We start from the raw sequence: 116,482 nt of genomic DNA on the forward strand, positions 1-116,482 counted from the left end.
ATTACATTGATTCAGGTATGCACCCTGAAATTTTCCAAAGATTGGAGAGCGCCCTGGTTGGAGAAAGTGCTGGAATTCTCACTGACAGGTAACTGGGGCAAACTACCCCATTGACTATGTTTCATTGAGGAATTGGTGTTTCAAAATGCCTAAAAGCTCCAAGGAGAGTATTTTGTGAAAGTGTTATTCTCCCCAAAAACCTTCTACCTATTTTTATGTGCATTCTTTATGAACCATCTACCCCAAATCAGTACATTCTGTACGACAACAGCGACAGCCCGATGACCCTGACAGGTCCATTACAGATGTCATATTACTGCGGATGAATAACGCATGAGAAGCTAAATGGCTCCATAGGAGTTCAACTATAAATATTTCATTGACACAAGCTGAAGTTTTTCCTGCAGGTTTCATCAAGTTATGAATAGCGTGTGCAGATCTGATGGCGCAGACCTTGACTGTGACATAGAGTAAATTCCCATGTAAATGTTAAACGTTAAATACACACAGTAAATTAGAAAGATATTCATCTTTTTTCCAGGATTTGCAGAGTATTGTGTAATAAAAGGCGTGGTACTTTTTTTTTCCGTCTCCTTTAATCATAATAAAAATCTAATTACATGTCACAATGTTCAACGTAATTTTGATCAATGCTTGCTCAGCAAACTTTATAATGTCGTATGAAAATTTGCTTTTTCTGGACTAAACATTGAGCCACTGGATTTGAGTGAAAAACATTTGTATTTCTATTCCAATACCAGTTCAAGTGGGAGGGCAAAAAAAACTATTTTGACTTGGATATATTCTTTTGAGGTTTGTCTTGGGCAACTAAAGCCTGGTGGCGCCCATCCCCCGCCAGAGTGATTTTTGGCTCCCCTATATTAAACAGATAGTTCCAGTTTCCATGGATACCAGTAGCAGGAGAAGCTTTCTGATCTGACTCAGATACAGCACCTTCATCATCTGGTAACCGTCGAGTACATCTGCTGCAGCCCCAAAAGCTTTCTGTTACTCGATTGACAAATTCTAAATCAGGGGTCGGGAACCTCTTCGACTGAAAGAGCCATAAAAGCAAAACACTTTGATTTCATTTTGGGGAAAAGCCACACTAAGAATTTGGAAACAAATTTCAACCAAACCACTAAACCTGCTCTTCAGACAAAAGCTTATTTTTCAGGACATTTTATTTCACTCTGTCACATTTGATGATATGATCAAATTTATGAAAAGTCTGAGCATGTGTTGCAAATGTCAACAAATATCCCACTATTATCTTGTCTTCCACCCTCAAACCCAAGTTTTTTTTCCCTATATTGAGGTTTTTGAGTTTTTCCTTGCCCTTGTGTAGGTTTTAGATCAGGGAATGGTATAATAATAGTCTGTAGTTTGCAATAGTCTGTACAGTCCTTTGGGACTCCTTGTGATCAAGGGCTATTCAAAAAAATATGACTTGACTTGACTAATGCTTACAATTTCTTAAAACTAATTTTCTGAGCTCTTGAACAAGGTGCATATCATGCCATGTTGTATTTGAAAGTGAAAGGTAATGCCAGACTTTCAGTATCAACATGTTCATTCAATTCTTTGGGAAATGTTTTGGCATTTTATTTCACACCATATTTCACACATTTTTTTTAGAGAGAAACTCATAGTTAGCACACAAGTATAGAATTAAACAGTTGGTCATTTTTTATTCATTATTTATATGATTATTATAGGGTATCCTTCCTTTTACAAACGCATTCCATTGATACTTATCATTTTGAATTCATTTAATTCAAACATCGAGTCAAAATAGTATGAGTGACACAGATCATCTTATTGATTTGACAAACTGATAGGATCAATACATACAATTTCCTTAATTCTTCAGAAAATGACAGACATATAAGAACTTTGCAGACAGCAGAGGGTGTAAGATCTCTGCCTGCCTTGTTGATCTTCCGGCCTGAGTTTGCTACTCAACACCATTAAATCTCAACATAATATTTTTTTTTTAACATTGCGTTTATTTTATAGCAATTTAGCAATCCTACAAGCACAAGTACCAATATTTAAAAAAAAAAGTTTAGGATCGGAACAGATGCTGATACCTGGTATAGATACTTGTCAGAATTGTTTTTATTTGTAGTTTTTTATGCTTTTATTTTTAACATGTGTATGTGTGGAACTAAATGGTACACACACAAAAATGACCAAGTCATAGGTCCAATGGAGAAATTGAGGAGTACCTGAATTATTCATTATATTCAAATTTAGAAAGGTCTTTATTGTCATTGATAAAAATGCAGTCAACTTTGTTTACAACATGATTTGATGTGGCACTCGATGATTAATATGTGATACATAGCTTAAAAGAAAAAAAAGGGAAAATGTATGTACAATTAAATAGAACATCTTGACAAAGTAAGCACTACGGCGCAGTGGTTAGCGTGTGTGTAGCACAGTTCTAAGGTCTTGGGAACCTCCTGTGTGGGTTCAAATCCAGCTACTGGACTTCCTGTGTGGAGTTTGTATGTTCTCCCCGTGCTTGCTCAATTTATCTTCCACTATTATTGTTCATCAATAAACTAAAAAAATGGATGTGAGCAACATGTGGAAAGGCTTGTAGCCATCCATGACTTCAACTTTTTACCACAAGAATTAACCAGAATCGACCATTCTTCATCAACAATGAACTACAATTAAAAACAAGTGATATGGACAGCTACCATACCATTCATCAATGAAATTTTATTGCAGAATAAAATCAAAACTTGAAATAACAGCAGCAGGCAGAAGGCTACTAGAAAACAAGTGCAACAGAAATAACAGCTGACTTGGTCGCAGATATTAAAAGGTTTTCCGTGCTTTGCTATGCAGTAAACAATGTCTTAACTTGCTTCAGTGGTGGTGATTTTAGCAGTGACAAAGGTTTTCAGAGTCTGTGTTTGTTTGCCATACTTGGACACAACGCGTTTTAATGTATCGCCATGTCAGCTTTATCCTTAAATTCATGTTCATGTTTCGTCTCGTAATGACATGTAACACTTGATGTGCGAGCTACGACGCTCTCGAGGCATAATGCACAAACAGCACGGTCATTTTTTTGCACAAAGCCCTAGTTATTTGTCCACGCTGGATGAAAAGAACGAGATTTTTTTTGTGGAGGAGCCGTCATGATTCATTCATTTATCGCCTGCCGGTGTTTCTGTGGTGCATTAAAACACTTATCCTTCCTCCTCTGCAGGCCGCGGCGTGGACACGCACTCATGAAGCAGAGGAGGGGCGCTACCGTAAACACGGCGCGCAACGGAAAATGTCTAATATTCAGGTGAAAATGCGCTTTAAAAAAATCGTTATTTGTATTATTTTGCCGTGCGCTCGCGTGCCACTGGTCAACCCCTCACGTGCCACTGCTGTCATAGGTTGATGACCTCTGCTCTAGAACAAGGGTCTCCAGCTTTTATGAGGCCGAGAGCAACTTCAAGGGCATGGAGTAACACAAAGGACCACCTTAATAATGCACTTCTGAAACAAGAATTTTACTGTCCCATGATCTCAAACCGACATGAGGGCAAGGAAAAACTCAAAATGTCAACATGAAGTAAATGAGGAAACATGCAATATTTTATTTATCCTTTACCTTTCCAATTGTTTCATCTACAAATGCTCAAAAGGAAACAAAAACAAAAAGATAACTTTCACAACAATTTGCAGGAAATCACTTTTCAAAACGCTATTACCATTTTAGTTTCATGAACTCTGCACCCAATTTTATCCATTATCTGCACCGCTTATCCTCAGTAGGGTCACGGGGGTGCTGGAGCCCATCCTTGTTATCTTTCGGGCAGTGGGCAGGGGACACCAAGAACTGGTTGCCAGCCTATCGGAGGGCACACAGAGACAGACAACTCGCTCGCTCATTCACACCTAGGGACAATCTGGACCGGCCAATCCACCTGAAATGCATGTCTTTGGAATGTGGGAGGAAACCGGAGTGCCCGGAGGAAACCCACGCAAGCACGGGGAGAACATACAAACTCCACACAATAAAAATTATTTGAATGCAACACAATGCTCACAATGCAAATACCGCATTTAGAACACAACGTCAGGGAAACCAGTGTATCTTTACCTTCATGCACTGTAACTTTGACTTAATTCGCTTCCCTGTTTTTTTTCTTTTTTTTTTTTATTCATTTAAAAAAAATCTCATTGTGTTTATTTTATCCTAGCTTTTACTCTTTTCTTTTTGTTCTCTATTTACTTTTTTTCCATTGTTTCTTTCTTTTCTTTTTTTCAGGCTTTTTTCTGAATTTTTCCTTCTTTTTTCTCTTCCTTTTGTTTCTTTTTCCTCATCTTTTCACTACTTTTTAATTTTGGTATTTTTTTCTTTTTTGTTCTATTCCTTTAAGTCATTTTGTGCACAATTTTACATAATATTTGGTCGTGTAGGGATTAAAGAAGCAAAAACAACCCGAAGAGCCGTTTAGGACCCGAAAGAGCCGGTTCTCTTTAGTGAGCCGAGCCGAAGAAGCCGGTTCTCGAAAAACTCTACTGACTTTACTTTTCAACTTCGTTCGACATTGACTTCCAAATACCGCATTTAGAACACAACGTCAGGGAAACCAGTGTATCTATACCTTCATGCACTGTAACTTTGACTTAATTCGCTTCTTAATTAGCAATTTCGAGCCTTGATTTTTGTGCGCTGGCTAGATTTTCTTGTGCGCTGAGAATGTGCAGGCAGTGCGCGATTGCGCACGCGCGCAGCTTAGAGGGAACATTGGCCACAGCAATGAACTGTTGCCACCGACAACATTGTCATTTGTTTGGTTTCCTCTTTAGGAACCTCCCCGTCCGAAAAGTACTTCTTCCACTTTATCAAGAAGTGAGTGGCTCTAAAAGAGGTTTTGATTTTTTTTTTGAGAGTCGATTACCAGCCTTGTCAAAAAAGACTGCTGTTTGCCCTTTATCTCGTGGGCCTTTTCTGTTAGTGGTGCGCTGCGAAGTGGGTCATTACGGTAGCATGGAAGCTTTTCATGCGCATTGTGCTGTGGTGGCGCTCCACTTTGTGCCAATTCGCCGCAATCAGTCGCGCCGCAAATGAAAGACATTGATTAAAAAATAATGCTTCCTCCCGTTCACTACAAAAAGTATACGGTTTCTTCCTTTCCCCGCCATGTTTAAATATGTAGAAAATCGATTTGGACTCCTTCACAACGCTCAAGATCAAGGCTGTGATCGTCATACGCACTCACCCCTGCCCCGTCTCACGTCAAAGTTCTCAGGTTATAGAACTCTGCTACTTTTTTTTTCCAGGTTTTATTTACTGTATTTTCCGCACTATAAGGCGCACCTAAAAGCCTTTATTTTTTTCGAAAGCTGACCATGCGCCTTATAATACAGTGCGCCTTATATATGGATCAATATTAAGTCGCAAAGTCTTGCAACTAAGGCAAGCAGCCGCCGACTAGATTTTCCCCTGAAGGCGAAGTAGTCTGCGGTGTATGCTGGGATTTATATACCGGCGTTTCATTTCCTAACCAATGTGTCAATCATCATTTGAATCAGTCACTATTGGCTAAAGTTATTCAGAGGTAAAGGGGGCGGATCATTTTTATCATTTCCAGGCTCGCACAGGCTAAAGGGGCAAAACAAAGCCTGGAATTGGCCGAAAAAGATGAATGTGAATCACACGTTGTGTTGCACTACGGCATAGAGAAAACATTTCTGTATTTGTAAATATTTTACTCTCCTGGATTTACTACACTCACGGTTGTAAGAAGACCATGGTTACGTATCATTATTGAACGTGATGGCTGCAAGAGAACTTAGGTGAGCTATGCGGCTTTATATTTTCCCGGTATCTTGTTTTAGAACGATCTTGATGTTTCTGTGACGAGTCCATTTTTAAACTAAATTCAATTCAAAGTGTTTATTGTCATATGCACAGTAAAGAAACCCGTTTTCCTGCACAATAAAATTCTTACTTTGCTGTCCACAAAGTTGCCAGCAAAAAATAAAATGGAAACTAAGAAATGTTTGGCATTTCTTGAATCCCAAGACTTTAACCATCCGAATGATTTTTGGAACGATGCATTTTAGTGATTGGTGAGATCGTACAGACACTGTTTCCGTACATGCCTGAGACACGTATTTGCTTCTTTGCAAGCTTTCGGAATGTTAAGGGGATAATAAGTTTGACTGAACTATCTGCCTGTTTTGTCGACATTCCCATTGTAGCGGCTTATGTATGGAAAATATAGGACCAAAAACTATTCTTTGGGGGTGCGCCCTATAACCCGGTGCGCCTCATAGTGCGGAAAATATTTTTTTTTATACTTTTTGTTTTTAATTCACATCCCTGTAAATCAAAGGTGGGTAGAATAGCCAACAAATTACTCAAGTAAGAGTACTGTTACTTCAGAATAATATTACTCAAGTAGAAGTAAAAGTAGTCATCCAAATAATTACTTGAGTAAAAGTAAAAAAAGTACTTGGTGAAAAAATGACTCAAGTACTGAGTAACTGTAGCAACGTCATATTTATTGATTCTTTTGAAACAACCAATCACATCGTAAAATTATCGTTATTGTAAAATTATTATTGTTATTAAGTCCATCCAATCAGATAAAAAAAATAAATTTAATTTAAAAGTAGATTGAAATAATCAATGTAAATTCAAGTGCTTTAATAAACAAAATGAAAATAGGATAATTCAAATAAATCAATTAAGCACATGTAGCACCAATTAGCACATTTAAAGCCCCTTTACTTATCTTAACAGGGTCTACAAGCAGAACAACAAGCTAGCCGTGAACGTGAACAAAGGAGACATTGTATATTGTAACTGGTGTTTGGCATCCGTTTTAAGGGGAACATGCTTTTGATGTGAGGCCAGAGATGCTCCTCCTCTTCTGTGTTTTCATAGTAGGTATTAATAAGCGACATTTCCTATCTGTTTCATCCGTAAACACAATTTCCCCCTCTGAAGTTGAATACGGTCATGTGATGGGGCTGCTGCGTTTGGTTAAACATTTTAGAGCCTGGCGGAGGTCTCTGTCGTAATATATATGCTTTAGCGAAGACAGACAGACGCGTACTTACCTGGAGGGGATTTATTAAGTAACGAACTATGGACTTCACTGTTGTCTAATTTAGTGGAATAAAAGTACTGTTTTTTCTTTACAAATTTACTCAAGTAAACGTAAGAGTAAAGGGATTTAAAAATACTCCTAGAAGTACAAAATTGTCCCAAAACTGACTCAAGTGAATGTAACGCAATTTAATCATATTTTAGACATTGATATTTCGTGATGAGGTCTATTTTTAGAATGGGCCCGTGGACACGTGATAATAGCACAAGATTGGCGACCCCTCCTCTAGGAGGACACCAGCATTTACCGTTCCAGGTTGATCAACCTGAGCACATTCAATAAGTGGAGATGCTGGGCCTTCCCAACCAAAGTTCTGGTGTCGGCAAACCAGGAGAGGTCCTTGAAGATGTGCACACCTAAGAGCTTGACAGATTGGACTCTCTCTACACAATTTATGATTATTTATTGATTATTATTAATAATATTATTGTGTTTGCTTTTATGTAAAGAACTCTGACAGCTCCGTAATTATAGATGACAACCAAAAAGGGTGATGAGTAATAAGAGTAGAAACTCACCTTTGTGTGCAAAGCGCGGTTTTTCAACAGCCAGAATAATTAGGCCCATGCATGCACGCAATAACATAAGACTGTCAAAGCCCTCTGCTCTATACATGTGCTTTTGCATTATGAGATTTGTGCAGCTGTGCTGAATTACGGCTCTAGGGTGCATAAATGGGTGATAAATGTCCGAGTCCATTTGCAGAAGTCTGTGCTTTCCCATAATTGCAGCTTGAATTGAATCCACTGTTTGGCCATTAGTGTGGTTATTTGTCACACCTTAAAGTCTAATGAATATTCAAACACATGCAAAATATATATTATATTTCAGAATTACAGGCGGGAATTGTTGCCTGACGTCCGGTGTGCATGAAAATAACCAAGGAAACCCTTACAGAGAGTCATCAACACAGCACAGACAATAATCAGCTGCTCTCTGCCCAATTTCGAAGACATTTCAGACAATGTAATTTGGGACTCTTATCACCCTGGCGACCCCCTTCTTTGACCTCTGTCTCCTGTCAGGTGCAACAGATCCCTTTAAGGAACAGGGTGTTGTCTTTGGCTATTAAATGTGCATTGAAAATGAGTGTGAAAAAGAGAAACGAAGAACACAAACTACGGAAACTAAAAGTGGCCAAAATGCATAATTTTTCTACACATTTCTTTGCCCATCCGGGGTAACGATTAAAAAAGGAATACAAAGGGGGAAAAGGGAAAGTAAAGAAGTAAAGGGGAAGAAAGAAATAGAGAACAAAAATAGAACATGAAAATAACACAAGAAAAAAGGAAAAAGAATGAAAAAGAAAAGTAAAGAAAAAGGGAACAATAGGAAACTTAAAAAAGAAGAAAAACAAAATAAAAGGTCCAAGAAGAAAGAAAAAAGATAATTGGAAAACAAAAAAACAAACACAAATGAAATAAAAAATACAATAAAAAAGCAGAAACGTAACAAAAGAAATAAGAGGAAAAAATAAAAAAGAAGGAAAAAAAAAAGGAAAAAAGAGCAGCAAGCAATATGATAAAGGAAAAAAAATAAAGAAAAAATTAAAAAGCATGATGAATAAAAATTGGGTACCCTTAGCAGCAAGATAGCTGGCAAAGGTGAGGCTCATTATATGTAAAATAAATGCAAATGTCTCAACCTACAGTATATGTATTTCCAAAAGTGCAAGTTAAATGATAGTTCTGCAACCTCAGTGGAACTGGAAATCCAGGCTTAAAACACATTTCTATTCTATAGCATATAAATGACCTATATTTTAAGTTGACAATATTTGTGTGTTAGTTGTTAATGCAACATCCATTGCAGCCTGGTCTTCCTGGAAGAGGGATAACCTCATGTGTGGTCCCTTCTCAAGGTTTCTTCATTTTCCTCATGTTGAGGTTTTTGAGTTTTTCCTTGCCCTCATGTTGGTTCCAGATCAGGGGATGGTGTAATAATAGTCTGTGGTTTGCAATAGAGCTAAGATTCATGGCCCGAGCCCGAACCCGAACCCGAACCCGAGGCAATTTCGGGCCGGGTCGGGCCTGAAATGTCAGTCATACGGTCGGGTCGGGTCGGGTTCGGTCCTGCTTTTTTTTTTTTTTTTTTTTTTTTTTTTTTTTTTTAAATTAATTAATAATTATAAATATATGTTCATTAAAAATATATACTTAAACTATGTATGGATACTAGACCAAGGAATACTTGTTATAAAATAAATAATTTGGATAAAACGGAGAAGGAGCTGTAATTGCTTTTAACGGAGCCAGAGCATGCTCTGTGCACGTGACGTGACGTGAATGCTGTCCTCTTAATAATCTTCCCCTCCGCAAATTCGCGTGATTTTGGCCTGGTGTCCCCGATATGGAGTCGGACCAACAAGAAGTTAAGGATAAACTCAAGAGAGGAGAACTGACGAGGAAAACGCACTCTGGTAAGAGTTTTAATAAGCGTTTTATATAGAATACGATCGCTTTTGTTGGAAGTGTACATTGACGTTGGTGACATTTTCATCCGCGTTAAAAAACGCAATTTGCAGAATAAAATCACGCTTTATTGTTTAAATAAACGCGTTATATAGACTAGGATCTCCCAATTATTATAATTAGCTCGCTTTATTGTTTTAATAAGCGTTTTATATAGAATACGATCTGGGGGGGGGGGGATTTGCATAGGAGTCGGAAAAGGGCACAACACGTCAACACCCCCTCAATGATAGTGCCGCGCTAAAATCTTAAGGACGTACTACTACTGCTGCTGTGGATTATGGCCCAATGATCAAGTCGTCAAAATGACGGACGCCCTTAAATGTTTTCGCTACCTCAAAAAAAAAAACCGTCAATGACAGATTGTCGCTTAATGTAACATCTGCAGTGCAGACACAGAAATATAAAAGATGTAAATGTTTATACAGTTTTATTTAACTTAGGCCTAGATGTTGTAACAAAAGGCAGAGTTTAATTTGTTATCATAAATCACCCCTCCTTATAAATAAAATATGTAATTTCGGGCCCCCTCGGGCCGGGCCAGCAAATCCAGTTAATTAGTCGGGCTCGGTCCGGGTCGGGTTTAATACCCCTCGGGCCTGCGTCGGGCTCGGGTGCTTTTTTTGGGCCCGATCTTACCTCTAGTTTGCAATCATCTGTGGCAGCCCTTTGAGACTCCTTGTGATTATACAAAAAAAAATAACTCGACTTAACAGTTAAGCTTTTTTCTTCTCATCATACATATCAATACTGTTTTCCTTAAAAAAATGAGATTTTTCTTCACTGCTAGGAGGAACTTAATAATACAAAGTGTCCGTTTAAATTACCAGGAAACAATACGTAGCCTGACCACTCAAATTTGGCTTGCGCGAAGACGTTGGCTTCATCGACGGCTTGGTAATAGCTGGTTGAACTTGGGTCATGTGAGAACACATCACACATTCATCATTTACACTTCCGAATAGAGTTCGAAGCCTGCCTGGTCGTTTGCGAGCTCGGCCTCCAGCAGGTCGGTTGCAGAATAATGAACTCCTGCAGTCGGGGCATATTTCACATAGGTGAGATACTCCCACAGAAAAAGTCATTTTCACATGCCAGACTAGCAAGTAAGATCAGCCTGAAGGTTCTCTAAACGTGCTTCACACGGCAATAGGTGCCATATTGTCACCTGAGAATGTGTGAACTAAAGCAAAGTTATCATTTTGCTGCTTTTTCTGAGCTAAGTTAATCTGCCATACATGCAAAGAAAGGGCTATTTGAAAAAGAAGGGTGTGCGGGTTAATTATTGCAGTTTTGATGCACGTTAAAGCTCATTAAACAGGCAAAGGGCCCAGTTTTGGTCAACAGTGCAAATTTCTGTAAATTGGGGATTTTAATGCAACTTAGAAACTCATATTTGCTCAGTTGTTCGGGTAAACACACCCAACGGTTTTCCATTAATGTTAACTAGTACTACGGGAGGGGTAAATATGGCACAACAATAAACTGTACCAATAAAATCACATTATTAACACATATGAGTGAGCTTTAGCCTGGTCAAATCCTGTGAGCCATGTGATTGATCAAATTTGCCTCCAATAGTGTTTGCTTTTCTGTTGCACGAAAACATCGCAGGATAAATAGCAAATCATGGAAAGCACTAACATTTAGTGGTGACTATTGTGACTACAGCTTGAACTCTCCGCATATATGAATTATAACTTGCACATATATGAATTTGGATTGTTTTGTTTCAGGTAGAATACAGACGCTGCCCTAGCAACAAATGAGACGATCATTCGTAAGCTGAATTTTTTCGTAAGATGCTTCAGTGCGATGTTTTGTAACCTGTATTCTTTTGTACTTAAAAAAAAATAAAGATTTCATAAAATAATATGCTCTATAAGGATAAATAATTTTAAGTTTAACTTACTTATGGAAGGAGAGCTTCAAGAGTTAGGCGACTTCCTTCTCCGTGGTCGAAAGTGGTCGAAAAAAAGCGATCCAACAATTTCCCAACCGCATTAAGCTTTCTTATTCCACTTTTGTTTCAAGCGAAACGGCTCACCTCTTCTTTACACTTTACATCAACCATATTAAATGGATGCACAAGTTTCAACAATAAAATGTCTTAGTTCTTAGCGCGCTGGAGATACAGTATAGCATGTTTACACATGAACTAGGAAGAGGATTTCTTCTTTGGGGTGGATCCTTGGTGACCTCTCACAGCGCCACATGCCGGGAGAGGCAGAAAGAAGCACTACAGTAATGTCTTGTACTCGGAAAAAGGTTCACAGCAATGTCCGGATAATTTTCGACATCCCGAATTTTTTTTACGTATCTACCGTTTGACTTTCAGAATGTCATTATTTCTCATAAGTTTCATATTTTGGTATAATATTTTCCTTTTTTTTTAAAATATTTTCCTCACTTTAACGCTGTATATTCCATGTTTTATTAGAAAATTATTACACCAAATTGTGAAAATTATACAAAGTTAACGTGAAAAGCCCTTCCTTTTGACATGGAGAGGTTTTTTTTGGATAACGTTTTTACATGATCATTTTGAGTTTTACATGATGATTTCTTACATGTCTTCATATTTTTCTAATTTTTACATGATCATGTTCTAACCTTCACATAATAACCTTTTTGTTTTAATGTTAAATTTATCACATCAAACCGTTAAAATTGTACGATAACTCTGTTCGGAAAATGAATGAATGAACTTGTATCATGTAAAAATCGGAAAATCCTCATCTAAAAATGAAGTAATAATAATATCAATAATAATAATAATGCAGTCTACTTCAAAGCTACCTTCAGGACACCCAAGATCGCTGAACAGAGAGTAACAAACAACAATAAAGCAAGAAAAAAAAACAAGCAAGTAATAAATAGCAAATAAAAACACATTCGAGTTAAAAGGGGGCGGTATATCGGCCAGATGCATAAAAAAGGCAAGTCTGAAGAGGTGAGTTCTAAGTCCGGATTTGAAAGTAGACAGGGTGGCAGGCGGCAATGAGTTCCAGAACTGAGGAGCAGAGTGGCTGAGAGATCTGCTCCGCATGGAGCTGAGACTGGCAACGGTATAGTGAAATAGAGCAAGGATGATGATCTGAGTATGTGGGATGGCGCAGCAATGTGAAGGAGGTCAGACAGGAAGAGATGGACAAGGTTGTGAATGGCCATGTAGGTGTAGAGGAGGATATTGCAGTTTATTATATGGTTGATTCTATGACTTCTCCTTAATATTCTGATTTTCCTCTTTCAAAAAAGATCATCTCATTAGGTCAAAGTAATATGTTTCATACATTTACATAACTCTGAATCACTTTTGTGGTTTTACATAATCATTTTTATATTTACATGCTTCTCCTTTTAAAATTGAAAACTTCACATGATCATTTCTCATGTTTTAATATTGAAATGATTACATTAAACTATTAAAATGTAATAGCTTGGAATTTATTTTGCAAAAATATGAAAATTATGAAGGAAAAATGTTATTATGGCCCTTGTTTTTTACACTTTGATAATCAAGCACAAAAAATGTTTTGTGTATAAATTCCAAATTTAGTTTGTGAGTATGGTCTTATCGGTATCTACAGCAACAACAAACATCACTGTCTCATTTGCTCTAATGTAATACCATTAGATCATATTAAACTCCCATGAAGTGGCGAAAGGTTCTGACCTTTTATGTTGGATAATCAGCGCGATCTGCGATTCAAGTAAATTGTGGAGGCTCAATGAGCAGTCAAGGAAGAGGTCAAAGAGGAAGGAAGTGATCAGTTTCCTCTTCAGTGAAACCTCCATTCATACTTTGTTGCTCACATTTTTGCAGCTACGAGAAAAATTGCAGTGAACAATCTCAATTAGTGCCAATAGTGGTCGATCACTTTCCTCTTATACTGGAAAAACTTGGAGTGATAAAAATGGTGTTACGTCCAAAATAAGTCCTTATTTCGTTGGAAAGTGAAATAGATTTAGAGTCTTTGAAAAATGTATATCATCAACTTTTTGGGGTTAAATTTCAAACACATTGTACAAGGTAAACAGAACAATGCCTGTTCTTGTACTCTTCTTGTATTCTTTGTTAAGACATAAAACAACTCAGTTAAAACATAATTTTTTAGACTAAATCAGGTCTAAAATGGCCCGGTCCAGATTTTTTTCACAAAACCAACCTCTAAAAGACATTTGGTGCTAGATGGGTCAGCTTGATAAACCAGGTCATAAGAACTACAGTATTATAATCACTTTGGATACCTTGGATAAGTTAATGGTGGTTTACAGGGGTATGGGTATGAATGGCTTGGTCTAAGTCAGGGGTCTCCAACGTGGTGCACGCGGGCACCAGGGTACCTTCAAGAGCAGTCTAAGGTGCCCGCAGACCTGTTCTGAAAATAGCTCACCAATACTAGGTCATTGTGATTTCTGGTTGACTAAGTCTACTCTTCACTTCTTCCAATAATTACCTGATAAAATTATCGTAACAACATAGAAATGGCATGATAAATTGTTATTTTTGAAATGCAGATCAAACTAGGTGCCCATTGCGTTAATGAGTAACAAAAATGAGCTCTCAGCTTGAAAAAGGTTGGAGACCCATGATCTAAGTCATAGTAGTTGAATTGAGTCTTACAGACTTACATTTAGGTGTCACGAGTTCTTTAGACACAAGTGACCACATTAATTCTAAACATCAGATTCATCGTCCACAATGAGTGAAGTTGAGCTGCGGATCGCCACCAACAACGTCCGGAATTGGAGTATTTTTGTCATCACGGAGTCTTGGCTTTCCCGACGCCGCATTACAACTAGCAGGACGCACGCTTCACCAGCACGAACGAGACGGAGACTCCGGTAAAAACAGGGGTTGGAGACTACGCGCTACAATAAAAGCCGAATCATTGACACACACTGCTCACTCGATATGGAGATTTTAGCAGTATCGTGCAGACACTTCTATCTACCGGGAGAGCTAACTGTGGTCATTGTGCTTGCTGTTTATGCTAACGTTATTATAGCGCTAAATCTCCTGCCCGCTGCTATCAATAAACAGCAGCTTGCACACCCCAGCGGAGCTTTTATCGTCGCCGGCGACTTTAATCGGGCATGTTTATGGACTGTACTCCCCAAATCCATTCAATACGTGGACTGAGCAATTCGGGAAAATATTCGGGAAAATACACTGGACTGTGTGTACTGTAAGATCAAACATCCAGTTCGATCCAACATTTCTGTTTGTCCCTCACCCCCCTCATTACCCCCACCCCCCGGAGGAAGCAGAGCCTATTTACAACAAAGACAGTTAAAACATGTTCTTTGTTCCTTTATCTCTTTGTTTCATTATCCTCACTGTAAAATGTGGAACTGGAGTTATCCAATTTTGTTGTTACAATATATCCCATGTTGTAACAATGACAATAAAGGCATATTCTATTCTATTCTATTCTATTCTATTCTATTTAATTTTTAGATGACAGTGAACATAAAACGAAAACATTTACTGGTAGTACTTGGCTTATGACAGTTTCAGACATTAGGAACATTTTGAGACAATGTTGTAAGGCTATGTCACTAATGGAGACACAAAATAAGATGCTTGGAAAAGTTCTTATTCACAGGAAAGGACACAGTGTACAGAAACAGAACAACCGAGCTTACTAGGATCTACTTTGGCCTTGACTATGTATCCTAGATAAATAATGTAGAAATACTAAATAAATGTCAACGAAGAAACAATGGAAGTAAGAAGGTGAATCATTAAGTGGAACACTAATTGGTTCTAATTGTACAAATCACGAGGACGCAGAGAACACACTTACGCATGGATTGAACAACTACAGACTGTTCCAACACCAATCAATCTTCGGTTGCGTCTTTGTTTCTGGTTTGGACTAAGTCAGATTTGATTTTTTTTGGACACGTCATCTGTTTTCTGCCCCCTTGTCAATTCGTCACTTAGTTTCTGGTTTTGTTAATAAATACCATCTTTTATTGTGAGAACCCCTGCCACTGTTCCTGCTTCCTCCCACATGGGTCCATCAATCCCAAAACTTAACACTCCATATCTCATGTTGTCCCTCGTGAGTAACTTCAGGAGATAAAAACATTGTGAAGCACTGAAAATATTTCACGAATCAACTAATCATGAGGCCATTATTGGATTTGAACGGGCTCTTGGTGACGGCGGAGATAACTCAAGAACTCGCCCGATCAGAATAAGTCATCTAATAGGCCTTGAGGGAGGTAGTGTCAGATCTGACCGACATTCCAAAGAACCAATTTAACACCTCGGGTTGTAATGCAAATTAAAGCAACGCTAGCGAGTGCTGTGATGGTCAGCGAAGACGCATGATTCGACTTTATATGCCGCAGCGTCTTAGAACAGATCTCACCGCTGCCACGAATTCCCATGCGGTATCTCTTGTCTCTGAGCCTTTTGTAGTACTCAAACAGGGGCCTCATTGTATTGACAGATAAAGGACGATGACATGCTGTGATGAAGAAGAGTGGCTGATTCGCGAAACAGCATGCGACTTTATGCTACATGCATACCTCGGGGAGGATCCACTACAAACATATTAGGTTCCCTCAGCGAACAAGACATCAGTCCTCATCGGGCTTTGGGATTGATCTATCTGTACGAGCTGATGCAAGTTGCCGGGGGAGTCGGAAACTAGGCTTAGTTTTATCTGCTTAATGAAAATTTCATCATCAAGAGTGTTTCCTTTTTTTTCTTCCCTTTTTTTTTAGGCTGGGATGGAACAAGAATGAGCAGTGACTATGATGTCAACATGATTTGGCCCTGAGGGCAATCTTGCTGCGACCATTGGTGTGGGTTGAAAGCATTTAAGCGGCAGCAAATGAAAGCAGCGGGCACCTCAATACATTTTGATTTTTCATAGATACTCTTATTTTATATCATTTTAAGTATAAGAGTAAACATTTTTAAGGGAAACTTTTTTTCTCCATGTGTTTTGATTTTGGGTAGTGAAAATGTTGGTCATTTGAAATACAAGCTGGAAACGATGAACAATTCCGTTGATAAGTTTATTTGCAAAATATTCTGGGCACAAATGAGTGGCAGACCTTTCTGTAGCAGGTCACAAGTGCTAAGACACAAATAACTTACAAACATACTTATTGGGCCGTCCAGAATCTGAAATAAAGCCAAAAACTCAAACGATAGAATTTTCCAATCTAGAATAATACAATATACTGGTTTTAGCAGGTATCAACTGACACTGAAGCAATAACGCTAAAAGCCACATTTGGTCACAAAACAAACCGCAACTGAACAAATGAAGCAATCATACAATTATCACTTAATATGGGCAGTGACAAAAATAACTGTTTATAATCTAAGGTCAACTTTTTGCACATTCTCCTGCTTTTCTGTTGCACGAATACATCGCAGGATAAATAGCAAATCATGAAAAGCACTAACATTTAGTGGTGACTATTGTGACTATAGCTTGAACTCTCCACATGTATGAAATATAACTTGCACAGATATAAATGTTGATTGTTTTGTTAGAAGTAGAATACAGACGCTGCCCTACCAACAAACGAGATGATCATTCGTAAGCTGAATTCATTCGTAAGATGCTTCAGTGCGATGTTTTGTAACCTGTATTGTTTTGTACTAAAAAAATAAATAATATGCTCTATAAAGATAAATAATGTTAAGTTTAACTTACTTATGGAAGTAAAGCTTCAAAAGTTAGGCGACTTCCTTCTCTAACAGTTAACAGTGAGAAGGCTGGTGATAAAATTTACTCTCAATGAATCCTTTTGTCCTGTGTTTTCTTATTAAACCTAACAAACTTATGGTGCAACGTGGAATGGATGGAATTTTCTACTGTACAATAGGTGTCTTTTTTAACCGGTTCTAGCAGGTTTTAACGGGCACAGATGCGATAACGCTCAAGGCCACATCTGGCCGCGAAGCAGAGCACAAGTGAAATAATGAAGGAATTATGCAATCATGATTAAATAAATACCGTTATACAATCACAACTAAATATGGTTATGAGCAGTGACATGAATTTTCATGATGCCTGTTTTTTCTGCTAAACTGTTAACAATAAAAAAGTGTGCTGTGATTTTTATTTTGTATTTATCGTTTTGACTGTTTTCCTATCAAACATTGCAAACACACAAATATAGTGCAGCTAAATTGCAGTGTTGAGAATCTGTAACAGTGTTTTTAAAATAATCTGAAGTAATAAAGTGCAACAATAGACTTACTAACTAGACTAAAATTCACAAAAGCTCGGTGGCCTTGTGGTTATGGCGCCCGCCCCGAGACTGGGAGGTTGTGGTTCAAGCCTCGGCTGGGTCATACCTAAGACTAAAACATTGGTACCTGTTGCCTCCCTGCTTGGCGTTCAGCATTAGGGGTTGGAATTGGGGGGTTTGGTCACCTAATGACTCCCAACACCTCAGTTGGGTTGAGCGAGGGGGCTGGGAATCCCTTCCTCTAAATCAATCTTCCAAAAAGAGTCAGAAATGACTCTAGCCACCTCCCACTACGGGATATGGCTGTGGTATATATATAACTAGACTAAAATTCACAAACAAAGGAACCTAACAAATGCTAATCTATTCAATGACGCATTTATGATGTATTTCTAACATTTTGATTCCTATTTTTTTCTAGTGTATATTACTCTTTATTACCTTTAGCATACAAGTTGTTAAGTATAGTATGAAAGGGACCAGTAAGTCACAGATATTAATTTTCCGAAACTAAATGTTTGCATTTTATTACAAGAGAGAAAGAACAACACAAGCAATGCAAATTGTAAACAATATATATGTACTCCACAGGTTATGAACTTATTAATTACATTTTTAGCTTTTTTAGATCCAATAATGACTATGAAAAGTCCGCCAATCAATCAACATTATTATCGAAATAAACAAACCTAATTAAGTGAAAGCTCAAATTATGATTTATGAGTGAGTTTCCTTCAATTTGCATTATTTTTAATATAGTTATGTCTTTTTTATTGTATTTTGATTTTAAAAGGCCGTGATGTATGATAGGACTAAGCTAGGTGTTTTCAGATATTCTCCCAAACAACAGGGGGCAGTGACGACTGTCTACACTAAATATGAACTGCACTCAACTCAAAGAAAGATGGAATTGTACTTTTATTTCCATTTGGTAAATAAAATAAAATAGCTTGTTCCGCCATCTTTTGTAACATTTTTGAAAAAAATGTTAAGAATTCTTGATGTGCATAGTGAAAAACCTAAGTGACGGGGATTCTGCAAACAACAGCCAGTGGTCACACAGGTCTGTATTGTTTTGAAACTGAAATATAAACATTTAATAAAATAATATGCGCTATAACGTTACAAAGCAGGATAAATGATAAACATAATACTGAAAAAAATAGCAACACATTAGGTGTTGACATTCTGTGGTCTTTGAAGCCCTTTGAGACTCCTTGTGATGAAGGACTTGACTATAAAGATGAATAAAGTTGAGTTTAACTTACTTTTAGAGGTTGTGCTTCAAGAGTAAGGCAAATTCCTCCTCTGTGGTAAAAAGTGGACCCAAAAAAAAGCGATCCAACCATTTTCTCAACCGCATCAAGCTTTCTTATCCCGCGTAGCGGAAAGAAGCACTACAGTACTGTCCTCTACTCGGAAAAAGGTGCACACAATACAAAATCTAACATACAGTAATGTCCGAATTTTCAACATGTTACCTAGTGTTTACTATGTTTGTGTACTGTAATGCTAAATGTAATTCACCCTGGTCATCCTGGAAGGGCGATACCACTTGTGAGGTCCCTTCTCAAGGTTTCGCTTTTTCCTCACGCTGAGGTTTTGAGTTGTTCCTTGCCCGCATGTTGGTTTGAGATCAGGTAATTGTGTCATTGTAATCCTGTACAGTCCTTTGAGACATTTTTGTGATTAAGGGCTATATAAATAAATTTGACTTGACTTGACTTTAATTTTAAAAGAAACAACTCGCCTTGTCTTTACACTTTACACCAACCATATCGAATGGATGCATGAGGTATTAAACAATGAAAACGTCAAAGTTCTTAGCGCACTAGAGATACATTGCAGTGTGTTTACATTACATACAAACAAGGAAGTAGAAGCAGGATTTTGTCTTCGGGGTGGATGCTGGGTGACCTCTCACAGCGCCATGTGGCGGAAAGAAGCACTACAGTACTGTCCTCTACTCGGAAAAAGGTGCACACAATACAAAATCTAACATACAGCAATGTCTGAATATTTTTGAATCTTCTATTTTGCATAAGTCGAATGTTCGTAAGTAGGGGGGCGTCTGTATTGCCCATTACGACATTGGACGAAAATGCATCAATGTTATTCGCGTCACTTTTTTCAAAAATTGATGGATTTACATTTCTGAATATGTCTTTGTTCTTCGAAAGTGAGTCAAAAGTTGGAGTTGGTTAATTGCCCGAAGTAAACTCGCTATTACTGCATTTGCACATACAAACTTACCATTTTGTACATAAGTCTCGGCAATGTCAAATTATAATGATGTAATCGTAGTTGACGACCGTCAGCACACCCTCCGAACACGAGCGTCCGTAAGCCGTCAGGCATGATCCCTGACTTCCCCGCTCGGTCCGAGTGGGCTGCTGAAATATAAATGCACCCTTCACTTGCCCTCTATTTGGTTTCTCTTATGTTTTCCAGCTATCTAGCTGGTGCAACACTCTGCAGCAGTACGTCATCAGTGTTGTTGATCGGCTGGTTGGACACACAATGACCCCTCATAAGCTGCTTGGTTGTCTATCTCGAAATTTATTTTTCGGAAAGCCATTCTGACATTGTGGGTTTCCTTCTCCTTAAATCTGTTCCCAGAGAGTGTTCTAACAGTGTGCTTGCCCTTGTTCATTGTCGGGTTCTGATTGTGCTAGAGTTTATTCTATTTTTTTGTGACTCTCTTAATGTAGCTTTGAAATTGTTTTGTATTGTTGGCAAAGTGTTATTTCTTGACACAGGTAACATCCAACATACGACATGCTCAACCAACTAGGCCAGTTTTCTTTACAATACACTGTCTGGCATAGTAGCACGTAGCAGCCCGGCAAATAGTACAACAATTTTGGCAGCCAGCTGGCACAGCAGTCTACCACTACAGCCAGTAACTAGACACAGGCAGCAGATGTTGCCAGTGTATGGGAGTTAAACCTGACTTTAACTGAATCTGATTCACTAGTAATTATTTTTGTGAAATGGCTGGAAATCGTATTGGGGCCGCACGGTGGATGGGTGGTAAGTGCGGAGTCCCACGGTACAGAGGTGCAGGGTTCAAGTCCAGCTACCGCAACCTTCCCTTGTGGAGTTTGCATGTTCTCCCCTTGCCAGCGTGGGTTTCCTCCGGGCACTCCGATTTCCTCCCACATTCAGAAAAGATGCATGTCCCTCGGTGTGAATGAACAAGTGGATGGTTGCTTGTCTTTCTGTGCCCTGCAACTGGCCGGGGACCAGTTCAGGGTGTCCCCTGCCCGCTGTCCCATAATAGCTAGGATGGGCTCCAGCACCCACGCGACCCTACTAAGGATAAGCGGTGCAAATAATGGATGGATGAAAATCATATTGTTCATAAATGTATGTATCTTATGTTTCCTCACTACTTTGCCTTACAAATGTTCCTTAGAAATGTTGTGTGTGTCTGTGTGTCTGACTTTGACTTCAACCGCGATAATTGAGGGATTCCAATACTAAAGAAAACACATTTCAACAGATTTTTAATACACTATAATGTTTTTGTAGAAGGAAGGATGAATTTAATAATCATATGAGTATGTGATATTTCTATCAAATACTATGAATATTTGGGGCATCTGTGTTGGTTTGAGACAAAATTGATGGTTTCCAGCTTGCTGATTTATAAAACATCACTCAGCCCTGCACTTCTTACAAGACTCTCATTTTCTTTGCCTACTGTCCCTTAACTTAATATTAAAAAAATATAAATTAAGAAGTAAATTCCATAATATTAATCATATAAATAAAACATATCAAGGGTTATAATTTACAATACTAATAATGTTATGAAAAAGTTATAATTGGAATAAATCAACGGCGTGGTTTTGGTATTAATTTGGGAGGATATTGAGAAATCATTGTTTTGTCCGCACCAATCATACGTGATCACTCAAACAATGTGTTGTGTTCCCTCTCAATGCCATAAGCAAACCTACCCCATGATTGGAACATAAAATCAATACTTAATAAATTATTTAAAAGCTGTATTATTTAGAACCACTTGGAGGTGAAAACAGATCACATCAAATGCTGGTCTACTAGTGATCCCAAGAGCCAAGAAGAGATCTGCAGGTTTGAGAGCGTTCTCCATTCGGACCCTGGTGTTGTGGAATGCTCTTCCCCCTTTAGATCCGATCTGCAACCTCAGTGGAAATGTTTAAATCTAAACGTAAAACACACTTCTATTGTATAGCATATGAATAACCTATATTTTATGCTGACAATATCTGGGTATTATCTGCCCTGATGTAGGTTTTAGATCAGGGGATGGTGTCATGATAGTCTGTGGTTCGCAATAATCTGTGGTCTGTGCAGCCCTTTGAGACTCTTTGTGATTAAGGGGCATCACAAGTAAACATGACTTGACTTGACACTCTTTGGAAAAAAAATGTTGATTTAAATGATAATCAAAAATATAGGAACTATTATTTAAACGTGCATTTTTAAAAATATACTCATAGCTCAGGAAATTTGTATTCATTTTATATATTATAAGCCTCACTTGGAGGACGCTGACATAAATATCCACTATCTTGCTGCTACTGGTAACCATTTAAATGAACGGCATTTCTAAACCTGAAAAGATAGTAATGCTAAACGTTAAACCCAAAAAATGTAGGCGTTTCTACGCATGCTGTGCAAATTTGAGGTCATTAAAATGAAAATTCGCAAAAATGTTGGCCTACAAAATAGAATCGAACATTTTGGAACATGCTGTAGTGTAATTATAAAATATATTATATTATGAATATCATATTGTTATGGTTGGATTTATTTTTGTGATAATACATATTGTTTGTTATTATTTACTGCATTTACCCTATTATAGACAGCAGCAAAAGCAACCTCACAATCCCAGGTCCAATATAGCTGAGGTTTTCTGTAGCCCAAATCTGATTTGGAGGCAAGAAGCAGCAAGTGTTGAAGGCAATTGATGGATGGCTGATGTCTGAATTGTGCTTGATGGTCTAGGCCACGCCCATAAGCGAGGAGAGCACCTTGACCTGATCACCTGACCGTACTTGGCTCCTCCCACTGAGATTCCGTCTCTCTCTCTCTCTCTCTTTCTCTCTCTCTCTCTCCCTCTCTCTCTTCCTCTGCTTCCACGCGCGACCATGACCGCGTCCACGCGAGGTAGAGAGGCAACATTCCACTCCATTCTTCACCTGTATTCATCCGTCAATGAGAGACACAGCGTGCGAAGCGGACTCTTTTTATTTTCTCATTTTTCTAAAAAAATCCGTGGGCAAAAGTGCGTTCTCCACCTTTTGGCATGCTTCTCATCATCAGCATCATTCGTCGCTCCCGAAAGCAAGAAACACTCTCGCATCCTCACCGAGGTAAGCACTTTTTCCCCTCCTCTCACACCTTTCTTTCGGTTGATGAGAGATGGAGAGTACGCGGAGGCGTCTCATCCGCGCGCCTTTTTCCACGCGTGGGGTTTAAATGGACAATGCCATATACCTGTCTCCCTCAGTCAATGGTTCCCCTTATTCGTGATTGCAATTCTCATCATTTACCGATAATAAACATGACAAACACAAAATAGCACTTAAGGTGCAGCAAAACAGACTATATTAATGAAAACAAAGATAATTCGTGTTTGTTTTACCAAGTACAATTCTTTCAGCCTCTTTGATAGTTGTTTTCCACAATTGCAGTAAATTGTGTGTATAATGTGTATATATATATATATATATATATATATATATATATATATATATATATATATATATATATATATATATATATATATATATATATATATATATATATATATATATATATATATATATATATATATATATATATATATATATATATATATATATATATTAGGGTGGTCCTTATTTTTCGACTTTTAAAATTTCATGCTCTGACCCCTTGAATATGTTCCAATATATACAAAACGTAATTAGGCAAAGTTTCATCAAAATCAAAGGATATTTAGAGGTCGCTCAAGGCCTCTGAAATTTTGGTATGAAAAATAAGGATTTTTCGCACATTATATCAGACCTAGTGTACAAAGTTACTTGTAACTTTTCTTGTGTTACAATTATAAGCAATGGACTGAAATTGGATGTTCTAAAACGCCGTACACATAGGGTTAAGATTTCCGTTTTTTCTCGAAAATTGCCAAAATTTTACCATTTTGGGAAATTTCAAAGTCGTTGAGCTACCTCTAAATATTATCCAAATTGTTCAAAATTGCACACAGTGTGTTTTTATCGATATAAGAACATATGCGGGGGGTCAGAGCCCAATATTTCAAAAAAAAAAATTTCGACCCCCATTAAGGACCACCCTAATATATATGTATATATATTGTGGCGGGTATACAATGCTCACAGGTGAGTGATTTCTCATCTTCTTAAATTACAAAATCAAGACACTGTTTATTCTTCTAATAAAAAGTGAGGGCTCTTTATTGAGAATTAGCACTTAAGGCTACCAAATGGTTCTTTCATTTTTTTATATGATCTAATAATAATTATAACAATAATAACAATAATAATGAACAATTAAGATTCAAAGTGTTTATTGTCACGTGCTCAAAATTAACTCATTTGGGAAAGGTAATATGGTCATGTTTTATATTAGCCTTTTTATTTTTTCAAAACGCTGTGAATGTTCACTTAATTTAAACTTCTAAATGACTCAACTTGACCTAAGCAAGGAACACTGAAATGATGCCACTCCTATTGACCGGTTTCGATCGGTTTCGAGAAAGATCGAGAGAGATACAGAGAGACAGAAAGAAAAAGGAAAGAGAGCGAAAGAGGGTGAGATAAAATGAAAGAAAAAGTGAGAGAAAGGTATACAGAAATAGTGAGAAGGATAGAGAGAAAGAAAAAGAAAGAGAATGATATATAGAAGAGAAAGAGAAAGAAATGGAAAAAGGTGAGCAAGAAAGATACACAAACAGAAAGATATATAGAGAGAAAGATAGAGAAGTAGAGATAGAGAGAAAAACAGAGAAAGAAAGAGAGAGTGAGAAAGATAGGAGAGGAATACGGAAAGAGAGAGAGAGAGAAAGAGAGAGAGAGAGAGAGAGAATGGATGAAAAAAAGAGCGTGGCAACAAAATATGGAAGGCAAGATAGAGGGAAAGTGAGAAAGAAAGAGAAGAATAGGGATTAAAGAGAAAAAAGAGAAATATGTTGACCAAGAAAATAAAGACAAAAGATAGAGAGAGAAAAATAAAGAGATTTAAATCCAGAAAGAGAAAGAGAGGGAATGAAACAGAGATATTTAAACACTGAAAAGGAGAGAAAGAGATAGAAGAAGATAGAAAGATTGAAAAATAGAAAAATAAAAGTAAGCAAGAAAGAAAGAAATTGAGAGAGAAAGTTAGGTAGGGAAAGATAGAGAGGCAAAGATAAAGACAAAGATAAAGACAAAGATAAAGAAAAAGAGAGAAAGAGAGAGCAACAGAAAAAGAGAGCAACAGAAAAAAGAGTGAGAAAGAGTGTTTCGACAGGAACCAGCTCCTTTTTGATATCGCTCAAAGAGCTTGCTCATAGAGCCGTTTGGTTCGCAAACAACCCACCCCTACTAATAAATCCAGAGGAGATCACGTATCGATCCGAGCCAGTCATTAAAATGTCATAACCAATAAATTAGCTGCACGCCGCTGCGCACCGACAATTTAACCCAATGGATCTAGAGTTGTGTGCAACGGGCTCCGATGTCCACTCTAATGTGATTGCCGTCAAAGTGTGCGCCACTTCATGTTCCAGGTGGAGTGACCTTGATCCACTCTCACACTCCGTTGTTGGACCACAAGTCGTGAAATGGCAGCAAATTGCCACGGGCGCAGAAACTCACTTTTTATTGTAAGCGCGGGGGTTGTTTACCTCTGGGAGCAGGTGCATGCTTCGGGAATGTAAAGAATTTGTCAAAGGTGAAAAGATATTTTCTGATGAAATTCCGGCGAAATCGTGTTGGCGTCGTACTTGTAAAAACTGTTAATATTGAGTGTTGAATTCGGTTGAATGGTCATTTCATGTTTGGTTGAAGCCGAATTGCCTCATGTCACGGTAAGGATAAAGCAATAGGGAGAACTGATATGACTATTTGACACCGACCGGATTAAATTGGCTTTTTGTTATGATTTCAAAACTATAGTATTACCTCGTGATTGCAGTTAATTGGGGGCAGAACCCACAGTGAAATGTAAACATCAGCCAAGTAGCGACATCCTATATGTCATGAACCAGAACAGGATCAGGACCCAAACGCGTGACGTTACTCACACAAGCCTTTTATTTTTGGGGGGAAATGGGGAATCATGCACGTTAGGCAGCAGTCTAGTGGCAAATGATAGGAAGCCAGAGGCCGACGAGATCGACACCAATTGCCTGAGTTGATATCGGACAGATGGGGCCAATAACGGAAAGGACGGGACGGACCGGATAGATAATGAAACAGGATATCGAAAATAAACAGGACAAACCAGACGAGAACGAAAACTGGAGAAAATAATAAACAGGACAAAAATAGACGGAAACAAAACTGTAAACAGAAATTAAACAGGGCAAACTAAACAGGAACAATAACGGACAGGAAATACCAACAGGAACAAGACCGAGTCAAAACCCACGTATTGTGGGGCAGAAGTTCGTTGTGGGACTGGCAAAAGAAAAATGAAAGTACTGAGCTTAAATAGACAGAAAGCCAATCTGTCAATGAGCTGCAGCTGGCGCCACACAGGCAGGGCCAATTGGGTGCCATGGCAACCGTGACACTATCATATAATTCCCCAAGTCAGACTTACCCCGAGATCATGTCCTTATGTCTGAGAATTTACGACTGTAACAAAATAAAAACTAAATATCTACAAATAAAGATTTGCGGTTGAATGATCATTCTTTATTGTCATTATTCAAAAGCAAATCAGTTGGAGGGCTTCTCTTTTCAATGTAAGAATGGATTTTAATGAGCGGCTGGCTAGCTGCACGCTAACATTGGGTATCCTCGAAGTCTCCACGATGATTAAAATACCACCATTCCATACATTCCCCTCTCGTTGTAGCTCCAGGTCATCCGTTCCATGGGTAATGGATCTGGCGTTAGTGAGTTACAATACTTTTTGGTACTGATGTACAGTAAAAAAAAAAAAACTAAAACATTTCACAATCTTTGTGGGGTTGTTTCGGCCAAACGGGTTATTGCATTAATTTAACCCAAGTATTGGGTTGGTACATTTTTGATCCAAACGTGGGTTACTTTGGAGCCAATAGAGTGGAATTTGAAAATATAGCTTTTAACCTTGAAATTCTGTAAAATTATCAACCTAAAATCGTTTTACCATAATTTAAATTGTCAAAATGATTGGCCACCTATTATTTCTTAGATTTTAAAAGAAAAAAAAAACTGCAGGATTTATGCCTTAAAATCACAAATATTGACACCAATGTCAGACTATAAGTCTTCTGCTTTAGTTTTCTACAAGGCAGATTCTAATAAAAGCAGTGATTTGTCACAGAGTGTGAGAGTGGGCGGTTGTTTGTCTGTATGTGCCCTGTGATTGCCTGGCAGTCTGTTAGTCTGCCATCCCGAGTGCCCAATTTCACCCGGGATCGGCTCTGGCTCACCTGAAATCACAATGAGGACAAGCACAGTTGGAAATTGTTATCGATACGTATTATCCATTGTAAATATATGTTTCCGTAGTGCAGTGGTTAGCACATTGGCCTTATATATGAAAGGTCCCCGGTTTGAGACTGGGTGAAAACGTATGTTGGCCTGGAAAGGGATGGGCGCCACCAGGCTGTACTTGCCCGAGACACACCACAGGATATGGTGCCCCTATGACCCTAGTGGTTAAGGGATCCAACCAACCAACCAAATATTTGGTATTATACTATAACATATCTACAATTAGGCAGCACAGAGGCTGAGTGGTTAGTGCGTCCGTGGCACAGCTCTGAGGTCATGGGATTAAAACTTCCAGTGTGGAGTTTGCATGTTCTCCCTATGCTTGTGTGGGTTTCCTCTGGCACTCCGGTTTCCTCCCACATTCCAAAAACTTGCATTTCAGGTTTAATTAGCCGGTTCAAATTGTCTGTCCCTGTGAGGGGCTCCAGAACCCCTGCGGCCCTACAGAGGATAAGCGGTGGAGATAATGGAGGGACAGATATCTATAATCAACCACTATTTGCAATCAACTTTTTGACACTTAAATCAAAAATACCACAATCCCTCGTTTATCGCGCTTACCTGTGATATGCAAAAACTCACAAAGTAGACCTCCCCCAAAACCTTTAAACATACGCTCTGCCAGCCCCTGCCAACAGCGTAGTCAACCGGGAATAATGGATTGCAGCCGCACGGGTGTTGTTCTTTTTAGGTAAAAAAAGAAGAGGAAAAAAGAGTCGCCAAACATATCAGAAATGTATTTGCTTGGCCACTGCTTACAGCAATAGTCAACCAGGGAGACAACCGGGCATTTCATTTTATTCGAGGCGGAACAGGACGCCTCCTGACTAAAGAACCTTGTGCCGGTCCCCTCGTGCAGCAACATGGGACTGGGGAAAATTCATCGCGGGCGCAAGAGTGTAGTTCATATTAGGGGGAAATACACAATTTTATTGGCAAAAAATTAGCAATCAGGCCCGACAATAGTCTGCTCGGCCTATCCCCGCTCACAGGAATATGCAATTGGGGATAATGGAGCGCGACCAGATGAGTGCACTTCATTTTAGGTTGACAGCAAAGCACAACAAAAGCTGCCTGACTCGACTAATATGCTCTATTCTGGCCACCACTCGCGGCAGTATAAGGGATAATGCATCGCGGAATATCTTTCAACCTGCGATTCATAGAGGACAGGAAGTACAAAGCGTAAAGTAGCAAATTTTAGTAATTATAAAAATTAAAGAACTTCAATGAAAAAAACTGAAAAGTATCATAAAAATCAAAACAAATTAGCATAACCCTGCTCATTTCCAGTATTATTTTTCTTTCTAAACTACTTTTTCTCCTTAACCATATTTATTTTGATAGCCTGAAGTTCCAATACGCAAAATAAATCATTTTTACAACTTACATGACAATATCATAAAATAAGAACAAATATAGTAGATTTTAAAAAATTCACATATTAAATCAGTAAAATTAACCCGTAAACCTCAAAAAGACTAGTAAAAAACAATGCTTTTTTTTTGTCACTTTGGGTCTCCATAGTTTTTATTCTTCTTTGTGCCTTGTAACACTTGTTTTCAGTTGCACTACACAATATAGCGACATCTAATGGTCAAATAGTACACAGTGTACCTTTAAGATGAGCATAATTATTTAATTTACATTTTGTTCAACTTCACTAAAGTATTACCCACTTTAAATACAGTAGCATAGGATACATTATTTATTCAAAAGTTTAAATTTGATCAACAAATTTCGATAAGGCATCCATGGCAACGTCAAATACGCAGACACGGGCTGATGGCAACGGAACAGACGAAACCGGTCAAGAAGAAAGCATGGTCGCCCTCGTTATTTTCATAGCCGAGTGCTTCCACTGAATGGAACGTGTCATTATTCGAAGCATATTTTGTTTATTTTGAAAGCAAGGAATTCTTCCTCCACCGGGGAGTCGGTCGTTACCATCAACAGTTTTGGAACGCCTGTCTAGGCTCTGGACTGCATTAGCACTTGAAAGGCGCCTTTTCCCGAACAAAATATCTTTGAAGAATTGAAAACCCGAAATCCTTGATGTACCCCATTGCTTTGTTTACTGTCACACTGGTATGATGTCACACTGCTTATATTACTCATTCAGCCCCAGTGAAGTGCGGTGAGGGTTGTGTCTGGTAAGGGTCAGTCGGATTTACAGAAAAATGAACCTACATCTTAATAGTCATTTGATTGGCAGAGCTAGAAAGTCATATATAAACTGTAGCATAGAAAACCTGTTCTAAGGGATGGGCAGGGCACCTGTATGATGCAGCAGGGGTAAACCAGTGAAAGCTGTCGGGCCCTGCTGTTGAACAGAAGAGTGTGTTGTGTCACCCTGACCCGAGTGACACGGCCGCTTGCTTGTGTCCCGTTTCATCTGGAGGGACGAAAGCTGTCATGGTTGCCATTGTGCCCAATTGGCCCCGCCCATGTGGTGCCAGCTGCGGCTCGTTGAGAGATTGACTTGGTGTTTATATAAAGCTCAGCGCTCTCTTGCTCCGGGGTTAGCCCGTCAAACGAACTTCTACCCCACAAGACGTGGGTTCTGACTTGGTCCTGTTTTCCTGTGATATCTCCAGTCCGGTATCGTTCCCGTTTATTGTTGTCCTGTTTGATTTCAGGTTCCAGTTTAGTTTTCGTCTGTTTTTGTCCTGTTTATTATTTTCTCCAGTTTTCGTTCCCGTCTAGTTTTTCCTGTTAATTTTCGATATCCTGATCCGTTATCTAGCCTGTCTGTCACTTCCTGTCCGGTATCGACCCCATCTGTCCGATATCAACTCGGGCAATTGGAATCGGTCTTGCCGGTCTCTGGCTCACGGTCTTTCACGCCAGACCGGCTACCTAACGTGCATGACTCCCAATTTCCCGTAAAATAAAGGCTTGTGTGAGAACGTCACGCGATTGGGTCCTGTATCTGTTATGGTTTTGACAAAAGCATGAACAACTTGGGTGCCGAGGTGCTTAACTTGTTCGGGTTTTTAAGCATTTGGGTTGGCCATGGCCAATTCTATTTTTGCTACTTTTTCCTTTTTTCTTTTCTTTGTTTTTGTGAATGTGTTTGTCTTGCTATCGGCCACTCCTCGATAGATAGATAGATGGATGGATAGATGGATAGATAGATAACATAGAAAACATCTTTTATTGTCTTACCTTACCTTATCTTATCAATGAAGTCAATGCGCTGATCCTTTTGAATAAAAGCATCACTTGGGAAAAAAGAAAATACCGGTGGGTGGACTTTCTTTTAGCGTGCTAATGCTATCACTAATTCTATTGTTCAGGGCTGAGGTGTGCGCTAAATTAGAATCCTTGGTCTCACTATTGCCCTCTGCCACGATGCAAAAGAGTTGTGTGCCTCATTCTATTTGCAAAAACCCAGCAAAGTAATACGTTAAAATTTAATTTTGTAAATATTTATAATTGTAGAAGCTAAAATGTTAAGTTATGTTAATGATTGTAATTTTTGTCGTACCTATGGGATGGCGTGCGGAAATTTAGTAGGAATGTATATAGTTATTATGCTTAGCTCATTTATGCTAAGAATATTCTGTAAATAAAACATGTCATCATGGTCCCAGCCGTTATTATTGATAACTTCCTAGGGAGAAGATGTTAAGCCCGAGTCCAACCAGAATTTCGGCCTCGATCGGGCCTGAAATGTTAATCCTTACGTTCTGGTTGGCCAAGCTTCTCTCTTGCTGCCTTTTTTAATCTATGTTAATACAAATGTATACTAAAATTATGTGTGGATAATAACTAAAAAAACTGTTATTCTTTGTCTCTCTGCCTCTCTCTCTTTCAAATTGCCTCGCTAGATTGTAAAGGACGTATTGTTACTGTGGTTTATGGCACAATTTTCACAAGATGGCCCTTAATGTTTCCCGTCAGTGATAGAAAATAAGGTAAAATCTACAGACACTCACATATAAAGAAATGGAATTTCTATACTGTCTTGTTTAACCTTCATTTTGTTACAGAAGACAGGCTTTAATTGGTTATCATGAATCACCTCTCCTCATCCCACATCTTCACAGCTTAAATATGAAATTTGGGGTTTGCTTTGGGCTGGATCTTGTAAATCAAGTTAATTGGTTGGGCTGGGGCTTTAATAACCGCGGGCCTGGATTTCTTTTAGGCCCGACCTTACTTCTATATCTCATCAAAGTGGCAGTTACCTGAAAAATTCAAAGTCAAATATGTACCATTAGTTTTATAGTTGTTAACCTCGTTGTGATTTAGCGCTATCCGAGTGGCCCGGAAAACAGGAAATAGAAATCTTTTAATCAGATCGCTCTTGTACTAGGTGTTTGTCACGTCCAGAACAAAGGGTAGACCCAATCGCGTAACGTTTCTCACAAGTTTATTGAGGTATAGAGGAAAGGCAGCGCCAGCGATCTGGTGCTCGCTGGACGCGGGGAAGCAAGCCACTCACTGGACCGGAGCGTTTTCCGAATGCGGAAGTGGATCTTCCGGAGTAGGAGATTGTAGCGTAGTTGGACGGAAAAACAGGTTGTTAGCCGGGACGGGAGATCCGAACGTGGTCGGGATAAAAAAAACGGGTCGTAAGCCGGGACGGGAGAGCAAAACGTGGTCATGGTCAAAAAAACAGGCCGTAGCCGGAGACAAACAGGGAAATAAGGATCGGGCAGGTGGAAAAACAGGTGCAAAAAGTGGGACCGACGGGAGTCAGAGTCAAAGTGCTTGCCGTGTCGAAACAGAGGTTCGCTGACGGACTGACCCCGGGCGAATGAAAGCACTGGGCTTAAAAAGGACAGGGAACCAATCAGGTAGCCCGCGGAGGCTGGTGCCACACCAGCGGGCACAGGTGATACTAATCAGTCATCATGACAGTGTTACTTAATATTCGACTCATACCTTGGCTCTTTTTCCGTTGGAGCCTTGTCAACCTGGAAGGGGGATTACCTCATGTGCGGTCTCTTTTCAAGGTTTCTTCATTTACCTCATGTTGAGGTTTTTGAGTTTTTCCTTGCCCTCATGTGGGTTTTAGATCAGGGGATGGTGTAATAGTATTCTCTAGTCTGTAATAGTGTGTGGTCTGTGAAGCCCTTTAAGACTCCTTGTGATTAAGGGCTATACAAATGAACAGGACTTGACTTGACTTGTTCGCTACCCGAATCAAAGGAACAGGCGGAATAAGACAAATATAATTTACGTTATATATAAAACCCTATTCTTTTAGAAATAATTGGTGCTAATACACAAAAAACAAAATGGAGAAGCCATTTTAAATGCTCACAGTAAACCGACTTTGTGGGTGTTGTTTCTTTAAATAATGAATTTATTTAACATTTTCATGATATCAGGTACGGCTGCAAGCTATTGTTCTTCCCCATATTTTTGAGTCCCAGTTTTTAATTTTTTCATCATCCGTAGCGTCGCTTTAACAACCTTCTTTAGAAAAAAAGGTAAAAAACCGGCATCTTGATGGATGTCCTTATGAAAAGCTCAGGTCAGAGGAGGTTCAACAACATAATGTGAGGAGAGTTTTATATATCAGCGATGCAGAGAGAAGTACGGAGAACTCCATTCCCCTTGACTTCATTTGATGACTTCAACAGGAAAACGAAAAATGGGCTAAACTGAAGGAAACGATCAAACAAAAACAAAATCATTCTCCCTCAATGTTTTTCTCATCAAGGGCAATTGAAAATTACAAGAAAGTGGAATTAATATTTGATGAAGCTTTGTTTGTTCAATTAAGGAATGAACACTATTAGCTGATGCGTGCGGAGATATTTGTTTAAAATGCTAATTAATGCGTGGGGTTTGTTTTTTTTCCCTGCATTTGAGTGTCTGGGGCGTGTTGGATTATTAATCAAGGAGGTAAAAAGATTCATTGTGGGAGCACAAAAAAAGCATGGATTTGCAAAATATTTTGGTTGATTGAAATTTAAAGGCTTGTAAGGGCAGTGTGTATTATTCGAACACTAGATGTCGCTGTATTGTGCAGCCCAACCAAAAACATAGGTGCATGGAAGAATACAAACTACAAAGACTTAAAGTGACAGTAAATATGGAGTAGGCCATGTTTTCTCCCAAAATATATGAACTAAAACATTCAAATGTAAAATACATTTAAAAATGTACAGACGCTGCCCTACTTATGAACGAGGCGATCATTCGTAAGTTGAATTTGTTCGTAAGTTGCTTAAGTCCTATATTCTGTATGTTTAAGGTTTAAGTTTAAGTAACCTGTATTGGTTTGTTCTAAAAAAAAATAAACATTTCATAATATAATATGCGCTATAAAATAAAAAGTTTAACTTACTTTTGGAAGATGAGCTTCAACAGTTAGGCGACTTCCTCATCCGTGGTAAAGAGTGGCCCGAAAAAAAGCAAGTCTATCATTCTCTCAACCGCATCAAGCTTTCTTATTCCACTTTCATTGCAAAAGAAACTGCGCGCTTATTTTTTACACTTTACACCAACCATATTGAATGGATGCATGAGATATTAAACAATAAAATGTCAAAGCTCTGGAGATACTGTTTACACACAAACTACGAACAGGAAGCAGATTTCTTCTTCGGGGTGGATTCTGGGTGACCTCTCAGAGCGCCAGACGCCAGTAGTGGCGGAAAGAAGCACTGCAGTAAAGTCCTGTACTTGGAAAAAGGTGCACAATACAAAATCTAACTCACAAAAATGTCGGGATATTTTTCGGCACCCCCAAGAAATGTTCTTATCTACCATGTTTTAGTAGTATTAGTATTAGTATTGAAAAACTAATTTGTATAAACCATCTCATGCTTATTAAAAACAATTGTTAATAAAGGTTCAAAAAAAATAACTTGAATTATTTTGTAGGTGTCCTGATTTTGTTTCTTCAGTTCCATTTTTAAAGTTATAAAATGCATATTTTGTCCAAAAGTACATGAACTCAAACAAAAAATGGAATGGAAAAGTAAGAATGAAAACGTTTATAATAATAATAATAATAATAATAATTTCCTTTGTATTGTCATTCTTTGTAACAATGTACACAGAACGAAATGTCGATACACCTGACCCGTTGTAGCGAGCCGATGCAGCCGCAGCCAACAGAGGGCGCCGCCATTTTACCAATGTTATAAGTCTTAGGTATGACTCGGCCGAGGCGCGAACCAGCGACCTCCCAGTCTCAAAGCAGGCGCTCTACCATCTAGGCTACTGAGCAATGTTAATAGAACATCATTTTACATTGTTAAAACAATTAATAATAAAATCTGAAATTCCCCCAAAAATGTATTTTATGGGTGTACTCTAGTTTTTACTTGTATAGATCAATTCAACACAAAAAGGAATAACAATTATAAAACACCCTGCACCTTTACAAATTCCCTTTTTCCCTGAATGCACCATGGCTTTGCACAAGCTTGGAACAAACCAAATGTAATCCTGCTGTCCCTGAGCATCATTTAGGTTGTTTAATGACACCCCAGTTGGGGTTAAATGTAAAACGAAAAACAGGACACAAAGAATTACATCCACAGTTTATTAAATATTGAACACGCTCAGTTTTTACAACATGGGTAAAGGCTGGCAGCGAGAGCTTGTCGATGAAGCAGCCATTCGAATGCTAGCAGGGAGTTTTCTCCCGAAAAATCTTGCCTAGGGCCTCAAGATGACTGCTTAGCAAAACATGGTTCAATTTTAGTCAACTCTGATACTGCTAATTAGAGAAATATCGCTTGTGTAAATGGTAAAGTGTCAAGAAGAAAAAAAAAACAAGTCCTAGAAAAGAATGCACTGCAACAAGCCCGAATAAACAATCGCGAAAACATAATGTCTATTAGGGTGTCAAACCGGCGGCCCACGGGCTGGATCAGGCCCGCTAAGGGATTGAATACGGCCCACGAGAAAACGCTGAGGGAAGCGCAAGGGAAAATCGATCCGTAGGTTGAATTACGTCCACTCGATGTTGCCAAAGCCAGGTGCCTCTCACAAAGACGCTGTAGTTGTATTTCTTTCTCTATCTGTCTTTTCCTCCCTTTTTCTCTCACTCTGTCTCTCTCTCCTTCACTCTCCGTGTCTCTCTTTTTCTCTTTCTTTGTTCCTCTTTGTCTCTTTCTCTCTCTGTGTCATTTTACCTTCTTTTGCTTTCCCTTCCTTTTTTCCTTTACTCTCTTTTCTCTTTATCCCTCTTGCTTTCTCCTCTCTTTCTCCCCATCTCGCCATCTCTTCTTCTCTTTTGTCTCTTCTCTTTCTATTTCTTTATTGATATATTTATTTCTCTTTTTGTTCCCCCTTTTAGTTCTCTCACTATTTCTCTTTTTATCTCTTTTGTTTTTCATGTTCTCTCTTTTCTCTCTCTCTCTCTCTCTCTCTCTCTCTCTCTCTCTCTCTCTCTCTCTCTCTCTCTCTCTCTTTCTCCCTTTCTCTCTCTCCTTGTCCCACACCCCTCTTTTCTCATCTTCTCTCTCTCTTATTTCTTTCTCTCTCCTTTTTCTTTCTCTCTAATCTACTAGGCCCCCGAGAGAATGTTTGTTCTATCGTGTGGCCCTCGAGTTAAAATGAGCTTGTATACAAAATAGTGTTTGATGCACGAAATTGCAGGTCTAATTTAAAAATTGAGAGGAACATTTCGTATTAGGAAACAAATATTTTAGGAATCATATATTGGTGCCATCATTTTTAAGTATTAATACAATTCAGGAACATAAATTAGAAACATCGCAGGAAATGTAATGCAATTTAAAGGAAAACATACTGAAATCCCTTGTTTGTTGCATTCATGGGGACCAGAACCCCCAGCTATATGCAAGAATCCGCAAAGTTGGGATCCCTCTACTTTTTTTTTAGCACATGCTCTGCCAGTTCTTGCTCGCAGCAATAAATAAATGAGGACAATGGAACTCGGCCGCGCGGGTGCTTTTCATTTCAGGTAAAAAGAACAGAAAAAAAGAGCCGACACGCATGACACAAATTTAATCTGTGGGCCCCTGCTCTCTGCAATAGTCAACTGGGGATAATGGATCACGGCTAAAACAGTGCAGTTCACTTAAGGAGAGCACAATGGCATGCTAAAACTGAAGATGAAAAAAAAATAGTGCTCTGCGGGCCCCTGCTCTCAGCAAAAGTTGATGGATAATGGATCACAGCCACAAAAATTTCATTTCAGCCGGGACTCCCGGAAAAGAAAAGAAGAAACGATTTCTGCCAGTACCCTCTTGCAGCAAAATCAGATTGAGATGATGAATCTCAGCCGCACGAGTACAGTTAAATTCAGGCAAAACAAAATCCCTTATTAATTTGAAATAAAAAAATCTGAGTTGCAGAATTGGTGCACTGAATTACCAAATAGCTTTCTGTATTTGTATATGAATAAGCAATGAAAGTTCCAAAGACTTTTATGTCGCTGTGAAACTTCCTGAACCAAACATATACGTCACCACAACTGGGTCAACGAGAGAAATTCTTAATGTATGACAGTTTCTTTGAATAATATGGGTCAAAAAAAGACTGAGAAAGTGTATGAAATAGAATAGTAAAAAAAGAGTGCAAGAACAAAGAGTGGCAACTTGTGGGAGTAGGAACTTGTGGGGTACTCTATTTGAATCGTGTCAGGTCTGTGAAATTTGGGGCAAAGAAAAAAAAATATATATATTTTCAAAATCATTCAGTCATCCTTAAAACAGCTGTTTTAAAATGAATATTACAATGCTGTTAACTTGAAATACCATTATTTTTATTGCACCTCGTAAATTTGGGGTCTTTTGCGGCAGCAGCACAATGTGAAGAGGTATCGCACATACTGGTGGCGAAAATTATCCTGATACAATCACAAAAATGAATTTTAAAATACTATATTGATTTGAAAATAAAAAGTAAATAAAATCTTATACATGTGTATTTTTCGAAATACTCGGGTTAAGAAATTTACATTTATCATACATAACATGAGCCTCATGTGGATGGTTCTGGCATATTTGTCATCTCACTAATAAGTATAGCCAAAGAATCAGAAACTTGTGAAAGGACAAAAAAATGGAAAAAAAAATCGTGCGGTATGGTCCATTCATTCTGCTTTTTAGCACTCATTTTCAGTTGCTCTAAACAATACAGCAACATCTAGTGGTAAAATATTATACATCGTCCCTTTAAACGAGGGGAAAATATGAAAATTTTTTGTTGTAAAAATAAAAAAATAAATTATCACCAAAATTAAGAAAAGGTGCTAATATTTTGGATTATAAATACAGTGATATCTTTACAAACATAACTGGGGATACAATCACATAGATATAAATATTAATAAGAACACAAAATAGACATGTACTACAAATCTCATAGTTAGGGCAGACAAGAAGGAACTTAATGCTGGAGGCTCCTGGCTGAGGCTCCCCTTTAAATTAGGAAACAGGACACAGGTGGTAATGCTTTTTGGGGGTGGACCCCCCATAGCAGCAGGTCCAAAGATGCTTGAGAGATGTACGCACACCCTAAAACTATCAGTCTTCACCATAAGCATCCATTAGTAGTATTGTTATTATTATACTGTATATTGTTTTATTATGTTATGCTGAAATCGTATGGAAACAGCAGAGATGATAATGATGATTATGATGATGATGTGACTGTTTCTCCAAAGAACATGTGTAAATATGTATATTCATGAAGCGTTTGTAAAACAGAATTATTAAGGAAGTCTGAGGGTAGGATTAGATAAGCATATTCCTGTTCCTTTTATGACATATACGTTAATATTGTATTGGTTTCATTTTTTGACCTGTTGTTTTGTTTTCATCATGTTCGAAATACAATTTTTCATTCATTCATGCATACAAGACTAATTCATCCCTGAATGCCTCAGATTGCTAAGTAACGATCACATTTTTCCGATTTGAATTATTTGAAAAATAAATACTCTGTTCCTAGCCTGCTAAAAGCATTTTAGTTAACCCTAAATTATATAAAATATATCCTCGTGAACAATTAACACACATTCATATACATACCGGAGCCATATCCCCCTAGTGGGACGTGGCTAGAGTCATTTCTGACTCTTTCTGGGAGATTGATACAGAGGAGGGGATTCCCAGCCCCCTCGCTCAACCCAACTGATGTGTTGGGAGTCATTAGGTGACCAAACCCCCCAATTCCAACCCCTAATGCCAAGTGCCAAGCAGGGAGGCAATGAGTACCAAAGTTATAAGGCTTGAACCAGCGACCTCCCAGTCTTGGGGCGGGCGCCCTACCCCAAGGCCACCGAGCTGGTATATATTCACATAGTAACATAAAAATACAGTTCTAGGTTATATAAGATAAGATAAAGAAATAAAAATGTTCATTATGAACACTTACTATGGCGATAGTCGTAAGATGGGTGAACGTGTGATGCGGGAGGAACGACGCAGCATGAGAGAGTGTGGATGATACGTAAGCACTTATTGTACGTATACAATTAAAGTTACTGTAACTTTAAATGAAGGTACACACAAGCATTTTTACTGCACAGTTTTTAATTTCCTCTTTATTATTTAATAAGGCAAAGCGCTGTATTAACACTTCCGCACCTTTGTTATCTGCACTCGCTGCTTTCCGTGCCGGATCACAGTATGGCAGTCCTCTTCTTGATTTTCGTGACTGGCCTTGAAATCCATTCCGGTGGTACCCAACGACTCCCCATCTGTTGTAGCTGTCTCAAATTATAGCGCCTTTTTAGAGATAATGCTCTCCATGACGGTATCTCCCGCTAGCTCCTTGTCGTGCATCCATAACACCAGAAGTCTCGCCATCTTGTCATGAATATTGGTTCTCAATTTGGAAAGGACAGTCACGACCCTGGTTTTATAGCTTTGATGGCATATTTCTGTTTCAGTATCGTACAAACGATAGATGATGACCGATCATGCAGTTTAGCTAGGTCACTCAGCTGAACAAACCTAATTATTTCCTGCTTTATTTCAAGAGACATTGTCCTATTTGTCTTTGATATCAACATTGTGAAACATTGATGCAACAAGAATAGACATTGAACTCCTGTTATCAAGATTTGTTTGAGAAAAATATAAAAGACTGACAGGGTAAAAAGGCAAAAAATGTACATAGTGCTTAGGGACTAGCATAAGTTATAATAATACTGAAAAAGAATAGTTCATCATATTAATACTGCAATGAAAAGAAGTGCAAAAACTTTGAGCAGAAACGAGTTTCAATGTATAGATTTTTACAGTTTTGTGCGCCCGTTTAGGGTGGTCATGGCCCTAGGGAAGGGGTTGTTCTAAGCCTGTTTGTCCTTATTTTAAGGGACATGTAGTGTAGTAGTTAGCACATTCGCCTGACACACGAAAGTCCCCGATTCAAAACCGGGTTGAAACATATGTTAAGGGATCGGCACCACTAGGCTGTACTTGCCCAAGACACACCACAGGAAAAGTTGTGATCCATGTGGTTAAGGGATTCAACCAACCAATGCCTACTAGAGAGCAACATAGATTGTATGTAGAGGCACTATTTTACAAATGTGAGACTACTTGGTTATCACGGTTAATAGGGACCAGAACCTCAAGGCGAAAATCTGTGAAGTAGTACTGCACCTTCATTAAACCCCCCAGGGCAAACTTAATTTGAGATGACGTCCTTACCGAGTGAGAGTATAGCGACTGTAACAAAATAACAACTATAGACCTCCAAATAAAACACCCGGTATTTATTTATTTTCTATATACAAAAGAAAAAAAATACCCTTTATCTTCTTTGTTCCTTTATATTGTGTATATTATAATTGTATGATTTCTCTCTTCCTTTTGTCTCTTTTCTCCCATTTTTTTCTTATTGTCATGGGTGAGAGAGTGTACGCCTGTAAACAGCTAAGTGTGAAGCACATTGTAAAGTGCTTTGGGATGTCTTCAGTGACTCGAAAAGTGCTACATAAATGCAAACCAATTACTATTACTAAGGGGAGTAGAGAAAAAGAGGGAAGGAAGGATTGAAAGAGCAAAAAAGAAGCAAACATGAGAAAGACAAAAAAGAAAGAAAAAGAAAAGAGAAAGCGAAAGAAAGAGAGGGAGGGAGATAGAAAATAATATGAGAATAAGCAGGGGGAAAAAAGAAAAGTAAGAAAGAAATTAATAGAGAAACAAAGAGAGAGAGAAAAAGCGCTCCCTTCTCAAGGTTTCTTCTTTTTTCTTCATGTTAAAGTTTCTGAGTTTTTCCTTATCCTCATGTAGGTTTCAGATCAGGGGATGGTGTCATAATAGTCTGTAGTTTGCAATAGTCCATGGTCTGTACAGCCTTTTGGAATTCCATGTGATTAAACATGACAACTTGACCATTACCATTGAGTCAAATGATGCAGTTCCACTTTAGGCCAGTGGCGGCAGTCATGAGTAAAATGATGCAACCTCCCAACAAGAACAAGGTTATACTTTTTTTTTCTACCTTGTGTGTCTTGAGGTGATATTTTCACAGAAGAGAATACTTACACGACTGAGAAGCGCACAGCCATTCATTTACTGTACGCCGCCCCCCAAGTATGAGATCCGAGCCCACTCCCCAGCTGCTTGTTAAACACAAGTCATCCACTGTCATGAGCTTGATGATTGAGCCTGACCACAGCTAATTATAGCCGAGTTTGTCTCCGAGCTGCACAATTTCTTTCATCCGGCCCCTGAGCCTGAAGCTTCGTGTTGGTCCCATTCCAGCACGGAACTGACTTTTTGAATGAGTGTGTCGACAAGCATGATGATATTTAAACCACAACAACACTCAGGTGACATTTGTGCTACTGCATTTGTCATGCCACGGAAGGATTCTGGCATTTTTTTTTTTCGAGTTGTCATCTTCTCCATTCTCCGTCCGCCTCCCCCCTCCCGGCTCATCACTGATCGCATTTAACATCAGGCTCGTGGGGGGAAATTAGAGGATTAGCACCAACTGCACACTTCTTCCTCGTGTCTCTTCCAGTCTTCCAAATCCGGTGCAGGCCATTGTTATTTTAAGTAGCTCGGCAATGGAGTGCGGAGGCAGACTCTAATTGTTCCTGGGAGTGGAAAGAAGCCTACAATTTGATGTTACCTCCTCTACTATTCACGCTTCTTCAAGATTTAGTGGTGGGTCGTTTGCAAACGAAACGGCTCTGTGAGCTGACTCTATGAGGTGAACAACGAGAGCCGCCAAACTGTAAATAAGGCTCTTTTTTAAAATTAGTCTCTCCCTCTCTTTCTCTCTCTCTCTTTCTCTCTCTCACTTCCTTATTTGTCCCTTATTCTCTCTATCTTTTTATTTATCTTTGTTTCTCTCTCACTTTCTTTCTATATGTTTCTATTTCTCTTTATATTAACCTTTTGACATCTCTCTCTTTATCTTTATATTTTTTCCTCCCTCTCTCCCTATCTCTCTTACTCTTTCTCTCTCTCTCAATTTCTGTCTATTCCTCTCTTTTTATATTTCTGTCTACCTTTGTATTTGTATTTTCTTTCTCTCCCTTTTTGTCTCTGTTTCTCTACTTTATAATAATAATAATAATAATATTCATATTTCTGTATTTTCTTATTCTTCTCTCGCCCTCCCCTCTCTTTCTTCCTCTTTTCTTTATCTTTCTCTTTTCCTCCCTGTCATTATAGTTTGCTCTGTCTCTCTCTCTCTCTCTCCCTTTTATCTCTTTATTTATCTATTTTCCTTTCTTGGTCTTTCTCTTTCCTTGGATTTCTCTCTCGCCCTTTCTTTCTCTCTCTCTATCACTTTCTCTCTCCCTCTCTCTCTTCATCTGTCTCTCTTTTTCTCTATCACTCTAAGCACATCTTTCTCTCTTTCTCGCTATCTTTCTCTATTGCTTTTTATCCTTTTCTGTTTCTTTCTCAAGCCACACGTTCTAATTCTCGCTCACTCGCTCACTTTTGCACCTCTCTCGCCCTCTCTCTTTCTTTCCTTTCTCTTGCACTCTCCTTCTTTATTTTAGATAACTTGTCTATCTTTTTCTCTCTGTCTCCACTTTTCTCTACTGTTTTATGTCACTCTTTTTTTATTTGTTTCTCTGTTCCTTTCTCTTTGTTTTTTCCAATGTCTGTCTTACTTGAACTCTCTCTGTCCCTTTATTTATATCCGTCTCTTTGTCTTTCTTTCTTTTATTCTCACTTACTCTCTTACCCACTCACTTAATCAATTGCTTGTTGTTTGCTTAGTATAAACAATTTAAAAGTTTTAGAAAAATGTGTCGTATTTTGACACAGTATCGCTTAAAAATAATATATCAGCATTAAACCTTTTCAAAAATATCTGATTTAGTGCGCAATGTTTGATTATTATTGATAATATATCAAAATTAAAACAAAACGATTCTGAAGAACCGTTTGGGAGAAGAAAGAGCCGACTCTTTTTGGTGAGCCGAGCCAAAATAGCCGGTTTTATAAAAAGAGCCGGAATTCCATCACTACAAGATGTGAAAATGTGCATCAGGGGGAGGCAGACAGCCAGGACCTCTCACTCCCATACTCGGTTCATACATAATAAATAAGTCACCGTAAGTTACAGTACGAGAGTATAACTAGGCTAATGCCCAGATTTGCATATTTGCGCTGAATTCCATAATTCATGAGAGTGCAGCAGGCAGAAATGTGCGGCGCCAAGACCTTTGTCCATATGCTGCACATCAGCGGCAAACCCGCAACCGACGAAGGCGCATGGAAAATAAAAGCGGCGACGGTGCCTTCACAGACTCTCGGGCGGTGCGTCTTTATCAACAAAAGCTTAAGACTCAGAACTCAGCCTCCAGGGAAGAGTCCCACAGTAGCTCGAATGTACGACTACCGTACAAAACAGACTATGAATCTTTAATTTTTCGCTAGGTTTTGAACCGTGCAGCTTATACAGTGGAACCTTGGTTTTCGAACGCCTGTCAGTTCAAACAAATCGGAGTCCGACCAAAAATTTAGAAAAATTCTTGCTTCGCTGTTCGCTCAAAAAATTGGAGTTAGAACACCGGTAATGCGTGAGTGCGTACGCTAGGGTGCGATGCTGAGCGGCGTACGGGTGTAGATCGCTCTTATCGTGACCAATTGTTATCGCGTGCGGACGTGCTTTGTTTTGCTTTCGCTTTTAATATAGGTGTACAAAGTGTTTTAGCCCTTTTTTTATTTTTACACGTTCATGTTAGCGTAATCTTTCGTACGGAAGATTCCGATAACGCGAACGTACGATTAGCCTGGGTTAGCTTTATGTTTACGTTGAACATTCAAGGTAAACATTCAGGGTGTTGGAATGGAGCCCCCTTTCCAATGAACCGCTCACCACTTGTTGTGAAGACCAGGGTGCCAAATGACTTGTAAACGACCTGATTTTTTTTTATTTTTACACGTTCATGTTAGCGTAATCTTTCGTACGGAAGATTACGATAACGAGAACGTACGATTAGCCTGGGTTAGCTTTATGTTTACGTTAAACATTCAAGGTAAACATTCAGGGTGTTGGAACGGATTAAAACGATTGACATTATTTTTAATGGGAAAAATAATTTCGGTGATCAAACAAATCGGTTTTTGAACAGGGTTCTGGAACGGATTATGGTCGGTTCCACTGTACAATGATGCTGCCAATACACGGATCAGGTGGTGCGTTAGAACTGCTAGGTATCAAGTCCAAACAACCCTAGCATCATAAATTAACAGATTTAGTTACTAATAAAACTTGAAAGGGACAAAATGTAATATTGAGCTCCTCTATGTGGTAGAAAAAAACGTCATTTAAAAGATAAAAACAGTATTGATTTGAATAACATGTAACATGAAATGTCATATAAACATGCATTTTTTGATTATGAAAATATATATTTTATTTGTGTTAAATAACGTAAGACTCGCTACAAGGGAGCCCACATGATCGTCCGCCATCTTGCTGTTGAGGGTTCCGCAAAAGACCAAAAACCTTGTGAAAGGCTGAGAGGAAAAAATGAGAAAAAATCTGGTGTAGTGTAGTTCTGTGAGTCTTTGTAGTTTGTATTCATCCCTGTGTATAGTAGCACTTGTTTCCAGTTGCATTATTCAATAAATCGAGCAAGCACAAACGAACAAAAAACATAAGGTAAGGAAATAGAGAAACATTCATAAGTGGCAGAAAACGCGCCTGTTGCAAATGGAATGTTACAAACAAATCGACCACCAGGGGGGGCTCCAAATACACAAGAAAGCATCAGCTCGTGGTCTTGTGTTACTAACACATTCATTTCAGTTTTCAGATTCAGATCTATTTTATGGTTAGTCTAATACACATGTATAAAGAACCAAATGTTGATACATTTGTTTATTTCATACAAGGGAAAAAATAAAAGAAGGACAGCAGGAACTAAAAACTCAGCACATCTGCCCTTCTTCAATATAAATAAATTAAAGCCGTCAATATTTATAAATACCACAACAAAAAACTGAATATGAAATGTAAACATTATTTTCATATACATTTTTTGACCATTGTCGTCACGGTTGCCATGGCACCCAGTTGGCCCCGCCCATGTGGCGCCAGCTGCGGCTCATTGACAGATTGGCTTTCCGTCTATTTTAAGCTCATCACTCTCACGCTTCCTTTGCCAGATCGTCAACGAACTTCTGCCCCGCAAGACGTGGGTTTCGACTCCTGTTCCTGTTGGTATTTCCTGTCCGGTATTGTTCCCATTTATTTTGTCCTGTTTAATTTTGGTTTTCAGTTTTGTTTCCGTCTATTTTTGTCCTGTTTATTATTTTCTCAATTTTTCGTTACCGTCTAGTTGGTCCTGTTTATTTTCAATATCCTGAATCATTATCTATCCTGTCTGTCCTGTCCTGTCCGGTATCGACCCCATCTGTCCGATATCAACTCAGTCTCGTCGGTCGCTGGCTTCCTGTCTTTTCTGGCCAGACCGCTGTCTAACGTGCATGACTCCCCATTTCCCGTAAAAGAAAAGGCTTGTGTGAGAACGTCACGCGTTTGGGTCCTGATCCAGTTCTGGTTTATGACAATTGTGTTTAGAAAAAAATAGATTATGGTGTTTTGTTCGTAATTAATATTGTTATAGGCACTGTTAAGAAGCAAAGGTTAGAGTATAATGTTAATGTCTTGAAAACTATTTCTCTTTAAGGTATTTCATTGAAAATATTTCACGATTCAATGAAGTTCATGTATTTAACAAAATTTATTTCCCTTACAAAAAAAATGTTTGTGACATATATGTCATGAACCGAAACAGGAGGAGAACCCAAATGCATGACGTTTCTCACACAAGCCTTTTATTTTACGAGAAATGGGGCAATCATGCACGTTAGGCAGCAGTCTAGCATGGAGTGACATGAAGCCGGAGGCCGACGAGATTGATACCAATTGCCCGAGCAGATATCGGACAGATGGGGACAGACAAGATTGATATCAAAACAGGATATTGAATTTAAACAGGGCGAACTAAACAGAAACGAAAACTGGAGATCGATAATAAACAGGACAAAAATAGACGGGAACGATACCGGACAGGAAAACACAGGCAGGAAACCGGACAGAGTCAAAACCCACGTCTTGCGGGGCAGAGGTTCGTTGATGGACTGACAAAGGGAGAGTCAGAGCATTGAGCCTAAATAGAAGGGAAGCCACTCTGTCAACGAGCTGGCACCAACGAGCGGGGCCAATTGGGCGCCATGGCAACCGTGACAATATAATCTGGTAAGCTTTATAATCCGGCTTTTACAGGAATCTGCTAGTTTGTTTTCGGGGGGTTTCTTTTTTGGGCACAAAATCAACATCAACTAATAATCAACAAAAATAATCATGTTAAGATTGTGTTAGGAAGAGCAAAGACCTGTACCAAACCCGGACCCAATAAACGCTTTTTAATTGAAATGAAAATCAAGGCCACATCTGGACACACACAAAATATTGGTCTATTTAAGGATGTTATCCCAATACGAGGAAAACATATGACAAAAGTTATTGGATTCTTTAACAAAGTTAATGAAAATCCTGAAAGACATTCTTTAAGGATAATGAGATGTACCTGTCCGTGATTATTTTTAGCCAGCAATGGCATCAAATAATCAAAAACATTTTAGTTCCAATGCAAAAATGCAAAAACTACATGTGGGAAAGACTGTTTTAAACCAGACATCCATCTGTGCGACTATTTCTCATTTACATTTTGATTAAGTGGGTCAAAATAAAACTGTCACTGTATTGTGAGTAGCTCAGGAGGTAGAGCGCCTTATCTTTAGACAGGTTTAATTCCTGGTTCCTCCTGGTTAAAGTGTCCTTGGGCATGACACTGAACCCCTAATGCTCCTGAGAAGCAGGTAGCAGCCTTTCATGGCTGACTCTGCTGTCGGAGTGTGAGTGTGTTTGTGAATGGGTAAGTGTGAAGCTCATTGTGAAGCGCAATAGGAGATCTTTAGTCCCTTGAAAAGTGCTACATATGTAAATGCAAACCATTAAAGTGCATATATAATTTTTGTCTTACATCATGGCTTGCAAGTATATCTCGTCTTCTGTTGCCCAGAAGGCTGACACACCCACCTAGCGCAATCAGGCTTTTAGTCCCTACACGCCAAGGAAGAGTGATTCTTAGGATTTTGATGGTGGTTGTAAATAATGAATTACGGAGTATTACAGCGACATGTCAATGTCAATAAAAATTGATATTTGACGTCAATAGCCGTCAGTAGCAGAAACTGTTTCAGGACTTGTGCACAGTTTTGGCTATCTCACAAAAAACTTTTCAAATTCAAGTATGCTTTTTCAGATGCTTTTTCAGGTTTTATAATATCAACATTTAATAAACAATGTTCCCATTTCAAGTAAAATAGATACAGTATTTATATCCTTCTAGTGTATTTTAAACATTTGTAGAATAAAACATTAGCAACCAGATGATAGAGGTGCCGTATCTGAGTCAGATCGGGAGGCTCCTCCTGCTTCTGGTAACCACGGAAACCAGTACTATCTGTATTTACCCCCAAAACCGTCCTGTACCTACCCAAGAACCACAACAGGAAGTGGTTCTCTGACGACATTGCTTTACTTGTGGCTTTCATATTTTTGTTGGTGATGACGTTGCCTCTTTTGCTTTTGTGACAAATTAAAGGCTCAAGAGCGTTTTGTCCAGTAAAAGGCTTTGTGTCCCATCTTTTTTATCCTCACTCACAAACCATTGTAATGTGTTGTATGAAACACAAGCATTGAAATCATTTCAAGCTTCTTCATAGTCCTAATATTATGAAGAAAGTCAAGTTAGATTTTTCCAAAGGAAAACTGGTGGAGTTCTACCATCAATGTCAAAAAGAATCATACGGAATTTATTGGTATATAACAAGTTACCTTCTTAGCATTTTACCCTTTACTCTAAATATGTGAGTGGCAAAATATAACAAACTTGGCCCATATTCAGAAAATCTTCTAAAGTTACGCACAAGGTACAGCCACCGTCTGTTAAGCTTCAGTTCAACAGCGATGACAGTATGTCAGGTAAAATTCTCTTGCTAAGCCCTTAGGATCACAATCTCCCCTGAGAAAGAAGCTATCATCAAGGACCCTTCCTTGATTTCTAAATGGTGTCGGGCCTTCTACATTAATCGTACCGCTAACGGCTAGCAGGCACTCAGCAAACTCTCCATCCATCAAACTCCGATAATGGAGATGAACGGAGGAGCATCCAGAGCGAGATCTACCAGGTTTATTCTCTGAGGCTTCCTCGCGGAGATGTCCCCCTCGTACGCAACAAGGGTCTCTGTTTCATTTAAGGTTTGGCGAGATTGGCTCTCCCTTACCTCATAGTTGTTTGCCGCTCAATTGAAACTTTAAATTGATTTTTCCAACTTTTTGATCTTCTACTATTGATAGGCCTTGTCTTGCAAGGAAGAACTTGATACAATCCTTGTCAGATTTTGTTAAAAGTTTGACATGACATTAAAACCTATGTAGCTTAGGATTGTGAGCTCTTCATTTTTACCTGGTAACAATATAATACATTTAAAAGTCTCCTTTTACATTTCATAATTACTAGACTGTTGCTGTTAGTTTGGTGATACTCAAATCTCTCGTTTCTTTGTGCTTGGATGGTGTTATGAGTGTACTGCAGGAAAGAGGTCTAAATCTAGTGAAAGCCAGAGCTCTTGTTGGTGATAGAAATGAGTGGAGAGGTGTTGAAAATGATAGTGGGAAGTTTGGACTTGTTCTAAAAGATGGGCAGGGCACCTGTATGATGCAGCAGGGGTAAACCAGTGAAAGCTGTCAGGCCCTGCTGTTGAACAAAAGACTCTGTTGTGTCACCCTGACCCGAATGACATGGCCGCTTTCTTGTGTCCTGTTTCATCTGGAGGGACGAAAGCTTGACCAACTTAGGTGCCTAACTTGTTTGGGTGTTTGGGCATTTGGTTTGGCCATGGTCCAAAAATGTTTGTATGTATTTTTGCTATTTTTTTCCCTTTTTATTTTCTTTGTTATTGTATGTGTTTGTCTTGCTGTCGGTCACCCCGCTTGAGGGATATGAACAAGGTATATAGATAGACTTTGTGCTTCGTACTTCATAGGTTGAAGGAAAAACAATGTATTTAAAGCTGAAAAAAAATCTTAAAACAAATACTCAAGCCTTGCTGTCTGTGTACACTGGTCAGAGCAAATCAACCGTGCCATTGTGGCCTGCCTAAACTGACCTGTACTGTGTGGCCGCAATCCAATATTCCTGGTCAAAGGTAGTGAAGAGACAGGGCTGAGAGAGAAGTGCGTTTTTTTCTTTTTTCCTGGTTTAGGTCAATAAAGTGCCATTGAGGACCGCCTTAAATGAACTGCACTATGCAACCATAATTCACTCTCCCCAGTCGACTGTGGCTGATAGCGAGGGCTAAGGGAGCAAATCTGTGTCCGGCCTGGCAGCTCTTGTATCTGTTGTGTCCATTAAGAAGTGAACTGCACCTCTGCAGCCGCATCTATCATCCTTAATATCATATTGCAGCAAACAGGGACTGTCAGAAGGCTCTTTTGTCGGCAGGTGTACAATTCACGCCCGCCTAAACTGAAATACACGGTTGTGGCAGATATTCGTTGAGAGCAGACGAAGGCTGAGCACATTTTCTTTCTGAAGTCTTCTATTGTGGCTTGTCTAAAATGAACTGCTATGTTTTGGTTGTGATTAAGTGGGGCATTGAATTTGTTTCATGTGTGCTGGCTCTTTTGTCAATTTTTCTGTCTATAATGAACTGCACTAGTACAGCCCCAGTCGACTATTAGTGAGAGTGGAGTCTTAAAGAGCAAATTTCTGTCTTGCGTCGCAACAATTTTTTCTTGTTCTTCACACCTAAAATGAACAGCATCCGTGCAGCCGTGATCCATTCTCCACGATCGATCATAGCTGTGAGCATGGCTTTCATATCGTGGTTAGTCCCAATTAACCGCTTTATTTAAGGGGGTGGCTAAAGCTGCTGTATTGTTATCAACAAGGCAAATTATTTCCCAAAAATAACCACATAGATTGGGGTAGCAGAGGAAATAAATGGTGTATCGATTTTTGTAATTAAATATATTTTTTTTTCAACAGAAATTTGTTTAAATACACACTTAAATAAATAATATGTGATTTTTTTCTACAGTGAGTGGAACATTATATATATATATATATATATATATATATATATATATAGTGTGTGCGTGTGTGTTTGTGTGTGTGAGTGTGTTATTTCATATACAATATGTAAAAAATATTTTTCTTGTAATTTCTTTTTTTTAAACGTAAAATTATTTCAAGGTTCATCATCAAATGAACAACCTGGAAATTGCATAATCCTTCTAATAGGCAAAATATGTTATCTTTGTTCCTTTGGCACCATGATTAACATACGTACTAACATGCATAAATCACAATAAATTAAAATGCTAAAAACATGATTACAAAAGCCCTTTTCATTTGTGGATCTCGATTTTCAATTCCTCACATACTGTACTGGCATTTTCACACTAATCTCTTAATTATGTTGTTTGATGTTTTTGTAAATCCGCAGTAAGCAGGAAGCAGCTGTTCAAAATGTTTGTGCTATGAGACACTTGCTAATTATGAGCTGTGATAAATTTTATCAAGGATTTCCTTTATTCTAGGTTTTAACCATGTTATCATCATTATGATCACATATCTTTCATTTTCAGTAACATTTAAATGTGACAGTAGAGGTTCTTTTTTTTTTACTCAGTAGCAATGCTGAAATCCCTTGCTTCTTCGCGCTTTGTACTTCCTCAGTGCATCGCGGGTCGAAAAAAAGGTTCCGCGATTCATTATCCCCTTTATGTTGCAAGATTGGGCCAGCAGGCTTGGTGACTCTCATTGCCATTCTGTCCACTAAAAAGGTGAACTGCACTTGTGCGGACGTCATCTATTACTCTCAGTCACTTATTGCTGCAAGCGGAGAGAGGCAGGGTGTACTTTTATCCAGACTGGTGCTTTTTATACCGTTATTTGTGCCTGAAATGAACTGCAATCCGTAGTCTCGCTCTAATATCCGTGGTTGAATATTGCTGAGAGCAGGAGCTGAGAGAGCTCATTTGTGTTGTGTGTGGTAGATTTTTTCTACTGTTCTGTTCCAGAAAAGTCAACTGCACTTGTATGGCTGCGATTCATTATTCTCAATAACACATTGCTGCGAGCGGAACAGAAGGACTGCACCTTTGTCCAACTAGAAGGCTGGTTTTGCCATTATTTGTGCCTAAAATAAGCTGCAGTCTTTTCCGCCGTTCTGTCACCAAAAAAGTAAACTGCACTTGAATGGCTGCAATCCATTATATTGACCCTATATTCCTATGAATGGGGAGCAGTAAAAGGCAAATTTTCCTTTCTGGCCCACCTAGATTATAATGCACGGTTGTGGCAATAATCTATTATCTCCTGTCGACTATTGATAGCCAAGGCTGTTCGAGTGCATTTTTTTTGGTTTTGTCTGCTTAAGCGTGCCATTGTTGTCAGAATGAAATGGACTGCATATTTTTGAACGTGTTTCATTATCCCTAGTCGACTAATCCTGGAGCTCTAATTTGTGTCATGCAATGCTGGTCTTTCTTTCTTTTTCTTTCCCCTAAAATGATCCACACTTGTGTGGCTGCAATCCTTTAATCCCTGATCAACTGATCAAGAGGTGGGCCGTCAGAGCCAGTCTTGTCAGGAGGCGTGCAGCTCTGGCCCACCTAAAATGAAATGCACCAATGTTGTAGCTGCGATCCGTTATCCCAAATTGACTAATTCTGGGACTGGGACCAAGAGAGCATGTTGTGTCATGCGAGCAGGCTCTATTCTTTCAATCTTCTGTATAAAATGAACAGCACCTGTGCAGCAGCACTCCATTACTTCTGGTCGGTAGGTGCTACAATTGAGGGCTGGCAAAGCGCATGTTAAAAATTGCTAATTTTCGCATATGGTGGGGGGTTCTGGTTCCCAATTTACCGCGATAAATATTGGATTACAGTGTTGCAAAATTTCCATGAAAACAAGCCTCCTGATTGTATTAATTTCCGCCGAGTGCAGGTCAGCCTATTCAATTGAGTAGCTTCAGTAGCAATGGCTTTCACAAGCAGTTTGCAAAGTGCATTTGCAGCTCAGTCATGTAATTTCGCCTTTCAAGTGACTTTTCAAAGCGGTCTCGTCTTGCAATGATCATCGTCGGTGCTTAATAAGCCGCGCTACGATTACAAGGTCTAAGGTGTGATTTACTTCAGAGGCCGGTAGCAAAAAAAGGATTAGGTGCGGCTTTTGCTTTCACTAAAATGTACAACCTTTGTGCTATTTTAGAATTTCCCATGACAATCACTCAGATTTCAGCATGTAAAAATCAAACACCAAAGAAACATCACACAGAAAACCGCTACACAAATCTTTGCAACTTGGAAGATAATAGAGGCTATTTATTTTTAATTGTACTGTATTTTTAACCATCCTGTTGTCCTCAGGTCAAAATGACCCACCACTTTGTTGCTAAAAATCCAGGAAAAAAAATCCTGCAAATATTTTTTTGTTAACTTTAAAAGTTATAGCTTTTCTTAGCTTGAACTCAATGTTGTTCGCATTTCCATGTAATCTGTATAAAAAGTACAAAGATGTCCTTTAAACAGCAGGGTTAACATACATATTATAGTTTGCCTTTTTTTAAAAAAAACTAGGTTAAAAATATAATTTAGAGCAAGAAAAACAGTCCTTATAAGCAGAATAATAAATCACAAAGTTTTACTCATTTTAAGAAATAAGTATTTGAAAAATATAAATAAAGTTGCTTATTTTTGTAATTATTAAGACATGTTTTTATTAAAATGGAAGGCAGGAAATACCTTCTCTATGATATATATTTTTTCTTTTGACAGGTTTCTTTTTTCTCATTCCAGAGGTTATTTTTTTTAATTTAGTTTATTTTTTCGTTCAAAAGTGCAATTTAAGTTTTAATAACATACGGTAACCTAAACCCTTGAAGCTGCCGGCCTTTTGATAAACAAATACGTGTCTGCACGATGTCACCAGTCACTTAAATACGTCATGACACATATCATTTGAAAGCTCAAACTCTTGGGATTCAAAATACGATGACCCTTTTAAAATACAATCATCAGAATAACGTAGAGATCAGATATCTAAAAAACAGAAAGCTGAAGTAACTCACCATTACGTACCCTGGCCGTCTTCAACTCCTTTGAATGTCCACGGAAATAGTTTCGTTACATCAGGAACGATCCATAGAATGCAACCGTGTAAAATATTTACTCCAAAACAGACAATAATGCCGACGGATAAAAAGGAATCCTTAAACATTTTTTGCGTCATTGGACGTTGCTTCTTGTAATCAGTTTGTTTGGCCACATTATTTCTGTTTTCAAATAACCAGACTCGTAAAATTTTTCACAAAATGGTAATTAGCCCTTTCCCATTACACCTTTTCCAACATAATTTGCGTCTTCCTCCGCACATACAGTATATTGCATTTGTCTCACTCCTACCTTTACCTTTTGCATACATTAGCTGCATCATTGCATAAGCCGCAGGGTTGAAAAATGTGTAAAAGTTGCGGCTTTTAATCAAAATTTTATGCTATTAATCCCTTGGATTCTGTTCTTAAAAGATACATTTAATCATTTTTGGAGGTTTACTTGAACAGATTTGTTGTCAAATTGTATTATTGCGTGCAGTTCCACCCTGCAAAATTCCAGTTAATATATTAAAAAAGAGAAAATCAATACAGTAAAATGTTACTTTAATGAATGTAATTGTTATGTCGGCCAGTAGAGGAATGGGCACCACCAGGCTGTACTTATCCAGGACACACCACAGGAAACGGTGCCCCTAAGACTCTAGTGGTTAAGGGATCCAACAAATCAACCAACCAATTATTCAACACATTAAAAATGTGTGATTATGCCTCGTAGTATCCATTCATCCATTATCTGCACCGCTTATCCTCAGTAGGGTCGCAGGGGTACTGGAGCCCATCCCAGCTATCTTCAGGCAGTGGGCAGGGGACACCTTGAACTGGTTTCCAGCCAGTCGCAGGGCACACGGAGACGGACAACTCACTCGCTCATTCACACCTATTTGAACCGGCCAATTAACCTGTCATGCATGTTTTTTGGAATGTGGGTGGATACCGGTGTACTTGGAAGAAATCCACGCAAGCACAGGGAGAACATGCAAACTCCACACAGAAAGGCTTGATCTCATGACCTCAGAACTGTGCCGCACACGTGCTAACCACTGCGCCGCCGTGCTGCCCATGCCTCAAAGTATTTAGATTGTTTTAACCAGTGCAACTGCACACTGCTCGCACATTCTCAGCGCACAAGAAAATCTAGGGAGCGCACAAAAATGAGGGCTCTAAATTACTAATTAAGAAGCGACTCAAGTCAGAGTTACAGTGCATGAGGGTAAAAATACACGGGTTCCCCTGACGTTGTGTTCTAAATGCGGTATTTTGAAGTCAAGTCGAAGTAGAACGAAGTTGAGTAAAGTTAGTAGAGTTTGTTGAGAACCGGCTTCTTTGTCTCGGCTCACTAAAATGAACCGGCTCTTTCGGGTCCTAAACGGCTCTTCGGGTTGTTTTTGCTTCTTTAATCCCAACATGACCAAATATTATGTAAAATTATGCACAAAATGACGTAAAGGAAGGGGGGAATAGAACAAAAAAAAAATTACCAAAATGAAAAAGTAGTGAAAAGTTGAGAAAAAAAGAAACAAAAGGAAGAGAAAAAAAGAATATTTAGAGAAAGCCAGTAGAAAATAAAACAAAGAAATGTAGGAAAAAAGTAAATAGTGAACAAAAATAAAAAAGTAACAGCTCGGAAAAAATAAACACAATGAAATTTTGTTTAAAGAAATTTTTAAAAAAGTAGAAAAAAACACGGAAAAAAGAAGAAAAAGTTTGTGTTGCATTCAAATAATTTCCAATTATATCAAGTGAATTTTGTTGCCAACATTGTACTTCCACTAAAAAATGTGATTAAGTACAGTTCTGTATCTTACAACCGACTAAATAAGCCCCCAAAATGTTTAATATTATGCGACAAAATATATCAGGAAATAAAAAGAAATGGATATCTTGTGAAAAAATTGTAAGAACAAACGACATTTGTAGGCCGTACAACCTTGGCAATAGTACATGAGTCAATTCATTCAAAAGAGAAAAATAATTTTGCATTGCCAGAAACTCAGCAAAATGTAACTTGATGTCAAGTTTTGGACATGTTTGGTAATTAATTATCTTGCCACACTTGGGATTAGGGTTGCTCACCGACTTTGTGTGAACGCTCAGACCCGTGGAAAATTAGAGGGAACATTGGCTGGGTCTAAAATTTCAATGATTACCCGGCGGGGGGCGGAGTCGGCCAAAATCATCACTCCTACTCCCGAGTCCTCACAAATGAAATGTGGAAATTTGCGTTTCTTCGAGCTCCGTCCCATAAATAACGGTAATTCGTCGGCTTTAGGCTGGGTCGGGCTGTAATACCCACAATTTGGGTGGGGCTAAATCTTTTTAGGCCCGATCTTACCTCTTATTTGCAGTAGATTACGATTCAATGCAACACACCTCACAGAGGGTCAGTCATTGCAAAGTCACTGCTCGTAATTATCTCCAGAGTTGCGGCTCAATAGGTAGGAAGGCCTTGTTAAATGTCTGATTAATCCGTAATAAAGTCACATAAACAATGACAAGCAGTCATTTCCACAAGTAATTTATGTCTCTTCTCAAAATGTGGACAGCAATTACTGCGATCATCTTGCCAATGAAGTATTTTGCATGTTGAAAAAAAATAAAGACTCAACTGTTTGGAATTGTTATGCGATGACGCTGAAGCTTGCGGGTTGGTATAAAAAACATCCCTTGATTATCCCACCTAATGAAAAATGTTGTCCCATTCGCTCTCCGAGATTCGTTTTCCGGGCGTTTGTGTGGCAGCCGATTTCAATATACAAAAAGGATTACAAAGGTTAATCATCAATTTCAAGCTCATCTTTGACTAATACCGATGGAGCCCGATGAATGTGCGTGGAGATCAAATCAGGCAAAGCCAAAAACAAGCCTCGTCTAAGTGAATGCTGGGTAATTGAAGCGTTACAGCACAGAAGATTACCTGATGGACTTTTGCATTCTCGTTGTCTTTCCAGCACATTGATTCTATATTTGTTCACTTGTTTTTGTAGACCGCACTCAACCCTTTTGACCTTTTTGATTAGTTTTAATTAAAAGTCTGTGCCTGTTCAAAATGCAACAGGCAATATAAACATTACAATGATCACTCGATTTAAGTAGTGTATAAAACAACAAATCGAATTTATTATGCCAATTAGACTCATTGTTTTTCCCCAGAGTTATCACAATATCAGATCATTCTTACATAAAGGTTTATAGTTTACCTCGATTAGTGCCATAACATATGAATATGTTTCCAGATGCATTGTCCCTGAGTGCCAAAAAGTGATGACAACAATAATGATTCAATATAAGAGCATGCCAAAGTATTATACACTTAAGTTTTTTTTAAAGACAATATTCATCATGAGCCCGTGTTGCTGGATTTCGCCTTAACTGTGTCCTTGTAAACTATGCTAAAGAAGTAAGTAAAAAAATGATTTTTTTTTTACACACACTATATATATATATATATATATATATATATATATATATATATATATATATATATATATATATATATATATATATGACTGAGCAACCGACCTACTTAAAAAGCAAAAATACAAAAATCTCTACCATAATATTTGTATTTGTTTTTTTTAAATGTTTTATTTATTTATCTAAGAAAATCAGGGAGAAAATCCTGAAATAATCATAATATTGGGATATGGCAGATGGTAAATACTGTATTTGTCCTTTTAATTCATGTATTATTTTAATTATTTTCATAATTTATTGAGCAAATCGCAATTTTAATTTGTTAAGGGGGCATTGTATATCTATTTAAAAAAATCAAATAGGTAAAATGTTTCTCGCATCTTTTTGAAGAGATTAGAAAATACCTGTAAATTTGTGGTTGTGGTTGTGTTTTTTTATACTTGTTACTTTTACTTTGTGTAAATTTTATCAACCGTATCATCCATTTTACTCCTACAGTAAATCGTTTCCACTTAGACAAATTTATATCACATTTAGTTAACTTAATCCTGTTTTTGTTTTACTTTATTCAACTGTAAGTGAATCCTTTTGATGAAATTGTCGTATTATAGTCAATGAACACGCAGTTCGCGCCTCGGCCGAGTCATACCTAAGACTTATAACATTGGTAAAATGGCGGCGCCCTCTGTTGGCTGCGGCTGCATCGGCTCGCTACAACGGGTCAGGTGTATCGACATTTCGTTCTGTGTACATTGTTACACAGAATGACAATACAAAGGAAATTATTATTATTATTATTATTTTCATTTTTCTATAGCTAAATGTTAAAGGGGCAGTGTGTGTTATTAAGCGCCTCCTAGTGGTTAACAATACGCTATTCATTAAAAAATGCCTTGTTTATTAAAAAACAAAAATACTTCAACTATTATATCAACGTGCATTATGTAAAATACTAGTAGGTTGATGTGTTTACATTTATTTTACCTAACAATCGCCTTCCTGAGAAGAAGATGACATAATTGTTTGCTATCTTGCAGCTACGGGTACCCAAAGACCTTGCAGACTTCAAGTCGCCGTGATTTGTATTATTCCTTGTGCTTTTTAGCATATATTACACAATACTACAATAAACACAGTACTACACGATTGAGTGACATCTACCGTAAATTCCGGACTAGAGAGCGCACCTGATTATAAGCCGCACCCACCACATTTTAAGAGGTAAACCGATTTTGTACATACACAAGCCGCACCTGTATATAAGCCGCATGCACCCACATTTAAAGAATGTAACACAAACACAAAATTAACCCAAACCCGACTTCAAGTCCCGCGATTGAAACTACGGTATATGTCCTTCATTAAAGTCCACAGTCCAAAAATCACAGCCGGCAAAATGAACGAAAAATGATACCGGTACTTAAGGTCTGATGCAGACCTGCAGAGTCCGGGTCCCGTTGAAAGTAATCCAAGGAAAAAAGTGTATACTTCCAATGGTAAGGGTGGGAAAAATATATCAGATGAACACATTTACTGATGCAACTCCTTTTTCTCTAACAAACTTTTTACCCCTTCTTCTTTCCTTGTCTGTCCCTCACCTTTAGCGGTCCCCACTTAAACTCGGCACCCCGCGTTTGTTCCGCCCCTCATTTTTCGTTTACACGTGCAAAACATATCAGAATAAGTGTCTAAAATAAATACAAATAAATACATTACAAAAAATATACAGTTGCAAATACATATTATACACGGGTTACACATATTTACAAAGAAAGACGGTACACCGAGAGAGTTTTCATAGCTTTAATAATAATAATATAGATTTGACAGGGCAGTTAATGGTAGCAACACTCGAGCGCCGCTGGCGGCCGTTAGAAAGGTTACATAAATTGGCCGCATAACTGAATAAGCCGCAGGGTTAAAAGTTAGGGAAAAAAGTAGCGGCTTATAGTCCGGAATTTACGGTAGTTGTCAGTTACTACAAACTGTCCCTTCAAGTAACAAAAATAAAATAAGAAATAGGCATATTTTTACCCACTTATTAATCTTAAAGGATTTTTCCCCAAAGTGCATATCGGCATCCTCGAGAGCTCGTCTCATATTGGCGATCTGTTTGATTTCCCCATTAGACCCCGACACTCGGTTCACAAACTTCTCTAATTAAGAATTCTTCTTCAGCAAATTCACCCGTGAAACGGCTCCGGCTGCAAGAATGTGGGCTGATAAAAGGAGTTATTGGACCTGCGACCTCTTTCTCCTCTTATCTCCCATAAACACTTTGGTTGGTTTTACAGTTTTACGAACGGAGAGAACGCCCGACTGATGACATATTCAGCAAGAAGAGCGCAACTGAGAAGTTTTCACACTGTTTTGTGTTAAATAATTTTAGCACTGACTTTATGAACAGTGCCTTGCAAACATTTCCCCCCCAGAACCGTTTTACAAATTTCAGGCTTCAAACTCTTGGATAGAAAACGTAAAACACTTTCTTATAATCAACAACATGTGAGACACGATCGTGAAGGGAAACCGAAATTATTCTACATTTTATATTGTGCTATCGAATAGAAAAAATAAAAAGTAGGTATTGCAAAAATATATTACCCCTTTGAGTTAATACTTTGTTCAACCTCCTTTAGCTGTGATCACAGCCGCAAGTCTTTTAGGGTATGTCTGTATAGGTTTTGCATATCTTGAAACAGAAATGTTGGCCCTTTCTTCTCCTTAGCAGGGGTCGGGAACATTTTTGACCCAAAAAGCCATAAAATTAAAAAATATTTGGATTTTTTTTTGCGAGTGCCGTACCAAATGTTTCAGGACAAAATTCAACAAAACCGCCAAACCCGCTCCCCAGACAAACGCTAATTCCTCAGCACATTTTATTTTACTGCCTGTCATTTGCTGATTCTATCGATTCTACGAAATAATAATAATACCAGAGCCTGTGTCCCATATCAATATAAATATACCACTTAAAATTGTCTCCCTCCCTCAGTTACTATAAAGTGTTTAGATTAATTTTGACTGTCAATTTTGTCCTTAATAATTGTTTCAAAACAGGTGCGAGTAAAGTTCTTTTGTAAAAATGTCACAAAATACTGCAAATGAGCAGGGTTGGGTAGGGTTACTTTAATGTGATTACTTTCAATTACTTTTGGATTACTCCAATACCAAATATGCTAATAAAAGAAAGATCTACCGGTAACTAAATAAGAATAAAATTATGACTCACAACACATGGTAAGTTTTCTCTCCTGGCTTTGATCTATTTGATCTCCGGCAAAACTAACATAAAATGCGACAGAAACAAAATGAAGCTTGCCAACATCATTTTTGCCGTTCCATGTATTCCGTTACTCCCCAAGCCTGCACAAAATGTAGTAATTTTATTCATATTTAGTTTATTTTGTCTTTTAATAGCATATTTGGTATTGGAGTAATCCAAAAGTAATTGAAAGTAATCCAGTTAAAGTAACCAACCCAACCCTGCAAATGAGTATTAGTGCAGACCGCACTGGGTGAGGAAGAGCGAGTGCACGCGTCCTATAGTTCTGCCCATTCCTACTGCTAACCCCAAAAAAGAGTTCTTGGTGCATTTGCAAGTGCTTCTGGGTGTTTAGAAATTGTTATGTGGTTTTTCATCATAAAGTGTCTCAACAATGAACATAGACTGTTTAATGAGCTTCCATAAAAAGTATTATTTAGCGCTTTACAGCTCCAATCTGGTCTGTTGGTATGACACCTTGACTGTAAACTGCAATCAAAATTATTCCCAATATATACTTCTCTGAATCCATACAACTCAGTCTTATTACTTACAACAAATGGCTTCAAATACCACGATTCACAAAGTTTTTGCGCAAATTCTGTTTTATCTCCGGGCCATATGTACTCATGATAGGAGCCAAAGGTTCTCTGACCCCTGTTTTATAGATTTATGGTCTTGACTTTGGATTGGCCTTTCTAACCCCTTCATATGGTTAGTTTAAAACCATTCAGTAGGTTTTTTTATGTTCCGCGTCGTCCTGTTAGAAGGGGAACCTGTGCCCCGATCCCAGGTCTCTTGCAGACTCCAACAGATTTTCTATGAGAAAAGCAAGCACAGATTATGATGCTGCCACCACCATGTTTGACAGTGAGAATGGTGTTTTCAGGATGATGGCAGTGTTACTCTTATGCAAGACGTAACGCTAGGCATTCACTCCAAAAAGTTACATTTTGGTATCATCTGACAAGAGAACCTTGTGCTATTAGTAATTTTTTACTTTCAGTGTGGCTTCTTGCAAATGCCAAATGGGCCTTTTATGATATTGTTTTTTTTGTTCTTGCCACTCTTCCATAGAGGGCAGATTTATGCAGAGCACAATAGTAATCCTATGCCCAAATTGACCCATCTCAGTTGCTTGCAGGTCATCCAATGTGATCATGGGTCTCTTGGTGGCTTCTTTGATTAGTTTTCTACTGGTTTAGTCTGAAGGTTAAAGGGATGGCCAGGTCTTCATAGGTTTGCAGTGGTTTTATGCACTCTCCATTTTGATATTACTCGTACAGTGCTCCGGGAGATGTTTAAATGTTGCGAAACGCTCTCCTATATCCCATTCCTGTTTTGAACTTTTCCAAATGTTATCCTGGTTGTTCTATGTTCTTCATAATGCTCTCATAATGCTTCAAAATGCTCACTGTCAAGGTGCATTTCAACAAAGACTTAATGGCACACAGGTGTACTCTGTTTGTTAGTGTTAATCATTCAGGTTGACATTGGACTGGCGTTTTTGTTGTTGTAAATATAACATATTGTGGAAATAATTTGGTTCCTCTTTAGATTTTGTCACACATGTTGATGGTCCTTAGAAGATATTTTCAGTTTTTTACCTTCAAGTTTGGGGCCTAAAAAGTGCTAATAAGACAAACAGTTCTTGAGGGGGGCAACAGTTTTGTTAGGCACTGTATCATTCTGACGGAGAAATAATCAATTGCACCGCATGTGCTTGTTTCTTTCCTGGTGAAAATAACACTCCACCTTCATTAGCCTTATATAGGCCTCTGTTATAGCTGCTGGGTTGTGCATCAGATGATCCCGCGTTATGAAAGTCACCCTGCTGAAATGGTGAAATGTTTTATTCCCTCTGTCTCCTCAACCTGATTCTGTCACATAGTAAGCATGGCAGATGTTCAGATAGTGTCATTACTTTGCAGACAGTTACCCTGACTCCCCCCACCAGATATTACAATAGAATGGTGGGATTACTTTTTGAAACCTGCCAGAGTTATGCTTGGCAGAAGCAAGAAGATGCACGGAGCGACAGAGGGTGCCGATGCAGCTGGTTACTCTTCCTCTAACACGCAACGCTAAAGCTTGGTAAAAGTCCTCCCCTGGTGGGAAGGCGAAGCGACGGGTGAGCGCTTATTTTTCCCAGTTCAAATGTTTCCTTTTTTAAGAAGCAAGGAAATCTTCCCTGGGTTACCGAGTGCTCCCACGCTATCCTTATTCTTTGCTTACACATTTCTCATGGATCAAAATTGCTATTTCTTATGATCTTTTAGAGGAACTCCTTGTTAAGTTTAACCCTCCTTTTCTTTTAGTTTTCAATTAACAGGCCCCATGTTAGCGAGTCGTTGGCAACTTGTGTCTTAAATCAGCTGTAAAATACACTATCAAAATAATACATCACCCATTTTGAACCCACATCTCTTGGTTACTTGTTAGGCATCCTTTTCCGAATACTGTTATTCTTCTATTTTTGTGTATTCCAAGACAAATACCGTAAATTCCGGACTATAGAGCGCAGCTGATTATTAGCCGCACCTACCACTTTTTAGGTGATTTGCCACTTTTGTACTTACACAAGCTGCACCCATGTATAAGTCGCGTGCGCCCGTATTAATGCTCACGGCACAATAACAAGTTTAACCTAGACTAAGCTATATGTTCCGCGGTGGATACTACATAGATTGTACACAATTCTGGAACCACAGTTGTCATCATGAATGGAAAATGATACCCGTAATTAACGTATGATGCAGACTTGTAAAGTCCAGGTCTCGTTGAAAGTAATCCAAGGAAACAAAATGTATATTTCCAAAATTAAGGGTGGGAAAAATATATATCCACTATTGTCCGCTGCGACAACAGACAGATCTACCGGTAACTCAGCTTTACCCCAATTCCCATCAGCCCACGTTTGCTCCACCCCTTCTTTTTGATTGGTCCGTAGAACACATAACAGAATAAATCTCCAAAATAAATACATTACAAAAATATACAGTTGCAAATACATATTATACATGGTTACACATATTTACGAAGAGAGACGGTACACCGAGAGAGTTTTCAAAGCTTTAATAATAATAATAATATAACGGAATTTACGGTAAATAACAAAATTAGAGTAAAATGATCTGTGTGTAAAAACTTGCATATGCATGCTAGTATGTATAACACTTGTATTGTATTTTTTGAAGCAACTTACTCACTTAGAGTTGATGCTCAATATATCCAGCCCATGTATTCATTTAGATTTGGCCCTAGTTAGTGATTATAATGGTGTTTTTATAGGCTGGTAGAAACCGACCCCAAAAATGTAACAATTTCAGTTATAGTGTTTTATAAGCAAGTGTAAAATTGTTTTTGACCTTATTTTGTTGAAATATAGACATTTCCAGGGCGACACGGCGGATGAGTGGTTAGTGTGTCTGCAGCACAGTTCTGAGGTCACAGGATCAAATCCAGCTACCAGTCTTACTGTTTGGAGTTTGCATGTTCTCCCCGTGCTTGTGTGGGTTTCCTCCGGGCACACAGGTTTCCTCCCACATTCCAAAAACATGAATGTCAGGTTAATTGACCAGTCTAAATTGTCCCTAGTTGTGAGTGAGCGAGTGAGTTGTCTTTCCCTGTGTGCCCTGCGACTAACTGGGAACCAGTTCAGGGTGTCCCCTGCCAACTGCCCGAAGACAGCTGCAATGGGCTCCAGCACACCCGCGGCCCTTCTGAGGATAAGCAGTGCAGATAATGGATCCAATAATAGTACACAAGTTAATGGAAATCCTTAGCAAAATGTGTTGAAAGTTTCTTTAAACGGTATAAATTATTTACATTAGTCTTCCAATTTTTTCTTTTGGTACCGAACTACAAAAATTTTAATCTTACTCTATTACATTTTGTTCATTTATTTTGACTTTTTATGTTAAATTACTGTATTTGACAGCACTGTAGTGAACATTGTTTCTAAAGAGATTAGAATTGGCACGTCGGAATAAACATATTATAAAATAATTTAATATCATTACTATTAAAGATGCAAAATAGTGTAAGGATGATAAGGAAAATATTTACAAAAAATCACCCAAATCATAAATGCATCAGAACTCAAAATAAATAAAAGTGTCTTATGTAGGAGATGGTAGATCATTTTTCTCATTTAAACTTTTTTTTGTTCTAGTGTGGTAGACCATATTTCATAAGCTAAATTATTAACTATATTACATTTAACATATTATTTTCTAATTTTGAGGCTCAGAGACGGATAACTCCTCAGAGGCGTCACCACCCTAAATAAGCTCACAAAACTGTGAAAAACATACAACCTATGTGTAGAAAAATGGGTAGAAAATGCAACATTTTTGGATTTTGTTGCTGCTAAATGTAATACAGACGCTCCGGTACTTATGACTATTCAACTAACATAAAACAGTAGATACGAACATTTTTTTCAGGATGTCGAAAAATATTCGGACATTGCTGTAAGTTAGATTTTGTATTGTGTGCACCTTTTTTCTGGGTACAGGACAGTACTGTACTGCTTCTGTACGGTGCTATGAGAGGTCACTCAGTATCCACCCCGAAAAAGAAATCCGCTTCCTCTTCCTAGTTTGTGTGTAAATATTCTTACTGTATCTCCAGCGAGCTAAGAGCTTTGACATTTTTATGATTTAATATCTCGTGCATCCAATACCAGCTCAGTAGCCTAGATGGTAGTGTGCCCGCTTTGAGACTGGGAGGTCGCTGGTTCGCGCCCCGGCCGAGTCATACCTAATTGGTAAAATGGCGGCGCCCTCTGTTGGCTGCGGCTGCATCGACTCGCTACAACGGGTCAGGTGTATCGACATTTCGTTCTGTGTACATTGTTACAAAGAATGACAATACAAAGGAAATTATTATTATAATTATTAATATGGTTGGTGTAGAGTGTATATAAGAGGCGAGCTGTTTCTTTTGATATGTAAATGGAATATGAAAGGTGGATGCGGTTGAGAAATTCGTTGGATCGCTTTATTTTGCCACTTTCTACCACGGAGTAGGAAGTCGCCTTACTCTTGAAGTGCATCTTCCAAAAGTAAGTTAAACTCAACTTTATTTATCTTTATAGAGCATATTATTTTATCAAATATTTTCATTGTATTGTAGTGCTAGTCTACAAGCACTACCTTGTAAATACATATGCCTATTTATCCGTTTCAGCCTATTTTTTACTTTTAAGCCTTTATTACATGTATAACCTGTCAAATCACGTTGTAAACAAGACAGTTTTGAATCAAATGTTTTTTAGTATTTGAAATATATTTTTCTCATTTTAAGATAATGCATTAGCAAAACAATATGCAGTAACAACCATAAAATGAGCATCATTTTCTTATGCAATGTGTAGTGGATCATTTTATTTATGAAGGTTTTATTTCCTCTTTGATTTGACAAAAAATAGCTAAAATGTGTAAAACCACCTGCTACAAGAGACGATTTTCTAACAAGTTCAAATTTTACTTGAAAAGCAAAATAAATATATCTGAAAAATAGAAGTACAATAAAAACATGCAATTTTTGTGCGAATGGGTTAAGATTTTATTATTGAAAAGTGTAACCTTGAGGTAGCTTTTCTCTTCATTTCTTGACTATAAATTAAGTGCAACATTTTCTTGAAACCTACACGGTTTTTAAAATTGGAATACAAAAACCCAGAGGAGACCTCCGTCTTAGGGGGTTAATTATAATTTCGTATCGTTTTGAAAAGTTTGTACCTGTACCCTTAAAAGCATGAATCTTAAATGAATTATTCCTCCTTGCGTGAGCTTTGAGTTGAATTAATTCATTATGTTTTTCCACCATTACCCTATTAGCACTTTGAAATCACCTTTTAAAAGATTGAATGGGAATCACTATTTATTTTCATTAGAATATAGCCACTTCCTGAAATTGTCACATTTAGTGCCTCCAAGTGAAAAAAACAACAATTTTTAATACTATGAAAATTACTTATATTAATAAAATATATAATTTTAAATCATAAATTTGTTTTTTGACTTTATGGAATCCCTGCCTAGAATTCGCCGCCATTTTTGTCTATCATCTTCCTCCGACATTTTGCTCTGTCGCACCGTTTTTTGTTCGCATTAGACAATATAGTGCCATCCAGTGGTCAAATAGGTTACACTGGGGCTTTAGAGCAGAGGATGGTACTGCTAGAAAAGTTTGGAAAATTGAATATAATTAAAACAAATGAAATGAGCAAGGGTTAGAATCTGTCGATAGGCATGAAACTGGAGGTGCTAATGTGGAAATTCTGAATTAGGAAAAAACAAATATATAAGTACATTGATCCCCCAAAAAATAGAATGGGTAGGGGTCAAAATATTTTTAATGTGTTGTTTTTTATTTTTGAAATAAACAAACATATACTATACTATACTATACTATACTATACTATACTATACTACACTACACTACACTACACTACACTACACTACACTACACTACACTAGACTAGACTAGGATAGACTAGACTAGACTAGACTAGACTAGACTAGACTATACTATACTAACCTATACTAGGCTAGGAAAAGCTAGGCTATACTCTACTCTACTCTACTCTACTCTACTAGGCTAGGAAAAGCTAGGCTAGGCTATACTATACTATACTATACTATACTATACTATACTATACTATACTATACTATACTATACTATACTTCATCATCCTATATAATTTAAAGTAAATATTAGATGTAGTACTTAAAACAGGGACCTAATATGATATTTATTTAATTGTGACCGTTTCATAACCAATTTGATAAAAAAAAAACTAATCCATCTAAAGACAAATGTAAATAAATGTAATATCTAGATATAGGCATGTATATGTATTGATAAATGCATATTATATATTGATAAATATTGGAAAGGTCTCCAAACATTTAAACCCAATGCGGGCCCCAGTTAATTGCCCAACTCTAGTGTAGAGAAACACTCAAGTAAAAATAGAACACTACAATCAATAAACACCATAGAAGAAGTTTAACATACACTAATGTGCTGTACACATGAATATAGTAAGTATAAACTGACCCTTATTTTGGGCACTGTGGCTTATAGTCAGGTGCAAGTAGTATATATATTAGGGCTTCAACTGATGATTATCTAAATAGAATAGAATAGAATAGAATAGAATAGAATAGAATAGAATATACCTTTATTGTCATTGCTACAAATGGGCTAACATATTGTGACAACGAAATTGGGCATGACACTCCAGTTTTACACATTCATAGTGAGGTATGAGCAAGAAGATAAAGGAACAGAGAAGATAATGTTATAAGACAAGGGGGATAATAGTAGATGAATTAGTCGATTATGTTTTCATTTAATCGCTGAATCTGATTTTTTTCAAACCCTTTTTAATTTTTTTTAGTATTAATTCAAATATTTAAGTTTTGGACGGATAGAAAAATTGAGCACAAAACAACAGAAAATTATATAATAACAATAAAAAAGCCAAGTGTTTGTCGAGTAACTTAACAAACAAAAGAACGTACAAATATATGCTTTACGGCTGCAATTATTAAAGCGCAATGATTTTAATTTAATGTGTCGCAAAATATTGTTTCCACCGAAAAAAAAATTAAATTTGTAAATCCCATTTTTCAAAACGCAGTCAACACATTTTATAAACATACATGTTCAAATAGTATATTTTTTAGAACATGGTTTCAAGGCGCCCTCTGCCAGACCAAATTAGTACTACAACCATCACAATTATACTAAATGCTCTCTTATTCTTATTAATTTAACCTGCAGAGTAGCTTATAAATCGTGCGACACAATGAATCGATGCTGAAAATCGTTGCCAACGTTTACAATAATCGATTTAAATCTATTTTATCGTTTTGTTGTTGCAGCCTTAGTATGTACAAACTGTTTTTTTTACTCTAAAAATGCATGCAGCTTATGGTCAGATGGTGCTTATAGTCAGCTAATTACGGTACTATAATGGATATAATGCTGTTGAAGATATGTAAAAAAAAAAATCTGAAATCACACTAAATAATTTCTCGGGTACTACGTGGGGACTGCCATAAAGTGTTGTAATTTATTCATACTTGCTCAGATGGGGAAGTCTTGGAACGCATTCCTTGGCAGAGAGCGTAAGGCGAGAAATGGAGTAAAAGATCGTTATCTTAGATAAACATTTTCCTGGGATCTTATTCACCAGGCCAGGAGGAAATTGCAAGCTGGGAGATAACCGATTTCACCCTGCTGGAAGGTGTGGAAAAATCTCTTATCTCTTCATCCATCCGTCGTTTATGCTCCACTTAATTGACAGTACAATTCATTAAAAAGATTACTTGGGCAGTGTATCGTTATCAAGAGGAGCTTTCGTTGATTTTTCTACGTCAGCTAGCCTGGTTTTTTAGTGGGTTTAATTGGAAAACTTGAATTAAGTATGCAAAAGAGGTACATTTTAAAACATTGTTATAAGGCTGCACGTTTTAACCGAAATCCAATCGATATCGCATTATGACGTACTGCGATCGTGTAATCACAAAACACTGCGGTTTGAGGCAAGTGTGAGCAGAAGGCAACCATAACAAACTTACCCAGCAGAGGGCGCTGTTTTCTTAAGTTTCAAAGCTTTAAATATGATTAAACCTAGTGTTCTCTTCGTTTTTTTGTACTTTTCTGTACAGCTTACATAAAAATGTGAATTGAAAACAACATTTTTCTGACAAATCTAGGAAAAATCATAACATTTAATGTTGAAAAAATGTCTTAAGTACTCACAATAAAAACAATAATAGCACAAAAGATGCACGTCTCTTTTAAAATTGTATTGAAATTGCAATACTGGTCCGAAAAATTCACGTTTTTTCCAAAATCGTGCAACCCTAATTATTATGGACTAGGGCTGCAACTAACGAAAATTTGATAAAACGCTAATTGTTGTTTTCGATTAATCGATGAATCGGATCCTCCTTTTCTTTATTCAAATATTGAAGTTTCAGACTGGTAGAAAAATAGTGCACAAAACAGCTGAATATTCTGTAATATAAAAAAAATTGTCAAATGGCCTTTGCAATAAACCAAAATAAGTAAAAATGTGCACAATAGCTTTTTTTTGTCCAGTTTCTGAAGTCACATTTTATTGTAGTTTTGTAGTATTTCTGTTGTAGTATTTTGTTGTATTCTGTAGTATTTCTGCAGAAGCATATCTGTGGTAGTATTAGAGTAATATAAAACTAATATTTGTGTAGTATTTCTGGAATATTTCTGTTTTAATGAAAATCCTTTAGGTAGGTTTTCCTCACAGGATTTTTCTGTTCCAGGCCTTGGTTTTTTACATAATTCTCACTTTTGTGTGTCTGTGATTGGGTTTTTGATTCGATCTTTTCCTATCTGGCTTTTCTCAAAATTGTACCCACATCATGCCAAAATATAGCAAACTGCGTGATAGTTTACCTCGGACGCTTGCAAAAACAACAGCGTAATCAGCTCAAACTTGAACACGCCATTACGCAGCTACTCGCAGTACAGAGTTGGATGGCATCAGTGCTTGGCAGCCCACGGCACATATTTGTGATGGCAGGAAAACACAGGCGGGTCGCTGGTATCAGCCTTCCAATGGGATGTTTTCCTGCCAAAGCCAAACAGGCCTTCCAAGTTGATGTGGAAATTTACACACCAGCTGTAATTTAGGGAGAAACAAACAAAACGGAGTTACGTTTGAACAGATTTATGTCGCAGGAATGTTATTTTTGAAATGATGCCACAATAAATCTACATGACAGGCTACCTATATGAAATACTGCGGAGTCAAATAACCAGTACGAATTTAGCAGCTAAAATGTTAATCATAAAGCTACCTAAATAGAAATATATTCCCTTGTAAAGTGTGTAAAATGTACATTTTCTGAGTTACACTGCCGTCATGCACTTTCTAGTCAAATTTCAACATATTACTGTCAAGACCCAGAACAGACGGAGGACCCGGACGCGTAACATTTTCACACAAGCTTTATTTTAGGGGAATGGGGCAGTCATGCGTATGAACACAAACACCAGTGATTCGACGATCGCTGGGCGGAAGAAGGGAGACAGAAGTGCGGCGCGGAAAAGCAGGAAGCCAGAGGCCGACGAGATTGATACCAGATACACAGAGCAGATACCGGACAGACAGATGTCGATACCGGGCAGGAAGGGACAGACAGGATCAATGCCGGATACTGGAGACATGCGCAAGATATCGGACGGATGAGACAGGCGGGTTCAATACCAGATACTGGAGTCAGATATCAGACAGGACGAGATAGACGGGATCGATACCAGATACACGAGCCGATGCCAGACAGATAGGATCGATACCAGACAGGACGGTACATATAGGATCGATATTGGACAGGATACACAAGCAGGATACCGGACAGAGTCAAAATACACTTCTTGCGGGTGCACAGGTTCGTTGACGGACTAACCAGGAGTAAATGAGAGCACTGAGTTTAAATAGGAGGGAAGCCAATCAAGCAACGAGCCACAGCTGGCGCTCAACGGGCGGGACCAAGTGAGGGGCAACGGGCAAACGTACCTTTTTTTAAATCGATGTTCACTATGTTTTGTGAACTCTTACCCAATGCTAAATCTATTACACCATGGTCATACTAGAAGGGGGATTACCACTTGTGAGGCCCCTTTGCAAGGTTTCTTAATTTCCTCGTGCTGAGGTTTTGAGTTTTTCCTTGCCTTCGTGTTGGTTTCAGATCAAGCGACCAGTTCAGGGTGTCCCCTGCTCACTGCCTGAAGATAGCTGGGATGGGATCCAGCACCTCGTGACCCTAATGAGGATAAGCAGTGCAGATAATGAATGGATGGATGTTTGTGTGGATGTTGCACTCACCTGTTCCCGCTCGTTTGGCGCCAGGTGCTGCTGGTTACCTGATTGGTTCCCCCTCCTATTTAAACTCAGTGCTTTCACTCGCCCTTGGTCAGTCTGTCAGCGAACCTCCGTTCACACAAGGCAAGCACTTTGACTCTGACTCCTGTCTGTCCCGTTTTTTCACCCGTATCCCACTAGTCTGTTTTGGTAAGGCGCCCGCTTTGAGACTGGGAGGTCGGTGGTTCGCGCCCCGGCCGAGTCATTCCTAAGACTTAAAAAGTGGTCGGCGGCGCCCTCTGTTGGCTGCGGCTGCATCGGCTCGCTACAACGGGTCAGGTGCAATCGACATTTCGTTCTGTGTACATTGTTACACAGAATGACAATACAAGGAAATTATTATTATTATTATTATTATTATTATTATTCCCCGTTTGTCTCCGGCTATGACCTGTTTTTGACCACTGACCACGCTCTGATTTCCCGTCCCGGCTAACAACACGTTTTTCCTGCTTGATCACGCTTTTGATCCCCCGCTCTGGGTATCGACACGTTTTTTTTTCCCATTTGACCACGCTACAATCTCCCCCTCCGAGAGATCCACTTCCGCATTCCGAACACGCTCCGATCCAGTGAGCGGCTTGCTTCCCTCGTCCAGCGAGCACCGGATCGCTGGTTTTTGTTTTTTCCTCTACATCTCAATAAACTTGTGAGTAAACGTTACGCATCTGGGTCCTCCGCCTGTTCTGGTTCTGATCATTTGGTTTGTTTGGGAACACGTTTTATTAATATGTTGTGTATTTTTGGACGTGTACAAACTAAAAATAAATACCATTACGTTGTCTCGGAACAAATATTGCAGTACTCGAAGAATTTGTTCTTTGAACACAGATCTCAAGTGCATATTTGAAGATTCCCCAAAATATTCTCCTGTTTGCTCGAGTTTCAATACGCATATTCACTAATCAGTGCTCCGATATCAAACACAGCGGGCCGTTGCATCGTTTTCCACATTTAACTATTCAACAGCACTATCTTCATCAAACATTGAGCGTTCTTCCACTTCCTTTCGAGATACCGTCCTTTTTTATGGTATCCATTCATAATGTATGTATGGTATGCTGTACACTGGGTAGTTTTCAGGATGCATAGGGAGAACATTAATGGCTTTGCCAAGGATGAGTGAAAGAAAGACAGTATATTTTTCACAACTCACCTCATTTTGTGTTTCTGCGGGGCAATTCAGTCACACTTAGGAGATCAAAAGCAGTTGAGACCTTGAAAGGCTTTGCAAGAAAAAGAGTACCTTTAAATTGGCCGAATGAAATTAGATAGATAGATAGATAGATAGATAGATACTTTATTCATCCCCGAAGGGAAATTCACTTTTCCAGCAGCATCCCTAAGCTGAGAACAATCGAAAATAACTGAGAACAATCGAAAATAACACGGGAGCTGCTGGAGTGGCTGCCATTCGTGACGGCGCCGGAGAAACGATTCAATTTGAATCATGTACAAACAAACAATTGAATCATGTACAAGAAACGATTCAATCTGAATCATGTACAAACAAACAAACAATTGAATCATGTACAACAAACAAACAAAATATTTATGTTTCAATAAGTGGAGTGTTAATAAAATGGGGGGAAAATAATTTCTGATACTGATATAACCAGGTAAAACTAATTTTAAGTTACCTGTCCAAATGAATGTAGTAGTGCATTATTTACCTAGCAGTGTTTTGGAGAGGAAATCACGAATGGGGATCTCGGTGATGATTTCAAGGCTGCTCGCTGCAGAAGCTGTTTAATGTTGTAGCTTGTAACCAATATTGGAACACGATACCATGCGGGTCTCGGGCTTGGAAATTGCTTTGCTCCCAGCTTGATGAGCAATTTTCTTCCTTTTATCTACAAAGATGCCTGTGGGGAATCAACACAATGTCAGCCAAAGTTTAAAGAACATCTCAGATTGATAAACGTGTAACCTGAACCCTCCTTCTATGTTCTCGAGTTGGTAATAGAGGGACCCTTTGCTACTTCGAGCTTGAGTTATCGGTAGTCCACTGCTTTGCGGATTTTTTATTGTCTTTAGTGTCATTGACATCAACATATTGTGCATTGTATTCCTAGCAGACAGCACACAGCAAATGCTATCACGGGGGAGGTTAGGGAGGGTTTTGTGTGTGGAGTGGGCGTGACTGCTTCCGTGCACGACTGTGATAGGCTAGTGTATGCGGTCAGTCAAACAGCAGGGCGGGCACAAAACAAACACGGAAGCATGGCAACAGCTTGCTTTAGTGGCTCATTATATAGAAAAAATAAATAAATCCGACTCTGAGGTAAGTCAGAACAATGCAAAAAAAATGCTATGTGGATTGTTATCGGGTCCAGGAGGCGACTTAGGTGGCGTCAGGAGAGAAGGCAATAGCGACGCTAAAGGTCTTTCCTACTGCTACAGCTAGGCCAACAACTCTCTTAATACACACCCTGTATCTCACCAACACCAGATTCACTACCCATGAAACGGATGACCTGGAGCTACAACTCGCGGGCAACCTCCACATTCGGGACGGTTGTATTTTACTCATTTCAGAGACCTGGTTCAAATATATGTTACCCGATGCTAGCGTGCAGCTAGCCAGTTGATCTCTAAATCACCACCTTGCACTGCAATGGAAACCCCTCAAATTTCATCGTACATTCATATAATGACCAAAAGACCATTCACAATCAACTGTAATTCTTTGTTTTGTATTTTTATTTGTAGATCTATAGATGTTATTTTGTTACAGTCGTATACTCTCAGTCGGTAAAGTCACCTCGAAGTAAGTTTGACCTTCAGTAGCTTTAATGAAGTTGCGACGCAGATTTTAATTTTCTGGTCTGGTCCATATTGGGGTTTTTAAGGGTTATTGTTCTATCTTCGTTATTCATTATCCATTATCCGTTATCGGTCAGTTCATAATACGCTACAAAGCCTAGGAGCCGGGACACTTACTCTCAGCCAAAAGGCCAAGCTAAGGTCTTAGCCCTAAAGCCTTGCTGCGATCATTGCAAATGCACCGTTCCCGGAGGTACTGCAATACCGGGCCGATGTCAAAAACTATAGAAATGATCCCTAAGATTAACCGTAATAACTGTGCATATATATACAAGGGTTTTTCCATTTGCTCCTTGAAGTCTAGAGTTGGAAAATATTGGTGATCATAATAATTCATATTTAGAAGGCACATCAACAAAATGGTGTGCTCTGTTGTCCATAGCCCACAATGGGCCGATAATTGGAAGTGACAGCGTTCCAAGTAAAACCACTTGCCGGGCAGAAAGTGCTACTGCAGTGTGAAGATTTAATTCAGCATTTAGCAGATCACTGATGATAAACCTCTTTAATTAGCTCGCCTGGCTCTTGCGTGCCTCTCGGAATGAATGACGGATAACCTGATCGTGTGGTTCCTAACAAGGCCTTCTTCTCACACATGGATACAGATCAAGTTATTGGTATATCCGTTTGCTACTCCTGAAAAGTCAAATAATACTCTGCATTAGAGCGGAGAGGAAATTTCATCTCACGTTGACAACTTAAAATGTGTCTGCTCTCAGACGAGCCTGTGTAATCAATTTTGGCACAAGAGCGGAGTTGGCTTTCGTTCAAGGTTGAAATATTGGATATGAACTTGAAACTTATCAAAATGAAATCTAACTAAATTAGTCAGGTGTTAAGGGAGATAAGTGGTGAGCAGATATTGCTCACTGTTCTATGAGGAGGGTTGGAAACTCCAAACTGCAGCAAACAGTGTGTAATGGTGACTTAAAATGTTCTAAGCATAGTGGAGGACCCAAATGCATCCATAAAAGTTATCATTCCATGCAAATGTCAATTGGCCTCATTTTTAAGTAACCAGACATTAGCCATTTTGGTCAATGATTTCTAACTGACATCCCAAGGATAGCTCTATTTCCCCTTACTATCACAGCAGTGTTTCATATAATACCCTTGCTCACTGTCTCTGACGGCTATAGACTTCAAAGATCTAATTATACTAGCTATGAATGTTTTATGATGAAGGGCGCTGTTTTGACATGGACAAAGGGGACATGTCATTGCTTTGTCCCCACCAATGTCAAGACCAGACCCAAGCCCTTAGCTATGAAGAAAAAATAAACTATCATTACTTGAATCCTACGAACCAGAAGGTAAAAAGCCATTTCAATAAATTCGGAAAAACAATCAATCTAGAAAACCACCAAAAATGGAAGACCACATGTTGGATAAACAGCAAAAGATGTAGAGAATGAGTCTTTCTCAAATGTTCTGGTGTTTTTGGTTGTTTAGAAATAGTTGATAAACAGTAAAGTGAATGGAGATTATCGAGAGTTCAGATGATGAACTCATCTTGACGTGATCATTTAACCCAATCTCTAAATTTATCATTAATATTTATCCATTTTCATTGGCACCACTACCCCATATTAAACCCTGTCCCAAAATATGTATTTTTTTTATCCATACATAGCGTTTTTTATTTTTGTTATTCACAGTAACATTTTGGTAGCATGCATGCACAGATCTACCAGGTGGCTCTGGAGTAGAATACAGACGCTGCCCTACTTACGACCATTCAACTTATGCAAAACGGTAGATACGAACATTTTTTTTCGGGATGTCAAAAAATATCCGGACATTGCTGTAAGTTAGATTTTCTATTGTGTGAACCTTTTTCCAAGTAGAGCACAGTACTATAGTGCTTCTTTCTGCCGCGTGGTATTGTGAGAGGTCACCCAGCATCCACCCCGAAGAAGAAATCCGGCTTCTACTTCCTGGTTCATGTGTAATCATAACAACGTGTACTGTATCGCTAGCGTGCTAAGAACTTTAACGTTTTGATTGTTTGATATCTCGTGCATCCATTCAATATGGTTGGTGAAAAGTTTAAAGAACAGGCGAGCCGTTTCTTTTGAAACGAAAGTGAAATAAGAAACCTTGATGCGGTTGAGAAAATGGTCGGAACACTTTTTTTCGGCCACTTTTTACCACAGAGGAGGACCTCTTGAAGCGCATCTCCCAAAAATAAGTTAAACCTCACTTTATTTATCTTTATAGAGCATATTATTTTATAAAATGTTTATTTTTTATTACGAAATAATACAGGTTACTTATACAAGCCTTAAACATACTTATATAAACCTTGAACATACAAAATATAACAATCAAGCGACTTACGAACAAATTCAACTTACCGACAATCGTCCGCAACTTGTTTGTAGGTCGGGCAGCGTCTGTACATAGGTTGGGCAGTTATGTCCTCTCTTTTGCTGTGGGGGTTTGTACACAATACTTTCCTAAACCCTTAGCATATTGTTAGCATTTGCTGACAAAAATGCCAGCAAATGCTCTATTGTTGTTCCAGTAAAACTGCATCTACCAACCACAGAATTGAAAACTTCGGTTCAGTTCTATCCCTAAGGATGAAAAAAGATGTGCTTGCTCGCCTGTTAGTTTTTCTTTTTTTTTTACCAGCCTGTCAACAGATTGTGGCAGTTTGCTTTAACGTATAGGTCACGCAATACCAATAACACCCGTAAATACTGCAGATGGGTTTGAAAATACCTATTAATCTGTCACAGTGTGGCAGTCCTTTTAGCAAATCCGTAATTAAAGTGGTGTGGGTCAAGGTGTTGCTTTAAAAAGGTTCTGCATTTTAATACATGTGTGCATTAAGCTCCAAGTGCTCAACACATTTAAATCCCAATCGGCTTTTTGTTTTCAACGGTGACATATTCACACATTCCTTTAACTTATAGTGCAAACTAAGACTCCTACAGAGACTGTGTAGACATACATAGTACGTGGGAGTGCAGTTCGTATGTTGGCTTTGCGTGGGCGAAAATACATCACACTTTTAATTGGGGGCTTGGTAAAAAAAGGACAGAAGTGAATATAAATTGTAGGTGCCACACGAAAGAAAGCTAGCGAGATACTCTGATCCAACAAAAGCATGCCAAAAAAACTGTGTTTGTATAAGAAATAATTCTAACGTTCAGCCGTGTGAACAGTGCAAAAACACACTTCTACGTAATCAAGCCTCTTTGTTGTTGTAATTATTTTTCAACAAACAGTTAATGAGCGGCCATTAAAGAAACAAGACTGTGCTGTAGTATACCTGCTGTTCATGGCAGGGGGCTTAGTGGAATATGAAAGAGGTTTGGTTGTGAAGATGTATAGAGCCTGCTGCTTGGGTTAATTAGAGCGAGGCCAGCCTCCCGTGGTGCAGTAAACCTGCAGAGCCATCCTCTTATGTTGGCTATAATGAATAGTGCACATCTGAAAGCTGCCCTTTTTAGCGGGACCTTTGGCTCCGGTGGCAGACAACTTTTTAAAAGCCTTCATAAAAAATAGCACCGATAAAGCTCTGCTGAGTTATAATCGTCAACTCGAGTGGAAGAGGACAATCAGTAGCAATTTCACAAAGGTTACTTTCCTATTCTAATAAAGAAAGAAAATAAAAGGATTCAGGGCTAGAAAGTGGGATCACAGTGATGAATATCGACTCATATCGGTGGCTGAAGCATATACTGTGCTGTATGTACAGTGGTACCTCTTCATACGAACTTAATTAATTAAAGGAGCATGTTCGGATCTAGAGTTTTTCGTATCAAGATCAAAATTTTCCAATATGAAATAACTGAAATATAAGTAATTCATTCCCGGCCTCCCAAAAGCATCCAGGTAAACCCTATAAGACTATACAACACATGTTCCTGGTCTCTAAAAACACATCTATATAGTAATTAAACATAACGTATATGGTAATAAGATGAATAGGACGATAACAACGAAATAAAGTTTATTATGAGCACTTACAATAGAGTCAGTCGCCAAAACAAAGGTAGGTGCGTGTTGGGAGGATTGGGTTAGTGACAAAGACCTGTCAACATGTTTTTATCATTATTTTAAATTGTCTACAGCGTATAACAATTTTTGTATGGGAATTATTTTTCAAAAATGTGTTTTTTGTTAGTCTTTTCTTTTCCTGCCCATTTGGCTCTAATCCAGATCGTCTTGGTCACTGGTTGCCTACGACAACATCAGCGTACATTTGTAGTATTCTAACAGTATTCTACATAATATGTCTTGCTGTGAGTAAACAGGTGCCCCATTTTGTTTGTATTTTTGCTTAATACGGGAAATTGCAATTATTTATACTGGGAATAATTGGCTGATCTTGACAGGTATGAAGTCGAAAGACTATTGATGATATGCAAGCACTTACTGTACGCTTAAAATTAAAGTAACTGTAACTTTAAAGGAATGTACACATTAAAACGGCAATATTTTTCATGATTTGCATATGCAAACTGGTGGCAAGTGGTCATGTACAGTGAGTGATCTCAAGTGGTATCCCCTGGCATTGCTCATGACCTGGATTTACCTTCGTATGATGAGTAAGATTTTGTTCCAAATAAAACTTGCATATTAAAATTCTTGTGTAATAACGTTTATGTATAAAGCTACTAGATAATACGAATTGTCTATAGTTTACTACACCAGTTTAGAGTAAAAATACAAAATACAGTGATCCATCCCTCAGTTGCCGTGGGGGTTAGGTTCCACAATGAATCTGTGAAACTTTAATTTGCTGACAATCATTATACAACTAAATTATCTATTCTAAAATGAAACCACTGAACAAAACCTTTGTACAGGCTCAAGTCGTTGTTTACCAAATAAAAGTACTGCATGTATTGTTTATATTTTTTACAATTAACTACATGAATTGTCAAACAATAATAAGCTGGGTGACTGTTTGAAATACAATTTATGATGCAAATTTGTGAATTAGCAAAACCATGAAAAGTATACCTCGATAGGGACTAAGTACTGTATTAATCTTCTATTAAAAACTACAAAATTGAAAAATTAATCAAGCAGTATTTGTTTTTCCTCTCTCAATGGTTTTGACACAAAGGCAGGTTCAATACATTTCCATTGCATCTTTAAACAAAGAGTGCTTTCAACAGAATATCTCAAGTGACCTTTGAAACCAGTTGTTCATCACTATTTACATTTTAATCACTAGATTTGTTGATTATTACAATTGTTAAACAGTTGTATTCATACCAGATTTTACAATACATTTATAAATTGTCTCTACTTTGTTGTATGACGTTTTTAAGTGATACTCTTATCTAAGAAACACCTAAAATGGCATTCCTAAATCTTACTATGAGTTGTTTTGTATCCATTCTGAAAAAAACGTTTTTAATATCTGGCAACTATTATTTATATTTCTTGTATATTTACATTGCTCCAATGCAAAATATCTTAGGAAAATGGTAAAGAAAATATCAATATCAAATGAAGGAGTAGCATTAAAAGAAAATATAGTTAGAAAGAAAATGAAACTTTAAAAAAACAAAAAACAATAACAAACATAAAACTAGGCAGTCAAAGTTACAACATAGGCTCAGAGGCGATTTAATAAAAAGCAAGTAAACTAAAAGAAATGTAAAAGCTGAAAATTGCAGCTGGTCTGTGGTTCTCTGGTGGTTTATTTTCCATTTGTTGGGCATAAAAACGGAAAACTGCTACCAGGAAATGAGTCCCAGGGGATAAATGAAGTCCGGGATGTTCATTTCTGTCGACTGCAGCTCTATATTGCTCCTTCGGCTTTATGAAGCAACGTCAAGGTAGTACTACAAGTCTTTGTCAGGCAACCGTTGTAAGGATAGACACATCCTTTCATTTGTGTTGTCATTTCGTGTATTTTTAGTGAAAAGTAACGTATATCTCTCTCCAAAAAAGGGTTTATCCTGCATCCAGTTAAAATTAAGTGAAATTAAATATAAATAAAAATAAACTAGTGTTTTTAAAAGAACTAAAAAAGTGCAACTGCCAGCTTGATGCTAGCATATAATAGTAACTGACATTAAGCGTCCAATGTTAAGATGTTATCAACTTTTGATAAAGTACACAGTAAAAACATATTAAATTCTCTCTAAAAGTCTTTATCATCTCTGATAGATGGCTAATATTACAGCATTATAATTGTAAAGCTACTCGTTTCCTGTAAAACATTATCATATTGCCTAATACTGGCCAAGCTTGACTCACCAGATGAGTGGAGTACATTGAATTAATTGTACATCAAAAACAATTTCAATCTTTATGTTTTCTTATATCTTGCAATATAACACTGAGCGTTATTTTTGATAATATTAAAAGAACCTAAATTTAAATATAATATAATCTACCACTCAACAAATATATACAGTATATTTGTATTATTGTCTTGTCCTTGGAGTAGTGTCTCTCAACTGGTGTGTGGTGAGACCTTTTCTGGTGTGCTGCAGGAAATTATCCAATTTTGTCTAATAGGTGACAGCTAATGGATAATTATTCGGGAAAAAAGACCAATTGTCGAGTATCTCCAGTGATCAGACTATTACATGCATCCTTATCAGAAGGTGGAAGCAGACCTCAATTTCATTTTGGTAACTGATTTTATACCTGCAGTGATCCCTCGCTCTAACGCGGTTTACTTTTCACACTTTCGCTAACTTCACGGATTTGCCTGGTGCATTTTGGTCTGCACTCTGATTTGCTAAACCGTCACTTCACATCTTCTCCGCCCATGTGTCAATAACGTTGTGGTTAAATATGTACACGTTCGTTAAACAGCTTGCCAAATTTATGTTGCCCATAACGTCAACAAAATGCTGTAGAACGACACAAACTCCAGAGCCAGGGCCCAAAAGGGAGCTGAAATCCTATATGTTGCAGATAAAGTTAAACTTCTGGACATGCTAAGGGAACATAAATGCTATGCGGGTCTTCGGGGCACCACTTCCTGTGGTGTGTCTTGGGCAAATACAGTCTGGCGGCGATCCTGTTTTTATTGGGTAGGGGTTTGCTCACCCACATGAAACAGATAGTACTGGTTCAATGGTTACCAGTAGAATGAGAAGACTCCTGATCTGGCACAGATACAGCACTTTCATCATTTGGATACAATTGTTTTTTGGTCGAAATCATCATCCCACCCTTCATGGCATGGAATTGGATGTTTTTGGACCCTGTTTATGACATATCCCCTCTTTATTACATCAACCACAACATAAACAAATTTCTGAAATTCCAACTACTGTATGCGGTTTTTTAGTATATGATGACATTGTCTCTATTGTAGTATAATTTAAAAATAATCCCTTCATCCCTGTTTGTTAGTCACTCAAAGGTGCACGTTTCTTAGGTCCTCCCACCGGCCCTCATGTGTTCAGTAGAAATAGACTTGGTTATGTGCCAGACAGCAAGGCTGTCAGACACGGTGCAAGAAGCTCGCGAGATACACATCAAGTGCTGATTATAGCAGAGAGACAGTATGTAATGTGAAACAATGGCTCCTTCCAGGTGGTGGTCTTGTGCGAGAAAAGCGAGATGGGATGAGACAGCTAGCTTGTGAAGCTGCTGAGCTGTTAGCATTGGACTTGGCAGCTCCCGGCCCTGGAACGGCTGACAGGCAGGAGAGGCTGTCAGAGCATATAAAAGCCTCGCTGGTTCTGTAAGGTGGGATGGGTTGCTCCAGTTCACCTCTCAGGGCCCGCACTGTAAGTGAGGCCACGTGGAAAGTGAACGTGTGGGGTCAGATCTTTGAGTGGCATGACCCACCTATGCTTGGAGGAGAAGAAAGACAGCTGGCCGTTGCACTGTGGCTGCAATTATCAGCTTGGTGGAGTGTTGCCATGCAGGACCTTGACACATGGGATGCAGTTGATTTGTTACAGTGTTTTTTAACCAGTGTACCGGTGCAAAGTAGTGCGCCGTGAAACCGTATCTAGTGTGCCGCAGAAAATTCCCAAATATTCTCTCTAAAAAAAAGACAGGAATAGAATTGTCTGTATTTTCACTGATATCAACGTGATGAAAGATTGTATGCAACAAGATCAAACATAGCACTCCAGAAAAATATGTAACCAAGACTTTAAAGAGATAATTTAGATAGAAGACTGTCAGGATAAATAGGCAAAATTAAACTATAAATATCAAAATAACAAATATTTCCTAGACATTTTAAAGATCGCTTTTCTCTCAGTTCCACTCATTGGCATTAATATGAAAATACTGGCAATTACTGGCACCGAGGCATCAATTTGCAGGTATTCTAGTCGACAGGTAGCTCTCACGGGCCACATAAAATGATATGCCGAGCCACATTTGGCCCACAAGCCGTGAGTTTGACAGTAATGAGACAGAATTTAGTAAGAATAAAAATCGACTGGCACATATTAGTCACTCGTTTTAAACATCATTTTTGTCGTTGTTTTTCTAGAAAATCAATGTTAAAATGTTAAAAACACACATATAGAACACGTATGGAAAAATCCAAAATTACATAAAATTATGGACCAAAATAAATTGCCTGCTTTACCTCCTCAATCACAGTGATCAAAAATTATAAGAAAAGCGTTATCTTGTCAATTAAAGTACAATAATAATTGAGGCTGTTTAAAAAAACTGAAACTGTGAATTCATTTCCAAACATTTTAAAGGACTAATTACCTTGAGATGTTTTCATTAAAAAAGGGTGCCTTGGCTCAAAAAACGTTGAAAAGTAAGTATTTTCTTCAAAACACGTTTTTCACTTGACGGAAACTAGAGCAAATATCCCAAAAGAAAATCAAAAAACAAAGCTGGAAAAGGTGTGAATTCTGCCATCGAATAAAGATAAGATGGAAACGAAGTTTACTAAATAAAGAGCAGAATTCAAACAATAGTTTGTACAGAAGGATACATGATTCTGTCCAAATCTTGTCTTTCAATCCACTGCAAAGACAAAATTGCATTTTTTTGCTCAAAATGATAAACATTTTATGTTATCAAATATTTAGCTCAATGGAGACATAATCTGAGTTTTTATTGACTAAAACCAGACAAATAAAAATATGCCAAATTAATAAAGAATCTTGACTCATAGTCGAATAAAACACAACAGACACAGGATGAAGGGTGCAGTTGCAAATGATAAACTGTTCTTTATGAGTACAGCTGAGGCTAAATTTAAAAATGGTTGGTATAACTTCACCGTAGATGGCAGTAATGAGTACAAAAGTGACCACCACAACACAATCAGCAATGCCTTGTAATCGCCAATATTCCTATTATAGAAATATGTCTTATTCTAAATCAAAAACATCGTTCAAACCTTGATTGATCAGAATGTCATCTGTTATTTTCTAACGCCATTAATATGATACAATTACAATGTGGATTGTTTGCCCAAAAAGAACAATATAGTGGGAATAATTACTTTTATCTTTTGTGGCTGAATAATTAATTTACATATACACACACAATTGAAAGCATGTGTGCATTCAAACAGACAGATTTTTTTTTTAAGTTTAATAAGGCTAATGGCGGTTCCTATCTAAATAGGAGTTTCGATTAATATTGTGTCGGTAGAAGATGAGTTATAAAGCAAAAACTTTTTTACTCACATATTTGGTGTGGTCATTTTTGAGACTACTGTCGAGTGAAGGATCATCACCAAAGCTCAGGCTTCAGGTAACGACCAATCACGAATCATGAGCTTTCTTAAGCAGAGCCACGATTGGTCATCATTTCGAGCCTTTGCCTTTGTTTTATAATTGTAATATAAAACCAACTTTCAAAACGGCTAGATGGATAAAAACAATTTGATATTGTTTATTTTTACAAAATTTCATGTTTGGACTTGTAAGACTCATCTCATTATCTCATTAGCTGCACCGCTTATCCTCAGTAGGGTCGCGTGGCTGCTGGAGCCAAACCCAACAATTATTGGGCAGTGGGCAGGGGACACCTTGAACTGGTTGCCAGCCAATCGCAGGGCACACAGGGACAGACAACTCGCTCGCGCATTCACACCTAGGGACAATTTGGACCGCTCAATCCACCTGATATGTATGTCTTTGGAATGTGGGAGGCAACCGGAGTGCCCGGAGGAAACCCACGCAAGCACGAGGAGAACATACAAACTCCGCACAGGAAGTCTGGTAGCTGGATTTGAACCCACACAGGAGGTTCCCAAGACCTCAGAACTGTGCCGCACACGCGCTTACCACTGCGCCGCTGTGCTGCCCCTTGTAAGACTCATGTAACATAATATTATCATAGAAAACTTTGTGTTTCCTTTAGTTTTAAATGCAACACATTTTTAAAAAGACATGTAAAATTCATGACATGTTCTATACCGTACCTAGGCTGTAGAAGAACTTCATTGGAAGACAGTACTCGTTATTGTGTTTCTTCTGACATTCGTCACATCCAAAATAGCTAACTCTGCACTTCGAGCTCACGTAGAATCGCCAACGTTAACAAAATTTGCGACTATAGCTCATTTTTTTTGATCTACCGTCATTTATTTGACAGGTAACTTCCAGATGAGCAGACTTTTCTGAAATCTTTTCCCACGCAGTCGCTATCTTTGTTTGTGCAAACGACCTTACCAGGACCTTTGCCGCGGTGTTTACAAAGCTTGCCTTCTTTGTTTTGACTAACACTGTGTAAGCAACAACTCTCCGGGCTCATTTTATTCAAACTGCCTATGGGAAAGAAACCAGATTTTGAAGGGGGGGTTTAAATTATGTGCATATTCAGTTTTTTTACTATAATTTCTTATGTGTATTTATAATGGTATGTTTGGTAATACCAAAACACAGGTGAAACAACTGTTTGTACTTTCAACTGGCTTATGTGGGTTCCCGGTGATATAATTAATCTGATTTAATTCCAGGAATCAAAAGTTCATTGTGTTGGATTGATTGCAATGCTCACCTATTGATTTTTCGAGGAAATTAAAGCCAGTGCGGGAACTCATCTCCGCTAAATGTGTCTTTATCCATTCTTTATCTCTGCAGCATTAATATGAAGCAATCTAAAGGGGGATGGGCCTGCAAGGGTGGGGGGTGGGGTGCACTTGTATTGATTGTTGTATGGATTCTAGACCTTGTAAAGAAAGACAAAGTACTCAGCAAGACATGCTGGCGTCAATCTAGTCTTGCATACTTCGATTATTTTTCCCAACGAGCTGCTGGATATTTTTCAGTACGAATAATTTCAGAATTGATCAAAAACGGCTTGATTGTAAGGAAAGAAAAACGATTGGATGAAGGTGACTCAGAGGAAGATGAATTGATATAATCCTTTGGGGATGATACACTTACAGGCGGCGTGGATTGTATTTGGGACAAAATGAGGAAGGTGCCGGTTCTATGTAACGTAGACATTCATCCTGCACCTCATACGTCAAACCTAAAAGCGTTTCTCTCTTTTTTTCCCCTGCAGATGTGCTGTGGACTGCCTGTAATTTCTCCACCTGCTGTTAAAATTCCATGGCCGACAACACCGGCGCCTTCCGCTGAGCCAAGAGAGCCAGATCTGGTTTACAGTTAAATCACAAGTTCCTGTTCTCGCCACCTCCCTTATAAATAGCCATGGGGCACTTTCTGGCTTGTGCCTTTCTTTTTGTCCTCCAGACTTTTGCCGCCCCTCAAGCAGGAGAAATAGATCTTCAAAACGACAATGATGCCACCTTGTCTCCTCCGCCCGGGACAAATAAAAAACTCCCAGGTAGCATCATAATCGGTGTACGAAAAGGGGGAACCAGAGCCCTCCTGGAAATGTTGGATATTCACCCAGAAATTGCCGCCGCGGCAACCGAAGTCCACTTCTTTGACTGGGATGAGAACTACGGCAAAGGTTTGGACTGGTACCGCGACCTGATGCCATACTCGTACCCGGACCAAATCACAGTGGAGAAGACCCCGGGGTACTTTACATCGAGTGTGGCGCCCGAACGTATACGCGCAATGAACTCATCAATGAAGCTGCTCCTTATCTTGCGAGACCCGGCCGAGAGGGTGGTGTCGGACTACACCCAGGTCTACTTCAACCGTCTAGAGAACCATAAACCGGTCCAAGCTATCGAGAACCTCCTGGTGCGAAACGGGCTTCTGAACACCCGCTACAAGGCCATCCAACGGAGCCTCTATGACATGCATATTCGCAACTGGCTTCGGCATTTCCCCCTAGAGCAGATTCACATCGTGGATGGTGACCTGCTGATTCGCGACCCGCTGCCGGAACTCCAAAAGGTGGAGCGTTTCCTCCACTTACCTCCCAGGATAGTGGCCTCCAACTTCTATTTCAATCAGACCAAGGGATTTTATTGCATCCGGAGCGACGGGCGAGAGCGATGCCTGCATGAGTCGAAGGGGCGCCCACACCCGGTGGTTAATGGTACCGTGCTCCAACAACTTCGAGCTTACCTGAAAGAGCACAATCGGACCTTCTTTAGGCTGGTCAAGCGCACCTTCCACTGGCAATAATAAAGCAACATGACATCACAGTGAGAACTTGCATCTCAGTTTATAGACCTGGCAGACTCATTTTAGCTGAGTTTTAAAAAGTACAGCTCAACAGGAGACTCTTCAAGTCTGAACATTTTCTCATAACTAATAAAATGAACTATTTCGTCCCCCTCTCTCTGTCATGTTTGATAACCTTGCTCTTGATAATAAATTGTTCTTTTAAATGTGGCGGCGTGCTATCTTTCTCGCTCTCGACATTTCTTCTTTGTCGCTGTTGTGGAACGCAGATGTTAATGCAAGGAAATGGGCACCCTGGAGCACCGCTTTGGTGGTACAGGAATCACTAATGGTTTTGGACATCGAAGGTAGCCTGCGCTCACTGTTGAATCAGCACACTTGAGTCCGTAGAGATTTCCTTTTGCTCATTTCCTAACCTTGCATGTGCTATGTTCCTTTTTCCCCCCGACACATCTCTTTCAGGAACAGCATTTAAAAGGCTGATTTCCCCGAAACATCATTTCACAGTACACAGGATGGATCATATTTCTTTCATTGATTCTCTTCCAAACAGCAGCCGAAATTGTTACTCTGCTGGGGTATGGCCAAAATGTGGTGTCTTTGCAGTCTGCGGGACTCGGAGTCATAATTGTATCCCAGGTAAACGAGTATAGAGAATCTACTCATTGGTTCTCAGACTTAATTTTCTTTGGATCCCCAGATCTTAGGTCTCATTAAGGTTGAGCTGCATCAGGTATTCCACAAAGCCCCAATAAAAATATACAACTGTTCTCTAAAAAAAACAATACAAAATAAGTTGAGAAATATTGAGAATTAGGGAGAAAATGAATCAATCATTTTTGGAAAGACTGAGCACATGAACTCAAAAAAATAAATATCATCATTCAGTATCTAATGTGTGTCTTTTAGCTTTCATTTTCTGAATACAAGCTGTACTGCACATGGCTACTTACGTATGACGAAGTAAATACAGCTAAATGGTGCTTTAAAACCAGGTCCAGCATGGCAGAACCCCACCAGGGGCATCTACTGTCATTTAAGCTTAAGTTCAACAGCGGTGACAATCTCCCCTCAAAGGGAACATTCATATTAAGCTCTTACATTAAACTTTCATATTAATGCGGGACGCCCTTACAATACCGTTTTTCAGGCTGCAACTGGCCCCCAGGCAGCGTGTTTGAGACCCTTGAACTCCACTCAATTCAACCTTCATGAGATCTACGAAACTCATTTCTATTTTAACACGGCGTGTTAAGGAGAAGCCATTGAATAATTATTTTTCACGGGACAGTGTTTACTATTTAGCACCTCCTAGTGTTACAAAAACAATACTGATTTTGAAAAATAGGTAAAAATATGTACTGTACAAATACAGGTATAAATGTGCATTTTACATGCTCGTAGGCAATGTTCCCTCTAAACTGCGTGTGTGCGCAATCGCGCACTACCCAGAGCTTTTCCGCACACAAGAAAATCTAGCTAACAAAAATCAGGGCTCGAAATTGCTAATTAAGAAGCGAATTAAGTCAAAGTTATGTGCATGAAGGTAAAAATACAAGGGTTCCCCTGACGTTGTGTTCTAAATACAGTATTTTGAAGTCAAGGTCCAAGTAGAACGAGGTTGAGTAAAGTCAGTAGAGTTTTTCGAGAATCGGCTTCTTCGGCTCGGCTCACTAAAAGGAACCGGCTCTTTCGGGTCCTAAGTAGCTCTTCAGGTTGTTTTTGCTTCTTTCATCCCTATATGACCAAATATTATGTAAAATTATGCACGAATGACTTAAAAGAAGGGGGAATAGAACAAAAAAGAAAAAAATACCAAAATGAAAAAGTAGTGAAAAGCTGAGAAAAGGAAGAGAAAAATGAAGGAAAAATTCAGAAAAAAGCCTGAAAAAAAGAAAAGAAAGAAACAAAGGAAAAAAGTAAATAGAGAACAAAAAGAAAAAAGTAACAGCTTGGAAAAAATAAGCACAATGAGATTGTTTAAAGGATTTAAAAAAACAATAGAAAAAAACAGGGATAAAGAAGAAACAGTTTGTGTTGCATTCAAATAATTTCCAATTATACCAAGTCAATCTTGTTGCCAACATTGTACTTCCACTAGAAAGTGTGATTAAATACAGTTGTGTATCGTGCAACCGACAAAATAAGCCCCCAAAAATGTTAGTATGATGCGACAAAAGATACCAGGAAAAAAAAGAAATGGAAATCTTGTGAAAGAATTGTTGTAAAAACAAATGACACTACTATTGCAATAATACATTAGTCAATTCATTCAAAAGTGATTTTTTTTTTGCATTGCCGGAAACTCAGCAAAAATGTAACGTGATGTTAAGTTTTGGACATGTTCGATAATGACTTAGTTGCCACACTTGGGATTGCTGTTGCTCACTGTTGTTTCAAGCGTGGCTCAACGACTTTGTGTGAACGCTCAGACCGTGGAAAATTAGAGGGAACATTGCTCGTAGGTCGAGAAATTACAATTGATTTTACATAACATGGGCCTGACCTGGAGGGAGCGGACATCGTTGTTTGCCTTATTGCTGCTATGGGAACCAAAAACCCTAAAATGCTGGATAAAATAATTGGAATGAAAGTGTTTGTTTTGTTCTCTTTGACTCTCTGTAGTTAGTATTCTTCCTTGTGCTTTTTAGCACTCGTTTTTGGTTGCGTTAGATAATACAAAAAAATAGTCTTTGAAAGCAATTCGGACTAAAAAAGTTATCTACAATGATATATCCTCTGAAGGCCAATTAATTCAAACACAGTTGTAGGGACCAGAACCGACACAGGACCCAATTGCGTTGCGTTTCTCACGGTTTTATTGGAAGAAAGGAAAGGGTTGCATCCAACGATCCAGTGATCGCGGAAGTGGGACGATGGTGGTGTCGGGGACATAAAAACAGGTCAATGGCCGGGACTTGAAAGCAAAATGTGGTCAAGATCAAAAAAAAAAAGGGTCGAAGCCGGGAAACAGATGGGAGCAAAAACGGGTGGTAGTCAAAGTCAAAAAGCTTGCCTAGTGTACACTGGGGTTCGCAGACGGACCGACAACAGGTGACAGAAAGGAGTGAGTTTGAATGGGGACACGAAGCCAATCAGAGTCCGAGGCAGTTGGCGCCAAATGAGCGGGCACAGGTGTTTCGAGTCAGTAATCCTGACAACAGTATGATAATTAACATTGCATTAGTGATTTCATACTAGAGAAAAATCCATCCGTTTTTATTAACCTTGCAGAGGAGACAATTTAAATTTGGATCATTAAGAATGTATTGCTCCTCTAATTGTGATTGTAAAGTGGCCACTAGAGGGCGGCTGGTACTGAATTGGCCCACTTAACAATTACTGATGTGTTAGAACTAGGCTAGTATTAGCACCAATACCCTTATCCTGTATCAAAATTTATTCATCTATATCAAGTAACAAAAATGTTTTTTGGACTAGTTAACTACGCATGACTTATAAACGACTGTATGTTACTAAAATTGTGTGATGTTTAAACACAAAAAAATAAATAATAATTAATATTTTTTGTTGCATAACAGTCTAATATAAAGATATATTGTTCCAAAAGTAGAAAATGCAAACATGTTTTCATTATTTCATTTGTAAAAGTCCCAATTTTGATAGTACAAAATGTTCTGCTTTAAAACTATTTGCTAATAAATATTGCACATACTGTGTAAATACCTTTCCCAAAAATGTGATTTTAAACGGCAAAATGAGTACAAAAATATGAAAAAACTTTTTTTTTTTATTTTCTTTTCTTCCCACAAAATGTACATCTAGTTAAATGGGAAAGTTCTGCTGTGTGAAAAAAATGAATACAAAATAAATAAATTGATTCAAAATCCTGTTTACAGATTTTCATGTAAATGATTAAGGGTTCACCAAGTGGTAAATTTGATTGTTTTTAGTACATTTTTTTTGGAACCATCCTTGGTCGCTGAACACGGAATAAGAATATTCATGTCAATCAAGAAAAGTAAACAGATCGATTAAATAAAGAAAAGTAAAAAAAAAAAACATTGCTTTTACTTGATTTGCTTTGTCACCTTAGGTCTTTGAATGCTTCGTCTACATGTTTTATTTGTTTCTGTACGGTTTTATTCTTTAAATCGAAATCCAAGAGCATGCACAGTTGGTGAATTAACACCTTCAATTGTCTTAAAGTGTAAATGTGAGTGTGAACCCGAGTGTAAACGCTTGAGAGGATCTATGAAAAGAAAGTGTAATTAAATCATCCTGCGAGCAAACAAAGGCTTCGTTCGCAGGTTTGTGACTTTTTTTTTTATTAGTCTTGATAAAAACTTTTAATAAGTATCAAATTTCATGAGAAAAGGGCAACAAAATCTCAGGTGCAACTCTAATCTTCCAACTATGTATTTGTTTCTCCTTTGTTTTTATGAAAATCCAATAAATCAAATTTAGATTGAAAACAAATGTCATTCGACAAAATGGTTACAAATCCAGAAGAGGTTACCATGTACTGTAATGCTTTATTTTATGAATTAAATGACCCATTTAAAATCAAATAACATATAGAGTACAGGATTTTACACTACTTTTGACATCCCAATACAAGTGAAGATACTTGCAGATGTCGTAAATACAGATTAAAAATACCAAAAGTATATGTACTTTTATAAGACATGTATATCCGAAAAAAATTGAATTAAAATGTAATGATTTTAAATGTTATTTTCTTTAGACTTACAATATTGTGTTGGTCGTTGATGTATGTTCTTGTTACATGAAAGGAAACAGTAGTACTTTTTTAGCCCAAGTAAGGTATTATCACGTTTAAGATGTTTTAGCCCGTTACTGGGTAACTTCTAGAAAAATTGAAGGGAAAATCTCCATCCATCCACTATCTGCACCGCTTAACCTCATCCCAGCTATCTTCAGGCAGTGGGCAGGGGACACCCTGAACTGGTTGCCAGCCAGTCGCAGGGCACACAGAGACTGACAACCATTCACTCGCTCATTCATACGAAGGACCGTCCATTTAACCCGACATGCATGATATTGGAATGTGGGAGGAAACCGCAGTGCCCGGAGGCAACCCACGCAGGCACGGGGGGGACATGCAAACTCCACACGGGAACTCTGCGTTAGCTGTACTTGAACCCTAAACCTCTGCAGCGTGGGGCTGCACGCTAACCAACTGCCGTACCACAAAGGGAAAACAGAGTATGTAAGTACATATGTACTTGTGCTGTTAACTGGTATTTTTGCTACCACAAATATCATTTAATCTCTCTCTCTCTCTCTCTCTCTCTCTCTCTCTCTCTCTCTCTCTCTCTCTTCTCTCTCTCCATCTCTCTCTTCATCTCCCTCAATCTCTCTCTCACTCTGCTTCTCTTTTTCTCCCTCTCTCATCATCACTCTCCCTCTCTGTCTCTCTCCCACTTTCTCCATCTCTCCCTCCCCCCTCTCTCATTCTCTCTCCCTCCCACATCTCTCATCTCTCTCTCCATCTCTCTCCCACTCTCCTTCTCTCTTTCTCTCCCTCTCTGTCAATTTCTCTCCATCTCTCTCCCACTCTGCTTCTATCTTTCTCTCCACTTTCTCCATCTCCCCCTCTCCCGATCTCTCCTCTTCTCTCTCTCTCTCTTTCTATCTCTCTCCATCTCTCTCCCACTCTCCTTCTCTCTCTCTCTCCCCCTCTCAGCATCACTCTATCTTTAAATCTCCTTCTCTCTTTCTCTCCCTCTCTCATATCTATCTTTACCCTACTCTCTCCAAACATCTCTGTCTTTCAATCACTCTCTCTCCATCACTCTCTCCCTCTCTTTCTTTATCGCTCCCCCCTCTGCTCTCATTATCTCTCTCTCTCTCTTTCTCGCTCTCTCCCTCTTTTGCTCTACATCTATTTATATCTCCCGCTCTTTCTTTTCCCCCAGGACTAATGACCTTCATTGTACAAGTGATTTCGTTTTAAGATGTAAAAATACAGAAAAACGTGCTGTGCAAGAGCCTTCCTTTACATTACTGAACATGGCAGAGGACAAAACCTTGCACAGGGATTCTACCTTTTGCTCACCAGGGGGCACTTGCGCACCAGAACAGCCTAGAGCCAAATGCAACGATTCAGATCTTATTTAGAGGCCCAAAATAAAGCCTGATATTTGTCTGTCTTCCTTTTTACGCATCACACAATAAAACACACTCGCTCCCAGCAGCTTTAATTTCCTGTTGAGTATTTGAACACCTCAGCTTTCTTTAGGAATTTTCCACGGCGCCGCAGTTTCAAACCAAATGAGAGCACATGAATAAATCTTAGCATCCCGTTTTAGATGTTAAACAAGTTGCGCCGGTGGAAAAAAAAAAGGCCTAATCCACCACGGAGGACTTATCTCATTCTGCACACGTTACTTCCGGACAAAGAACACAGAACTTTAAAGATAAGTCCTTTCAAGACAGCAAAAGTGACAGGCGGCCTCGATTGATTGAGTCGCTTGTCACTGCTCGTCCCTGATAAATGCCCGTCTGAAGCGTAATTAAAATTTTGAGAGGCGAACCAAAGCAATCTGCCGTGGATGTTTTCACCGGTCTCGTCGTTCTCAGAACCTCTAATGATCCGTCTCGATTGTGATGGATGAAGTACTTCATCAAATCAAAGAGCTGGGAACGCTCTCCGCTTGCTAAACAGAGTATAATCTTCGATAAGGCAGTAGCTAAAGCCACGCCGAGTAGTGATGGGAATTGGGGCACTTTTAAGAGAGTTGGTGTTCTGAAATTCCTTCCTACCTGTCCTACCAAATCCCAGTTTGCTGATAGGATTCGTACCTTTGAAACTCGGTGAGTACTTACGGCTTTCTTTGTTGTTTGCAAATCATCAGTAAAGAAGAAGAAGAAGAATTTACTTGTATTATCATTCTTGTGCCCATGCACACAGAACGAAATGAGGATACATCTGACCCGCACAGTTAAACTGTAGCGAGCCGATGTAGCCGCAGCCGTACAGGGCGCCGCCATTTTAGACCCAACTGATGTGTTGGGAGTCATTAGGTGACCAAACCCCCAAATTCCAACCCTTAATGCTGAGCGCCAAGCAGGGAAGCAATGAGTACCAACGTTGTAAGTCTTAGGTATGACTCGGCCGAGGCTTGAACCAGTGACCTCCCAGTCTCGGAGCGGGCGCCCTACCCGCAAGGCCACCAAGTTTGTTTTATAACAAATTCATTGTTTCTGGCTTCACTTGTTTAAATCCATCAATTCATTCAGGGTCGCGGGGGTGTTGGAGCCCATCCCAGCTATCTTCGGGCAGTGGGCAGGGTACACCCTGAACTGGTTGCCAGCTAGTGACAGGGCACACCGAGCTATACAACTCACTCGCTCATTCACGCCTAGGGACAATTTGGACCGGCCAATTAACCTAACATCCATGTTTTTGGAATGTGGGAGTAGACTGAAGTGCCCGGGGGAAACCCACACAAGCACAGGGAGAACATGCAAACTCCGCACAGAAAAGTTTAATCTCATGACCTCAGAACTGTGCCGCACAAGCGCTACTGTGCTTAATGGTTTGGAAAAATTGCAATGTATAAATACATGTATTAATTCATAGTTAAAAATTGAAAAATATTGAATTAATATAATATATCCCTTTTTAAGCACTAAATTTTATACATCGCATTTAAAAACTGAAAATGCAAGAGGTCTAGAGAACATGCAAACTTCACACGGGAGGTTCGATCTCATGACCTCAGAAGTGTGCCGCACACGCGCTAACCACTGCCCCGCCGTGCTGCCCTTACTTGATTACATAAAAAGCTTAATTGCTGCTGTCAAGTCCGCCCAATATAGTACATTTTGAGAAGGTGAGACGTTTTGGTAGAATACTGGCTCTTTTGGCTCAGCTCGCTTGAAAGAGCCAGCTCTTTCGGCTCCCAAATTGTTTTGAAGATGTTCCTAGTTTTCAATGATATATCTGCGTGGTATACTGCACCTTGAAGAGAGAAGGGGGAAGCTAGAGGTGAGAGCAAGAGAAAAAGAAGGAGAAAGAATGAGGGAGTAAGACAGAGAAAAAGAAGAGTGAAAGAAAGAGAGACAAATGAGAGAAAGACGGGGAAGTAGAGAGAGAGAAAAAGAAGGGAAGAGAAAATGACTGAAAGAGAAAGAAAGAATGACTGAAATTGAAAAAGAGAGTGTAAACGAGAAAAAAGGGAGGGTGAGGGGACAAGAAAGAGAGAGTGAGAGGATATAGATAGAAAACAACAGAAAGAGTAAGACAGAGGGTAAAAAGGGGAGGAAAGAGAGAGTGGAAAAGAAAGAGGGAACGAGGGATAGAGGGAGCTAGATATATATATATAAAATATATATATATATATATATATATATATATATATATATATATATATATATATATATATATATATATATAATATATATATATATATATATATATATATATATATATATATATATATAGAGAGAGAGAGAGAGAGAGAGAGAGAGAGAGAGAGAGAGAGAGAGAGAGAGAGAGAGAGAGAGAGAGAGCGGGGACAGAAAATAGGGAGGGAAAGAGAAAGAAGGACACAAAAAGATATTCAGGAGGGATACATAAAAACTGAAAAAGAAATGACAAAATAAACAAATAAAGAACTAAACAAATAGAGAGAGAAAGAAAAAGAAAGAAAGAAAGAAAGAGAAAAAGTGAGTGAAGGATGCATAGAAAGAGAGAGAAAGAGATTAAAAGAGAGAGAGGGTAAAGAGAGTAATACAAAAAGAGAGAAACAGAGAGTGAGAAAGAGGGAGGTGAACAGAAAGAGAGAGAAAGATATGGAAAGAGAGAGAGGGCTAGAGAGAGAGAAATACAGAGAGAGAAAAAGGGGGAAATAGAGAGAAAGAGAGGGAGTGAAAAGGAGAGAGAGAGAGAGAGAGCAGGAGAGCAAGAGAGAGAAAGAAACAGAAATAGAAAGAGAGAAACACAGAGAAAGAGCGAGAGAACATTTCAAAGGTGGCCAGTTCCTTATGAATTGGGAGCCAGCTCTCATAGTTCACGCCACATAGCCATTTCTTTCCTGACTTTAGCGACTCTTTTGCCGGCTGCTTTATTGTATGCAAATGCTCCATTCTCTCTAAAGGATGCAACCCGCTGTTTTGTGATTAACAAATAATTCATTTGTTTGTTGCTTTTTGTTACACAGCCTCAGGTACAGAGCTTGTGTGTTTGATGACGTCCCGCGGCGCTCCGAGGGAGGAAGCCTGCCGCCCTCCTGCCTGCCGCATCCGGCTCCAGGGAGGAGAAATGGCAAATGTGCCTGCCTTTTTTGCACCAAGTTATGAATATATCTGATTAATCCTTTGCGGTGATGAAAAATATATTAGCTCACGTGGAGGGAGGGTGACACGAAAATCAGATAGGGCTTGCATGATGTTGCACAAGTATTGCATTTGGATGTTTTAGTGACACAGAAGTTGATGGTTTTAGGAGCCAGGAGTGATTTTTGCACGAGCATGTTTAGATTTTTTAGATACATGAAATTTGAAAATGGCAATTGGAAAGGACTCATGCATCTTTTATCAGCAGAATATAAAGTTAGCAGATTTTTTTTTTTTTTTTTTATTCATCATAATGAGCAGCACGGAATCGAGAGGTAAGATCGGGCCTAAGAACGTCAGCCCGACCCGACCCGAGTCGTGGGTATATAAACCCGAACCCGCCTAAACACGACAGATTAACTTGATATGATATACGAGCCCGAAATAAGCACGAAGCTTTACTTCGGCCTTGCCAAACTGAGCGTTTCGGCTAAATCATGGACAATTCATCACATCCACTACACAGCATCATCTCCAAATGGAAGAGCACCTTCAGTGACAGACTGCTGTCCTAATCTTGCTCCACGGACGGACTGAGAAGATCATTTCTTCCTCATGCCATGAGGCTCTTTAACTCCACCCGGGGAGTAAAAGCCCACATTAAACCACACCCCCACATTTGCATATTACCCTATTTTTATTACAGTGTGTATTTTATGTAGCACAATTTAAATACTCTATATCAACACGTTACATTGGGTATTTATATATTATATTCCTTTTACTTATTATTGTTTTATTTTCAACACAAGGATACTGCTGGAAGAGTGAATTTCCCTACAGGAATGAATAAAGTATCTATCTATCTATCTATCTATCTATCTATCTATCTATCTATCTATCTATCTATCTATCTATCTATCTATCTATCTATCTAAATTACGCAGCTTGGGGTTCATTCGGAGCTGAGTCCTTCAAATCAAGTGTGCACTGCAAATACAGCGCATTTCAATGTCGTGCAGCTAACAAAAGTGAAACTAAACGAAATGGCACCAACAAGAAAATCAAATTCTGCAGATTAGAGGCTGCAAATAGTGAAAGATTTGTCCAAAAAGCAGAAAGAAAGTATGTAGAGCTTACAAGCTATTGGCAAGAAGCGGAAAGGACGTCTGAGCTAAACTGATAGTTTGGTAAGCATTCTTTATCTAAAGAATTACTTGAATAAAAGTAAGTGCATTCTGTGTCGATAATCCACAAAGGGGAAAAAAATGTAGAAATAAAATAAACAGCGATAGCATAGCCCGGCCAACCCGACTTAATGATTGACATTTTAACCCGGATTCGGGCCCGGGCCCCAGATCTTACCGCTAATCTTGCCTGAAGATGACTGGGATGGGCTCCAGCACCCCCGCGACCCTACTGAGGATAAGCGGTGAAGATAATGGATGGATGGATGCACTAGTGCAGGGGTGGCGAACACGTTTGACCCAAAGAGCCGAAATTATTAACTATGCGAGTCAAAGAGCCACACCACGCACTGACCTGCAATGACAGACAGACACTCACAAACACACACACAATTAAAAACATATTATTTCCCATAACACAAAACATAACACATAACACTATTTCCGTTTCGCATTTTGCCATTCTGACCATGAGGGTAACAGTCTGCACGCTCATGAAATGTTTACTTAATTTCCTGGCATTAGACGTAACCTACGCAGATAATTGGCAGACAGTTATGTGTCCGGAGCAGCGTCAAAACAACAAATCTGCCAAATTCATTTCAAAATATTATTTGTTATTTGTTATTAACTCCGATGGACTCAAGTGTGTTTTAAGAGGGGAAACAAATCTAAACATGAAACGAGGTAAAGAGCCACAGTACCGTAAATTCTGGACAATAAGCCGCGACTTTTTTCCCAAACGTTCAACCCTGCGGCTTATTCAGTGATGCGGCCAATTTATGTAATTCTTTGCAACTGTATATTTTTGTAATGTATTTATTTTAGAGACTTATTCTGATATGTTTTGCACAGGCGAATCAAAAAGAAGGTGCGAAAAAAACGGGGGCTGACGGGAAGTGGAGTAAAGGTGAGACGTGTTTGTGGACGCGGCGGACAAGAGTGGATATATATTTTTCCCACCCTTAGCTTTTGAATTATACACTTTTTTCCTTGGATTACTTTCAACGGGACCCTGACTCTTCAGGTCTGCATCAAACCTTAAGTACCGGTATAATTTTCCGTTTATTATGCCGGTTGTGATTTTTGGACTATGTACTTTAATGAAGGACATTCAGTTTCAATCGTGGGACTTAAAGTCGGGCTTGGGTTAATTTTGTGTTTGTGTTACATTTTTTAATGTGGGCGCATGCGGCTTATATACAGGTGCGGCTTGTGTAAGTACAAAATCGGTTTTCCTCTTAAAATGTGGTGAAATAAAATGAAATGATCTGCATTTATATAGTGCTTTTCAAGTCAATGACTTCCCAAAGTGCTTAACAATTTGCTCCACATTTCCCAATAGCAGCCTTGTGTTGCAGCCATGTAAGACGCTAACCTGCTTATTGGGGGTATTAAAGGTTCAGCGTCTTACCCAACGACACTTCGACATGTAACACGGACAAGCCGGGATTCGAACTGGGATCCCTTGATTCCAAGACGAGCGCTCTACCTCCTGAGCTACTGCCGCGGCTTATAATCGGGTGCGCTCTATAGTCCGGAATTTACGGTATATAGAAAATATGATGAGGCAAAGAGCCGCATTCTAATTGGCCAAAAGCCGCATGCGGCTCTAGAGCAGAGTGTTCGCCACCCCTGCACTAGTGTATGTCTTTATCTAGGAATAAAATTCAGTTTTTTTTCAGTTTTTGTTGGCTCCATTAAAAAAGAGCAAATACAAATATAATCTACTTACAGCTCATGTATTAGCTTTCAAAGCAGCCCACACAGCTGGAAAGTGTCATATTTATACAGTAAAATTCCAGGTTGTGTGTCTGTGTGTATCACAACTGACAGTGTCTGTTCTTAAGACCTCCATCACTTCACTTCCTCAGCCCTTTATCCCTCAATCCTCCCCGGCAGCTCATGTCTATTCAAATCAAGCGCCGGCGGAACGGTGACACAACGCATTTGGCTGCGGAATATGAAATGCCGGTTCCTCGGGGTGTACAGTCGAGCCCCGAGTCCCCCGCTCTGATTCGTTTGCAGCCAAACAACAACAAAAAAGTGCAAAGCCTCGGAAGCGGAATCCCATTTATAGCAAACCCCGCGACCCGCGGGAGGCCACTGTCACATTCTGCTATTTCCAGACCTCGCGGAGCAGAGCGGAGGGAGCTCCACAAAGCCAGATATCTCACTTAAAGTCTGTCAGTCTTTTCTTTTCGTGTGACTTTTCGCTTTTGAATGGGGTTCTGGCTCGTGTCTGCCGCATCTTTTGTTCATTCATCTTCGCCTTCAGTTCTTGGCTCCCGTTCAGCAAGGGAGGTTTCTGTTTCATAGTCATCCATCACCACCTGAGTTCCATTGTCGCAGTTCCTCCGTGGAGAGAATTTGCTTCGCAACTTATTAACAGATTCTTTTCGCGAGCAAATAAGGCGTGCGAATCTTCACAGTCACTTCAAAACAGGCCGCGAGTGTGCGCTCGATATTTTTTTTCTTTGAGTAATGAAAGATTAAGAGGTGTTGAAAAGAGATTGCAGTGGAAATGATTAGATCGGCTCAGACACCCTGAAGTTTTTCGCGAGAACAAGGAGCCCCTCGGAGGTGCGCTAATCCACCTGCCGGAAGGCCAAAGTTAAGAAGAGAGCAAAAGCAAAACACACTTATCTGATGTTTTTGCACCAACTTGAAAAGGAATTGTTTTAAAAGTTTCTTATTTGGTGTCGTGTAATGGATGATATCATTATAATAACTATTATTATGTATCAGTTTCCTAGAGTCCACACCAGACTTGAAACAGTTGAAAAGCAGGGTTGGGTGGGGTTACTTTAACTTGGTTACTTTCAATTACTTTTGGATTACTCCAATACCAAATATGCTAATAAAAGACAAAAGAAACCAAATATGAATACAATTATGACTCACAACACGTGGTAAGCTTTCTCTCCTGGCTTTGATCTCTTTGATCTCCGGTAAAACTAACATAAAATGCGACAGAAACAAAATGAAAAGAAATCCAAACAGTTTGCCAACATCATTTTTGCCGTTCCATGTATTCCGTTACTCCCCAAGCCTGCACAAAATTTAGTAATTGTATTCATATTTAGTTTCTTTTGTCTTTTATTAGCATATTTGGTATTGAAGTAATCCAAAAGTAATTGAAAGTAATCAAGTTAAAGTAACCCTACCCAACCCTGTTGAAAAGTAATATTCTTTGGTAATCACAAGGCAAATCAACATTTAGAAGTAAAAATAGGTGGCGCTGCAATAGACATTGTATCAGAAATTGAGTTTTTAGGGGTCATAATGGACAATACATTAAGCTGAAAAACACACATCAGACACATACAAACTAAGGTATCTAAAAGCATTTCAATAATTAATAAAGCCGAATTCCTTTTAAACTATAATGCATTGTATTTATCATATTGTTCCTTAGTTCCGCCGTACTTAACATATTGTGCAAAAGTCTGGGGCAATAATTACAAAAGTTCACTTCTGTCCCTTTGTATCCTTCAAAAACGTGCAATAAGAACCATACACAGGGTAGGATATCGGGATCATACTAATATTTTATTCATGCAGTCCAAATTATTAAAATTGGATGATTTAATAAAATGTTTCACTTCATAACTGTTATTTAAGGTCAACAAAAACATGGAACCAGAAAACATCCAAAAATTATTCATTTGGAAAGAGGGAAATTATAACTTGAGGGGCTGTAGTAAATTCAAAATCCCAAAGATGAGAACAACCAGGAAAAGTATGTGTGTGTCTGTGTGTGGAGTCAAACTTTGGAATAATTGACAAGATGAGATCAAACAATGTCCAAGTATTCATGTGTTCAAATTTAAATACAAAAAAACATTACTGGCGAAATACAGGGATGAAGAAAATGGGACATGAGTGAGATAGGAAATACTGCGTTTAAAACTATGGTTAACTTGTTGTTATTGTTGCTATGATTATATCTTAAATGTTATTATGAATATTGTGTTTATTTTTATTGTTGTTATTATCATTGTTGCCGCAGTGATATTTGGTAACTAGTGGCATTATGACGTTGAGGGATGGGTATTACGAAGATTAGTGTTTTAAATATGTAATTATTGTAACTATTATAATTATTGATATCTGACCTACGTAATAAACATATCCATGAGATTTTGTTATATTAGACACAAGAGGAGAAGAGGATTTATAAAATGTATTTAATAGGGAAGATAAACGGGTAGGGAAAATAAGCATCTGCTTCTGACTACCCCTTTTAGTTTACATTATTTTGTTGTTGACTCATTGTTTTTGTCCTGTTTTTATTTTAATGTTCGAAATAAAGTTTTCATTCATTCATTCAACCATTACTTTTACAGCTGTGCAGTAGCTAACAAGTTACCCTGTTGGTCTCACAGTTGTAGGGCTAGGATAAATCTATAAGTCCATCCATCTGTCATTTCATCTATCCATCCATGCATCCAACTGTCGATTCATCCATCGATCATCCGTCCATCCATCTGTTCATCTGTCACTGCATCTGTCCATACTACCATCAATCCAAATGTCTGTCAAATAGTCCAGTTGGATATGAGTCTCTCATTTTTCCATCCATCCATCCGTTCATTTGTTTGGCCATCCACCAATCATCGTCAATAAATCCACCAACCATCTATTTATTTAACATTCTGTTCGTCCTTTCACACATTATACATCCATCCATTAGTCATCCAATCATGTGTCCAGCAATCCATTACAGTACTGCCCGACCTACGAACGAGTTAGGTTTCGGACGATCGTTCGTAAGTTGAATCTGTTCATAAATTTTGCATGTTTAAGGTTTACATAGGTATGTTTAAGGCTTGTAAAAGTAGCATGTATTGTTTTGTACTAAAAAATAAACATTTCACAAAAGAATATGTTCTATAAAAATAAATACAGTGAGGTTTGACTTACATTTGGGCGATGTGTATCAGGAGGTCCTCCTTCGCGGTAAAAAGTGGCCGGAAAAAAGCGGTTCGACCATTTTCTCAACCGCTTTCTTATTCCACTTTGGTTTCAAAAGAAATGCTCGCCTCTTCTTTACACTTCCCTCCATTGACTGCTCTCTGTGTTTTTGTCCGCAAAAGTTTGTTGATTTCTACACTATGCGGAAGAAAATCGAAACTGAGAGGCTAAGAGAGAATTGAAGATTGTCGAACGGAAGGTTCGTAAGCGAAGAAAACTGAAAAACAAACTCTTATTATCCGTGTGTTTTATTCAGAATCAATACTTAAATAACCCACAACCAAACGCAGTTTTGCTACCGCTGTATTTTTAAATGAGCACACCTGTATGTTTGTCTGGGATGTTTTAAAAAATACCCCCACCCTTTCCGCTTATAATCAAACTAGATGGCCAACATTAATTGAATCTTTGTCCAAAACACATTCATCAGTGCTGAAAAATCAATGCTAATGTGACCTTGCACAAAAATTGTGTTTACATTTTTCATTTTAAGCAATTTCACCGAAATCTTAAAGGGGTGAAGATTTAGAAATCTATTCATGCCAAGGTCGATATAAAAATATTTAAACAAGGTTTTTGACAACGGACCTTCGGATCCTATAAAGGGAAGTTTTAGTCAGAGTTTGCAAGACGTGTTTTCCCCTCACAGTCAATTTCATTTGCTGGCTTTGTATATGAACAAAAACTTGATATAATATTATTTTCCAAATAATTTGTGAGAACTAAACTAGCTAAAGTAAACACATAGTGAAGTGTCGTATAGGAAAAAAAATGCAAACTTATTATAAAAACAAACAATTCAGCAAAAAAAGCTGTCTAGTCGTTTCTGTCTTTTCCGGAATCAACTTGCCAGTGTTTCAAGGTCCAGGAGGGCCAACGATCAAAGACCCAGCAGCCGAATGTTGGCAGGGAAAAAAGGACGGCACAGTGGAAATGAAATTAATTCTGTTTTTTTAGGGGCTAAGTCTCTCAGGGTATGAAGCTTTTCTGAAAAGCTCACATATTGATTGTTTGGTTGGCCACAAATTTTGTGTTGTTGTGAAGAAGCCAACTACATATTTCCAACAGCTGTAACCAAAAAGGGCAACTGCTGTTTAACAATGTTTGGTAAAAGCAAAATTGGACAAACAACAGTCTTAAAAATGTGATGTTCTCGAACATACATGCAGAGGTGGGTAGAGTAGCTAAACATTTTTGCTCAAGTCAAAGTACTGTTACTTCAGAATAATATTACACAGGTAGAACTAAAAGTAGTACATCCAATAACCCAAAAAATACATTTTATTTAAAAGTAGCTTAAAATAATCAACGTTAATTCAAGTTCTTTAATAAACAATAAAATAATAATCGAAAGAATAATAGAATAGTATAATAAATCAAATAAACGAATTGAGCACATGTAGCACCAATACTTGTCTTAACAGTCTCTGCAACCGGAACAACAAGCTAGCCCATGAACTCGAACACAGGAGACATTGCATGTTGTAGCTGGGTGTTTGGCACCCTTTTTAGGGGAAAATGCTTTTGATGTGAGGCCAGGGATGCTCCTCCTCTTCTGTGTTTTCATAGTCGGTATTGCTAAGCGACATTTACGATCTGTTTTATCTGTAAACACAATTTCCCCCGCTGAATTTGAATACAGGCGCTGCCCTACCTATGAACGAGATAGGACGATCGTTGGTAAGTTGAATTTGTTCGTAAGTTGCTCTATTTTGTATGGGATGTATGTTTGTTTATATAAGTATGTGTAAGTAACGTGTGCTGATTTGTACTAAAAAATGAACATTTAATGAAATAATATGCTCTATAAAGATAAATCAAGAGGTCCTCCTCCATGTTAAAAAAAAGCGGTCTGGCCTTTTTCTCAACCGCATCAAGCTTTCTTATTCCACTTTCGTTTCAAAAGAAAGGCTCGCCTCTTCTTTGCACTTTACACCAACCATATTGAATTGATGCACGAGATATTGAACAATAAAAACGTCAAAGTTCCTAGCGCGCTAGCGATACAGTACACGTTGTTATGATTACACACGAACCAGGATGTAGAAGCCGACTTTCTTCTTTAGGGTGGATGCTGGGTGACCTGTAACAGCGCCACGCGGCAGAAAGAAGCACTGGAGTACTGTCCTCTGCTCGGAAAAAAGTGCACACAAAACAAAATCTAACGGATATTTTTCGAAATCCCGAAAAAAATGTTCGTAACTACCGTTTTGCGTAAGTTGAATGTTTGTAAGTAAGGGAATGTCCGTGTGCTCACGTGAGGAGGCTGCTACATTTGATTGGTTAAAATTGGTAGATCCCAGCAGAGTTCTGCATCAAAATAAATGCGCCTTAGCGGAGACAGACGGATGCGTCCTTGCGTGGAGGGGATTTATTAAGTAACCTAATGTTGCCTAATGTAGCGGAGTAAAAGTAACGTTTTTTTGTCTTCCCAAATTTACTCAAGTAAAAGTATAAGTATAGGGATTTAAAAATACTCCTAGATGTCATGGTTTCTATGGCGCCCAATTGGCCCCGCCCGTGTGGCGCCAGCTGCGGCTCATTGATGGATTGGCTTTCCGTCTATTTAAGCTCAGTGCTCTCACTCGTCCGTCAACGAACCTCCGCCCCGCATGACATGGGTTTTGACTCGGTCCTGTTTCTTGTTGGCATTTCCTGTTCGGTATTGTTCCCATTTATTTTTGTCTTGTTTAATATCGGTTTCCAGTTTTGTTCCTGTCTATTTATGTCCTGTTTATTATTCTCTCCAGTTTTCCTTCCCGTCTAGTTATCATAGTTGTCCTGTTTTATTTCAATATCTTTTTTCCTTATCAATCCTGCCTGTCCCGTCCTGCCCGGTATCAACCCCATCTGTCTGATATCTACTCAGGCAACCGGTATCGATCTTGTCGGCCTCTGACTTCCTATTATTTCACGCCAGAATGCATGACTCCCCATTTCCCGTAAAATAAAAGGCTTGTGTGAGAAACGTCACGCGTTTGGGTCCTGATCCTGTACTGGTTAATGACAATAGAAGTACAAAATTTCCCCAAACTTTCTCAAGTAAATTTAACAGAGTAAATGTATTCCGTTAAAACCCACCCCTGCATACATATTATATCAATTATTATTTAACTGTAGATGCGCATTTGTTTTAACCAGCATTTTCATACAGCACGCAAAAAACACAGTTTTTCCCCGACAAACTATTAAAAATGGAAAATCACTTGAAAGTACATCACTGACAAGAGGGATAATTGGAACCTTTTATCTGTTGCAGCTGCATTTTGCGATAAAGGGGGTAAAACTCTCACTCTATGCTGTCTCATAAATGAGCAGTTGAAGCAAACTGAATATAAATAATTGTCAGCCTAAATGTCAACGTGTCGTCGTGGTTTCCAAATCGTCTTTATTTTGTATTTATGAATTCCTCATTTCCCCTCGAATGCACTCAAATATATCTGTGTAGACAGTTCAGTTGTTTAAATGTTTTGAGTATGCAAGTTTAAATGTCCTTAATGTAGGTATATTCAATTTATCTCTATTCCCGAGTCACTAAAGTTCTGCTCCCACTCTGTGATTGTGTGAAAATTAAAGTCGATTGTTGTCCTGCTCACGCAAGGGTGAGCAAACTACGGCCAGGCTTTTGATTTTGGGACAACCAAATGAAAATGTAAAACGTAAAATTATATGTACAAAATAAGAAAATATAAAACAAATAAAAACATCTTTATTTGGTTCAACCCTTCCCCCTACTGTCCCCAACATTTAAATACCCTATTTTAATGTACTTGCTATTATTTCGATATCCATTTTTTTTATCAGTGTCACAGTGTTATCATTTGATGAAAAAAACTACATATTATCAAATTTAGTGCGCTAAAAGCAACATCATTTATCCCTTTGCTAACATTTTAAAAAACAAGTTTCAAAACTAATTTGATTCGATGGTCTAAAAGTGGTTAGCGCACAGCCCCATGGTGTTGAGGTTCAGGGTTCAAGTCCAGCTACCGCAGCCTCCCCATGTGGAGTTTGCATGTTCTCCCCCTGCCTGTGTGAGTTTCCTCCGGGCACTGCGGTTTCCTCACACATTCCAAAAACATGCATGTCAGGTTAATTGGCCAATCAAAATTGTCCCTAGGTGTGAATGAGCGGGTGAGTTGTCTGTGTGCCCTGCCCACTGCCCGAAGATAGGTGGGTTGGGCTCCAGCACCCCCGCGACCCTACTGAAGATAAGCGGTGCAGATAATGGATGAATGCATGGGTCTATAACTTTAGACCAAAAAATGAAATATGAAATGTATATGGAGATGTGTGAATGTGTATTTATTAACGAATGCATATCGTTGCTCATTTTCTAAAAATAACTATCTCGGGTTTTTTGGTGTTTTTGTGTTTGTTTGTTTTTTTTTGCATGAATGGAGTGTTTAAAAAAGGCCAAAAATAGAAGAATGTCTTTTTGAAATAGCAGTGGTTGTTTGAGAAATATTTGACACGCCTACATTATCCTCTCACCTACTCAAAATATTGAAACTTAATCCACATTTGTTTCCCCTTCGTAAAAAAAAAACTTTTCCCAAGAGATATGATCTGATATCAGTCTCGTCACACAATGCCGAGGTCTGCTCATCTCCTAAAAGTAGAAGGACACTTTACACCTTCAACAACGGCAGACAGGTGATAAAAGTGCTGTTTCTGAGTCAGATCAGGAGGTGTTTCCTGCTACTGACATCCATGGAAAACCAATATTACATGTTTCATGTGAATTGGCAAATCCCTACCCCCAAAACTGTCCTGGAGAAGGCTGGGAGCCACCATGCAATCGCTCAAGACACACCACAGAGAGTGGTTCCCTGACAACCCACGTGGTTAAGGGGTCCGTGAACCATGATTGACTATGCATCTGGTGGGAGACTGTATTACTACATATGAAAAACAAGTTAATATTATTTTTTATGGCATAACCCTTTTGAAAAAATATAGAAATATTTGCCCACTTGTGTGTTAAGACATCACAAACAGTTCCTGGTGAAGCTTGCATTTCACACAAAGTCAGCTCAGAGCTACTTTCTTTGTGACTGATCAGGGACAAGAGACACCAGTTTGACATGAAATAACACTATTATTACTATAGTGTTGCTATGTTGATGTAATGTTTTTACAGGTTTTTTCGAAGTTTGTAAAAAGGAGGCTTATTCAAACACAACAAATCTTAGAGCACGTCAATTATGAATTTATAGGGTAATTTTACAAAGATGCACTGTGATACCGCTACATATGAGCTAATCGATGTCATGATTAGTGATGTGAATCACCTGTGCCCGCTCGTTTGGCGCCAATCGCTGCAGGCTCTGATTGGCTCCCTGTCCCTATTAAACCCAGTCCTGTCAATCCCCTGTTGTCAGTCTGTCTGCGAACCTCTGTTGATACAAGGCAAGCCTTTTTTTGACCCTGACTCTCTCCTGTCCTGTTTTTGCTCCCGTTTGTCTCTAGCTACGACGCGTTTTGATCCCAACCACGTTTTTGCTCTCCTGTCCCGGCTATCGACCTGTTTTTCCGTCCCTGACACCGCCATCGCCCGCTACGGAAGATCCGCTTCCGTATTCGGATCCCAATCCGATTGCGAAAGCGACTTGCTTCCCATGTCGAGCGAGCATCGGATTGCAGGCGCTGCCCTTCTTCTTTCTTCCAATAAAATTGTCAGAAAACGTTACGCGATTGGGTCTACCCTGTGTGCTGGTCGTGAGAATCGAGATACAACAAATTCAAGATATAAGATGTCTTTTGAACAAAAATGATACCCTAAACACTAAAGAAATCCAAATTATGAGAATTTCCAGAAGCTACCTCCAATAATCGCTCAAAATGTTTTAGGGATACCTTGGACACTTTTGGGAGCCAGGGAACGGATTAAATGTTGTTCCGTTATTTCGTATCACTCGAGATACTAGCAACTACGGTATGAGCACAATCCGGTTCCGAATGAATCTCGTATGTAGAGTTAGCACAGTTATCATCCACAATTCATCATGTAGGTAAAGAAAATTATACAATGATCATAAAATCTCAGAGAAAAATGTATTGGTTTCGGATCGGTATCAAGCAATACTACCCTATTTTTGCTCAGATCGGATCAATATCAAAATTCTGAGCACGGGTATCTCCCACCCTTTCACAGGAAATAGCAGTAGCTTTTGTCAAAAAGCTAAAATTACTAACTCTTGTGGATATGACACTAAATTCTACTCTTTTCATCAATAGTTATTCAAAATAATTATATTTTTGTCCAAAAATAGTCAATATAAATGAATTTGATATCAAGTACAGTACTTGTTTTCTATCCCAATCACCACCTGGCCTCCCCAGCAGGAATTTGTTTCTGTTCAATAATGGAGAGGGCACTGGGTGCATTCACACTCCCTCCCCATTCTTAATTCCAGAGCTTTCTTTTTTTTTTACAGTCTTGTTACAAAACAACTTTCAACAAAGCACGAACTTTATCCGACCTTGAGACAACCTGTAAATAAAAAATGGAAGCTTCATTATGACAGTTCATTTTCCTACGTACTATGGGCAGATGTTAAAGTGACAGTGTGCATTGCTAATGGGATAAAACAAACTGTATTAAGTATAAAAGAACACTTTCAATTTTGAAAATTAGCAAAATACTTGAACTGTCATATAAACACGCATTTTTTTAAACATACTCGTAGTCATCAATAAGGCCCGGATTTATGTATTGTTTTTTTTTATTCCGCTGTTAATATGAATTCAACTTATTTTGGAGGGCGGGCACAGATGCCAGTCTTACACCTGGGTTGTCCAATCTACAGCTTAGGGGCTGATTGTGGCCCAACAATCAAATTTCACAGCACACACAGAAATGTATACTGGCTCCCAGAAGAATGTACAGACGCTGCCCGACTTGCGAACGAGATAAGTTCCAGACGATCTTTCGCAAGTTGAATTTGTTCGTCAGTTGCTCCAGTGCTATATTTTGATATTTTAAGGTTTATATAAGTATGTTTAAGGCTTGTAAAAGCAACCTGTATGGTTTTGTACTAAAAATACACATTTCATAAAATAATATGCTCTATAAAGATAAATAAAGTTGAGTTTGACTTCCTTATGGAAGATGAGCTTCAAGAGGTCCTTCTCAATGTTAGAGAGTGTACGAAAAAAGGTGATCCGACCGTTTTCTCAACCGCATCAAGCTTTCTTATTCCACTTTTGTGTCAAAAGAAACGGCTCGCCCGTTTTTACACCAACCATATTAAATAGATGCATGAGATATTAAACGACAAAAATGTCAAAGTTCTTAGCGCGCTGGAGATACTATAGACATAGTATGGACAGTATAGAATGTCTATACACAAACTAAGAAGAGGAAGCGCATTTCTTCTTGAGCGTGGAGGCTGGGTGACCTCTCACAGCGCTACCACACTCCGGTAGCAGCAGAAAGAAGCACTACAGCACTGTCCTGTACTCGGATAAAGTTGCACACAATACCAAATCTAACTTACAGCAATGTCCGGATATTTTTCGAAATCCGGATTTTTTTTTTACCGTTGTACAGAAGTCGAATGGTCGTAAGTAGGGGAGCGTCTGTATTTTAAAAGCTGTGAAGGCTGTGTGTAGCTTACGGAAATAGAAGAAATCCAAAACGTAACAAAAACTTGATAATGTTTGTAAATTATTATTATCGAGGGGGCAGTGGTAAAAATGTAATTAACAATAAACAATACTCATGGGATGGAAAATGGGTTTTTTTGAGTCGCAGGTCGCATTTGGTTAAAAAAATGGCAAAATGGCAGGGAGGAAAAAAAACACTGTTTTTATATTTTGTATCAATTGATTCACTCTCATATATGATACCCCAGCAGTACATGATGAAAAAAGATAATGTGGGCCAAATTGTGTTTTCTGATATCGTTGCTGCCATTTCAAAAATATGTATCACTACTTTGGGGTTCTTTTCCTGCTTTTTTTTACATTCCATTCAGGCAAAAATAAAAAGACAAAAGTTAAGTGTTTTTAGAAAAGCAGAAACAATATGCATTTATAAATAAACAAGCATGCAGACATTTACAAGCACATGTTTTATGTATCTATTTTTGTGTATACAGTATATAAACCATCTAATCAAATTTGTTTTGAACAGCTCAGAGTTAGAGCAAAGTTGTAGATGGTGTCCCTATTGAGGCACTACATACCTCAAAAGCAATACATTTAGCTCAGAAGTGTTTTGTTTTCATGAAATTTTATGTGTATATATTTATATTGATTATTAAAATAAATACATGATAAAAAAATGGCAAGTCACTAAAAATGTAGCCATCTTATTTAATTTATTTGAATTGAAGAGTGGTACCAAATCAACGCATTCTCCTTACCACTAACCCCCCCAAATATATGCATACATTTTAATACATTTTAATTTTTTTCAATTGGTAGGCTGGTTGGAAAAGTGCCTGCGGCACATAGGTTGCCCACCCATGTTTTGAATTAATGCATTTTTATTTATTTTTATTTTTTGGCCCCACCTGTTGCTTAAATTTACTTCACATGCATAATAAGGTAATCAACAACTGATTTTATAATTGTAGGTGATCCAAGCGTATTTTGATTATATGAAAACTGTGTGGTGTCAAAATTCGTTCCATTTTAGGTATTCCTCAAAATGATCAATTCAAATTATACTCCAATTCATTCATTGTGCCACATTTAGACCAAGACAAAAAGAAACAGGTCATCTTGACCTCTCATTCCTATGCAGCTGCTGCGGCACCGCATTATCCACTTTTGTGACACACGTGTTACCATTTAGGCTGGGAATCTTATTTGTGAAGTACAACTGTGACAATATGGCAACTAATCCAAGAATGCATTTGCCGACGAACACTCACACATGATCTGCAACCTTCATTCCCTTGAGTGTTACACTATCAGTGAGAGGAGTACTCCCTGTTCTCTGGAGGACGCCCGGAAGCCACCCGGCTGCACACCTTATCTCCCAAATTCCCACCACTGGCAAAAAAGGAGCTCTTTAATTTGACTCTTATCATGCTAGCCGAGGGACTGAAGATGCGTGTGTGTGTTTGTCGTGGAACTAACCAGCCCTCAGTACACAAAAACTCACAAACAGAATAGACTGCACTTTACTGTTCTAAAAGATTTCAGATACCATGGTGCAGTAAGTGGAAAACTGATACTTTAACATGTGGAAAATCAGGTCATGGAGAACTAGTAACAAAAACTCTGAAACAAAAACATATTTCATGCAAATGCTTACAAGAATAAATTGTAATTTGACATGGTTGTAGAGCCCACTATATGAAACACAGCTAACAGCCAATAAATGATGAGGATGATTACCGATACTTTATATCACTTTCTTTCAAAATTATACTCAACTCTTTATGAATTCTTAATTAATACCAGATACTTTTGTCACTATTGAAAAAAATGTTAATCATTTCCCAAACAGTACATGAAGTGAAATGTTCCCTCCTTATTTCAAAACGACCACTAGATGGTAGTGATACTGGTAGCAGCCACTTTTATAAATATGTCATGTCATGTCATGTTTATTTCCATAGCACTTTATCACATGGAGTCTCAAAGAGCTGGAGAGACCACAGATTATTGCTAACTACATGCTCTGTGGTTTTAGCATCCGTGACTACTTCCGCTAACAATGCATGGACTGCTGATTCCTTAAAAACAGGTTGGTATCGCCATCAAAACTGATATCTGGCGTGGGTTACTTATGCATCCCTAACTTTGATGATCATTTGTCTGAACTATTATTAGATATACAGTAGCTGTTTACACATAATATAAACACTTTTGGAATTTTACGGCATAGCCTTGTTAATACTTCAACATAGATGGTGATGGATTGGACATGAAACAGTCCTGTCAGCTATTGTGTGTATTTCTGGAAGTAGTATTATTTCACTTTTCAACTTAAAGCTCAAATAAACACAAAATATCTATGTAATACACATCTTAATGACCTTACATCTGTTTTAGACTTGTATTACATTATGAACTTATTTATCTAAAAAAAAAACAGTTGCCTTAAGGGCAACACAATTACTAATGTTGGCCCTGGCAAGGCCGCTAGAATATTTTCAGACATTAAACTAGTCCGTGGTGCATAAGAAGTTGGGGACCACTGCAAAGTACTATTTTTTTTTTCTCTTAAAACTGCAAACAAAGATGCTATCTGGATCTGCATAACTCCTGCATCCAAGTTTCCTAATTATGCTGTCACTGCACTGCTGCAAATAAAAAATGCATTCAGATGACTCGACCGGAGAGAAATTTGTTTTTGGTACGGGTCGACAAGGGTGCTCACGGGAGCCCAAACACTCATCTGCATTGGCAAGGAGACGCAGTACAGGAACGCCGGAGACAGACAACATCTCGGGCCCACCCAACTGGGGGATGCGGAGGGGGGAACTGGAGCCTGGGCCACTTTTGAAGTGGTAATCATTCAGCACCAAGAGGAGGCTTGGCAAATTGAAATGTCTTTTGACGATGACAATCCTCGTAGTCGCCCCGAGGGCTGAGAGGAGCGGAAGAAAAATAACACAAAAGGAACCATTATGACATTGTTTTTCAAATGTAATTTAGGGGAAATGGCTTTTGATGAGCTGACTTGTCATTGAAGTCGGAACGGAATTCCAATTTTCTCAATGTCGCAAACGAGCAATGCTACTCAAATGATCACGTCATGTTTATTTGCCGACATCACCTCACAATGCTGATTATTGTGAGAGGAGCCTTGCATTCAAACATTGCTCCTCAACAAGTTTTCTTAAACTTGACGTCGACACTGCTCTCTGGTGGCTTCACTTTGCCATTGTATGTCTTCTTCCCTTGTAGTTAACGGCAGCTGGCATTTGTTTGTATGGCGTTATTCTATGATTTTCCCCCAAGAAGATAGGTGCATGCTACACCTAACAAAGGCACTATGAAATGTTTAAGCGTGCAAGGATTAGGTATCGATATTGAACATTTACCATGGGACATGAAACAAATTCAGCTGCCGATGATTCCCAGTGATAAATTGTAACGGAGAGTAAATTCTACAAATGAAATGCAACTAAGTTATATGGGGAGAGATTTGTCTCAAAAACAAGTAGTTTTGCAATTTACTCAAGATCTAAAACTCATACGTTCTGATGAATGCATGAGCAAAATTAAATTTGCCTTTGTTAATCTACAAAACACATTGTTCACACTGGATTTCTAATGGTACTGGATACATTGGAAAATTGGCTTGAAGGGCCTTAAAAAGTGCTTGAATTTGGCCATCAAAAAGGTGTAGAAATACTGATTTTTATAAATGTGCTTGTCACAGAAGGATTTATTAAAAAACCTTGAATGAATTAATCATTGCAGTATGCAAAGTACACCATTTCCAATCAAAGCAAATGAAGCAAACCTGCTCCACCTTTTATGGCCAAAAATAGTTTTAATGCTAGTAACCCTCATCAGAAAATGTAATACTTAAAGAACACATGCTAGGTTTGGTTCCCGGGATTTGTTTCGAGAGCTCCAAATTGGGGTCAACTCACCATCTGCTTAGTCTGGTCCTCTCCCGACTGTAGATTCACGCGGTGCCTCCTTTCATCCAGAAACGCCTTGGCAAAACCCCTCAGATGAGGAACAAACTCAACATATGTGGAACTGTGAATTAAAAATCCTTAAATCCAAAGAGGGGGATGTTCACAATCTTGGATAAGGTCTTACATGTTTTCCCAAAATGTGAAGGGTATTCTTTCCAATCCAAACCCCATAAAAATGCCAGGTCGATTAATTAATACTAGCATGCCAAAAGAAATTGTTTGGTGTGCCGCCGAAAAATGTTTGATTGTATCTTTGCAAAAAGGAATGACATTTTTCAGCATGTTTGCTTTCTGTGATTCGGAGAGAAACTACAAAATTCATCCATATCAGTAGGTGGCAGCGGTGACCTTGTCTAAGGTACCGCACGAAATTGACAAATTCCATTTAATTTTATTTGTCAAATAGCTTAACAGCAGACCAAAATGCATATAAATGAGTGCTATACAATCGGGGTTGGGTAGGGTTTCTTTAACTGGATTACTTTCAATTACGTTTGGATTACTCCAACACCAAATATGCTAATAAAAGACAAAAGAAACTAAATATGAACAAAATGATGACTCACAACACGTGGTAGGCTTTCTCTCCTGGCTTTGATCTCTTTGATCTCCGGCAAAACTAACATAAAATGTGACAGAAACAAAATAAAAATAAATCCAAACAGCTTGCAAACATCATTTTTGCCATTCCATGTATTCCCTTACTCCCCAAGCCTGTATACAATTGCATACATACTGTAATGTAAGATGTTTTCTTTCATAGAAACGGTCTTGAGGTGCCTTTTGCTGGACTAAACGGTTTTTACAAGAATGTCCCATTAACTCCACTCCTATTTGCATTGAATCACGCGCTGAATGGCTTATAAATCACAGAACACAACAAGTTAAAATTTGTTGGCATCACTTTTAATAATTGATTTTAATCAATTATATTATTGTTATTTGAGCCCTGGTTTATTTATGTGATCATTTATTGACATGGCATATTTTGGTAGGTATTTAGTTATTTATTTGTACATTATGACATATTATGGGCGGCATGGCGGCTGGGTGGTTAGCGTGTAGCCCCACGGTGCGGAGGTTCAGGGTTCAAGTCCAGCTATTGCACACCGCCCGTGTGGACTTTGCATGTTCTCCCCATGCCTGCGTGGGTTTCCTCCAGGTGCTCCTGTTTCTTTCCACATTCCCAAAAACATGCATGTCCGGTAATTGGCCTGAGTGAGTTGTCTGTCTATGTGTGCCCTGCGACTGCCTGGCAACCAGTTCAGGGTGTCCCCTGCCCACTGCCCGAATATGGCTTGGATGGGCTCCAGCACCCCCCGCGACCCTACTGAGGATAAGCGGTGCAGACAATGGATGAATGAATGGATGGATTATATATTATTATTTCTTCATGCAGGATGGTTTTTCCATGTACAGGGGCTTTAAACCGAAGTCATTGAAAGTTCACGGCGTTGTGACATAATAAAATAAAGCATCGGATTGTCACACATCAAGCAAAATTCAGTAAGACTGTTGCTCATGTTTGTTTTGCTGCAGCTCTGGGGATAAACTCCCATCGCGTCAATGTGTCAACTTCTTAATTTCGCTATACGTCAACGAACCTTTGATGAGCCAACTTGCTTTCTGCCTGCTAAACAACTCAGCTTGTGGTGATAGTTTTGCTTAACTCTGCAAATTCTTCCAAAACACTCAAGGGGAGGTTGGATTAAAAATGCTGCATGTTCAAGTGTGTCCAATTAAAAGCTGCTCTCACCAATAGACAGGGTGCAAATAAGGTCTCACATTTTCACGCAGGCGACGTTTTTTTTTTTTAAATCTGGCGTTTTAATTACTCGGATCATTTCGGATTATGTTGAAAGCAAAGTAGAAGACCCGGAGAACATATGATATCAGATAGTATCAGTCCATATCTTATCGGTGCAACCCAAACACATTCCTGCTCATCAGACCTTGAGCGGCACAAAGGGCGAATAGCGTAACTGAGCAGCAGTGTCAATATTTCATCTCATATCGCATCAAAGTGTTTGCCTTCTTAGGTAGCGTCTTGCATATTGATCAAACTATACTATATTTACATTAGAAGTAGATGTACATCAAATTTGGGTTAAGTTGGCGTTTGAGAGACCCTTTACCATGTGGCCACAAACAAGAGAATGGAGATTATTGTTATGGGAATGGCACATTTTTTCCTTAGTGGAAATGGGTAGACTTGTGCTAAGTTGCTTTAACCTTCTGTAAAGACACTAATGTGCTTTTTTTTAGGTAAAATAACATGGGTTTCCTCAATGTTCTCTGGTTGATTAATGGTAGTCAGAAAATACAGCTACAGTGGGTGATTTTTAGCGTTGCCTGGCGACATCAAGTGGATATACATAAAACTTCAATTTATTGTTAGACCAATGCTCCTTTTTCTCTTGTGCTTCTCTCAGCATTGTCCTATGGACCTCATAAAGTGATGTGGCAGGCCGCATTTGCCCTGCGGGCTTTGAGTTTGGCCAAAGTGCATTATAGACTAGATCAGTGTTTTTAACATTTTTGAGCAAAGGTACACTCCTGTTAAAAATGAATCTCTGGGCACACTGTATGACAAAAAGGTTAAAAAAAAAAACAGCACCAGTTCCATGGTTATTTCAAATTGAAATTATGATGTTCCCAAATTTTTCATCAGAGAAGTTTTTTTTCATCATTTTTGGTAACCATGGCTCAGGAGGTAATATAGGTTAGTTATTTAGGCCAATCATTTTGCTGTAATGTGGAATTTTCTTAAAGTTCATATGATGTTGTTAAGCTTACCTTTATTTTTATTTAGTTTTTGGGGGGCTTTTTTCTCATCAAAAAATAACAATGAATAATACTTAAAAACAGCAAGGATTTTTTTACTTGGTGGTCCTTTTTATTTTATTTTTCACTTTTTATTTTATATTATTCTTTAAATAATTAATATTTAATTTTTCTTTTCATTTTTTGTATCATACTTAAATTGTTTTATTTTGATTTTCATTTTTATTGTTTTTTTAATGCAACATCCATTGCTGGAAGGGGGACAACCTCATGTGCGGTTCCTTCTCAAGGTTTCTTCATTTTCCTCATGTTGAGGTTTTTGAGTTTTTCCTTGCCCTCATGTGGGTTTTAGATCAGGGAATGGTGTGGATAGTCTGTGGTTTAACAGTCTGCAGCCCTTTGAGACTCATCGGGATTAAGGACTATACAAATATGCATGACTCTACTTACCAGCTCAGTAGCCTAGATGGTAAGGCGCCCGCTTTGAGACTGGGAGGTCGGTGGTTCGCGCCCCGGCCGAGTCATTCCTAAGACTTAAAAAGTGGTCGGCGGCGCCCTCTGTTGGCT

At 38.6% G+C, this 116,482-nt stretch overlaps 1 protein-coding gene across 1 annotated transcript; it reads left to right on the forward strand.

Moving 5' to 3' along the window:
- The first annotated feature begins 22,976 nt into the window (after nt 1–22,976).
- On the forward strand, nt 22,977–86,292 carry hs3st1l1 (heparan sulfate (glucosamine) 3-O-sulfotransferase 1-like1). Its single transcript, XM_088351047.1, has 2 exons — nt 22,977–23,214; nt 85,040–86,292. The coding sequence occupies exon 2, from the start codon at nt 85,189–85,191 to the stop codon at nt 86,080–86,082; it is 894 nt and encodes a 297-aa protein (XP_088207173.1). The 5' UTR covers nt 22,977–23,214; nt 85,040–85,188; the 3' UTR covers nt 86,083–86,292.
- Nucleotides 86,293–116,482: the final 30,190 nt, after the last annotated feature.

The sequence above is a fragment of the Urocampus carinirostris genome, chromosome 13 (assembly GCF_059441175.1).
Source record: "Urocampus carinirostris isolate Australia breed hairy pipefish chromosome 13, RoL_Ucar_1.0, whole genome shotgun sequence".
Lineage (NCBI taxonomy): Eukaryota > Metazoa > Chordata > Actinopteri > Syngnathiformes > Syngnathidae > Urocampus > Urocampus carinirostris.

Excerpts from the sequence above, each read along its gene's own strand:
- hs3st1l1 (XM_088351047.1), top strand. The coding sequence starts at position 85,189 with ATGGGGCACTTTCTGGCTTGTGCCTTTCTTTTTGTCCTCCAGACTTTT.